The sequence below is a fragment of the Cervus elaphus genome, chromosome 30 (genome assembly GCF_910594005.1).
Source record: "Cervus elaphus chromosome 30, mCerEla1.1, whole genome shotgun sequence".
NCBI lineage: Eukaryota > Metazoa > Chordata > Mammalia > Artiodactyla > Cervidae > Cervus > Cervus elaphus.
This window is the reverse complement of record NC_057844.1, coordinates 25182291-25326469: the sequence shown is the minus strand read 5'-3', so window position 1 is coordinate 25326469 and position 144179 is coordinate 25182291. Positions and strand designations below refer to the sequence as shown.

Below are 144179 nucleotides of genomic sequence, written 5' to 3'. Positions count from 1 at the left end.
TGGGTGTACAGAGCTATAGCTGTCTTTCCAAATGACTTTTGTATAATAAAAAGATTGTGTCCAAAGCATTGGATAGTTTGTTCCACTCTTTTTCACCATGCATGAACAAACTTAATTGGATTAATATACTTGAAGTTTCTCATACATATTTTTAACATCTGAGCATTATAAATTACTGACCAGAATAGTGTGATAAAGCATAAGGCACAATTCTTGATGTCACAGAGGGCAGGAAGGTGAGCCCAAGTTTCTGTGGGTCAGCACCAGCTGGGACCCTGGCAAGGCGACACATGGTTCTGAATGGTAGCTGCACCACTCCAGGCAACTAGAGGCTGCAGGTCCTGAGAGTTGCACTGATCTTCACAGAAGCATGAGCCTTGCTGGAAGTATGTACAGACCTGGGGCACCTCCTTGTTGTGAGCAAAGTGGCAGCTTGGACCCCCAGGGAGAAGCACTTGGGGAAGTTCCTGCATAGCCACTGGGAGTGGAGACAGCTCCCCCACCATGGCTGCTGACACCCAGCCCCATGAGGTCCATCACAGCTGCTGCCCCAGTTGGGAATCCCAATTTATTTTCTAATCTGACACTCCCTTTTTAACTGGTAAGTTTGGTCCAATGGAAATGCAAATTTTTATTGCAGTAAACTTCAAAATATTTCTATTGCCCTATTTTGTGTCTTCTATATGTCCTGCTATTTTGATGCTTTTTCTCTAACTTTTTGCCTTTTGATTGATTCCATTTTTAAAATGTATCTAATTTCCTTCTGAAATTTTGAAAGCTACTCACTATATTTTTATTGTGAAAAGAAAGTGAAAGTGGCTCAGTTGCGTCTGACTCTTTGCAGCCCCGTGGACTGTAGCCCACCAGGCTCCTCCGTCCATGGGATTCTTCAGGCAAGAATACTGGAGTGGGTTGCCATTTATTTCTCCAGGGGATCTTCCCAACCCAGGGATCGAACCCAGGTCTCCCACCTTGCAGGCAGATGCTTTAAGCTCTGAGCCACCAGGGAAGATACAATTTTTTAAGCTCATCTTTATATGTAACTTTAAAGTTAATATTTTCACTTTTGTTTAACAAGCAAAAGATCTCAGGAAGTTTTATGTAAAACCACTTGCTTGCCAGATATTCTTACCCCATTTACATTTTGATCTTAATTTTTTTTTTTACCTGCAAAAAAATTAAATATTTTTGTCATGGACTTAACATTTTACATTTATTCATATGTTAATCTTTGCTCATCATTCCTTCCTGCATCTCAGACACACCTTTAGTTTATTTTTTCGTCTTCCTAAAGTAAGTTCTTTTTGAAGTGTTAATGAGGACCTGTTGGTAATAAACCCTGCAAATTTGTTTGTTGAAAATGTCTTTATTTTGATCTCATCCTTGAATGCAATTTTAACTAGACATATATTACCAGATAGATAATTCTTTTTTCTTTTCTTTCAGCGTTTTGAAAATATTGTTCTCCATATTAGGGCCTTGGTTGTTGATGTTGTTGAGGTTGTTGATGTTGAAAAAAATCAGCTCTCTCACTAATCAGCAGAGCCACCTAAAGGGTGGTCTAGGGAGCTTGTTGGAAATGTAGCTCTCAGCCCCTACCCTAGACCAAGTGAATCAGAATGATGACGACCCTCCAGAATATAAGTAAAATCTCTTAGAAAATGTTCAAGACAATTTATATTATTAATACTTAGATTTTTTATTGTAATGTGTTTCTTTGACAAAAAAGATCCCCATGTTATCATATTTTTTGTTAATATGCAATAATTTACTTTTAATTCTCAGTGAAGAAACAGCCAAGTTGACAAAAAATCCAAGATCTTTGACTTTAAAATTAATAGTTGTATTCATAGACTCCACAGAAAATCTCTTTCGTGAAATTTCATCAAGTTTGGTGATTTAGTTACCTTCATAGGAAAGAATGTCAGCAGTTTGGGAATATTGGAACAACAGCCTCGTCTGAGCCTCTTTGTGCTTCCCCCACCGGCAGACAGGAGGACAGAAAGTCTGAGCAGAAATAAAACCAGACACAGAACCTAATGGGAGAGGAGACATATTTTTGTTTAAAATGCTGATGGATGAATGGGAAACTTAAGACTTGGGTGTTTTAAAAGCTGGTGCTTTTAAGACTAATCATCTGTAATGACAATATGTCTGTGTGCTATGTAAATAGGAACCCGGAATGAGACACATCTGTCATGATGAAATGTGACACAGGAGAGAAGATAAACTCTGCCTCTAATTAATAAAATGTCCGATCGAGATGCTTACACTGGGACTGGGATGGCAATAGGATCAGATTGTTGCAGGAATTTTTTATGGATGAGTTATGCAGATTCAACCTAATTCATGAAAGCTCAGCGGAGGCCGTGAAAACCCATCCATCAGCCATCGCTATTATCTGCAGAGGGGCTCAGCAACTTCAGGGAGCTGAGGCCTAGACATTGATATTATTGCATTGGTTTATTTACATCAAGTAGCTCCTCCAAAAGAAAGTCCTTTTTTCTCACTGTCTTCATCTAGAAACCCTTACAAAACAGGCTGAAACATTGTGACCTGAGCCTTCCCCTGCCTCACTCACCTCTCTCTCCTGTAACTTCTATCTCTCCCTTTCGGCTGGCTCCCTCCCACGAGCCTAAATCTGCACACATGTATCTCCCATCTCAAAACAAACAAACAAACAAAAAAGGATTAGCCAAAAACAAAACAAAGGAAGTCCACTTTGAATTCTACCTATCCACTTGGAGATAAGTTTCTCACTCTGTCCCTCCACTCTCAGCTCACTGAAAGCATTGTACATTTCCACATCCTCCCTTCCACATTCCCCTTTCCTTCTCAAACCCACTGCAGTCTGGCTTCTGTCTGGAATCAGCTGGGATACTCCTCTTGCCAAGATCACCAACAGCAACAGGGTGGCGATGTCTCACTCCTTACCTGGCTGACTATCTCCAGGGCACCCAGCTCCATTGATGACTCACTTCCTCTCTTCTGGAGGTTCTTTAGCTCCTTGCCCTCAAGGACCCTACTTCTCTTGCTGCATCTCACTTTCACTCTCTGTCCACCCACTGTTCCTCTTCATCAATCCTCCCTTTAAACACTGGAGAGCCCCAGATTCCATTACAAGGCCCTTTCTCTTCACATCCACAGCCTCCCTGTTAAGGCTGAGAATTCCAAAATCTGTTATGCACTATTCAAACTCCTCATCCATACTCACATAGATGTTCTATAGACACCTCAAACTCAGTGTGACCAGAAAGGCTTTATTTATTTACTGACCATGCATGTGGGATCTTAAGGAGATTCCCTGGTGACTCAGATGATAAAGAATCCACCTGCAATGCAGGAAACGTGGGTTCAATCCCTGTGTGGGAAAGATCCCCAGGAGAAGGGAATGGCAACCTACTCCAGTATTCTTGTCTGGAGAACCCCATGAACAGAAGAGCCTGGGGGGCTACAGTCCATGGGGTTGCAAAGAGTCAGACACAGCTGAGAGACTAAGCACTTAGCACTAGTGGGATCTTTGTACCCTGATCCGGGATTGAAAGTGGTTCCTCGGCAGTGAGAGGGCAGAGTCCTAACCACTGAATTGTCAGGGAATTCCCAGAAAGGCTTTATTAAAAAAATAAAAAACAAACATCTTCCCAGTTACTCTAAACAGTAACCACAAGATCAGGTACTCTACCATCTAAAAGCAACCAGACTAACAAAATGATAGACAGTCTAATGAAGGCTCAGTGATGGGTCCAATATCTTGTGGGGTTTGGTTGCTGTTTTCTAGGAAGTAATGTACTGGCTAAGTCAACAGCTGGTATATAGTATTATGCTTCCAACACTAAGAATACATGGATCCAAGAACCAAGTAAGTAGAAGCAGCCCCCTCATCATCTACACAGGAGTCCATTTAAAGTATATGTACTCTTATACACCATGGAATATTACTCAGCCATTAAAAAGAATTCATTTGAATCAGTTCTAATGAGATGGATGAAACTGGAGCCCATTATACAGAGTGAAGTAAGCCAGAAAGGTAAAGACCATTACAGTATACTAACACATATATATGGAATTTAGAAAGATGGTAACGATAACCCTATATGCAAAACAGAAAAAGAGACACAGATATACAGAACAGACTTTTGGACTCTGTGGGAGAAGGCGAGGGTGGGATGTTTCAAGAGAACAGCATCGAAACATGTGTATTATCTAGGGTGAAACCGATCACCAGCCCAGGTTGGATGCATGAGACAAGTGCTCGGGCCTGGTGCACTGGGAAGACCCAGAGGGAGCGGGTGGAGAGGAAGGTGGGAGGGGGGATCGGGATGGGGAATACATGTAAATCCATGGCTAATTCAAGTCAATGTATGACAAAAACCACTATAATATTGTAAAGTAATTAGCCTCCAACTAATAAAAATAAATGAAAATTAAAAAAAAAAAAAGTATATGTACTCTTATTTCCTGCCATCTAAGGTCCTGCCCAATTAGAAGTCCTAGTTCCCTCGGAAGGAACACCTCTGCCTGTGTTTATAATAAGTTTCACTGAACGTAAAACTTATGACACTCTGACCACTTGGGGCTTTCATGCCAACAGTTCAACAGTCAAGGAAATGAGTTACCGTCTGACTGAAGTAATTAAGGAGATGGAGTTGACCCTCCACAAAAGGGGATAATAGGGAACAATGTCTGAAACAGGCAATTTACTAGGTCTCTCTCAGCACTGCCATGCCCATTGATAAAGGTTAATGGAAAATATAACATCTGTGATCCAAAAACTACAGGGCCAGTAAATGGTCAGTCCACTAGAAGTTCTGGGTCACGTCAGCACGAGAGCAACTTAGACAAGCCAACAGTTGGCCGAGGGTAGGGAAATACAGAATGTGTGTTAACAGAGACAGACGATGTTGGTTAGAGCCTTAGGACCAGCCCCAGTACAAAAAGTGTAGCTTATTCCACCAACCTGCTTGCCTTAAGTGTTTCTGGAAATCACAACTAGTCACCACCTTGAAGCCAGCTCTGTGACTGAGTGACCGACTTTGGGAAGCAGGGAGGACAGCAGTGGAAACCCTGTAGTGGATTAAGGAGCCACACGCAATGGACGATCACAAGCAGCTCTGAGGAGCACACGAGGTCACCTATAATGGGCAGAGCCTCAGCCTGCCTCATTCTCTCAGCCTCACCTGTCAACCGGCCCTGGGCCGTTTGTTCTGCCACAATGACCAGTTCCATGTGGGCCCATGCAGTCCTGCTGTTGAGGCTGACCCCTGAAGTCTCTGGCCCCTCTTTCTATTCCTAGACCCAGATGAAGCACTACACCATGAAGCATGGAGTCTGGCTCTCTGGAAGGTGCCTGGTGACGCAAGCCAGAAGGGCAGGGAGTTAACACTCTGTGGGTGAACTCTGTTCAGTGAGAGACAAGAGAAGGAAGGGTGCCAGCAAGTGAATTCCCTCCCCATACACCCTCTGATGTAAGACTTTGAACGTGGCTTTTTGGGTCAGCCTATTTGAGGGTGGTTCATGTGGCTAAGAAACTGGTTGTCTCTTCATGAAGCAACAGTCAGCACCATAATGTCAGACCTTGTGCGACCTCCCATCCACCTGTGACTCATTTCACTTTCTCTCTCTCTCACTCCCTGAGATTACCCTTCCCAGGATTGCAGCAGCATTTAATCCTTGCCTCGGGTTCTGTATGGAAAAGAACCTGGACTAAGTCTCACTGTACAGCTTCACTCTACCTAAAGAAAACCTCAGGTCCTGCTCCTGCTGACACCTTCAGTCTCATTACCTGATGTTCCCCTACTCTCATCCCTTGGTGAACCAGGCAGAATAACTGACAGGTTTCACAGCATCATCTGACTGCATCTGCTCTTTCCTCTGCCTCAACAGTGCTCCCCTAGCCACTCCCTCCGTGAACTTCCAATCATGCCATGAGTCAAGTCAGATAACAGTCCAGTACTTCACATAACATCATTAAAATGAATGAGAATATTTAGAAGCCTCTTTTGCTTAATACTGAAAGACAAATAACCACATATGATTGGATAAACACTTCTCCTATCGCGGTAAAAATACTTGAAAAATGAGGAAACAAATGTGGAGAGAACCCAAAACACATTCATTTATCAGCAAATATCACTGAAAGATTCTCAACAAACATTGTTGAAAATGTAAAGAAATAAAAAAATCAAACTGTACACTACAGGAGGTTTTCTGTATAGAGAGAAAACAGTAAAGATATTCCTGACATATCAATGTATGAGACTTCTAGTCTGGTTCAAAAAAAATACACAAATAACTCATTTTCTTATGAACAACTAAAGAAAAACATGTACTAAAGAAGATATATTCTCACAGTAATTTCTTTAATAAAAGCAATGATTTATGGAAAAATATGCTTAATGGAATAGCTACTTTAATGGAATAAAAAATATTCTGGAATAAAAAATATTCTGGCATAAAGTGACAGAGACATTTCCACATATGAAATCCTGCACTGCTTCATTTATAGTCAAGATGTTACAGCAAAGAAGCTGAAGCCAGAAGTGCGTCAAGTGCTAGAGATGTCAAAAATGTGGCTACTTTCTATGAAGACAAGACCTCTAAAGTAGAGTAGCCTCACAGAACTTTGCAGTGATGTGGGGAATATCCACGGGCATCTTTTAAATGACACAGTTTTAGGGAGCTATTTGAGGCAAAAGACATAAAAGACCTGTTGACTATAAAGATGTTATATTATACATCTCTATTATACAAAACACTGTGCTACAGATCTGCCGTCTTTCTCTGGGATGACGAATGGCTATCAGGATATATGCCGTTTGGAAGATATTTTCAAAGACATGAACACGCTTAATCACTCCCTTCAAGGCAGAGCTGACATTTTGATAATTTCTATTTCAGTGATGAGTGAGAAAATAACTGGTTCTTGAAAGACACATATTCTGCAGAGGATATTTTGAAAAATGGATGTTTGAAATGATTTCACATCATTCATTACATGATGAGACAACTGAAAACAATATGTGCTGCCTATAACAATTCTCTTATGTGCTCACTTTTAAAAAGTTGAAATAAATATTTCAAACCTAATTTTAAAATTATCCACATGTGAGATTTCAGTGAACCTACATCTGTTTATAAAAATACAAAATTCAGAAACTTTTGATGACTTTGAACAAATAGATTTAAGGGACTAGATCTGATAGACAGAGTGCCTGATGAATTATGGACAGAGGTTTGTGACATTGTACAGGAGACAGGAATCAAGACCATCCCCAAGAAAAAGAAAAGCAAAAAAGCAAAATGGCTGTCTGAGGAGGACTTACAAATAGCTGTGAAAAGAAGGGAAGTGAAAAGCAAAGGATAAAAGGAAAGATAAACCCATCTGAATGCAGAGTTCCAAAGAATACCAAGGAGAGATAAGAAAGCCTTCCTCAAGGATCAGTGCAAAGAAATAGAGGAAAACAATACAATGTAAAAGACTAGAGATCTCTTCAAGGAAATTAGAGATACCAAGGGAACATTTCATGCAAAGATGGGCTCAATAAAGAACAGAAATGGTGTGGACCTAACAGAGACAGAAGATATTAAGAAGACGTGGCAAGAATACACAGAAGAACTGTACAAAAAAGATCTTCACGACCCAGATAATCATGATGGTGTGATCACTCACACTCACCTAGATCCAAACATCCTGGAATGTGAAGTCAAGCGGGCCTTAGGAAGCATCACTACAAACAAAGCTAGTGGAGGTGATGGAATTCCAGTTGAGCTATTTCAAATCCTGAAAGATAATGCTGTGAGAGTGCTTCACTCAAAATGCCAGCAAATTTGGAAAACTCAGCAGTGGCCACAGGACTGGAAAAGGTCAGTTTTCATTACAATCCCAAAGAAAGGCAATGCCAAAGAATGCTCAAACTACCGTACAATTGCACTCATCTCACATGCTAGTAAAGTGATGCTTAAAATTCTCCAAGCTAGGCTTCAGCAATACGTGAACCGTGAACTTCCAGATGTTCAAGCTGGTTTTAGAAAAGGCAGAGGAACCAGATGTCAAATTGCCAACATCTGCTGGATCATCAAAAAAGCAAGAGAGTTCCAGAAAAACATCTATTTCTGCTTTATTGACTATGCCAAAGCCTTTGACTGTGTGGATCACAATAAACTGTGGAAAATTCTTCAAGAGGTGGGCATACCAGACCACCTGACCTGCCTCTTGAGAAACCTGTATGCAGGCCAGGAAGCAACAGTTAGAACTGGACCTGAAACAACAGACTGGTGCCAAATTGGGAAAGGAGTAAGTCAAGGCTGTATATTGTCACCCTGTTTATTTAACTTCTATGCAGAGTACATCATGAGAAACGCTAGGCTGGAGGAAGCACAAGCTGGAATCAAGATTGCCGGGAGAAATATCAATAACCTCAGATATGCAGATGACACCACCCTTAAGGCAGAAAATAAAGAACTAAAGAGCCTCTTGATGAAAGTGAAAGAAGAGAGTGAAAAAGTTGGCTTAAAGCTCAACATTCAGAAACCTAAGATCATGGCATCCGGTCCCATCACTTCATGGGAAACAGATGGGGAAACAGTGGAAATAGTGGCTAACTTTATTTTTCTGGCCTTCAAAATCACTGCAGATGGTGATTGCAGCCATGAAATTAAGAGACGCTTACTCCTTGGAAGAAAAGTTATGACCAACCTAGACAGCATATTAAAAAGCAGAGACATTACTTTGCCAACAAAGGCCCGTCTGGTCAAGGCTATGGTTTTTCCAGTGGTCATGTATGGATGTGAGAGTTGGACTATAAAGAAAGCTGAGCGCCGAAGAATGGATGCTTTTGAACTGTGGTGTTGGAGAAGACTCTTGAGAGTCCCTTGGACTGCAGGGAGATCCAACCAGTCCATCCTAAAGGAGATCAGTCCTGGGTGTTCATTGGAAGGACTGATGTTGAAGCTGAAACTCCAATACTTTGGTCACCTGATGTGAAGAGTTGACTCATTGGAAAAGACCCTAATGCTGGGAAAAGATTGAGGGCAGGAGGAGAAGGGGACAACAGAGGATAAGATGGTTGGATTGCATCACTGACTCAATGGACATGGGTTTGGATGGACTTAGGGAGTTGGTGATGGACAGGGAGGCCTGGCGTGCTGCATTTCATGGGGTCACGAAGAGTCGGACATGACTGAGCGACTGAACTGAACTGAACTGAACAAAAACCTGACTAATACCAGGGAAGATGGACACCTGGTGGGGGAAAACCAGCATAACAACCTAGAAGGCACAACCAACAGTGAACGTGTCTAATTTGGATATATATATCTTTTGTAAGGTAACTTTTTCACTAGGACCACCATTAGAAGCAACTATGGAAAGAAAATGAATTTAGAACCAGAAGTTAAAACCATGTTTTTCAAAAACAATGTAGCATATTCAATCACAGGAATATGCAGTGAAAATCATCTAACATAATTGCTTATTTCATCTTTGTATCATCCTTTCAAAATTTCAATTTTTTTCCTGTTTGGTACATAAGTCATGTATGTAATGAATAAATATACATGACCATTAGGCAACAATTTCTCTGATGTGACACCAAAAGTACAGGCAACAAAAGGAAAAAAAGAAATAAACTGGACTTCACCAAATAACAAACCTTTGTGCATCAAAAGACAACATCAAGGGGGTGACCTAGTGGTTCAGTGGTTAGGGCTCAGTGCTTTAACTGTCATGGGTCCGGGTTCAATTACTGGTTAGGGAACTAAAATTTCCCAGGGTAGGCAGCACAGCAAAAAAAAAAAAAAAAGACTAAATCAAAAGAGTGCAAAGGCAACCTATGGAATGAGAAAGAATATTTGCAAATCATATAAAAGGAATGAGGAGCCAGGATATTTTTTTTTAACTCCTGCAACTCAACAACAACAAAAAAACCAAAGAATGCAATTTAAAAATGGGTAAAGTATGTGGATAAATATTTCTCCAAAGAAAACACACAAATGGCCAATAAGCACATGAAAAGATGCTAAGCATCCCTAGTCATTAGGGAAATGTAAATCACAACCACAGTGAGATACCACTTCATATCCATTAAGATGATCATTATTAGAAAAAAACAAATAAACAGAAAATAACAGGTGTTTTTGAGAATATAGAGAAATTGGAACCCTCATACATTGCTGATGGGAATGTAAATGGTACAACCACTGTGAAAAACAGAATGGAAGTTCCTCAGAAAGTTAAATATAGAATTATCATGCTGCTGTTGCTGCTGCTAAGTCGCTTCAGTCGTGTCCGACTCTGTGTGACCCCATAGACGGCAGCCCACTAGGCTCCGCCATCCCTGGGATTCTCCAGGCAAGAACACTGGAGTGGGTTGCCATTTCCTTCTCCGCTGCATGAAAGTGAAAAGTGAAAGTGAAAGTGAAGTCGCTCATATCATATGACCCAGCAATTCCATTCCTAGATATATACCCAAAGAAAATTGAAAACAGAGACTTGAGCAATACCTGTACACCAACATTCATAGCAGCATTATTCACAACAGCTAAAGGTAGAAATAACCCAAATGTCCATTGATGGATGAATAGATAAATATGATATATACAAACAATGCGACATTATTCAGGCTTCAAATAGACATTATGAGACATGCTACAATATGAATGAACCTTAAGGACATTATGCAAAGTGAAATAAGTCAGACACAGAAGGACAAATACTGTATGATTCCACTTATCTCAGGTACCTAGAGCAGTCAGATTTACACAGACAGAAAGAATGGTGGTTGTCCGGAGCTGAGGTAGGAGAGAAGGGGAAGTTATTGTTTAAGTTCACTTTGGGAAGAGTTGGCTGAACAACAAAAATGCTCTTAAAGTCACTGAACTATACACTTAAAATGATACCTTTTATGGTATACAAAAATAAAGAAACAGTCCAGGACCAAAATGTATGTACATCTGAAAGACAGATAGACGTAAGGGTAAACAATGGAGACTACTTCATCCTCAGCACAACACCTGTTCAATTAGTTCTTCTGGAAGGAAGACAGGAGAGAGAAAAGAGGTCTGGCTTGGAAATAAGACATGGAGGCTTATTTCCTGTGTATGTCTCTGAAAGAAACAACTACTGGTCACCTTGGGTGATACCAGTCATATATTCTCCCAGTACATGGAGACTTTTCTCCAGCTATCCTGCCCTTCTCCTCCTTGCCAAATGCTGTCCCCACAGTGTTTGCAATTTCACAGCAGCTGTCAAATTTGCAGATGCTAAGTGGAACTTCTGATAACTGATATGCACGCAGCAGTGAATGTGGTAGGAGAAATCTGTGTCATCTTTCCCAAGCATGCAAAAGGAGCTACATTCAGCTAAAAGTCTCCCATGGAACTCATATGCAAAAGAAAAGTCTATCCATGCGCCTAACACTGCGTCGCAATGACCATCAGACTCAATGAAGTAAGTCTGCTGAACCAAGACCCAGAGCCTGGTTATCATGAAATACCATGAGCAAATTTTGCTTGCTCAGTTTTCGTCCCCCAAAGCCTACATTTGGAACTTTCAGTTCAGTTTAGTCGCTCAGTCATGTCTGACTCTTTGTGACCCCATGGACTGCAGCACACCAGGCCTCCCTGTCCATCACCAACTCCCGGAGTTTACTCAAACTCATGTCCATTGAGTTGGTGATGCCATCCAACCATCTCATCCTCTGTTGTCCCCTTCTCCCACCTTCAATCCTTCTCAGCATCAGGGTCTTTTCAAATCAGTCAGCTCTTCGCATCAGGTGGCCAAAGTACTGGAGTTTCAGCTTCAACATCAGTCCTTCCAATGAACACCCAGGACTGATCTCCTTTAGGATGGACTGGTTGGATCTCCTTGTAGTTCAAGGGACTCTCAAGAGTCTTCTCCAACACCACAGTTCAAAAGCATCCATTCTTCGGCACTCAGCTTTCTTTATAGTTCAACTCTCACATCCATACATGACTACTGGAAAAACCATAGCTCTGACTAGACACACCTTTGTTTGCAAAGTAAACAAAGGTTAAAGTCTCTGCTTTTTAACATGTTGTCTAGGTTGGTCATAAGTTTTCTTCCAAGGAGCAAGCGCCTTTTAATTTCATGGCTGCAATCACCATCTGCAGTGATTTTGGAGCCCCCCAAAAATAAAGTTTGTCACTGTTTCCCCATCAATTTGCCATGAAGTGATGGGACCAGATGCCATGATCTTAGGTTTCTGAATGTTGAGTTTTAAGCCAATTTTTTCTCTCTCCTCTTTCACCTTCATCAAGAGGCTCTTTAGTTCTTCTTCACTTTCTGCCATAAGTGTGGTGTCATCTGCATATCTGAGGTTATTGGTACCTCTTCCGGCAATCTTGATTCCAGCTTGTGCTTCATCCAGTCCAGCGTTTCTCACAATGTACTCTGCATGTAAATTAAATAAGCAGGGTGACAATATACAGCCTTGATGTACTCCTTTCCCAATTTGGAACCAGACTGTTGGTCCATGTCCAGTTCTAACTATTGCTTTTTGACCTGCATGCAGATTTATCAAGAGGCAGGTCAGGTGGTCTGGTATTCCCATCTCTTTAAGAACTTTCCACAGTTTGTTGTGATCCACACAGCCACGGCACTGGAGCGAATGTGAGGAGATACCCCATATCCAAGGGCAGAGAAACCTCAGCAAGACAGTAGGAGGGGCAAAATCACATTTAGAAGCAAACCCCATACCTGCCAGAGACACTCAGAGGGTTCAAACATACCTTGTGCGCACTAGGACCCAGAGAACCCACAGAGACTGAGACAGAACTCTGTTTGGGTGTCTCCTGAGGAGGTACAGGTCAGCAGTGGGCTGCTGCAGGGGCAGGGGCTCTGGGTGCAGCAGACCTGTGTATGGCATAAGCCCTCTTGGAGGAGGTCTCCATTAACCCCACCATAGAGCTGCCAGAACTTACACAGGACTGGGAAACAGACTCTGGGAGGGCACAAACAGAACCTAGTGTGCACCAGGACCCAGGAGAAAGGAGCAATGACCCCACAGGAGACGGACCCAGACTTGCCCACGAGTGTCCAGGAGTCTCCGGCAGAGGTGTGGGTCAGCGGTGGCCTGCTGCAGGGCTGGGCGCACTGATTGTAGCAGTGTGTGCATGGGACCTTTTGAAGGAGGTCGCCATTATCTTCATTACCTCCATCATAGTTTGGCCTTAGGTCAAATAACAGGGAGGGAACACATCCCCAACCATCAATAGAAAATTGGATTAAAGATTTACCAGCATGGCCCCTCCCATCAGAAGAAGACCCAGTTTCCCCCTCAGTCAGTCTCTCCCATCAGGAAGCTTCCACAAGCCTCTTATCCTTCTCCATCAGAAGGCAGACAGACTGAAAACCACAATCATAGAAAACTAACCAATCTGATCACATGGACCACAGTCTTGTCTAACTCAATGAAACTATGAGCCATGCTGTGTAGGGCCACCCAAGACAGAAGGGTCATGGTGGAGAGTTCTGACAAAATGTGGTCCACTGGAGAAGGGAATGGCAAACCACTTCAGTACACTTGCCTTGAGAGCCCCATGAACAGTTTGGGAACTTACTTTAATGGAAATCTTTGGAATTAAATGTTACTAACAGTGTCATATACAATATGGGATAATTCTTCTAAAAGAGAATGATATTTACAACCCTATAATGTTTTCAGCTTAAAGTATCATTCTATGCCTAGGGTAAGAGTCAAAGACAACAGTCTCCCTTTGTTAAAGATCATTCAGAAGACAGATAATATTTAGTATGTGTGATGGTAAATCTACAAAGAAAAAAGCATCAAAAGGCTGCTATTAGAATCTGTGGTATCCCAGTGTTTAAACACTGAAAAACCAATAAAACATCATTCATCAAAACAGCAAGCTAATCTCCAGATATAGAAGTTAGTAGACTCTTCCTTTTTAAAAAAGGATATTATGACAGTACATTCTTATATAAATATTAATGCCTTTTATTTTACAAAAAAAAAAACAACAACCAAAAAACTGATGTCAGCAGCTCTGCTAGCTAGGATACAAAATTTAATTGAACAGGGAGAAAATAAAATGTCCTGGGAATATGTAGTTGAAGAATCTTTGTTTTACCATTATTTTAAAGTTCTCTCACTAGAAAGTAATTCCATAGGGCAGGGATTCTATCATTTTTGCTCATTTCCTTATCCTCAGAACCTTTCAACAATGCCTGGCACATGGTAGGTATTTCATTATTATTGTTAAGTGGATAAATAAAAGAACAAAATCAGGCATCTATTAACTGCATTTCAAAGGAAAATTGCCAAAATAGGCTGCAAAGTCATTTAGCTGCAGAACTGAAACTCCATCTCACTAGAAGGACACACTTGGACCAGTTAGCAGCAGAGTCTAAACTTAGACTAATCTCTGCATTCCTCTCCCCTGAAATTGGTGCTAAAGTCACTTAAACTTAACGAGGGCCAAGTGCAGCCTGACCCTTTATACTGTGTTATCAAGCTCTTTGGTAGCAACTGCCCAACAGCTGAGACAGGAAATTGGAAAGTGGAGGATGAGGCCCCCATATTTCCTCTCTCACTAGGAAGAATGGAAAAGGGAAAACTTCAACAGAAAAGGCAGCAGATCCTGAAACAGCAAGGAAGAAGAAGAGGGGGATACAGGGAGACATTCTTATCTGATCTGGGGATTCACCACTGATTTCACAATTTGTTTCATCCGCTCTGAATTAACATTCTACAGGGTCTCTTTTAGTAGTAACTTTCCATACCAAAGAACTGAATACAATCCTAAGTATTTTTTCTGTATCAAATGCATACCATATTAGAGCCTTAAGCACATGCACTGCTATACACCAAGCCAAAAATAATGCTTCATAAAATTAGGATTTGTCTTCCAACTACAGTTTTTTTGGGTAACATTCTAAGGCTTTCTAAAAAGACTAATCAACTTTTACTTTGTTGCAAAAGAATCAGACACAACTGACCACACACAAACACACACACACACACATATACAAGTTTTACTTTACTGAACAGAAAAAATAAGTTTCCAAAGTTGCTCAAAAACTTGGAAGAGGGGGAAAAAACAATTCTAGAACACAAATAATACTTAGATCCAGAAAAGGGGAAGAATGCATTTTTAAATGAGTTATAAAAAGTGACGATCCAGTTAGAAAGCTCTGGGAGGTGTACATGGTAGAAAACCTATCTCCGTTCTTTTGCCACCTCTTCAGTTTTTGTACAGCTAATGTTGAGATTTATCAGCAACAGATGGCATGCTCAGTCACTTAGTCACGTCCAACTCTTTGTGACACCATAGACTGTAACCTGCCAGGCTCCTCTGTCCATGGAATTTTCCAGGCAAGAAAACTGGAGTGGGTTGCTATTTCCTTCTGCAGGGGGTCTTTCAGACCCAGGGACTGAACCCATGTCTCCTGCAGCTCCTGGTTTGCAGGCGGATTCTTTATCACTGAGTCATTTGGGATGCAAGATTTGCTAATTCAGTCATGAAAATAAGCACAGAGTTCAGGCATGAGGGAAGAATACAATGGTACTTCTCTTTTCTTTTATATTGCAAGTATTTAGTCTTCACAGTAATCTTTATGGGGGTAGGGAGGGTTGTTAGTGAAAATGAGAACTGTTCCCAAGGAAACAAGGGGCTTGCAGCCTATTCGATACAAGATGGGGTGCCCTCCTCCCAACATACACTCAACAAGTGCATTTTGTTATTTTCCTCACCAGGGGTATTTGGTTCGGATTCTGTTTCTATACAGCAGAGGCTGTGGTGCTGGCTGATCCTTCTCAAAGTCTATCTAACAAAGAATGTTAATAGGTGCTACAAGCAAAACAAAATCTGTTATTATAAAGTGTGAAAGACCCTGGCTGAAAGAAAATTAGAATGGTTTCTTTGACACCAGTTTTTCAGACTCCCTTAATGTGCTAATGTGAATAGAGAATCTCCAAGAAGGGGATCTAAAAAGAATTGTTTTCCAAAATTTGGGGCATCTTTTCACTTCAAAGCACCATGGGAAGGGGATGTGGGGATGTATTTCCCTCTCCACCTGTGTCAGAAAAGGCAACTCAAGCCCTTCTTAGCTCTAACTCCTTACTGGAAGGGCTTCCCTGATGGCTCAGTGGTAAAGAATCCACCTGCCAAAGCGGAAGATGCAGGTTCAATCCCTGGGTGGGGAAGATCCCCTGGAGAAGGAAATGGCAACCCACTCCATTATTCTTGCCTAGAGAATCCCATGGACAGAGAAGCCTGGAGGGCTACATTCCATGGGCTTGCACAAGAGTCGGATGGGACTTAGCAACTAAACAAGAATCACCTTAGTGGAAATCAACCCTCATATTACTTCCCTATTCAAAATCTGTCAGCATTTTAAAAATATTTTAGAGTATTTTAAGGACACAACACCAAATTCTGACTTGGGCTTGTAAAGATGGTTCCTGCCTAAATCTGCAGTTTCTTCCCTTACTTCCCTGGAATTAAGCCCCTAAAAAGTGCCTAGCTCTCTCTCTCTCTCTGCGCCTTCACAGTCAAACCTCTGTGGCAGAGCCACTGGCCAGCCTGGGAAAGGCCCCTCTGGGTGCCCTGGCCTGGGTGACGTCACTGCCTGCCCTGGGGTCTGGGTTCTTGGTGGTTGTGCTTTGGTGCTTCAGCTCTCCCCACTCTTCACTTCTTTCACAAGGCTTTCTGCATAATAGGTACCTATAAATATTTGTTGAAGAAACTGATGGATGAATGAAGAGTTTTCACCTAACGGAAGTGATACAGAGTGGGAAGGGAGGAGCTTAATGTCAAAGGATGTTAAAGAATACTGCTAATCAACACCTGGTTTTCCATATGATATTTGAATCACCCAGGAACTGGCCAAAACCCTACCCATTTAAGGTACAGAGAAAATTTCACTTTTCTTTTTAACTCTATTAGACATATAAACATCCCACAGTATGAAATCTACACACATATTCTTCCACCCACTGGTGAGTCACTCTTTTACGATTCTACTTCTCTATTACTACTAGATTCTCTTTCTTGACCCTTGAAGACTAAATAGCGAGAAGCTGATTTTTTTTTCCAGTATTATTTTTTAGGGAAAGAAAAAAAAATTGATTTTTAAATAAGTATCAGACCACGGTAGAGTGGTACATTTATGCCTTATGAAGTCAGACATACAGATCCAAACGAGCATTCAGGGTTAACGACTTAGAAGCTGTGATACTGCTCTACGTAAATGAGCCAATATCACCATGATCAGTGACTCCTCACTCGCTCCACGGCTCTCTCACTGCCCTCAGGCAGCCTCAGAGTGGCGGCCTCACCAGGCTGCTAATGCCACTGCAGAACTGCTAATGGCTTTTCCCGCTTCTCTGCTCAAGTACAAAGGAGAGACCGGGCACTAAAACTTCCAGTTAGTTAGAAGGAAGGGAAAAAACAAAACACACACTAATTTTCTGAAATCATAAACTAAGAGGTTTCCTTCTCACTTTCTCATCCTGTTTTGGTTTCCTTCTTCAGGTTAACATAGTCTCAGAGTCAAATTTAAGACATGTCTTTCTATTTATATGAATTGTGGTCATCAGAAGCAGGGCTAAAGCAGATGCCTAAAGTAATCATCTATTTATTCAGACCACCTATGGGGTATGCGTCCCTTCTCAAAAGTAATACCACTAGCACCTGTTTCTATTTATATGAATTGTGGTCATCAGAAGCAGGGCTAAAGCAGATGCCTAAAGTAATCATCTATTTATTCAGACCACCTATGGGGTATGCGTCCCTTCTCAAAAGTAATACCACTAGCACCTGTTTTGAAAGCCTGAAAAATTGAGAGCTAGAGTCAAACTTAAAATTTGCCTTTCTGCAGAAGTCTGTCAGTGTGACTTTATGTAATATAATGCTTTATATTAAAATAACATTTGACTCATATATATTTGCCCACTCTGAAGACGCTAAATACCTAAAGGGTCAAACTGTTTTGGAAAAATAAAACTACACCCACAAATATTTTACTTCATAGTTTTGTTTAACATACATAATTCATTTCTGTTTGCCTATTTAATCTTTCATAAATCTAAGAACTCCATAAGTGTTTGGCAAATTGAATAAATCAATATCCTTGACAGTGATAAGAATTAAATTTTTTAAAAACAAAATAAAGCAAAATCAGTTTTCTACAAAGGATAGAATTAATTGGTGATAAACGTGTCAGATATTTTGATTCACTGTGGCTTAGAAAGATGGTCCCAGAGTAACGAGATGAATGTGTCCTGATCCTACAATGATGCAGACAAACTGGACTGAAAGAAGCAGGCTGGGTTTGAGTCTGCTCTGAACATGCGGACAGAACCTGAGCTCATCTGTCTGACATCGTGTGAAAAGTGAAAGTGCTAGTTGTTTAGTCGTGTCCGATTCTTTGGGAACCCACGGACTGTAGCCCGCCAGGCTCCTTTGTCCACAGAATTCTCTGGGCAAGAATGCTGGAGTGCATGGACATTCCCTTTTCTAGGGGGTCTTCCCAACCCAGGGATCAAACCCAGGTCTCCTGTATTATGGGCAGATTCTTTACCATCTGAGCCACCAGGGAAGCCCTGTCTGACATCATATCTCTAAATTGTTATAGTTACTGAACAGATCATTGGATTAGGTATGGCTTTTGCTTTGTATATATTGACTTAACACTAGTTCTCTTTATATTACCAATCCTGAAGCAAACCAAAATATTTCTAATTGAAAACACCACTCATTGCTCTTAAGATTTCCTCAAAGATGTTATGGTAGGTTGAAAAATGACTTCCTAAGAGATGTTCAAGTCCTCATCCCTAGAATTTATTAATGTTATCTTATTTAGGAACAAAAGGTCTTTGCAGATGTGATTAAGTTAAGGACTTGGAGATGGGGAGGTTATCCTGGATTATCTAGTTGGGCATTAACTGATATCACATCCCAGTAAGACTTAAATGTATCCTTAAGAGAGAGAGATTAGAGACAGACACTTGGAGAGAAAAGTACTGTAAAGATGGAGCAGAGACCGGGGTGATGCAGGCATGGGCCAAGGAACGCTGGCTGCTGCTAGAAAAAGCAAGAGAGCGTTCTTCTCTAGAGTCTCCAGAGGGAGCATGGCCTTGGCAACACTATGATTTCAGACCTCTATCCTCCAGAACTTTGAGAGAATAGTAAATTTCTATTGTTTTAAGTCACCAAGTTTGCGGTCATTTGTTACAGCAGCAACAGAAACCCAGGATGTAGTTTTCTCTCAAAGAAATTACAGGCTTCTAAGACATGCAATAAAACAGGTTCTTAAAAGATAGTCCTTGGGGACTATCACAGAATTACCCAGAAGGATTTTTCAAAGATACGGCTTTGTGATTCATCATGTCACTGATGCAACCCTTGGGTGTGTGGAAGAGAAATAAGGCTGAGAGGAAATGGTATAGACCCAGCTTTCCAACCAGCATCCCCACAGCACTGTGCCTTCAATGGGCTACAGGTCTGTTGTGAGAAACTGATCCTGCAAGCTTCAGTATGACTGGAAGGCTCTTGAGTGGTCAGAGTTCCTCAGTCACCTCCAGCCATGGGCAGCTTCAGTTTGAAGCTCTAAAGTGAAGTGAGATCTGATGAAGTTCCTTGTAGAACCTGCACTGTTCCATGGTGGCCACCAAGAATTTGAAGAGACTGCCATTTTAAAGTCTTGACTAGGAAGTGAATGCAAGCCACTCAAGCATTAAACCTGTTATAAAGAAGTTATATTCACAGAAGCAAACTCCAGTTTCTCAAAAAAAGTTTCTTAAAAATATTTTTGGAGGTTTTCATTCTATTTTTCTTTGGTTAAGTTTTTTTCCACCAAATCTCCCATGTGCTTATCAATGAAAAACTGTTACCTGTCATAGTATGAAATATAAAGATTCAATAAGAGTCAGCGATTGGGTCCTTAAAGGTGTCATTGCCTCTGAAAGCAAATTATTACTAGTTAAAAGTCATCCTTCCAGGGTCAAGGTCAGCTGTCAGGGGAAAAGCTTTGAAATTTATATTTGAAGGGAAAATATGTGGCCAATTTCTAGTATGATTATTCAAATTCTTTAGTGTCAAACTTGGACTGAAAAGATCAAGACCTTTGACCAACTACCAGCTATTTCCCATTATGAAAAATCTGAGAAAAGAATGAACCATAAATTTCGGGGTCTTACTAAGTGGAAAGAAATGTTATTGCTTTGAATACTGTGGGTACATTTTGAGTCTGCCCTGTGGGATGTTTAGCACAACATATGAGATGGAAAGTTGTGACTGCACATGTCATATTTTTTATTTTTTGAGACAAAATAGAACTGCCAAGTCCTGAGATAAAGGAACGGAAAATATAAGCACACATAATGAAGACTGTAGAAATTTGACATAAAAAAGTATTATGTTGTCTGATACATTGTCCCATCAACTTGTTCATTATAATGCATTCTTATGTTCTATCCTATTCAGAATTTCTAGCTGTCTGTTTGTGCATTGATTTTACACCTCCCACCACAAAGCTTGGAAACACTGATGAGCATCTTCCAAAACTTTAAAACCTTGCAGTATGAGGAGGAGGACATTTCTATTGCTGTAATCTCTATAGATATGCTCACATGGTTCATTTGTTCAGTTCCAAGTCTTTGGTATCTTGTCACTCCTTTTGAATATACTGAATACACTTGTCACTCCTTTTGAATATATGTCTAGCCCTTCCCAAAAGGGATCCTTAGTATAACTTGAATTAGACTGCAAGTGCTACCAGATAAGTTTTGAAGAAGAAGTATGTGTGAAGGAGTATGGACCATGAATCTAGAGGTGTGTCTGTATCATTCCAATACACCATTATCAAGTCCAAATCACCCACCATCAGTAACTAATTCTCCATTGTGGTAAATTAGTTTGTGGTCACTTACCTCCTCCCCTCATCCCAAAGTCTCTGCTTCTATGTTTAGTATCTCCAAGTTTCTAAATAAAAGCCCAGATTAAAAGCTAGACCCCTTGCTTCATATGATTCCTGAGCTTCACAGGAATAGACAAGATGAAGTGAAACAAACGGAAGGAGTCAGGACTGGTTCTGGTCTCTGAAGAGGTAGGTGCTGAAGTAATGGAGTAGATGATGAATGAGTGCTCAGCTGCTGAACAGAGCAGATGAAGCAGATAGAAGGCAGCTATGAACCAAAAACCACGCAGTGGGTTAAGGGAAAGATGGCAAGTGCAGGGAACATGCAAGCTGGGATTGGGGCAATAGAGGTATAGTGGAGACAGTGCAGAGAATCAATGAAAAGGAAGAGAACTAAAGAAAAGAATAGAGAAATACATGAAGAAGTAATACAGTATGGCTTTCTGATTTATTGTTTATGGGGGTGAAAAGGAAAGAAAACGGAACAGAGTAATGATTCCCAGGTTTTTAGTTCCATGGACGAGGTATCTGCCAATAACTGAGATAGAGAATAAAGAGCAGAAGTGAGTTTGCAGGAGAAGATGAAGAATTTAGTTTGGGATATGATTGAGTGGCTATAGGATATTTATGGAAAGATGTAGATCTGACAGTAGGGTGTATGAGTTTGGTATGTGAAGGAAAGGTCTTCCCCTGTGTTCACTGAAACATTATTTACAATAGCCAGGACATGGAAGCAACCTAAATGTCCATCAACAGATGAATGGATAAAGAAGATGTGGTATATACATACCATGGAATACTACTCGGCCATAAAAAATAATGAAATAATACCATTAGCAGCAACATGGATGGACCTAGAGATTGTCATACTGAGTGAAATAACTCAAGACAGAGAAAGACAAATATATGATATCACTTATATGTGGAATCTAAAAAACTGGTACAAATGAACTTATTTACAAAGCAGAAATGGAGTCACAGATGTAGAAAACAAGCTTATAGTACCAAGGGGGAAGGGAGGAGAGGGATAAGCTGGAATATCGAGACTGACATATATACACACTACTAAACATAAGATAGATAACTAATAAGGACCTGCTGTATAGAATGGGGAACTCTACTCAATACTCTGCAATGGCCTACATGAGAGAAGAGTCTAAAAAAGAGCAGACATACATATATGTTATAACTGATCCACTTTGCCGTATAGGAGAAACAAATGCAACACTGTAAATGAAATATACTCCAATAATAATTAATTTTTAAAAAGGTCTAGCTGAGCTGAAGCTATTTGGAGTCACCAGCATCCAAGTGTATCTTAGATCTATGAGAGCAGAAGACCGTAACCAGAGAGTATGGACATGAGACAAGAGGAAGGTCATGGGTGGAATTCTGGGGAATACCATGGGAAGACCCACAACAGAAATGACAAAGGAGGCCAGAGACATTAGAAAACCAACTAAGTGGTATGAGGGAAAATAGAATTTCAAGAAGAAGAAATTCACATTCCACAGAGAGGACTGATAAGCAGAGGACTTAAAAGAATCCTTTGAACTTAGCAATTAAGAAGTCCTTGGGAAACCAACTGAGGGCAGATTGATAGATTGTGTGGAAAGTTAGAATTTAAGATATTTGAAATAGAAAACTCCAATGATGATAAAATCCATGCCTAAGGAGTAGGGTGTTAAAACAGAAAGTCAAGATCAATAGAGTTAAGGCCACAGAACATAAAACTAAATGTGTGGTTGAAATATTCCAGGATGGGTACTTCCCTGGTGGTCGAGTGGCTAAGACTTTGAGCTCCCAGCGCTGGGATCCTGGGTTCCATCCCTGGTCTGGGAGCTAGATTGCACATGCCATAAGTAAATATTCCATGTGCTGCAACTAAAAAACAAAACAAAACAAAAACCCATATGCTGTACCTAAGACCTAGCACAGCCAAATAAATAAATCTATAAATAAACATTAAAAAAAGAAATATCCCAGGATGGCTGTTTATGTCAGTGGGAATCACTGAATGAAGTATCAAAACCTCCAGGGGATGTTGCAGATGCCTGGCCCACCTACTAATAGTTAGGAGGGAGGGGGACTCCCCTGGTGGTCCAGTGGTTAGCACTCTGAGATTCCACTGCAGGGGCAAGGGTCCATCCCTAGTCAGCAAACTAAGATCCCACATGCCCTGCAGCATGGCCAAAAAAAAAAAAAGGAGTTGGGAGGGAGGCATAGAAGGTGGTGGTAACACTTTCTAAGCCTTAAAAGAGGACAGCCTCTGACTTGAGGGGATGGGTAAGATAATGGACATCAGCAAGTGGGGAGCAAGGTTGATGCCAAACAATCCCACTCCCCACTACCAGCAGCAGACCTGAAATACTGGGTGTGGGAGAACAAGTCCCCCCAGTTGGAAAGGGCTGAAAGAGATATGGTGTCTTGTAGGAAAGAAGGGTGAAGTGAATGCTCTAAGAAGGTGTTAAAGCAAAAGAGGGGGTTCCTTAAAATATGATTCCTTAGTACTGAGTCACAAGGACTGTGGGTCAAAAAAGTGTAAGAGTCAGAGGGAAGACACTGAACTGAAGAGCAGAGCGTACCCATGGAGGAGATGGTAGGTGATAGGGATGAGAGGTGAAGGGCGCAGAGATGGAACTGACTGACCTGGATACCCAGACTCAGGCACAGGCTGTTTGGGTGTCTGAATGGGACTGGCATTCTGGGACCTGGATGCAGTGGGAGGGATGGGTCATACTCATAGTTTCCTGGCTGAGTGTCTTGAGATTTGGTAACTGAGAGAATTTTGTCCTTAGCACATGATAACTAAAAAATGCCGCCTGCCATCTTGCTCTACAGGGACTGAGTTATATGCCACTGTAGCCACTGACCTTCAATACATCCTTAAAGGAGTTCACGGTGAAGATCAGAATGAGATACTCTGTGCTCTGGGAAAACTGGCAGAACAGAGCTTCAGACAGTTGGATATTATCAGGAGAATATGAACCTATATGCTTGCATCTCTCCATTTTTAGAAACGCATTAAAATCATTAACAAAGATCATTGTTCCTCAATGACTAGCAGCAACCTTCTATTGAGATCTGTACTTGGTTGCATGTACCTCCTTCACCAAAATCATATACTTTATACATGCACACACACACACACACACACACACACACACTGACCTCCTCCCTTACCTGCTGAAACAGTTCCTCAGAGTTCTCTCAGAGGCTGTCTCTCAGGCTACAGTCCTTAATCTGACACTGAGTAAACTGGACACACAGCTTTTACATCGTGCATTTTTTTTAAGTCAACAGATGGTTAGGTGAAGAATGCTACAGACGCCAGGAGTCCACCTCAGCATTTGCACATCCTTTCTGTCCCCTCAGGGTCACTTTTTCCCTTTGAATCACTGTCACAGCTCCTGTTTTATAAAACCAACTTGCCTTTGCCAACTTGGCTTCTTTGAAGATAGATCAAGAATCCCATCTTGATGCCCTGGAAGCCAAGGAACGGTAATTGATAGGGGTGGAGAGAAGGGGAGGTCAGTGGATGCCTAAGAGGGTGGCTTACATGGGGAGGTGTCATCATTAGAGGAGGTGCTTGCTTTTTTCCTTTGTTTCAATTTTTCAAAAATTTGCAACAGTGCAACAATGGTCAAGAAAGAGATCTTACTACTTTTGGTGTCCCATTTGCTCTTTCTTACCAGCTACCTTCTAGAACCATCAGAAGCGTCCTCTGCTATCTCCCTTCCTTCACGCACCACTTTCATAGTCACTGAGTATACGTGCTTGAGCAAAGCCCTGAGTCTGATGCCAAGGGAGCATATCAAAACGTCCTTCGTGGAAAGGAACAATGAGAGCTGAGGGCAAAGGGGAAAGAGAGCCCTGGAGATGCAGTAAGAAGGCCTGGGTGTGAGCCCTAGCCATGTCATTCAGCAATTTTGTGATTTTGGAAGACATACCCAACCTGATCACCTATCTAATGGAGATAATAATACCTACTTCAGAAACATTTTATGAAAATTAAACGAGATATGTCAAAGTGTCTTTGAAATGATAAGACCCCATGTGATGGAATGTGGTAAGAGGAGCGAGAAAGGTCCCAATAGAGTGGTTTGGATATTCATAGGAGAGAGTACACCCCCACCTCATGTTACCACTGATACTTTCCTTATGCTTTTACTATTTATAACAGATATAAATCACAGTTCCACGTAAACAGTCCCAGAATTTCTTCTCAGGTGAAATAGGCCAACAGTCTGCTTGGTGGTATTTTGCAAGTTAAAATTGTAAGTCACAAATGTTGTTGTTGTTCAGGTGCCAAGTTGTGTCCAACTCTTGGTGACCCATGGACTGCAGCATGCCAGGACTCTCTGTCCCTCACCATCTCCTGGAGTTTGCCCAAGTTCATGTCCATTGAATCGGTGATGCCATCCAGCCATCTCATCCTCTGTTGCCCTCTTCTCTTACTGTCTTCAATCCTTCCCAGCACCAGAGTATTTTCCAATGAGTTGGCTATTTGCCTCAGATGGCCAAAGTATTGGAGCTTCAGTCACAAATATTTATTCTTTATTCTTAGTAAACAGCTTAAACAGGCAAGATTCAAATAAGTAATTTTATGTATAGAATCATGGGATAGATAAACAGAAAATTTCCCATAGAGATAGGAGAATCTTGTCTATCTTTATCCTCCAAGAACTTCTGATGGTGACCATATAAATGTCATTGTGAAAGCTGAACTTTTTTTCATGTATTGCTATCTTAAAACCCTCTATACCATTCGTTCCAACCCCTAAATCTGAATATATGAATAATTTTTATTTTTGAATCGCAGCAAGTTTTCACACTTGCCAGTAAAAGCCAACTCCATTACTGTTTTATAAGCTGAACTTTTGTTTCAATTTTTTTTTTATAAAGGAATGCTGATTCCAGTCCAAGAAAGGCATTTTCTCCGAATTGCTTAAGCACTCCTTATTCATACTTGTGAATCATGGGTGCAAAAATGCAGACACAAATCTGTCAGAAAATGTGGATGTCTTTAAAAACACCTTTATGTGAGAAATCATTAACATAAGATGGTGAGGTATGAAGTAAAATGAATTGCATCGATAACAGCATAAGCAGACACTACTCTTAAAGTGACTTATGAAGGATCTGCATTTATTTAAATAAGAGAAATGACTGCTAACATGTATTGAATATTAGCTTTATAGTATGAACAGTAGTTGCTATTGTACCCTTATTAATTCATTTAATCCTCACAACAACCCTGTGGGTTTGAGAAACCACCATACTGTTTTCCACAGCAACTGCACCATTAAAAAAAAAAAACACAACAACTTCCTTTTAATGTATTCAATTTGAATTGTTTACATAATGCAACGGTATTTTGATATTACAGCATTAACATAGTAGTGCTTGATCAAAGATCAGCACATCTTAGTCATAACACATTAGGTTAAAAAATTACCTCAAAAGGTAAATATGAAATTGCCTAACTTCTAGAAGCAGACAGTAGAATGGTGGTAGCCAGAAGCTGGAGAAGGGGGAAGGTACTGGAAGATATTAGTTGCAGGCCACAAAGTTCAAGTTACAAAAAATCAGTAAGTCCTAGACATCCACTCTATAGCCCAGTGCCTATAGTTAACCTTAGTGTACTGTATACTGAAAAATGGGCTGACAGGGTAGATTTTATGTTGCTTTCTTATCATGCATACATTAAAACAGCAATAATAAACAAAAGGAGACAGGAGGACGTTTCTGGAGGAGATTGATGTGTTTATGGCGTAGGTTATGGTGTTGGTTTCACGGGTGTATACTTATCTCCAAGCTCCTCAAGCTGTATATATCAAATATGTACAGCTTTGTGTGTGTCAGTCATACCTCATTCGTTTTTTTTTTAAGCAGTCTGTGGGATGATGTTTTGAGACTATGAATATCTTGTTTTCCAACAACTTTTCTCCTAATAGTTTTAGACTCCAATGATGATTCTTGTCTGTATCAATTACAAAAATGGTGACTGGAGTAAGGTGATTTTTCAGTCCTGTAATTCTCAATACGTCTCATTTTTTAATGTTCAGCAAAATATCTGGCTTTCAAAAGTAAAACCTCCTTAAGGGCAAGTAGAGGCTTCTCAGTGTGCTGAAAGTATAAATCTCCTAAATCTGATGTCACTCACAGACATATCTGAATGCTCCACAAGAGAAGGAAGAACCACCTTGTTGTATTCTAGAATAAACATATATGGCCAGAAGTTGTTGAGAGACTGTGGCCTTAGTCTGCTATTATAAAAGTGCAAAAGTCTGATGATCTGGCCATTAATATGGATGCTTCTGCCTCTGGAGAAGGTGATCAGAAAACATAATTTTAAAAAAGGGATATTTGTGCTGCTGCAGTTATAAATCATACATTCACAATCAAAGCAGTTCTCTTCTAGACATTTTAATTTTGCTTTAGCCTTTTCTTCTCTGCCACATGTGGATCATATTCTAGATGAATTAAAATCTGCTGCAAATGGGTGTGGCATACACAAAGCCCTGCAGCTTTTGGGGGATGAACCCTTGGTACGATGTGGGAGCCCACGTCATCCTCCACTTATACCGTTTTTGTTTTGATTTGTATCATCAAACAGAGCTGACTGTTTAATGTTCTTGGGCTTTCTGGTGTTGTACCTCTTGGAGAAAGATTATCACTACAGCGAATAGCCTGAATTTTCAAGCCAGCTCTCTCCCCAACAATAGGTCACTGCTCTGGAACTTCAGCACCTGAGATGATAGGAACTGCGCTCAGCACATTTCAGCTCTCCCACCTGCACTTGCCTTGCTCAGTTCTGGAATTTCTATCACAGCCCCCACAGCAGCTGTGCACACCTAACTCAGGTTATAAGGAGGCCCTCAGACTCTTGAAAGTCTAATCTTATTTCTCCTCTAACAGATGTTCTTCTGGAAGGAACAATCAAGCTGTGAAATAAAATGAGTTGTCAGGAAACTAGAAGCATCTCTACCCTTCAAAAAAATAAAGCTTGCTCAATGCAACTTCCTGACTTTTTTCTAGTTATTTCCTATTTTGAATATTTAAATGCCTGAAATGATTGTGGTTATTTGCTTCCTGTAGTGCAAACTCAAGTTTTAAATATTTTATATTTATATATAAATAAAAATCAAGACATGTTATATACATAATATTTTGTTACTTATATTTTGATATCTTCAACATTTGACCCATTAACTTTTTTAAAAAGGGTAATTTTTTAAAAAAAGATCTAGTTAAAATGATATAAGTATTAACATGGAGAGTTAACCTAAAGAGTGAAGATGGCCTTCCCCTTATGGACAGGTATTGCTGTCACATAGTGTGGGCTTAGGAAGTTGAGAAACCTTAGGAAATTGTCAAAGAAATGGAAAAGCCCCCACCAGCTATATTCCCAATTCCCAGCCCCCCGTGTGCACACCATGGGCCTTCACTGAAAAAGACAGGACTGACATCAGACAAAAGTCACACTATGCATTTGTCAGGATTCCATTGGTGTTAACCTAACATACTAGATTTTAAAAAACCAACCTTATTGGCTCACAAAAGTGAAAAGTCAAGAGGCACATGTGGCAAGTTGAAGTCAGGAGTTCAAACAATATTATCTGGACTCTCTCTTTCTTTCCTCAGCCCTGCTTTCCTCTGTGTGTGCTTTCCTCAGACAGGCTTTTCTCCAGCACCAAGAATGGTCACCACCTACTCTCCACCTACCTAGTCCTTAGAGGCAGAGATTTCAAAACAAACAAAAAAAAAACACAAGCTGCTCTCACCTGGCATTTATACTGTTAGTGAAAACAAGTTTTTATACCTGATAAACTATAATTTAAAAGGAAACAAAAACAGTCTGCTCATCAACTATTTGTATTTATATTTGCTAACAGGAGAAGACTTTTGAGGAGGCGGTAGTTGATGGCAGAGGGCTGCAAGAAAGGCACACTTTGTTTCATTTTACTTTTTGTCATACCACGCAGCCTGCCGGATCTTGTTCTCCAACCAGAGGCTGAACATGCATGCCGGTGGAGTCTTAACCACTGAACTGCCAGGGAAGTCCCTAAGAAAGGTACACTTTGGACAGTGCATTATTCTCTCCACAACATTTGCTTCACCTTTGGGAGAATTTGTGATTATCTTGTACTGAATATAGCACAGAAAAATATCTTTAGTGCAAAATTATGGGTAAACTTAGTAGTGCTTCAAAATGAAAAAATAGTGCCCATGTAAAGCAAGATCCTTCCACCTCAATTCTCTTACAGAGAACAGTTTTGAATTCACCAAAAGTGTGAAGTTCACACTTGTTCCTTTGATATCCTCTGACTATGAACTGTTGTGTCAATTGATGAGTGTGTTTTTGCCTGAAATGGATTTAAAATATAACTGTATTTAGTGTGCAATTGGGTAAAAACACATAAGTCAGAAAAAAAGGAGCAACTGTCCAAAAAGTGGTAAAATTTTTCAAGATTTATTAACTGAACAGACAAGTTATGTGGAGTAAGTATATATTTGAAGCATTTATGACTGAGAGTTTCCCAGAGTTGATGGAAGATATAAATCCTTAGGTTCTAGAAGCACAAAGATCCTTAAGCAAGACAAATCAAGGAAATGCACGCTCAGACATTTCACAGGGAAACTGCAGAACATCAAAGACAAGCAGAAAGTTTTAAAAGCAGCTGGAGAGAGAAGACAAACTATTTCAAAAGGGCAACAGTTAGGCTGACAACTGACTTCTCAACAGCAATGACAGAATCCAGAAACAGTGGAATAATACCCTCAGAGTTCTGAGAGAAAATAACTGCCAATCTAAAACATACACCCAACTAAATCATACTTTAAGGACGAGAATGAAACAAGAACATTTGAAACAAAGAACAACTGAGAATCTTTTCAACCTACTCTCACTAAAAAAAATACTTTTATAAAGGGTAAACTTCAAAAAGAGAGAATGTAAGATTCAAGAAGAAGTTATTTGAGGAATACCTGAATTTTTAAATTTACTTGTGCATTTCTTGTAAATAAATTAGTACAGTATTTGCCCTCCTTGTATGCTATTAGTAACCTATACATACCCGTCTTTTCTTTGCCTTGTTTACTTAACATTAAAGCCTGGCAGTATTTTCTCAGCAGTGCAAAAAACTAGTTTACCAGCACTTTTCAAGTTTATGATTGTGTCATGTTTGCTACTGTCTCACTGGAGATAGCAAGTTGCACAGAGGTCACAGCCCGTGTGAGAGAAGACTGCCCGAGGGTGTGGACAGAGGGAATCACGAACAATTTGAGGGTCATTGCTGCAACATTCTACTACCTTGTGCAACACGGACCCCATGATCTTGGCTCAGGTATCTGAGGTTCTACAGGATTTGGACCAAAGACCCTGGCACACAGCTGTATCTAATGTTTTTTCTTTCTTCATTCTAGAAGGGTGGAGCCAGCCCACAATACTGAAAACATTTCAGTCTCTATACAGGAGACCCCATATAGTAATGCCAGAGCAACCGAGTAGAAGGACCGTGTGTTAAGTCTTCTGAAGCCCTTAAAGAACTGCAAACTGCGTCAGACCTTTGGCGCACAGCTTCTCAAACCACTTGTAATTGAGAGTGGAGAGGGCAGAAAGATACATCACCTAATGTGAGTATGCTAAGTTGCTCTTTGTGGCCCCAAGATCTGTAGCCCACCAGGCTCCTCTGCCCATGAAATTTTCCAGGCAAGAACACTGGAGTGGATTGCCATTTCCTTGTCCATGGGATCTTCCTGACCCAGGGATGGAACCCGGGTCTCTTGTGTTTCCTGCACTGGCAGGAAGATTCTTTACCACTAGCACCACCTGAGAAAGTCCATATCACCTAGTAACGATGCTAATTAAATAAAAGTGTTGACCTTTAGAAGATAAGACAGTACAGTGGATGGGTATGCTGGAGCTTTTATTCCCTACATTCTCTTCTCTGCCTTGTTCTGTGTCAGCCCAGGCAACAAGGGACACTTTGCTCGAGATTCACAAGGCAGAAGTGAAGTAGGGGCCATCTTTTTAGGCTCAAAAGGTTGGGGCAGAGCACAGGGCACTCAAACACATCATCTCACCTGACTGATGGGAGCCAGAGTGGGACCCACAACATTCAGCGCCTACAGGATCCTTCCTCAGCTTCTCCAACTTTCAAGCCAGGTGCACGTTTTTCCTCCTTGACAAAGGACACCATCACCTCCTACAGGATGGCCTCGTCATCACAGGTGGAGGCTTGGAGTCAGGAAGTGACCAATATGCATCCTAGCCCTTCCCTGGGGGCTTCAGTTGAGCCTTGCAGGTTTCAGTTCACATCCATCTTCCCTTTCCAGCCCCCTACCCCCTGCATGCCATGCCCCAGCACCAGGTACAGAAACATCGACTTAGACTTTCTAGTCAGCTGCCACATGATATAAGGGCAATGTATTTGTTATCTATGTCTGCACAACAAACTACCTCAAAACAATAGAAACACTTACTGTTTCACACAGTTTTGGTGGACCAGCAGTCTGGCAGTGGTTTATTGTGTGTTTCTGTCCCATGAGGTTGCAGTTAAAATGGCAGCAGTGGTCTGCAATCTTTTCCTCTGAAGGCCAGGTAACAAATATTGTCAGTTTTGTGGGCCGCACAGTCTGTGTTGCAACTACTCAACTCTGCTGTGAAGGGGCAAAAGCAGCCACGGATAATACATGTACAAATGGTTGTGGCTGCACCCCAAGGTAGCTTTATTTACAAAAATAGGTAGCAGGCTGGTTGGCGTGGGGAGTCGGTTGGCCAATCCCTGATCCAAAGGTTTAACTGTGGCAGGCGTATCTGCTCCTAGAATGGTTCACTTGGCAATCTGTTGCTGGTCACTGGCAGGAGACAGTCCCTCATCTCTCCTGCTCAAATGTCCCTACAGCACAACAGCCTGCATCCCCCAGTGAGAGACCCAAGAGAATAGACAGAAGCAGCCATGTCCTTCTGGCCTTGAAAGTCACATGTTATCACTTCCACTACATTCTGTTGCTCATATGGACCAAGATTAGTACATTGTGGGAGTGGTCTACACAAGGGCAGAAATACCAGGGATCATTGAGTGGGCTACCTTGAAGTTTGGCTACTACATAACCAATTCCCTAAGATAAATAATACCCATATTGGTTTTGCTTCTCTGGTCTTACCTCAACTTATATGAGAGATATAACAGTATAAACTTTAGATGCTAACAACAACAAAAGAAGAGTCAATATGAAAACTGACTCATAACAGGCCAAGTGAATTTGAAATTAATTCTAAATGCATGTACTAGACATGCTTTGTCAAAAAAATTAATTTCTAAATTAAATAAAATCTTGCAAATATCCAAGTAGAAAGCAGGAAAAGCGGCTTTCCTTAAAAGGAATCAAAATTTAGATGCTTGCCCCAGACTTCCCTGCAATACTGAGCTCCTAAAGATAATGGTAAATTTGTGAAGATTTGGAGGGAGGCTTCTCTAATGGCTCAATGGGTAAAGAATCCACCTGTAGTACAGGAGACACAGGAGGCTTGGGTTCCATCCGTGAGTTGGGAAGATCCCCTGGAGGTGGAAATACTGACAACCCACTCCAGTATTCTTGCCTTAAAAATCCCATGGACAGAGAAGCCAGGCAGGCTACAGTCCAAAAGGTTTCCAAGAGTCAGATACTACTAAGCACGATCACAATTGTAACTAAGAATTTCTGTTCCTAGCCCAAGAGGGAACTAAAGAATAGGAAAACCAAAATCAGTTCTGTACTGGGACTCAGGCATGAATAACTGCTGTAAATATAATTGCAAAACTCATTACAAAAACAAAACTGTTGAAAATAAGGAAACACTAGGTTAGTGGATGAGTAAGATGAGTCCACTCCTCTGATTAATGATATGAAGCCTGGGGAGTAGGAGAAGAAAAGGATGGAAATAAAGGTGGATGAAGTTCTGCCTCTTGCATGAGGAAGGAAAAAACACTGACATCAACACAGAGGCCTTGAAAGAAAAGTTGGAGTTGGCCAGAAGAACGGTGGCTGTTCCAGTGGCCACAGCAGAAGGGCACCTGCTTGAGCAGAGGTAAACAACAGTTTATGGGAAGGATGTCAGGATTTCACCGAAGCAATGAAAGGGCAGGAGGACCAGATTCAGAAAGAGAAACAGGCAACGCTGGAGGCTGGTCACCAAGGTCATCCCTGCTGGTGACAGAGCACTGCCCCCGGATGCGGGCGTCCTAACCGGTGTCCGCCCTTGTGTCCTTCTGCCCTGGACTCGAGGTCTCCAAGGAGAGAGCCCACTGCTGGCTGGAGGAAGACAGGATGTTCCCTGATGGCCCTGAAGAGACAGCTCACCAGTCAGGAGCCTGAAGACTCAACAGGAAGAGGGAGGATGCCAGCACTTCCTAAGCCATAACTGTTTCCTCCCGAGGGAATGATGTGACCTGAGCTGGTGAGGGGAGTGGAAGCCAGATCACAAAGGGCTTCCTAAGACATACTGAGCAGTGTGTACATTTTCCAGACTAAAATGGGTAATCAGTGAGAGGTTTGGAGCAGGAGAGTAACAAATTCCCAATTCCACTGTAGAAACATGGTTCTGGATGCTGAGAACATGCAAACTCGTGCACAGAACTCTAGCACGGTTTCCAGGAGCCTAAAGTCCATTTTTGGAACAGCCTTGAGTTTTTGCCTAAAAAAGGTCCAGGTTACCAAAAGAACGTAGCCTTTGTTCCAGCCAACAGCTGAGAAAGGTCCTTGACCTCTCTTTAATGAGAGCATTTATTTAAAAAGCTTACAATTGTAAATCCTTTTTCTGTCCTACAGAAGATTGTCTGTATTTCCTATAGCCCAAAAGTGGTTTTTTGGAAGGATCTCTAAGCTGTTCCTCTAAAATGTAACCCTAAGGACATGGCCTGGCTCCCACCCTCTGTGGGAGGGAAGACTAACTTCAGTAGATGTGTTAGCAGACTCTGATGGCCTAATCATCAGAACAGGAGCCACTTACCTGCTTTTTGTAATTTTTCATGTCCCTGACTCTGCTCCAGCCCCCACTCACTCCCTCTTCCTACTCTCTTGTTCTCCCTTTAAAACACCCAGTGACCTCAGCAGAGATCAGAGCTGAACTCAGGATATCCTGGGGTCTCTCCTTTATTGCAATAAAATCCATCTTTATCATCTCTATCTAGCGCTGGTTTTGTTGATTTTTGACACGGAGATGTGGAGACAGAACTGGATGGAGGCAGTGATCCCTGCATAACAGGAGTGGCCCAATCAAGGTACCAGCTATGAGTTGTGGAGAAGCTTAGGAGGGCTCCAGAGAAGAAATCGATTTAGGATGAATGGATTTTGTAACAGACTTTGGGGGACTATCCAAGAGAGCCAAAAAAAAAAAAATTATGCTAGAAAAACTGTGTTCCCCACCCCTCCAAATAGCTCTCATGCTCTGTGCTATCCCTTAATGAGAACTGTGTTATTAGCCTCCACTTAAGACTTATTCATAGCAATAACGTGAACTCCTGTCATTTGTGGCTTCCTTTCCCATGATTCTGACCTTTACCATCTTTATATATATATATACACATATATATATATGTATGTGTTTGTGTGTGTATATATATGTATATATACACACACAAACACATACACATACACACACACACACACACACACACACTTGGTAAGGTTTCTAAAATACCTTAAAATGACAAAATAACCAAACAAGAACTCATCAGCCCAATATCCTCAATCAAAACTACTCTCCCCTCTTCCTCTCTTATTGGTAGTTCCATCCTTTCTCCCACAACCAGTTTTCAGATCTCATCAACTAGCAGTGACTCTCCCCTGCCACTTCTCCTGAGCTGCTCATAATCAAGTTATCTACACATAAAGGATTTTTTAAGTCAATCCCCTACTTTCCATTCATACTTGCTATAAGTTTAATCTTTTCCTCTTGCTTAAAAATTCCATTAGCCTTCTACCCAGTTTCTTCACACCTTCTGACTCTGTTATTTCCATACTAAATTCTGATTATTTTTACTTTCCTGCTGTAAAACTCTAGTGATGCACCAGAGCTAATAAATTAAGCTCAAATCATTCTAGCACTAAAGATTTCCTCTCAGTATATTACACTATAAAAAAGCGATGAACATAGAATCTCCTAAACTGAGTGCACATATGAGTGGGGCGGGGGGGGGGGGCGAGGGTCTACTTTGTTTCATATTTCTTCCCAGGTGCCAGATACCCCTGGCTTCTCACTCATGGAGTGAGAGGAAGAGTGAATAATCCAAGTGGCAGATTTGGGAGCTGGAACTCAGCCTCTTTTCCCCTCAACCCTCTCCTGGGTCTGCCTGCCTGCTGAGAACATGCACACTCTGGGCCTCTCTTAGCCTTGGCATAAGCTTGTTTTAGAGGCCTTGCGCCCGGGGAAGGGAAGAGAAAAGCAGAGTGCTGGGGCTATTCAGGATGGGCAAGCCCAGATCTAGCCCCGGGGTTTGGTATCAGGAAGGCCATTGTTGCCACACACCTGAATCAATTTGAAGACCAAAACTAAAACATGTGGGAAGTGAAGCTTCTGAAGGCTGGAGGAATTGATTGGGACAATTTCAGTTTTGAGAGGACTATACCAAGCTCAGGACCTGCGGGGATTTTAAATCACTGAACAGTTTTTTCACAGGTAATATTTGGTGCTTGGTTTTTCATGAAGTTGGTTCTTAGTTGCTTCAGCCTGTGTGAGTGAGATTAAGCCTCAGCTGCGTAAAGATCTTGATCTGGTGACTTTGTATTCATGCAAGGAAGTGGCCCTCTCTATACTGCCTGAACTGCAGGCATGGATCACTTCAGGTGATCTCGGTGGCCTATAACATTACCCATATAGGTCTTAACAAGCAAACCTGGGTTGAGGTAGAATTTACTCTGTGGGCGGCTACAGATAACCTTGAACAACACATGTCCAGGAAGGTCTGTGCCCAAAGACAGGGCTTATACAGGGATTAAACCATCAAGAAAGAGCCTTGAGTCTTTAGGGCAAGGTGAAGTTTTGCCTTGAAAGAGCCAGTTTCAGCAGCATATTTTCCTGCTTCTATTGTGGTTTCCATCCAGGTCAGCAAAGATGTTAAGTTTCTCATAAGTCACTGAGCAATAGCATATAAGATTCTAGCTTTAAATTGTTAACATTAAGCTCAGGTAGGTAGTATCAGATTTTATTGCCCAAATTCTATTCTTTAATCAGAGCCAGAGGGATTAATCTTAAATTCATATGACATGTCAACAGTCTCGAGTCATCTTCAATTGTGCAAACTCAAGTTGGCTTGAATTTGTTAATTCCATGAATTCAAATCAAGGCTTTAGATTTCAGACTAAAATCATAGATTCAACCATAAACGGCTGGTAGATTTACAACAAGAATAAATGAGTATCTGTAGTGAAAAAAAATCCATCTTCTTAGGTTACACTAGTGAAATAACTGAAATAAACTGTGGCCGACCCAAGGCAAATAAAAAGGCTGATCATTTAAAAATACTGTGTCTAGGGAACACAACTACATTGGTCTGCATTTGTAGCTATAGAATCATAGTGATTCTAAGTAAATGTACAGATTTCCTCATTTAGCTCTTCTTTCAAAATGTCAAATATAAATTTTAAATGTCGGCAAATATTCAGTTAAATATTTGAAGCTGGGTTTTACAGCTTTTTGTACAAATGAACAGTCACCAGTGTGCTGACTCTGCCAACGCACTTTTTCTAATTAAGCCAATGAACACATCACGATTAGGTGAACATTTTACAAAGGAACATGTTGATCAAATTGAAAATGATACATATATATAATATATATTTCTGATATTTAAAGAATACTAAAAACTGCAATACTGTCACTGGACTGTTTCACAGTGTTCTGTGCAGAAGGAGATGAGTATCATTGTTTTCTACAGAACAACATTAATGATCATGAAATATGGCATGCCACATAGTATTCAAGAAAAATTAGTCTTAGCTATAAAAACCATAACGACAAAAAGGATGAAAAAATCAAATCATTTCCTTTATTCCATTGCAATGTTGCTTTAAAAAGGTTACAAAAGACATTGAAATCAACTGCATAACATAAAGTAGATGAAAGCATCTTTTATGATAAAGAAGCTTTACTATTTGCATACAGAAAGTTTCCAAGGCCAGAAAAAAATGTAGAAAAAAAACTTATTTTTGAAATGACTGACAATGAATACAAATGAATTTTCAATATTTGAAATCCTCAAAATTACTTAAAAAAAATCCCTTTTCCAATATCATTGCTTATTTAACAGATGAAGCATCAGTAAAGTTAGTTCAAATTTTAAAAAGAAGCACCAAATGTTTTTAAAGTCATTTCATTATTCATCAACAATACTCACAATACCAAGAATCTTAGAGAAAGACACAAAAGAACAATGAATTTTTAAAAGTAATATCCTCAATGATAGATTACCCATAATTTACCAAATGTCAATGAAGAGTTTGACTGTCTTGTCCAAATAAAATGGTTCAAGATTTTGTTTTGTAAAGATTTGGTTCACATTATGGACTTTTGTGGAATTTTTGATATAGTCAATAAAAAAATAAATATCAAATTTGAAATACTGCAAAATAGGTTTATCTTTTAAGCTAAAGAAGTTCTTTCTCTTTATTCAATTTATAAATATTTTATATTTTGTATATTACTATGTCAGAGAAGACAATGGCACCCCACTCCAGTACTCTTGCCTGGAAAATCCCATGGATGGAGGAGCCTGGTGGGCTGCAGTCCATGGGGTTGCTGGGAGTCAGACATGACTGAGCGACTTCACTTTCACTTTTCACTTTCATGCACTGGAGAAGGAAATAGCAACCCACTCCAGTATTCTTGCCTGGAGAATCCCAGGGACGGGGGAGCCTGGTGGGCTGCCATCTGTGGGGTCGCACAGAGTCGGACACTACTGAAGCGACTTAGCAGCAGCATGCATATTTTGGGCTTTCCATGTGGCTCTATGGTAAAGAATCCATCTGCCAAGCAGGAGATGTGAGTTCAATCCCTGGGTCAGAAAGATCCCCTGTATTAGGAAATGGCACTCCAGTATTCTTTTCTGAGAAATCCCATGGACAGAAGAGCCTGGCAGGCTACAGTCCATGCAGTTGCAAAGAGTCAGACATGAATGAGTGACTAGACAGCAGTAGCAACATGCCTATTTTTAAATATACAGAAAAATTGAAAGACTAGGACAATAAGCATCTTTATGTTCACCACCTAGATTCAATAATTTATTTTGCCATAATTGCTTCTTATATGTATGTACATTTTGGCTAAAACATTTCAAAATAAAATATACATATCATGCTACTTCATCCCTGTATTCTCAAGCATAAATCTTCTAAATATAAGGATATTCCCATACATAACCACAATGTCATTATCACATCCAAAAAATACTGAAATAATTAATATCACCTAATAGTCCACATTCAAATGTTTCCAGTTGTCCCCCAGACGCCTTTTATTATTGATTTTTGTTGTTGTTTTTAATGGTCATCTAATTGTTTCACACATTGCACTTGCTTTCTATATGACTCCTTTAATCCAAAAAAATGTTCAACCCTATCTTTAAAAAAAAATTTTTTTACATTGATTTTTTTTCACCAGACCAGTCATATTTTAGAATTTCCATGTTCTAGGTGTTTCTGAGTATCTTCTCATTGTGTGCTTTAACTTATTCCTCACTTCCTCTCCTATAAACAGAAAATTATAAGCTTCATTTGATTCATGTTAAATCCTTCTGGTAAGAATATATCCTGTGTGATGTTGGCACTTCCTATTCACTCACGTAGGAGGCCTGAGAGGTCCACTCTGTCCTCATCACTAACACAATAATGTTGGTGAGGAGGGGCAGTCAGGTCTCCCCAGTGTATATGCACATTTACAGTGTAAACTGTGTGTGCTGCGTGCTCAGTCGTGTCCGACTCTGCGACCCCACGGTCTGTAGCCCCCCAGGCTCCTCTGTCCATGGGATTTCCCAGGCAAGAATACTGGAGTGGGTTGCCATTTCCTCTTCCAGGGGATATTCCCAACCAGGGATCAAACCCGCATCTCCTGTGTCTCCTGTATTGGCAGGCAGGTTCTTTACCACTCAGCCTTTTCCAGTAGTCATGGATGGATGTGAGAGCTGGACCATAAAGAAAGCTGAGTGCCAAAGAATTGATGCTTTTGAACTGTGGTGTTGGAGAAGACTCTTGAGAGTCCCCTGGATTGCAAGGACATCAAACCAGTCAATCCTTAAGGAAATCAGTCTTGAATATTCATTGGCAGGACTGATGCTGAAGCTGAAACTCCAATACCACCTGATGCGAAGAACTAACTCACTGGAAAAGACCCCGATACTGGGAAAGATTGAGGACAGGAGGAGAAGGGGACGACAGAGGATGAGATGGTTGGATGGCATCACTGACTCGATGGACATGAGTTTGAGCAAGCTCTGGGAGTTGGTGATGGACAGGGACGCCTGATGTGCTGCAGTCCATGGGATCGCAAAGAGTCAGACACAACTGACTGACACTTCAGTAGTGTCCAACTCTTTGTGACCCTATGGATTGTAGCCGACCAGGCTTCTCTGTTCGTGGGATTCTCCAGGCAAGAATACTGAGCCACTGGGGAAGTCCCAAATTATTAGGTCCCTCTTAAAAGAAAGGGGATCAATCTCATTACAGTGCAGGGAATTATCTTGACTTTTTCAACAAACCAAATATTTTAAAATAACCGTGTTCACTGAGGAATTTAATAGTTTCCAGCTTTGCACCATAATCAATCTAACATGAAGAGAGATGAAAGGATACTGACTCAGAAATACATTGTTCTTATGAGGAAGCTATGATGATTAGATTTAAAGATCAGTTAACATTTTACAATACCAGATGGGGTGGTTTTAAGCAGATGTGGAACATTTTAGCCAGAATTTTCAAAAAAATTAATAGAGCTTCAAAAGAACTTTGAGGACAAAGCATGATTTAATCAGTATAATTAAAAACGTTTGGGATCCAGCTAAGACTTTCACACCCACTTGTTTGAAAAGAAGCAAAGTTATGGCAGCATTTCCTACCATCTATATAGTTAAGAATGGTTTCAGTCTGTGCGCTTATTGTAAAAATTTACAGGATGTTTTAAACAGTACAAATGTTAAAATCTAGACATAGGAAACAGACATGTCATTGAATTTTAATGAAAGGTATTGTTTTCAAATAGTTCATTTTTTATATAACAAAAAATTTCTAAGTACTTTGATATTTATGTTATGAAACTTAGATTTTGAAGCTATGCATTTATTTTTTGGTTACTTGGGGTTTTTTCTATATATTTCTGATACTCAAGAGTTCGCAGAGATCTAGCACAATCTCTCCATAGCATTTTGTATGGCTGTTTCTTTTTCCTGTCTATTCTTTATTCTTTGTTACTTATTACAGGCTGGTCTTTCACATGTTTTTAAGTTCTAGAGGCTAGATGCAGCACCCAATAAATTGTAGGATTTTTAGATAGAAGAAATGTTATCTGAGATAATCTTATCAGTATCCCATGTCATAATATAAAAAAAATTTTTGCCTTTCATTTATAAATAATGTCCAACTTATTCTTAATTGTTTCCTTCCTTTGGCAGTCCATAATTTCTTTGAGTATTTTCCCTACTTCAATTAAATGTTTCCCCCTCTTTCTTATCATATGAAATGATCTGTTTTAACTTATCCTAAATTATTTCTATTCTGGTGTCCTCCAATGCCTCTGCTCTTTCTTTGTCCTGTACCCTTTGTAAGAAAAGACTTCTAACCTTCTTGTTCATTTTTAACAGATGAAGACATCTGACTAGGTCATTTTATTTTCAAGCCTAACTGCCTGAAAACTAACCTGATACACATGTTATTTAATTACAAATAACTTATTATGTTTCCTTTATATTACCTTTAGGGCAACGTTGATTTTTTCAAAAAATGTGTTAAAATACACATAAGAAATTTCCAGCTTAGCCATTTTAAAATGTGGCATACCCTAACTAAATGTACAGTTTCAGTTCAGTTCAGTTCAGTTGCTCAGTCGTGTCCAACTCTTTGCAACCCCACTGACTGCAGCCCACCGGGCCTCCCTCTCCATCACTGACTTCCAGAGTTTACTCAAACTCATGTCCATTGAATCGGTGATGCCATCCAATCATCTCATCCTCTGTTGTCCCCTTCTCCTCCTGCCCTCAATCCTTCCCAGCATCAGAGTCTTTTCCAATGAGTCAGTTCTTCGCATCAGGTGGCCAAAGCATTGGAGTTTCAGCTTCAACATCAGTCCTTCCAATGAATATTCCAGACTGATTTCCTTTAGGATGGACTGGTTGGATCTCCTTGCAGTCCAAGGGACTCTCCAGAGTCTTCTCAAAAAAGTAAAAAAAAAAAAAAAGAGTCTTCTCCAACACCACAGTTCAAAAACATCAATTCTTTGGCGCTCAGCTTTCTTTATAGTCCAACTCTCACATTCATACATGACTACTGGAAAAACCATAGCCTTGATTAGATGGAACTTTGTTGGCAAAACAATATCTCTCTGCTTTTTAATATGCTGTCTAGGTTGGTCATAACTTTTCTTCCAAGGAGCAAGCATCTTTTAATTTCATGACTGCAGTCACCATCTGCAGTGATTTTGGAGCCCCCCAAAACAAAGTCTGTCACTGTTTCCACTGTTTCCCCATCTACTTGCCATGAAGTGATGGGACCAGATGCCATGATCTTAGTTTTCTGAATGTTGATTTTTAAGCCAACTTTTTGACTCTCCTCTTGCACTTTCATCAAGAGGTTCTGTAGTTCTTCTTCCTTTCTGCCATAAGGGTGTTGTCATCTGCATATCTGAGGTAATGGATATTTCTCCCAGCAATCTTGATTCCAACTTGTGTTTCATCCAGCCCAGCATTTCTCATGATGTACTCTGCATAGAAGTTAAATAAGCAGGGTGCCAATATAGAGCCTTCACATACTCTTTTCCCGATTTGGAACCAGTCTGTTGTTCCATGTCCAGTTCTAACTGTTGCTTCCTGACCTGCATACAGATTTCTCAAGAGGCAGGTCAGGTGGTCTCGTATTCCCATCTCTTTAAGAATTTTCCACAGTTTGTGGTGACCCATATAGTCAAAGGCTTTGGCATAGTCAATAAATCAGAAATAGAGCCTTCTCCCAAACTCTTTTGCTTTTTCGATAATCCAACAGATGTCGGCAATTTGATCTCTGGTTCCTCTGCCTTTCCTAAAACCAGCTTGAACATCTGGAGGTTCACAGTTCACGTAGTGTTGAAGCCTGGCTTGGAGAATTTTGAGCATTAATTTACTAGCGTGTGAGATGAGTGCAATTGTGCGGTAGTTTGAGCATTCTTTGGCACTGCCTTTCTTTGGGATTGGAATGAAAACTGACCTTTCACAGTCCTGTGGCCATTGCTGAGTGTTCCAGATTTGCTGGCATATTGAGTGCAGCACTTTCACAACATCATCTTTTAGGATTTGAAATAGCTCAACTGGAATTCCATCACTTCCACTAGCTTTGTTCATAGTGATGCTTCCTAAGGCTCACTTGACTTCACATTCCAGGATGTTTGGATCTAGGTGAGTGTGAGTGATCACACCATCATGATTATCTGGGTTGTGAAGATCTTTTTTGTACAGTTCTTCTTCTGTGTATTCTTGCCACGTCTTCTTAATATCTTCTGTCTCTGTTAGGTCCACACCATTTCTGTTCTTTATTGAGCCCATCTTTGCATGAAATGTTCCCTTGGTATCTCTAATTTCCTTGAAGAGATCTCTAGTCTTTTACATTGTATTGTTTTCCTCTATTTCTTTGCACTGATCCTTGAGGAAGGCTTTCTTATCTCTCCTGGCTATTCTTTGGAACTCTGCATTCAAATGGGTATATTTTTCCTTTTCTCCTTTGCTTTTCACTTCTCTTCTTTTCACAGCTGTTTGTAAGCCCTCCTCAGACAGCCATTTTGCTTTTTTGCATTTCTTTTTCTTGGGGATGGTCTTGCTCCCTGTCTCCTGTACAATGTCACAAACCTCTGTCCATAGTTCATCAGGCACTCTACCAGAGCTAATCCCTTGAATCTATTTGTCATTTCCACTGTATAATCATAAGGGATTTGGTTTAGGTCATACCTGAATGGTCTAGTGGTTTTCCCTACTTTCTTCAATTTAAGTCTGAATTTGGCAATAAGGAGTTCATGATCTCAGCCACAGCCAGCTCCCTGTCTTATTTTTACTGACTGTATAGAGCTTCCCCATCTTTGGCTGCAAAGAATATAATCAATCTGATTTTGGTATTGACCATCTGTTTTAGTAGTGTTAAATACATTCACATTGTTGTCCAACCAATTTCTTGAACATTTCTATCTTCAAAAATTAAAAGTCCATACTCATTAAACAACAATTTACCATTCCTCCCTGTCCCCAGCTTCTCAGGACAATGTTGATTCTTAAATTATGTGCATAAGTATATTATATTAAATGTGAACTTCATTTCTGGATAGATGAGGGATTTTATAAATATTTGCTAAAATAAGAGGGACCTTTGGATCTTAAGATGTGATGATTATTTTTATGTGTTAACTTAACTGGGCTAAGAGATGCCCGGATAGCTGGAAAAACATTGTTTTTGTTTGTGTCTGTGAGAACGTTTCTAGAAGAAATCAGCATTTAAATCAATTGACTGAGTAAAGAAGACTGCTCTCACCGATGTGGGTGGGCATCACACCATCTATTGAGGGACTGAATAGTATAGAAAGGCTGAGAGAGAGCGAATTTGCCCTCTGCTCAAGCTTGGACATCCATCTTCTTCTGCTCTAGAAGGTCAGCGCTCTTGGTTCTCAGGCCTCTGGGTTTGGACTGAATACATCACCTGATTTCTTGACTTTGCAGATGATCATGGGACTTCTCAGCCTCCATAACTGGGTGAGCCAATTTCTATAATAAATCTCTCTCTCTCTCTCTTTATATATATATATATATATATACACACACACACACAGACACACACATACACATACACACACACACAAATATATATATATATATAAGTTGACTTAAAAAACAATGCACACACCAGGAGAACTGTGACTTCAAGTTTTATTCAGGGGCTTAGTGAAGACTCTAACCTGGGAGATAGTTCTGAGGAACTGCTCCCCAGAGGTAGGGGAGGAGCCAGCATATATCTGAATTGTTTAGCTGGGAAATATGTACAGTCAAACACACAACTTGGTAAAAATTATTGCTGATCACGAAGAACACATATCTCAAGTTAATAATTTCAGTGCTTTTCTGTGTATGGGGAGGGACAAGAATCTGAGGTCACTGAAATTCTTCCTGAGATATATATATATATATATATATATATATTATATATATATATAATTATCCCAAGCACAGAATGTATCATCCTGTTTATCATACTGAATTACTCTCAGGGTGCAGTGTTGGGCAGCGACAGTGGGTTATGACTTACTCTTATAGAAATGGATAACGAGTGATATTCTTTATTCTTTTTTGTTCTCACTATATATATATATCCTATTAGTTCTGTTTCTCTGGAGAATCCTGACTTAATAACAGCGTCAAGGACCACTACTCTAAGCTATTTGAAAAAAGAGTGTTTTATTTATTTTGATATTTCCAGGGCCTATAGCACTATGTAATAATAGAAGCTCAATAAATGTTTATTGTGGAGAAGGAAATGGCAACCCACTTCAGTATTCTTGCCTAGAGAATCCCGTGGACAGAGGAGCCTGGTGAGCTGCTGTCCATGGGGTCGTACAGAGTTGGACACAACTGAAGTGACTTAGCAGCAGCAAATGTTGATTGACAAAATGAATGACTGATATGCTAAATGAAAAAAAAATGGATTGGAGAGGAAAAACTCAGAAAAGAACACATATTTTATGATACTATTTAATGAAATGTCAAAAATATGCAAATGAGTAGACACAGAAACTAGTGGCTGCCAAGGGCTGGGGGAGGGAAAACAGAGAATGGGGGATGATTGTTAATAAATGTAATAAATGTAATTCTTTTTGAGTTGAATATCCTCTAAAATTAGATAATGGTGATGGGTGCCCAACTCCATAGATACATTAAAAAACTCTGAATTGTATACTTTAAGTAGATGAACTTTATGATTTGGAACTATCTCAATACAGTTTAAAAAACAAAACAAAAGAATGATGGATCGATTGAATAAATCTTAAAACTCATAGTCCCCATCCTTGACAAATCATAGGCCTTTATCATATGTTCAGCCAATTATGATTTTACAGTTTCCTTTGAAGTGCTAGGTATTTTCAGAATACCAGATATACAAATGCATTTTATATCCAAAACAAAATATAAGTTACTATTTTATTTAACCATCAGAACAAATTTTATTCAAGACACCAACTCAGCTTTGTTATTGTTTGGTTGCTAAATTGTGTCCTACTCTTTGCGACCCCATGGACTGTTGCCCACCAGGCTCCAAATCAGCAGCATAGTGTAAATTCAAGAGAAGGGAAATACTGACTTATTTCTTCCTATATTAGAAACTCACATTAAGCTCAATTAAACAAGCAAATGATATCTTAGAGGTAAGGGATAACTTGTCCAAGGTGGATCCTTTGCAGGCAGAGCTTCATAGAATATATGCCAGCCAACTATATAAGGAATAAACCCTGGTCAGTATCACGGATTGGAACCTGGTACCTGATCTCACCTGGGAAATAGCTAGTGCTTCCCTAGCTGAGCTGGCAGATTAGGGCTGCAGTCAAGGTTCTGCTTTTGGATCTTAGTTCCTTACCATGCCAGTGGAGGGGCTAATGCTACCCTATGCTTGCAATTTAAAGCTCCATAGCCCAAGGGCCTCGGTTGGATTCCTCTCCCAGTATCTAACATTTGACTCTCAGAAGGCAGTGGGCAACAGGGCGACAACAGAAATACTGTTGCAACCCATGCCCAGCTCATCACTGTTCTAGAAGGCTTGCTGCCTTTCCAGCTTGGTCCTTTGCCATACTGACATACCATTAGTATACTCTTTATTTGTCCTATATATATTTCTACAGGTGGAAGGGGAAAAGATTTTAAACATTGTTCAATTTTTTAAATCACAGTATTGTGTTACTTTCGGGTACACAGCAAAATGATCCAGTTTTATATATATATATATATTTTTCAGATTATTTTCCTTTTAAGATTATTACAAGATATTATAGTTCCATGTGCTATACAGTAAATCCTTGTTGCTTATCTATTTTATGTATAGTAGTTTGTATATTCAGTTAGTTTTTAATATTTAGTTACTTTGTTAAAGAAAAGAAAAATCCAAGATAGTCTCTTACCATATTGAGAAAATACAGATGTACTGAGTGTTACGAATGCATTTAGTACGAATGTATATAGTGTTAAACATCACCTTGGAGTTACTGCCTAGCTAGAAGTTACTTGACATTTACTTTCCCTTTTTTTGTTTCCTTTTGGAAATAATTAAATACTTCTGTTATTAACTACTTGGTTAATAAGCTTGGCACTTTGACTTAATTTTTCTGTTGAATTTCACTACCACTTAAAGTTGTATTCTCAACTCAAAAGTATTTTTATTGCTCTCCCAGAGGATACAGCCTTGAATTTAGTATAATTTTTGTCTTCTAATCTTAAAATGTGACACAGCGGTTCATTAAAAGCAATGGTGAGTATTCATAATACAGATGGTGTGAAATCTAGCTTTTTACCTTATTTGAAAAAGCACTTCTATCAACAATTCTCCTTGTATTTTTTAACTTTATTTGCATGACTCCTGAATTGATTCAACTGTTTTTTTTTTTTGTTTGTTTGTTTGTTTCTTTTTTTAAAGAAGTCCTGTTCCCTGGGGCTACATTACAACAGGTCTAGGTGGCCCTCCTGAGACAGAAGCTGAAGTTAGCCACACAGAAGGGAATACCTATAGAATAAATAGATTTTCACTGACTGTAAATGTCAATCAGGCTCAGACTAGTAAACCTAAAATAACTTCATGTAGAGAAGCAGGTGAAACCTTTTTGGCTAGGAATAGAACTAGTGTTCCACAATTTAAGAAAAACTATATTCAGAAGTTGTACACTACAGCTTTAGAAATGATTTAAGCACACTGATCTGCAAAGTGTCCATGAAGCACTGGTGATTCTGTTCTAGAAGAAATGGACTAATGTTCTCTGTGTATTGCATTCTGAGCACTTTAAAAGACAAAGTCAGCCAGTAAGATGGGCTGAGGGCACAGGTAAGGAGTTGCTGGACATCAAAGAGCCTCTCGTAGTCTGTCAAGGCTCCTGGGATGACCCAGACTCACCACATGATGAGTCATTCCCATGCGAAACAGGTGGCTCATGGGCTCACCTGTCACAGCAGTGAGACTGAGGGGTGCCAAAACACACTTCAAGAGGACAAACACCAAAGACTGCAGGGCATGCTTCTGGTCATTGCCATGGTCCTCAAATCACTTATATAAAGTGGGAAACTTCATTTCAATATTTGCTAACAATGATGACATGTTGCACTCTCTCCAGCCTTCATTGGAGCTGTTTGTTCCCAGCTCCCTGGCATATTTCTGTAATTGCTCTTCAATCACTTTAGTCTATATGATATCATCCTCTCACACTCAGGTCTCCTGGGAACCTTCTGAATACTTCAAACTTTCCTTTGGTTCATGTCTACCTCTATATGCAATCAATTATTTTCAGGCAGAGGTCCCTGTTCCAGTTTAACTTGTTCAAGCTATGTCTCCAATCCAGCTTCATAGGCTCAGCTTCCCTCTGGGAATCCTCATGTTCACTACCTTCTTCTGTGTCTCAGCAGATCTTCCTGACAGGCAGCATATTCCCTCTCAGAGCGTGAATCCCCTTTAACAGGCAGCCAAAAAACCCATATGTACCAAACACCGTGAAAGAAAACCTTCACTTCTTCATCTCAGTTTCCCATTTAAAGGAACTCTCCTGATTACAGATAAGCATTGTTTTCAAAAACACAGAAGAAAAAATGTACATTGTTATAGAGAAACAGTAAAGCAATCAATAGAGGAAATGAAAAAGCCCCTCAGAATTTATACAATGCCTTGTCTTTAGTAGTAAGTTTTTCAAAGACGATAAATGGATAGAAATATTGTTAAAATTTTACTTTGACTGTAATCTGAGTTTCTACCATTTTAAAAGTACTATATATGCAAAATCTTATTGGTTGGTGACAAATATACTATGTTAATGAATCTCACAGCAAGGATATCTGTTTGCATACTTAAATCTACTAGATTACATTTTAGCTTTAGCTGATAAATCAGTGGTTCTCACTCTTGACTACTTATTAGAATTACTTAGCTTTCTAAAAGTATACATGCCCAGTCCCAAACCAGACCAATAGAATCAGGATCCCAAGGAGTGGGCCTAAACACTGACCATTACAGTATACTACAATCTAAACTCAGGACAGAGCTTACAGATCATTTAGACCAACTTGATCATTTTATAGCTGAGAAATGAAAACCCAGAGACCCAGAGCCTAGAGCGCCCAGGTCCCCATCTGGTCAATTGCCCTAACACTTGGGGACAGAGCCAGGCCTAGAGCCCGAAAGTCTTGTGTCCATCCAGGTTCCTTCTTTCACCTTGACTCATTCACTTGTTAATATATTCATTCAGGAAATAGTTTGAGAGCCCATTATAAGCTAAATCTTAGATAAAAAACTTGTTGCTATTATGGAACATTGCTGGAAAGAATCCAAATGTCCTCCAATGGTGAACAGACAAACAAAGCAATGAAATAATATTCTGCAATAAAAAGAAACAAATTACTGATACAATTAACAAAGTAGATGAATTTTAAAAACATTTATGCTAAGTGAAAGAAGCCAGGTACAAAAGACCATGTATTATATGATTACATTTATATAAAATGCCCACAAAAGGCAAATCTATAGCGATGTGAAGTAGATAAATGGCTTCCTGGGGCTGGGAGAAGGAGCAGGGTTGACTGAACATGGACAGGAGGATCTTATATAGGTGATGAAAATGTTCTAAAACTAGAGTGTGGTGATGGTTTAACAACTCTATAAGTTCACTAAAAGCCATTAAGTTGTTCACTTACAATAGTTCTTTAATGGTGTGTAAATTATGTCTCAATAAAACTTAAAAAAAAAACCAAGCTGCTATCATTTATTGAATACTATATAAAAGGAATTTGTACCAGGATTTAAATAGTACTTCCCTCAGTGATGTGCTAGTATTTTTCTTAAACCAGTTAACTGATATAAAGAATGCTTAGCACACAATTTACAATCAACAATACAATACATGACTTTTAATTGTAAACTCCAAACACTTATACTTTGGTGTGACTTGCCATTTCTTGCAAAATACACTATCAGTTTTTAAAATTATTTCACCAACAACAGTGTCACAAATTCAAACAATAAATAAATGCTTGATATCTGGCTAATACAGCAAAGAAGCTGTGCACATTATTGACCAAGAGTGTAGTTCTGACAAGAATGTTGGCTGTCACAGTCATCAAGACAGTATGGTACTGGCACAAAGACAGAAATATAGATCAATGGAACAGAATAGAAAGCCCAGAGATAAATCCACGAACCTATGGACACCTTATCTTTGACAAAGGAGGCAAGGATATACAATGGAAAAAAGACAACCTCTTTAACAAGTGGTGCTGGGAAAACTGGTCAACCACTTGTAAAAGAATGAAACTAGAACACTTTCTAACACCATACACAAAAATAAACTCAAAATGGATTAAAGATCTAAATGTAAGACCAGAAACTATAAAACTCCTAGAGGAGAACATAGGCAAAACACTCTCTGACATAAATCACAGCAAGATCCTCTATGACCCACCTCCCAGAATATTGGAAATAAAAGCAAAACTAAACAAATGGGATCTAATGAAACTTAAAAGCTTTTGCACTACAAAGGAAACTATAAGTAAGGTGAAAAGACAGCCGTCAGATTGGGAGAAAATAATAGCAAATGAAGAAACAGACAAAGGATTAATCTCAAAAATATACAAGCAACTCCTACAGCTCAATTCCAGAAAAATAAATGACCCAATCAAAAAATGGTCCAAAGAACTAAACAGACATTTCTCCAAAGAAGACATACAGATGGCTAACAAACACATGAAAAGGTGCTCAACATCACTCATTATTAGAGAAATGCAAATCAAAACCACAATGAGGTACCATTACACGCCAGTCAGGATGGCTGCTATCCAAAAGTCTACAAGCAATAAATGCTGGAGAGGGTGTGGAGAAAAGGGAACCCTCTTACACTGTTGGTGGGAATGCAAACTAGTACAGCCACTATGGAAAACAGTGTGGAGATTCCTTAAAAAACTGGAAATAGAACTGCCATATGACCCAGCAATCCCACTTTTGGGCATACACACTGAGGAAACCAGATCTGAAAGAGACACGTGCACCCCAATGTTCATTGCAGCACTGTTTATAATAGCCAGGACATGGAAGCAACCTAGATGCCCATCAGCAGATGAATGGATAAGGAAGCTGTGGTACATATACACCATGGAATATTACTCAGCTGTCAAAAAGAATTCATTTGAATCAGTCCTAATGAGATGGATGAAACTGGAGCCCATTATACAGAGTGAAGTAAGCCAGAAAGATAAAGAACATTACAGCATACTAACACATATATATGGAATTTAGAAAGATGGTAATGATAACCCTATATGCAAAACAGAAAAAGAGACACAGAAATACAGAACAGACTTTTGAACTCTGTGGGAGAATGTGAGGGTGGGATGTTTCAAAAGAACAGCATGTATACTATCTATGGTGAAACAGATCACCAGCCCAGGTGGGATGCATGAGACAAGTGCTCGGGCCTGGTGCACTGGGAAGACCCAGAGGAGTCGGGTGAAGAGGGAGGTGGGAGGGGGGATCGGGATGGGGAATAAGTGTAAATCTATGGCTGATTCATATCAATGTATGACAAAACCCACTGAAATGTTGTGAAGTAATTAGCCTCCAACTAATAAAAAAATTAAAAAAAAAAAAAAAAAAAGAATGTTGGCTGATATTTTTATTTACTTTCAGGACAAAAGTGAAACAATGAAGATGTATGCCAGAACTTCACTTGTTCTTCACTGAGGTAAGCAGCTTCTTTGCTGAAATCAATCATGACAGTTGTCAAAGAATGAAAGAATATTTCCTCAATTATGGGTGGGTGGTATTGACTATATGACAGCCACAGACATGAAACATTTTAACTTTAATCTTCATTAACATTTTTGCTATCACTTTCTTAAGTCTAGAGACAACCAACAATAAATTCAAGCCCTTTTTTGTAGCATTTGACGATTTCCATGGTGTTAATACTTCCACAATGGCTGGTTTCAAGCTACCAACACATCTCTGAATGCAGAGCTGAGAAGAGATAGGCAGTATCACACCAATAAACAGTACTTCCACATACACAGATACAACCAACATAATTCATCTTATCAGCGTAGCTAAGAGTAAAACAATTACGAAGAGATGAGTTTTGAGTTTTGTGATCTTTGTTTTTAACATAAATTACTTGCAAATTTATGTAATTTAATTTAATATATTAAATGTATTTATGTAATTTAATGTAACTATTAATAGTATAAAGTATAACAGTGAGCTTCCATCCACTGGCTCTAACACACAACTAACTGCCCATTTTACCAGCAGCAAGAAAACTGAAGCTCACAGAGATAACTAACTAGCCCTGGTCACACAGGACAGTGCCACCCAGGTTGGTCTATTCCAAACCTTCTTCCTCTCCTTAAAACGTAGCTGGTTTTAGCAACTACTACACAAATCAACCAGTAGCCATCAACACTGGGGCAGACCCTCCACCATCAGGCTTCCATCAACTGGCTCTAGTCACATGAAAAGACTAACTTGCTGAAGGCTCAGATGATGGTTAATAATTTTTTTTTGTTTAAAAAAATTTTTTAATGTAGTTAAGACCCACCCACATAGCAACATCCAAACACTTTCCTGTGGACAGATTTATCATTTGTTGGGTAACCATCGCTTTCCTTTCCAATGGGTGGAATGGGAACTCTGACTAGAGAAGGAGGAAGAAAAAAAAGGAGAGAGCACATCATCTACCTGACAGTTTTGCTCAGGACACGACCCGATCCGATTTGACTGAGTCCAGATTCAGTGACCAGATTGCATAACAACTGGTAGGAATGATAGATCATTGTCTTTTGAACGTTTGCCATTCGATAACCCTATTCACACATTCACGTCACTATAGTTCGTGAAATCTATACTGAAGACTTACCTTAGAGGTCAAAGCACAGGCCAAGTGCTGTGCGTCCTCAGCCACCAACGACTCTTTGCGACCCCCCTGGACTGTAGCCCATCAGGCTCCTCTGTCCACTGGATCTTCCAGGCAATAATACTGGAGTGGGTTGCCATTTTCTCCTTCAGAGGATCTTCCCGACCCAAGGCTCCTTTGTCTCCTGCATTAGCGGGCGGATTCTTTACCGCTGAGCCGCCTGGGAAACCCAAAGGCCACGTACGATAAACCAATTTCCAAGAAAGAAAAAGGTTTCAAGAGTAAACCCTTTAGTTCTCCAAAGAAATACATCCCGTCCTGGGTCTGGTTCACTCCTCCTCGGTGGTACAATGTTCACATCGGCCGCCTCTGCCTTCACTGACTGCTATCTAGTGGGGCCTGGTCGCGACACGGCCACAGCTCAGCCTCTCAGCTCCCATTCCTGTCAGGGTGGGGTGAAATATAATGCGGGTCCTGATGCCGCACAAGAAGGCTCATGAACAATGTGAATTTACACTGTGGAGTTCCAGCACAAAAGTGCTTTGAAACATTTTAGGCAGAGTCGGTTCCAGTCAAAAAGCGACGCCGGGCCCAGCTCCTCAAAACCTCAAGTGCACGCTGCACCAGACGCGAGACCCCGCCCGCGACGCGGCAATCTCCCGCCACTGCCAACCGCACATGCGCAGTCAGCTCCTCGGGCGACAGCTCAGCCCCACCCCTTAGAGACGCCGGGTTCTCTGAAGGCCACGAGCGTAGAGACGCTCACTCGCCGGCGGCAGACGCGCAGGCGCATTGGGGCGCCGTCGCGGAGCCCTCTCGGGTATTTCTGGCGGTCCGGAGAAGCTTGTTTGCTAGGTGCAGTTGGGCCCGGCAGGTGCTGAAAGGCCGGGGTCGTGGATCCCCAACACCTAAGTCTCAGCAGCACGGAGGTGCAGGGTGTCACCGAAGGCGCGGGGCCGGGCGCCGCCAGCGGCGCGCTCCGCCCCGGAGCCCCCGCCCCTGCTCCGGGCCAGGCCCTGGCTTCAGCCCCGGTCCCGGGTTCCGCGGCCTCGCAGTTCGCGCTGCTGGTGATGCACCCCTGTGGAGGGCAGGACGAAGCCGCGGCCGAGGGCGTCCTGCGGCAGGCTCCGGCCCTGGGGGGCAGCGGCGGACCCGGCAAGCCTGTTCGGTACCTGTGCGAAGTGGCTGGGGATGGCGAGGAGGAGGCGGGGGAGGACGAGGCCGACCTGCTGGACACCTCAGACCCCCCGGGAGGAGGCGAGAGCACAGCCAGTTTGGAGGATCTGGAGGACGAGGAGGCCCACTCGGGGGGCGAGGGCGGCGGCGGGGGAGCCCGGAGACGGGGCAGCGGTGGCGGCGGCGGCGGCGGCGGCCTGAGCAAGACCTGCACGTACGAGGGCTGCAGCGAGACCACTAGTCAGGTGGCCAAGCAGCGCAAGCCGTGGATGTGCAAGAAGCACCGCAACAAGATGTACAAGGACAAGTACAAGAAGAAGAAAAGCGACCAGGCCCTGAACTGCGGTGGGGCCGCCGCGGCTGGCAGCTCAGGAAACGTCAAACTGGAGGTATGGCCTGGGGTCTGGGGGAGTGGGAGGTGGAAAAAGAGACCCAACTCCTGCCGCAGACGGCAGCTCCAGCGCCTGCCCACCGGCTCCCAAAGGGGCCAGGTTTCCGTGGCTGGACTTGTGGCTGAAAGTTAGCGAGTGCTTGCCCTCAGAAAGTTTATGCAAACGTAGGCAAAGGCTGAACGGTTTTGGTGCACCCATGTAGAGATGAGTAAATCTCAATGAAAATGGCGTGACATGGTAGCAAAGCTAATTTCAAAGATCTGGGATAGGGGTTGGAAGGGCGGGTAGTAAATTGAGCTGATCCATCACTGGAGGAGCAGGCAGAGAGACTTAGGAACCCAGCTGAAATCTGTTCTTTAAAGGTGATCTCTTCCTTTTTTCACTACCCTGTTCTCAGTATTCTTTTCTTAAGTATACCTAATCTTAGTACCCTGTTCTCAGCACCTTTCCACTAACTAAAGTGGAAAAAAGAGTACTTTTGTTAGTGTTCTTTGTGTTATATTCTTAATCTTACCTCAGTACTCTGTTCTTCTTATTAGTGCTTAGTTCTGTTCTCGGTGTCTCTCAGTTAACTTTATTCTTAGTACTCCAGTTCTCAGTAAGTAAGCATCTCCTTTATTCAAGAATGAAAGTAAGGGTAGTCGTTTGACCCTGTTTGTTCCAAAGGTACTCATTCACTTCAGAATTCTTTACAGAGTGAGAAGATGATATACTTCTTTTCAGGAAGGAAATGTTTTAACTGTAACCACTTTCTTTTTCTTTTGTCACACATTTACACCTACAGTTTGAGGAAAATACATAAAAGGCAAGTAGATAACTGAATTAGAATCTCTCCCTCCACCCCCTACAAAAAGAAACATATTTTTTCCTATTCTGAAATAACTTGCATGATTTCTTAGGAAAGAGAATTGCTATACGCAACAAATAATAGCCATTTACTTAAAGGACACTATCAGTTTGAGGAATCACGAGCTCTAAGTCTTTGTTGAACTGAGTGTAAAGAAAGAACTAACGGGAACAGTCAGGATACAATAAGGGCCAACTATAAGTGCTGCTTTAGTAGTGGAGAGGATAGATCACTGTAGGCTGAGACATTCTAGAAAGGCTTTGCAGAGAAAATACAACTCAGTATAAGCTAGAAAGAACAGCTAATAGTTTGTGTTTCATCAGCTAAGTTTCTTATATGCCAGGCACAGTGCTCAGCTATAAATGGAGGCTCACCCCCTTCAGCAGTGAGAGAGATACTTTATTTCCATAAGTGGAATCTGAGGCAAAGAGAGGTTAAGTAACTCGGCCCAGATTATGCAGCCAGCAAGTACTCAAACCCAAGCAGTCTGGTTCTAGAACCTTCAGTCTTATCCCCATGCTATCCTGTTTCCCTAGAATTTTGGTGGTAAAAAGAAAGAGAAGCACGTCTTAGTAAAGGAAGGGGAAGTGGGAATACAGGAGCTACTTTTGGGAAGACAGCAAGGGGACCTTTCTAGCTAAAGTGGAGTATCTGTGTGGAAAATTCACAAAAGATAAATTTGGAAAGAGTTTGAAGCCAGTTTTTATATGATTCTGAGTGCCAGGCAGTGGGACTTGAATTTGGAGGCTTCAAAAGCAAGTTCCTAGTTAGGCAGTAACAAGGGCTCCTATTATAATGGTGTGGGTTAAAATCAAGGGCCTCTCGATTTAGAGACTTTTTAGGAAGTAGTTATAGAAGGACTGGTAGGTGGTGATGGGCTGTGCTGCCATAGTATGAGCAGCAAGATTAGAAGTTAAGGTATTTAAAAATCAGTATTCCTAAAAAGAAAAAAAAGAAATCAGTATTCCTGACACAAATCAAGTTTAAATGAGGAACAGATGTATATAATGCTTAGTCCATGTATCTAAAAATGGTGCTGTGTTAGTGACACAGAAAGGAACCAGGGATGAAAGCAGTGACCTGTGGGATTGATCATTGTCATAAAATGTCTAAGAAGGCTATCATTTGGAAGAAGCAGCAGAGTTATTTTGCATAGTTCTGAAGTAACCAGGACTCAGGTGAGTCACAAGGGTTATGTGTTTCAGCTCAATCTAAGAAAATGCCACCTAAATGTTAGTTACCCAGAACCAAATCAGTTCAGTTCAGTCACTCAGTTGTGTCTGACCCATTGCGACCCCATGGACTGCAGCACACCAGGCCTCCCTGTCCATCACCAACTTCCAGAGTTTACTCAAACTCATGTCCGTTGAGTCGGTGATGCCATCCAACCATCTCATCCTCTGTCGTTCCCTTCTCCCACCTTCAGTGTTTCCCAGCATCAGGGTCTTTTCCAGTGAGTCAGTTCTTTGCATCAGTTGGCCAAAGTATTGGAGTTTCAGCTTCAGCATCAGTCCTTCCAATGAATATTCAGGGTGGGTAGCCTCAAAAGTTGGTAACTCCTTAGAACAAAAAGTGTTGAAGGTTTCTATAATTCCAACACTTGCAGAAGTTTGGGTTGGATAACAAGGTTATTTTCACTACATGCTTCTGTGATTTTGTGTTACTAACGTTCTGAATGTATTAATGCATAGTGATATGTGTGAGGTGGTAAGAATAAGGGACCTCCACTGTCAATTTCAGCATCCTGTTTCTAGTGCACATAAGAATGAATCAGTCCCATAAGTAGTTAATCTTGTGGGGAGAGAGAAAGAAGTTATTTTTGTTTTCTCTGAGTATTAGAGTCTTCTTTTTACAGGTTTTTTTTTTTTTTTTTTGGTGACGCTTTAAATGTTTAGGGATTGAATATTTTTTTAACATTAGATTGATAAACTTCTCATAGTGAAAGAGATAAGGCGAATATTCTAATAGGTAACTTAGAGCCCAGTAGAAAGAAAGTCAAAGGACTTCCTTGGTGGTGCAGTGGTTAAGACTCTGCACTCCCAGTGCAGGGAGCATGGATTTGATCCCTGACTGGGGAACTAAGATCCCACATGGCATGGCCAAAAATAAATAAAATAAAATTGGAAACGTTAAAAAAAAACAGCTCAAGAGAAAAAAACAGCTCAACATCTAAATAATCTTTAGATGAAGAGTAGAATAAGAGTAAATCTATACAAATCATGGCTTATGTGACTTTATATTTGTCAGAATTTTTGGATGTGGTCAGCGTTTTATAAGAGTCAGAATGTTTCAGTAAACTTAACATTTTTGTTGGCCAGGAAGATTGTAAGTACTTAAGACCCTACCAGGTAACTGGGGGAACATAGTTGGTAGTAAGTGCTGCTGATTTTGAGTAAGGATGCTTCAGGATATGGTGTGATTTCAGGACTTTACCTGTTTTGTCTATACCAGTGGCAGGAGCTTACTTACTCCAGTGCTTGCCAGTCTTTTCAAAGCCAGTTTGTCATTTTTCTCCTGGTGACTTCCAAATTTTGAAATCTTTGTGTATCAGTTGTTTTTCTTTAAGTAATATTTTACTGCCCACCCTATTTTTTGGTTGGTGTTAATTTGTCTATTGTTTTGTCGGGCAAAAAAAGCAGTGAAGAATGTTTCATTAGCACTATATAAATGGCCTTTGAGTTCACATATTCCATCCAAAGGCAGGTAGACGGTTTGACCTGGATAGCTTTATCTGAAGACAGTGTTCCCTTTCCACTTGGCATTGTTTTGTAATATTGAAAATCGCTCACAGCTATTAAAATAGGTCCACTTCCTATACCCCTACCCCTCTGTTGATTCTTGAGAACTTCTGGAGACTGAAGGTCCCAGGTTAGAAATCCTGGAGGGTGAGGGAGTGAGGTGTGTTATATAAAATCAACTGTCAACACTTTGCCTAGTGACTTAAAGAGGGACTTTCCCAAAGGCTCCCAGGATCTGGGCAAGAAGGAAGAGAAGCAAAGCATCATTGAAATGCCTGTAATCATGGATTATTATACCAACACTTGATCCTATTTGCATTTTTCTTTTATCCCAGGAAAGTGCAGACAACATACTCTCCATTGTAAAACAAAAAACGGGATCTTTTGGAGATCGACCTGCAAGACCTACTCTTTTAGAACAAGTGTTAAATCAAAAAAGACTGGTAAATATCTGTTTGTACAGTAGTTCCAAACCTAACACATTTGTTTGTTATAAATGGAACTGTTCAACTTTTGAGATTTCTAAACTGGTTATCAGCTTAAAATTGTGGTTTTAAACTGGTTGTCAGTTTATAATTGTGATACTGTGTTAAATTGGTCCAGAATAGAACTGTTGCTCTGCCAGTATACATTGGAATCTCATAAAGACAAAATTACAGAGAAAATATAATTTAGCTACATAAAAATGAATACTGTAGTAAAAAATGGCAGCATAAAAATAAAAATGCAAACTTGAAAATAACAGGAAAAAGAGTTGCAACACATATATAAAAGACAATGGTTGATATGGTTGATATTTTTGCCATACAGATTGATGAAGAAAAATTTTGCCCTCAATACATTGCAAAAAATATATAAACAGAAAAAAGCAGAAGTGCTTCCCTTACATGATCCGGAAATGTGTTTCATATCAGTAAAAATCACATAATAAACAGTTTAATAAGTGAAAATTATTTAAATGATAACACACAGTGATGTTGAGGACTCCATGAAAGGGACTCTCATTCTGATGGCATCTTACATTAGTACAACACTAATATAATAATTATTATAGTATTAATTAAAGCAGTTGGGCAGTCTGTATCGAGTCCTTAAAATGGTCATTCCTTCACTCAGAGATCATTTTACTGTGAAGATGCACAGGAAATGAATCTTAAATATAGATAAAGTTAAGCATAAGGACACTGCCAGAAAAGTATTTATCACAAATAGTAAAATAGTAATTTAAAAAACTTCATTGTTCAGCAGCCTCATAACAGCTGAGTAGACTGTTATACATTACTAAATAAAGGTTGGGCAGTATTTACAAATTTTAAAGAAAAGCATTTAATAAATAGGAAATATACTATGCTGTAATGTTAAATTTTAAAATCACTGTTTAATGATAGTATTTCCCTCTTATTTGGTTTATCTTGTTCAGTATATTAGGCTCAAGGTTTTTCTTCCTTATATATTTGTATAAATATTTTAATAAAAACATACTAGTCAGCCTTACATTTGTCATGTGAGTATAACTATTTAAAAATGGTCAGTGTTTAAAACTTATTAGTTGTTTTAGAGCAGTTGTATTTCTTTTCTGAAGTTTTGGTAGTATGCTAATATTACTTTTATTATATATGTATACCTATATTTACACACACATACCTATACTATACACACAGACATACATCATTTTTAGTTTCTTCCAAAAGACTTAGTAGGCTAGTGCGAGGAACTTGAGTTCCAGTACTTGTCAAAAATGTATATGTTTCTTTTTTTTTTTTCATTTATTTTTATTAGTTGGAGGCTAATTACTTTACAATATTGTAGTGGTTTTTGCCATACATTGACATGAATCAGCCATGGATTTACATGTATTCCCCATCCCGATCCCCCCTCCCACATCCCTCCCCATCCCATCCCTCTGGGTCTTCCCAGTGTACCAGCCTTGAGCACTTGTCTCATGCATCCAACCTGGGCTGGTGATCTGTTTCACCCTTGATAGTATACTTGTTTCAATGCTGTTCTCTCTGAACATCCCACCCTCGCCTTCTCCCACAGAGTCCAAAAGTCTGTTCAGTACATCTGTGTCTCTTTCTCTGTTTTGCATATAGGGTTATCGTTAGCATCTTTTTAAATTCTATATATATGTGTTAGTATACTGTATTGGTGTGTTTATCTTTCTGGCTTAGTTCACTCTGTATAATGGGCTCTAGTTTCATCCATATCATTAGAACTGATTCAAATGTATTCTTTTTAATGACTGAGTAATATTCCATGGTGTATATGTACCACAGCTTTCTTATCCATTCGTCTGCTAATGGGCATCTAGGTTGCTTCCATGTCCTGGCTATTATAAACAGTGCTGCGATGAACACTGGGGTACACGTGTCTCTCTCAGATCTGGTTTCCTCGGTGTGTATGCCCAGCAGTGGGATTGCTGGGTCATATGGCAGTTCTATTTCCAGTTTTTTAAGGAATCTCCACACTGTTCTCCATAGTAGCTGTACTAGTTTGCATTCCCACCAACAGTGTAAGAGGGTTCCCTTTTCTCCACACCCTCCAGCATTTATTGCTTGTAGACTTTTGGATAGCAGCCATTCTGACTGGCATGTAATGGTACCTCATTATGGTTTTGATTTGCATTTCTGTGATAATGAGTGATGTTGAGCATCTTTTCATGTGTTTGTTAGCCATCTATATGTCTTCTTTGGAGAAATGTCTGTTTAGTTCTTTGGCCCATTTTTTGATTGGGTCATTTATTTTTCTGGAATTGAGCTAAAAATGTATATGTTTCTAACCTGGAATTTAACTGCCATGTTTACATGGGTGTCTTTTCATTTCCTTTTTTTTTTCCTTGTTGTAATCTTGTGCCAGCGCTCTTCTTGGACCTTATGTTTCATAAAGAGTATACATGCTGGCATATCATAAAAGCATTTCCTTTGTGTGCAAAGTCACCAATAAAATCAGGCCTCCCCAGTGAGTTTTAGATTTTAGTATTTGATGCATGATACCAGATTTTATTATTATTAGTTTGAAGTTTAATTGCAGCGCATCGGATGAAGAAATGAATTCAGTTCAGGAATTTTTTTTTTGTAAGTATATTGTATCAGGTATAAGGATATAGCAGAGTAATTTTATAGCATGAATACAGTCTCATAAGAATACTGCTATTAATAAACATTTTCTCTTTCTCCTTTTTAAGTCATTACTAAGAAGTCCAGAAGTGGTACAGTTTTTACAGAAACAGCAGCAGCTATTAAATCAGCAAGTTTTGGAGCAAAGACAACAGCAGTTTCCAGGAACATCAGTGTGAGGGAATTTATTAAGAAGATCTGCACGTTTTTTATCTTATTGTAGTGGACGGACATATTTTTATACTAAAGATAAATGGGGTAAGACATGCCAGCAGATGGTGAACAGTCATTTTCCTGTGAATGTATGTGTGCATTTGGGGACAAATAAGCATTGCACGTTGTGCATCTAGTCCTTTCAGATCACCATGGATTTGAAGAAATCAGCCTATCTTTCCAAAGTAGTATTTAAATGCAAGGTTTTTTGTTTGTTTTTTTTTTAAGTGTTTTTCTTCAGTCATTGTTACTGAAGGTAATGCATCAGTTGCTTTCTGTGGAAGTCATGAAGTTAATAGATATTAATCTTGGATCATCTAACTCAGTGGTTCTCATCAAGGGGCAGTCCATGATACTCTAAGGCCAACCATCCATCTGGTTGGAAATGGATGGATATGTTTTGTAACAGTGACCTTGAAAACTTGCTGGTTTTTAGTGAGTGGACCAGGAATGCTAAGTGTCTGGAATGGTCCCCCCACAGTTTAGAATTATCTTATACTCAGTGCCAATAACCCTTCTCTTAAGAAACACTGAGAGCTATTTGTGTTGATAAAATGTAGTTGGTGCACCTAGAATTGGGTTCTCGTAATAACCTTTTCTTTCCAGTTAAGACTGGAGCTGTCAAAGAGGTAAGCTTATTTTTTATGTGTAAAGAAAGGGATCATTATTAAATATCTGAGAGAGTAGGATATGCACCTCTTCTCAGAGATGTACTGGTAAAACCCAGGAAAAACCCAGGTAAAACCCTGGAATGAGTGCGCCTCCTGGAGTCGGCCTCTCTGCTTCTCTCAGTGTTCTCTTAAAGCAGGCAACTCTTGTGTACTGAATTTGTGAACAGTACAAGCGTATGTCCTCTTACCAGTGTCAAAACAAAACTACTTTTTTATATTCATTTCTTTTTCAAAAAGAGATCCCTAAAATAACACTCCAGCATTTTTGTCAGTGATTTTCAAAATTGAGCTATTTTAAGATCGTATTATTCCTAGATAATGTTCAGAGAGTGGTGGGCAATCCGGATAGATACTTTTTTCTTGTACTTTCTCCTAATAAAACTTTTAAAAGGCAAAGCTTACCAATAAGAGTACCAAATCAAATGTCAAGAAAGTATTTCCAGTGTTAGAATAATAAGTGCATGTGCCTCAAGTTAAGCTGTGCAGAAAGTTGTTACAGTCTCTTGAGTTTTAAGCTCTGATATATATATCAAGTTATATTTAGTCATGGTTGTTCTAAGATGTCCTTAAGGAGAGAAGGAATCTTTTTGTTAACTTTTTATATCTGTTTTTATACCTGCATAACTGTGCAGAAACGCTTTTACCAGAATTACTCATTAAAGTCATTATTGACCTTTGCGTTGTCTGATTCACTAATTCTGTTCTACAGTTGCTCTACACCAGATGCAGAGGAATTCATTTACATTTGTTATCCACTGTTAGCTTGTTTTCTTACTTGTGGAGCTGGGACCTTTTATGAATCCCTAGAGTATAAGTTAACTTCTGTAGTTAAAAAAAAAGCAGCTTATCCTTCTTCAAGTGAAATAGGAGGATGAGGAAATGAGAAAGTAATAGGTTAGTAAGAGCTGAATTAAAAGAAAGGAACTTAATATATATTATAAAAAACAATAAGGTTTTTACTTATTTAGGGTAGGTTTATTGCAGTTTGTCCCCAACTTTGTTTTATCCCTCCATGTATGTATAACTTTTGTAACGTGGCTTCACCGTTCGTCCCATTGAGAGGTTGAGTTTATTTATCCTTTAAATCTGGAGAACTGGCCTTGTGTGTGTATCCTTGGATGGCCTCAGGGAGCAGAGACACCATCCTAGCCTGGGACCCCCTGTTTTGGATTCCTCTGTGAAAGAGAGGCAGACTTTCTTGTATCTTCCGTGGTTATTCAGGTGTTCTGTGACATCCAGCCAACCAGTATCCTCAATAATATTAGTATTATCCCCAGTAGTACTGTATATAAGAGGGTTGATGAGTAGCATTAAAGATTTGGTATGGAAACCAGGAACCTATAATGGCAATCTGCAATCAGATGACATAGTTCCACAGGGCTTCACCAGACAAAGAGGAAGAAAGATAAATTGCAAGCTTGAGCTCAGATTCATTTAGTGGAAGAAGTGGAGGAAGTTACATTGCTTTTGTGAGAGTACTCTCAGTAATAGAAGCTAGAGTTCTTGCTGAACAGAGACGAAATGAGGCCAAGAGGAAGTGGAGTTTACTATGACATTGCAGAGCAAGTGTAGGAAGAATCTGAGAACACGAGGTATTTCATCTAGGAAACTAGCAACTTATGCTAGGAAACTAGCAAATGAGTTAGCAACTGTCCCAGTCTTTATTACACTCTGTAACAGTGGGTATATCAATAACTCAAGCTTCTTAATGCCTTGGTTTTAAGACCATTCCCAGTCTTCCACTTGAAGAGTGGGATTTGGAGGGATTGAATAAACAAGCCTGTAGGATTTAGTGGCAAGTAAGTAACTCAGGGACGGCTCTCAACTCAGGGAGAAACCCAAAGGGATTTGCTTCAGCTCGTCAACCAGCAGCTCTAGTGCGCTGCCAAAGCTTGCTGAAAAGCAATCAGAAAAGGAAAGAAAGAAAAGGATGAAACATGTTTTGCATCAGAAGGAGTTAATCCAAACAAGCTGGTCTTCAAAAGAGGTGTCCATCAAAGATTATATTAGCCAAAAATTCTGAGGGGACTACAGTTAGTTTTGAATAGGCAACTACAAAAGATCATAAATAATGTTATCAAAATTATATGTAAATGTATAATTATATGCTCATGCAAGCTCATATGCAAAATTGGAAGTAGCAAAGGAAAATTGGGGCACTGGTGTCATGGGATAGAGGAATGGGGTGTTCAGTGGTTGGGAGATCTTTTATCAAAATAATCCTTTGAACGCTTAAATTTTTACCACGCACAGATGACCCTTTCCAAAATGCTTTTGTCATTACAAACTGAAGTCCTATTACGAACTGAAAGCAGTAGATAGGCTATGCTTTTTTCTTGGCTTTCTAGTTCAGTTTATATAAAGAAATATGTTTTTACTGCTGAATCTTTATTTCTGAATACATAGCACTTATTTATTATGAAAGTCCCCTCTGAGAGTTTCTTACCATCCATGTGAGATCCTAGTTCCCTGATCAAGGATTGAACTCTGCCCCCCTGCATTGGGAGCATGGAGTCTTACCCAGGGAAGTCCCGGGAGAATTCCTTTTCCTTGCATTTCTACCAGCAGTAGGAATTGCTGTTCTTTTTTTGATAGCTGTATTACTGCTGACCGTTGCATTTACTAGCATTTCCATGAATCCTGGTAAATTTGAGAACATTTTCCTATGCTTGTTGACTACTTAGATTTGGCTCTTCTCTCCATTAGCTAGTCCTGTCTTTTGTCTCTTTGTCTATTTTTTCCATTAGCCTCCTTTTTTCCTAAAATATGAAAAAGTCTGCTGACTGTTACAAGAATGAACCTTATTTCATTTTTATTTCTTTTTTCATGTCTAACATTGGTTTCTTTACCTTTTTATGGTAGCTCTTGCCCATGCAAGGTTTCAAGTTTTGAATATTTGGACATATCTGACACTTCTTTTATGGCTTTTGGTTTAAAAGGTCTCAATTTGGGATCTTTGACATGATTGTTGATTTAAAACTTCCTGTTTCTTTTTCTAGAATTAGAAAATATAATTAGTACGGCTATTGGCAAGTAGTCCTGATTTCCTTTGTGTAACTAATCGACATGGAAATTTTAGTATTCTTATCATCATTACCCCCTCAATTTCTAACTTTCTTTATCTATGAAAATGAGTATTACAATCATGATTACAGATGCTGTTGAATGGTGCATACATAAGACCTGCGTTCAGATAGTCTAGCTTGTGATTTGGAGATGGGCTGAACTCTGATTTGTTGAGCAGACTTGTTTCGCTGTAGGAAAAAATTATTATTAAAATACTAATTTAAATGCTGCTTTTACTGAGTTTAAACTTAATATTTTCAGAACTTTTTAGTGAAAATACTTGACATGTTTAATAATTAGGTGAGTTGATCTCATCTTCTAATCAGGACGTGGGCTACTTTCCCTGTTCTCCTTGTTATATATTGCTCCACCCTCCAAATAATCGTTTGTATTATTCTAATGCAGCAAAGGTAAGCTTTTATTATTATTCTAAACTGCAGCAAATTAAATGATGCTTTCTATTCATAGCTTTACCCTAGTGATATAGAAACACATGCAGCCTTTCTTACAATGTATTCATTGAGCACAGATACTGATTTTCATGAACTGTTTGTAGTTTGGGCTTAAAAGGGCCCAAGAGTATATGCAGCAGGAAAGCAAAATCAGAGAGCTAAGGAAAACAAGCATAAAAGAAGTTACGACTCGTGAGATTTTCTGTTTTCCTCTCTTATAATTGCAGTCTGGGTCTTTCACTGTCTTTGGTTGGAGACCACTGTCCACTGTTAAGATTTTATAGCGGTTGCCTTTGAAAATCTAATAAGGAGCACGGTATATTAACATCAGATATTTGCACAAAATTATATTACTGTTTATTGTGGTAATATAATCATATCATATTAAATAAAATGTTGGTTAGGATCATCTCTGTGGGTGGCAGGTGAGGGTAATTGTGACAGCATTATTTCCTTTCAGAAAATGAGGCTTCGAGAAAGCCATATTTGTCTAAGATCACCCAAAGTTGTCTGCCAGTATGGAAGCTCCATGTCGTGCTCAGAGACCTGTTTCCAGGCTCCTGTGATGCTTGCAGAGCTGGCCTTTCCTTTCTAAAAGACCCTTCAGGGCTTGGACACCCTGCTTTTTGTGCCAGTGAGTGGACCCTCCTGGGGTCAGGGGTCTGCCTGTGTGAGAAAAGCCAAGCCTCCCTCCTTTATCCAGGTACCTTTCTCTCTTCTTATGCCCAAATGCCACGTGACCATGTTTCCTGTGTCTCTTCTTTATCCTATTCACCCCTTTAGCACCAGCAACCACCAAAAGTGCCCTTTGCTCCCTAGTCACAGACATTCACTACCTTTAAATAGTGTATTAAGTCCATCTAAGACCTCACTTTGCTGAACACTTCCTGCTTTGTTAGCGATTAGAAAATGACCACAGTCCCTGCCCAGGCCAGGCACTGCCTATTCTGAAGGGCAATGAGAATTTAAAACTGAGACTTACCAAGTAACTCACAGGTACCCAGTTTGGAGAGGAGGGCTGGATGTTTTGGGGCCAGCAGAGCACTGGGCTCTAGCTTCTTCTCCAGCCGCAAGATGAAGCCTGGGATCACCGTGGTGCTCCCCACCATGGCGGTGGGAACACCAGGTCCTCAGAGGCCAGTGCTGCCTAACTGCCTGCACTGTGCCCTCGCTGGGCAATGTCAGGGCTCACCTCTGGTGTTAGTAACAGGAGGCAGGAATTGAATGCTTAGCCTCTAGCAACCAAACTGGCAAGCCTTCCCACAGAGTCTGAAAAAGAGGAGTATTTTGAACACAGATCTCTTAAAACAGCTGTTGCATTGGCAGAGCAGATGGAGCCAGAGTAGTGTTCAGAACTAAAATAGCAACAGTGTCACAAATTACAGGTGCTTCCAAACAGGCTTGCCTGCGCTTTGTGAGGAGATGCCGCTCCCCCCACCGGAGGGTGCAGGATGAACCAGGGACAGAGCTGCAGCAGCATTCCACACACTGATGGCGACTGTGTCAGTTATCTAGCACACCACCCCAAAGCATGGTGGCTTACAGTAATCGCCTCCCCGCTGCAATAGTGTTAAGGGTTAGCTGAGCTTAACGGAGGGCTTCAGGTGGTCAGGTGTCTCCTTGAGGAGGCATTCAGATGAGAGCACAGCTGTGGTTGCTAACATTCAAGACGCCTTATCCTCAGGTCTCAGTGAACTGGGAGTCTGCTCCAGGCCAGATCCAACCCACCGTTCATTTCTGTACCACCACAGGCTAAGAATAGTTTTTACATTTTTCAACGGTTGGAAAACCAAAAGAAAAACCATCTCATGACTTGTGAAAATTACATGAAATTCAGATTCCGACATCTTAACTGGCACAGTCGGCACATCCGACTGGCACAGAGCACCCCTGGCCCCTCACATAGTTTATGGCAGTTTTGCACTGTGGTGGCAGAGTTGAGGAGTTACAACAGACATGAAGGTCACATGGCCTGAAAGCTGAAAATTTTTACTGTCTGGCCCTGGATAGAAAGTCTTCTGACCCCTACTGCTAAGCGTCTCTCTACAGACAACTTCATTAACCATCAGTGGGTTATTTTGAGAATGTTCAGTTTTTTTTCTTTCTAAATGATGAGGCCTGAGAGAATTCAGCCTGTCACTTGCAAGCATTATCTCCAAATAACATACTGCATGCAGGTGTGAGTAATTTGGGGCTTAAAACAACCGTGAATATAATTTTCATTATATTTACTCCATCTTATCATCTTTCAGATTACTGAAGTAAATCTGAGGCCACAGTTAACATTTTTATCAGATGTATGCAAATAATAGAACCATCTATGATGATCATACAGAGATAAACATTCAGAACTGTTATCTTCTTTATACTCCTTGTTGACTTGTTCTGTGAGAATTCTTATGCTTCTTTACTCAAATTCACATTCTGAAAATAAATGCCTAGAGCAGAAATGATTTTAACAATTTTAACTGTCAAAGCTGCCTTTCCTTGCTACTACTGTGCAGCTGAGTATTTGCAAACTAAATCATAAGCATGCTTCTCTCATCCCCACCAGCTGCAGCATGGTCACCAGACATGCAGTTGGAAGCTTGCGATTATTTTTATTTTGAGAAGAAATTAAATAATTGCTGATTTTAAAAAAGGAGAATCGGAGACAAATACCATTTCTGCCTTCATAATGGGAACCCCAAATGCCTTTCTAAACAAACAACAGCTGGAAAATGCTGAACACAGATAGATACAATCCTTGCCTTTAAAAAGTTCCCATCCTTGTAGAGATGGATGGACAAGAAGACAGTATGGTATAGGGATTGATAGTTGATCGTTGATGAGCACAAACTATGATGGGGGCACAGAGAGTGGGCCCCTAAGCTGGTCTAGAAATGTCTGGGAGCCTTGCTAATGGGAACCAATGGGAAGGAAGGCAAGGTGGATCAGCCCAGAAACCTTCCGGGGTACCCACCCAGGCCTGGTGGAGACCTCATTGCTAGGCCCTCCAGCAGCCTGTCCCAGCTGATGGCACACTGACCTTTATCAGTTTACTTGTTCATCTTCCTCCACAGACTTGGCAGTTTCTTTAAGGCAGAAACTGCCATCTGTCCTTGTTCTCTGCAGTGCCTGCCAGGTAGTAGTTGATGCTCAAGAACCATCTAATAAGTGAATATGTGGAAGTTTCTAGGCTAATGAAAATATTCTGTCTCTTAGATAGGCTAATGTTTAAAGAAAATATTTTATGTCTATACAATGGTATATTTAAAAGTATCTACTAGTTTGTGGTTGAAGTGCCAATACCAAATTTTAGATGCAAGAACAGGATCAGGAACCATAGGAGATGCAAAGATAAGCAAGACACAATCACCGCTCTCCATAAACTTACAGCATAAGTAAGATGAGATGGTTGGATGGCATCACTGACTCAAGGGACATAAGTGTGAGCAAGCTCCGGGAGTTGGTGATAGACAGGGATGCCTGGCGTGCTGCAGTCCATGGGGTCACAAAGAGTTGGACACAACTGAGTGACTGAACTGACTGAACCCTCCTCTATATGGAACCAGAATAGCTTGTCTTTCACCTGTTTATATTTTGGAATTCCACAAAATATTTCTTTTGAATAAAGGGCTCCATTTAAAAAAATTAAAACTTTATAAAGTTAATAAAAGACCAAGTTTTCTCAAAATATTTACATATTTTACCCCCCCCCCATTTAGGCTGGAAGGAAATTTAATGGAGAGAATAGAAAATTTACATTTTTAGATATTTTCGTATTCCTCCTGGATTCCATCTTTGTTTTTCCTGAGTTGCCTTTAACACTTTTCTAACAGGTACTATATAGCAATGTAGATATTTACAATAATAAAATTGTTCCCATATACTGTAATATCACTTAATATTTGCTAATATACAGGAAAAAGCTTCTATGCATATCCTTTCTAAAATTACTGCAAAATATGTTCAAGGTTCTATATTTTTTTCTACTTTATATACAGTAGTGTGTATATGTTAATCCCAACCTCCTAATTTATCCCTCACCCTCCAAGGTTCTATATTTAATGCCAGTTATTCTAAGATGTTTAATTCAAAACTGTTACCTAATTTCTCTATAGGATGTTGGATTTCAAAAAATCCCATTTTCAAAACAGGATTGTATAAGATCATCTTAAGGACCCATATGCAACAAATCCTTCTATGAGGTCTGCAGGGAATAATGAGCCAAAAGACATTTAGGTACAGTATTCTTTATTATAAACAATCAGATAACAGTGTAAGTGTGCATTTGAGGGATAACTGAGGCATAGCTATAATAAAAAACATGACTTAAATAGAAATAGTTTCTTTTTTGTTAGTTTGTTTTACATTAATTTGAACTTAACATACACCAAGATCATGTAATTTGTCATATAGTTCAGCCATTAAATCCTTAACACGGGCAGACAAAATTTGGAACGCATGTTATATTTTGCTTTATTTGTTGACTACGTATGTCAAATATTCAGGACATAATCAAAGTTAAGCCGGTGCTTGAAGTCTTAACAAGCAATACCTAAAAAATATTTTTGTTGCTGTGACAGAGTATTCACTTCCTAAGAAGACAATGAAAAGGAGATTCTAAATGCTAGGTAGTTGTCCAACTTTTTCTGATTTAAACTGAGTGTAAAAAAAAAATAACAAAGTAAATGTATTGAGAATTGACATCTTAATAGTTCCAAAGCACTGGAAGGTATTAAAATATCACCTAACTAAAAATTTTTACATCTCAAATTTTTAACAGGAGAAAAAACAAAACCCAGACTTGAACAGCACTATAAATGTTCTGAGTCTTGTGAGCAGGCCAGATGTTACTGTTCTCTGTTGCACGACCCTTGTCTACAGCAACCTTAAACATGTTTGGCAATTGCTGATGCAATTAATGGCTTAGCATGTCCACTTTGCTCACAATCCTATAAAAGAATGTGAAGGCATTGTTTGGACTGTCTACCTCAAGGATTGAATGCTAAATAAGCACATTTAGAAGTCAGAAATCAAATTCTGCACTACAATTTTTAACAATTCTTACCAGAAAAAAATTTAAAGGACTGATCTAAAATGTGACTATGTTACAATGACTTAAGGGTTAACTTCCCATCCCTCCTAAATTCTCTGAATTTCACAGTATCTTAATAAAGGCTTTTGGTGAGACAGACCTGGTAGTGATGCATACGTACCACTTTAATCATTTATTTTTTGAAGATAGAATTCCGATTCACTGGAATATTCTGTCCTGGCTTCCCAAAGCTGCGTGGAAAGCCAGTGTATTTTTTCATGTCATTTATAAGCAACTAGTACCGATTGATTCTGTAAAGGTGTAAGATTACCACAGGAGGAGTCTGACCACTGATGGATAAAGTGATGTTTGATCCCTGGAGCCCAAACCACGTGTACCTCATGCTGTTTTGTGCAGTAGTACTCGTTTGAGGAAGACTTCACCATACTAATGCCTTTTCCAAGGAAAGGAGACATAGGGAATTACTGGAAAATAGGGAAGCAAGAGGAGAAAAATCCAACTTTGAGACAAAGAAGAAAAGCCTCATTTATCCAAGGATGTCTTCATTCATGACTTGATTGTTCAGAAGAGATGGGAAATCAGTTTCAAAATAGCGATAATTAGGAAATCAATTATATTTTCTTCAAGCATAAAAAAGAGCACATGTTTTGTTTTAATAGTTCTTGAAACATGAAGATGATTCTACAGATTTCCGTGTAGACTCTCAGCTCCAGAGGGCTGGGATGGTTTCTTGTGTACATTGACTCCACAGTACCTAACACTGTGCCGGGTACATACATAGTTGGTGAACCAATAAACTACAGAGTTCTCTAAACACTAAATGGACCACCTAGCTTTAATGTAAAATGTGATATTTTCTATTGTATATATGAAAGCTTCTACTAGGTAACACTAGTCATTACAAGAGGTGACGGCAGTAGCTCACGCATACATTGTTTTCATATGATCATTCCTACCTTGAATACAATTTAATGAGAAACAGCTACTATACACTAATGCTAGAAAGAGTTGAGACAGAATTTATAAATGAAGAAACCTCCTGGATCACTGAAGTACCGTCTGTTAACAAGCATAATTACCTTCTTAAATTATACATTTTAAAGAGGGTGTGAAATAATTTTCCAAGCAATGCAGTGTTCAGTGGATGGGAATTATATATATATATATATGAAAGTACCTAGAATTTTGGTAAACGGCCCTCTCTTTATCATCCAAGGGTAAATAACAGGTTTTGGTATTGTGTATACATTTTTTAAAAATGTCCTGTTATTCAGGACCACTGTTCCTCAGAAATGATAGGGATTATGGAATTACTATCTTATTTGGGAAGTTATTTCCAGGTATGAGGCTTTAGTTTTATGAGAGGCTACCACCTATGACCAGCAGGTCACTTAATCGGTAGAGACACTAAGTTAAATAACTCAAATTTGATCGCAGCAACGTGTCTGGATTTTCTCAAAGGCTTCAGTGAACACTGTTTGCGTCATCTGTGAAGAGTTAGTATTTACCAACGTGTGAGGAATATGCGGCAAACTGTGCCCTCGCCTAGAGACTGTGAACGTGGGAATGTGAGAAGGAATAAGTAAACACAGGGTGTTTTTATCCGATGCTCTTGTTTTACTGCTGCTTCCACACACACACAGGACTTAACCACAAGGACAGTGAGCATGCCGTGCAGACTCGGATCTGCAGAGCTGCCTGCTGTGAATCACCAGGAGAACAGGAACCTGATTTCCTACATGGAAGGCAGGCATCTCTGTGGGTGATGCATTGACTAAGAAAGTGCTGGTCTTATTTTGCAGTTGGGGGATATAGCTTATTTCATGCTATTTTCATATTTATAATATCTTCCCATATTAGAGTCATTTATTTTTTTTTGTACAGTGGTAAGATAATGAGGCAACCTGGCTCTCAGCTTCACAGTTTCTTTCTCTTCCGATCACAGTTTTAATTTGTTTAAAAGGTACCATTCATACCAGCACAACAGTCTACCTACAGGTATTTCAACTTCAGAAATAAAGCTTATATGACTTGTCTTACATAACTGATTTTACAAGCTTGATTTTTTTTTTTGTCAGCACTTGAAGTGAAGTTATTTAAATGTTACGGGTTTGATAGCTTTGTTTTGTCCAAAGTGTTATTTGCCCTAGTGTTGCTAGTACCTGATTTTTGCTACGTAAACAGTTTCAGTATTTTTCTGGACTGGCCATACAACATGCCTTATGTGACACGGCAGACGAAAGCTGCCTTTGTCCTGCCAGCACCCTTCAAACACTGTCCACAGACTTGCCTCTCATTTCTTCTCTCCCACAAAAGAAGCTGCTGCTTATTAGAGCGTAGGTGCGAAAACCCTGCTTTTCTCGTCACGTTGTAGTGGCATCAGGTTAACTAGAAAGCACAAAATAAGACGGTGATACAAAATACGGTGAGTATATATTAAACGTATTTACATGTGTCCTTAGAAACGTCAGTTAGTCATGACTCTGAAATGACATAAGCCACTGCCTGCAACAGCATCTACCCTATAGAAATGTGCATTGAGACAGGACTGTTAGGACACGGAAGAAATTGGGTTGTGTGGGGAGCCCATCTGAGTCAGAACTTTGTCCAGCCACTGCAGCGGTCCATGAAGGTGGATCTCAATCCAGCAGGGCGTGCTTGTGACATCCTGGCGATGGTACTCGGCTCCCCAGCCCTGAAAAGCAAAAACAGAGCCAAGTCATTGTGCCAGACTTCCAGGCAGCCTCCAGGGGCACGAGACAGGCCTGCTGGACACAGCCCACCCACCAGGGCAGCTTCTGGGACCTGAGAACATGAACTCTGCATTCCTGCAAGTACAAGACAACCTTTTCATCAGCCAGACACCCTAAGATGAGTCCCCATCCGAGGTTTCCTCCTGGGCTCGCAAGTAAAACCACAGACCTAGAGAGGGCCTGGGTTCCAGCCACATCAGAGACACCGGGAATTCATGCTGTCTTCCCCAGGGAAGGGAGCTTGAACGCATGTTCACCCCCTTAATGCTGAAGTCTGTATTTTGTACAAAACAGAACAATGGCTGGATCTGAAAGTTGTTAGGTGAGAGCTGAGGGTGCTCTGTGTTACTCAGGATTGATGAAGAAGGCTTGTTTCTCCTCTCCCATGCTGGCTCACTTCTGGCAGTTTGCCATTGGTGACCATCCACAGGAGAGACCGCAAAAAATAAAGAAGTTTCATTAACATCTATGACCTCACATGGTTGCAATTTTTTATCGTGGTGAGAACTTATCAATTTCTTTTACACTGATCACCTATAGTTATATTTGCTAGGAATCCTTTTTTTTTTTAAGTCCCTGCAATATTAGTCACAGTTTATTTTGTGAATTATGTAGTTTTATGAATTTAAAGGTTGCATATGTGACAAGTACATCTAGTTGATCTTAGGAAAATCAGATTCCTATACAAGTTTATAATACAGTGAAATAATTGTATCTGAGACATTGGCCATTTCATCCCAATTTTTAACACAGGCCTAGAAAAAAGTATGTCAAATGGTTGTTTATTAACAGCAATTTATCGCCCTCTGCTGGCTCTAAAGCATCAGAATGTTTGAAAAGACTTTCAGGTATTTGTTAATTGCCTGTTAATTTTACAGTGTAAAAATGCTTCTAAAGCTTAACAGTAAACTTGAATAAAGGCATCCCTGGTGGCTTAGATGGTAAAGAATCTGCCTGCAATGCAGGAGATCTGGGTTTGAGCCCTAGGTCAGGAAGATCCCCTGGAGAAGGGAATGGTTACCCACTCCAGTATTGTTGCCTGGAGAATTCCATGGACAGAGGCGCCTAGGGAGCTACACTCCAAGGGGTCACAGAGTCAGACATGACTGAAACGACTTAGCACGCATGCAAATTTGAATAAAACTGCTTTGTAACCATGAAAGAAATGGATTCAAGAAGTCATTTTCTAAACTGGAAACTTCTTGATTCTCATTTTTAAAATAATTACTGAAATTATAAATAAGAGTGTAGAAAAATGGGACACATTTTTCATGGTAATTTTACAGAATTAATAAATTTTACTTTGAAAAAATCTGTAACAAGCCATACTGATACCCCTTGAATAGATAGGTCACCATGGGAAAACTGTCACGTATGCTCAGTTTGGCAAACAAGCTCAGATTTGGAAATATTAGAATTATTTGCAAGTGCTTTGTGAGGAATGAAATAGCGGACGATAAACTGAGGGCTTAGCTTCAACATGCAAATCCAGTTTTTCCTTCCCACTAAGTAACTTCCTCCATTCTCCAACCTTCATGTCAACTTTAATAAGATCTAATTGAGAAATTCAACAAATATTCATAAACAGAATATCTACTACTGTTTCAGAATTAATCGTAAGCCCCATAATGTTTTTATCCCAACCTGTTTATACTTTTGTAAATAGCACTTAATTCATACTCTGTTGTATTAGACTCAGTTCTGTTTTGTAGTTTATTTATAAATATAATTGCCTCTGTTTGCCTGTCTGCTTTGTCTTATTCGATTTCAGGTAAATTCACCATTTACTGACTGACCACAGTGCTCAGCAATTTGAGGGAAGAAAAACACAAATCTCTGTAGCATTAAGTCCTATGCAACCATCATAATCACTTTATCTTCTTTATTTAAAGAAAAATCAGGTAACTGCCTTAACTTGGTTTTCCTCCAAAAGTAATATACTTAAGAATTTTCTTAAAATTGCTAAACAAGAGATGTCATACTCATGGAGGAGCTCTTCTGAAAAACAATTGAGCGTTTTCCTGCCAAAATGCTGTCTACTTGCCCTGGCTGTCCAACTGCCACATCAACCGAAGACTGTTTTAAAATATATATTTTTTTACTTATTTATTTTCTTATTTGGTTGTACTGGGTCTTAGTTGTGGCATGCAGGATATTTAGTTGACCTATGTGGGATCTAGTTCCCTGACCAGGGATCGAACCTGGGGCCCCTGCATTGAGAGCAGGGAGTCTTAGCCACTGGACCGCTCCGGAAGTCCTGTGCTTTTGGTCTCTATCTTAGAATCAGGAAGCGAGCACTCCTTACCTTGACAAAGCTCATCCTGATGGTGCACATCTTGGTCAGCTCATAGACGACTTCAAATCCGTGGTGCACAGACTGGGCGAGCAGCTGAGCGAACAGCTGGTTGTTGAAGATCTTGAGGCTGCAGCCGCTGGGGATCTTGCAGACGGTGGCTGGGTGGAAGCCGTGCTGATAGTTGCAGTTCCGGCTCTGCACGAAGATGCTGCTGTCACTCACGCACTCGGCATAGACTTCTCCCCCGACGTAGTACAGGTGCACGCCTGCGAGGCAGAAACAGTCTTCTGACACCAGCACTGAGTTCCACTTAGACTTACCACCCTTCCCATCTCATCTGCCTCTGTCACCTAAAGAGACGTGACTATCATCTGTGAGGTTAATTTTAATGTCACCAATCACTGATTAGTACCACGAGTGCCCCAGAGGTTGACCTGCTTTCATTATCATCTGTATTTTTTCCATGAGTGCAATTTAAAAGTATATTGAAAAAAAAAAAAAGTATATTGCAATTCAGGTTTGCATAGCCAAGAACAAAGAAGGAGGCTGTCATGTATTAATACTACTCCTGCCATGAAATTAAAAGATGCTTACTCCTTGGAAGGAAAGTTATTACCAACCTAGACAGCATATTAAAAAGCAGAGACATTACTTTGCCAACAAAGGCCCATCTAGTCAAGGCTATGGTTTTTCCAGTGGTCATGTATGGATGTGAGAGTTGGACTATAAAGAAAGCTGAGCACTGAAGAATTGATGCTTTTGAACTGTGCTGTTGGAGAAGACTCTTGAGAGTCCCTTGGACTGCAAGGAGATCCAACCAGTCCATCCTAAAGGAGATCAGTCCTGGGTGTTCATTGGAAGGACTGATGCTGAAGCTGAAACTCCAATACTTTGGCCACCTGATGCAAAGAGCTGACTCATTGGAAAAGACTCTGATGCTGGGAAAGATTGAGGGCAGGAGGAGAAGGGGACGACAGAGGATGAGATGGCTGGATGGCATCACCAACTCGATGGGCATGAGTTTGAGTAAACTCTGGGAGTTGGTGATGGACAGGGAGGCCTGGTGTGCTGCGGTTCATGGGGTTGCGAAGAGTCGGACACAACTGAGTGACTCAACTGAACTGAACTGTCACTTTCAGTCTCATGCTTGTTCATTCTAAAAGGAAGATCTCATACTATTAGAGGCAAAATAACAACATAAGGCAGAAAACATCAAATAGTCCTTCAGGGACATATAGAAGTAAAGAACTGGACACAGTAAGTACCATGGTAATGTTACTTACATGCATATACTAAATCCACTTCAGAGGACATGATAAATGGAGTTTACATTTTATTTTACTAACAATTATAAATCCATTTCTCTTAGTACCTCAAAGAGGCCTATTCCATTTTAAAGCTTATCACCTACATTTACAGGTCATAGAAATAATGCCTATTTTTACCTACAATGAAATTCATGCCACATTTTCAGATAAAATATAATGACTCAATCAAAATGTAGTTTATGCTATTTTATCTCATTTTCTTAGAATGAAAAGGTGAAGAGGGTCTTGAGAATGTTGCTGCTCAAAGTACATTTTAGTTGATGCTTTTCCTCCAAATGTCTAGGTTTAAGACTCAACATAGTTTCCTTTGTTGTGCAAAAGCTTTTAAGTTTCATTAGGTCCCATTTGTTTAGTTTTGCTTTTATTTCCAATATTCTGGGAGGTGGGTCATAGAGGATCATGCTGTGATTTATGTCGGAGAGTGTTTTGCCTATGTTCTCCTCTAGGAGTTTTATAGTTTCTGGTCTTACATTTAGATCTTTAATCCATTTTGAGTTTATTTTTGTGTATGGTGTTAGAAAGTGTTCTAGTTTCATTCTTTTACAAGTGGTTGACCAGTTTTCCCAGCACCACTTGTTAAAGAGGTTGTCTTTTTTCCATTGTATATCCTTGCCTCCTTTGTCAAAGATAAGGTGTCCATAGGTTCGTGGATTTATCTCTGGGCTTTCTATTCTGTTCCATTGATCTATATTTCTGTCTTTGTGCCAGTACCATACTGTCTTGATGACTGTGGCTTTGTAGTAGAGTCTGAAGTCAGGCAGGTTGATTCCTCCAGTTCCATTCTTCTTTCTCAAGATTACTTTGGCTATTCGAGGTTTTTTGTATTTCCATACAAATTGTGAAATTATTTGTTCTAGTTCTGTGCAAAATACCGTTGGTAGCTTGATAGGGATTGCATTGAATCTATAGATTGCTTTGGGTAGAATAGCCATTTTGACAATATTGATTCTTCCAATCCATGAACACGGTATGTTTCTCCATCTGTTTGTGTCCTCTTTGATTTCTTTCATCAGTGTTTTATAGTTTTCTATGTATAGGTCTTTTGTTTCTTTAGGTAGATATACTCCTAAGTATTTTATTCTTTTTGTTGCAATGGTGAATGGTATTGTTTCCTTAATTTCTCTTCCTGTTTTTTCATTGTTAGTATATAGGAATGCAAGGGATTTCTGTGTGTTAATTTTATATCCTGCAACTTTACTATATTCATTAATTAGCTCTAGTAATTTTCTGGAAGAGTCTTTAGGGTTTTCTATGTAGAGGATCATGTCATCTGCAAACAGTGAGAGTTTCACTTCTTCTTTTCCTATCTGGATTCCTTTTACTTCTTTTTCTGCTCTGATTGCTGTGGCCAAAACTTTAAACACTATGTTGAATAGTAGTGGTGAGAGTGGGCACCCTTGTCTTGTTCCTGATTTCAGGGGAAATGCTTTCAATTTTTCACCACTGAGGGTGATGCTTGCTGTGGGTTTGTCATATATAGCTTTTATTATGTTGAGGTATGTTCCTTCTATTCCTGCTTTCTGGAGAGTTTTAATCATAAATGGATGTTGAATTTTGTCAAAGGCTTTCTCTGCATCTATTGAGATAATCATATGGTTTTTATCTTTCAATTTGTTAATGTGGTGTATTACATTGATTGATTTGTGGATATTAAAGAATCCTTGCATTCCTGGGATACAAAGAGGACACAAACAGATGGAGAAACATACCGTGTTCATGGCTTGGAAGAATCAATATTGTCAAAATGGCTATTCTACCCAAAGCAATCTATAGATTCAATGCAATCCCTATCAAGCTACCAACGGTATTTTGCACAGAACTAGAACAAATAATTTCACAATTTGTATGGAAATACAAAAAACCTCGAATAGCCAAAGTAATCTTGAGAAAGAAGAATGGAACTGGAGGAATCAACCTGCCTGACTTCAGACTCTACTACAAAGCCACAGTCATCAAGACAGTATGGTACTGGCACAAAGACAGAAATATAGATCAGTGGAACAGAATAGAAAGCCCAGAGGTAAATCCACGAACCTATGGACACCTTATCTTTGACAAAGGAGGCAAGGATATACAATGGAAAAAAGACAACCTCTTTAACAAGTGGTGCTGGGAAAACTGGTCAACCACTTGTAAAAGAATGAAACTAGAACACTTTCTAACACCATACACAAAAATAAACTCAAAATGGATTAAAGATCTAAATGTAAGACCAGAAACTATAAAACTCCTAGAGGAGAACATAGGCAAAACACTCTCCGACATAAATCACAGCAAGATCCTCTATGACCCACCTCCCAGAATATTGGAAATAAAAGCAAAACTAAACAAATGGGACCTAATGAAACTTAAAAGCTTTTGCACTACAAAGGAAACTATAAGTAAGGTGAAAAGTCAGCCCTCAGATTGGGAGAAAATAATAGCAAATGAAGAAACAGACAAAGTATTAATCTCAAAAATATACAAGCAACTCCTACAGCTCAATTCCAGAAAAATAAATGACCCAATCAAAAAATGGGCCAAAGAACTAAACAGACATTTCTCCAAAGAAGACATACAGATGGCTAACAAACACATGAAAAGATGCTCCACATCACTCATTATTAGAGAAATGCAAATCAAAACCACAATGAGGTACCATTACACGCCAGTCAGGATGGCTGCTATCCAAAAGTCTACAAGCAATAAATGCTGGAGAGGGTGTGGAGAAAAGGGAACCCTCTTACACTGTTGGTGGGAATGCAAACTAGTACAGCTGCTATGGAAAACAGTGTGGAGATTTCTTAAAAAACTGGAAATAGAACTGCCATATGACCCAGCAATCCCACTTCTGGGCATACACACTGAGGAAACCAGACCTGAAAGAGACACGTGCACCCCAATGTTCATCGCAGCACTGTTTCTAATAGCCAGGACATGGAAGCAACCTAGATGCCCATCAGCAGATGAATGGATAAGGAAGCTGTGGTACATATACACCATGGAATATTACTCAGCCATTAAAAAGAATTCATTTGAATCAGTCCTAATGAGATGGATGAAACTGGAGCCCATTATACAGAGTGAAGTAAGCCAGAAAGATAAAGAACATTACAGCATACAACACATATATATGGAATTTAGAAAGATGGTAACGATAACCCTATATGCAAAACAGAAAAAGAGACACAGAAATACAGAACAGACTTTTGAACTCTGTGGGAGAATGTGAGGGTGGGATATTTCAAAAGAACAGCATGTATACTATCTATGGTGAAACAGATCACCAGCCCAGGTGGGATGCATGAGACAAGTGCTCCGGCCTGGTGCACTGGGAAGACCCAGAGGAATCGGGTGGAGAGGGAGGTGGGAGGGGGGATCGGGATGGGGAATACGTGTAACTCTATGGCTGATTCATATCAATGTATGACAAAACCCACTGAAATGTTGTGAAGTAATTAGCCTCCAACTAATAAAAAGAAAAGAAAAAAAATAAATCATTTGATGTCTGCAACAAAAAAAAAAAAAAAAAAGACTCAACATAAATTTGTAACAAGGGACTGGAGTTAGATGAGATGAAGATGTTCTAGTCTAGGGAATATTAAATACCAGAACAATTGTTCCCTAACCTTTTAGCAGAAACAAAATCTCTATCTCCAGGTGTCAACATGGTTGTAAATACAATCTCCATGCAGTGGCAAGGGGATTGTAGAAATGATCTTGAATCTACTTATAGGGACAGATTTCGGTACTTTAAAAAAAAAAAACAAACAGTTTTAAATAATACATCTGAAAGGCTTCCAGGGCTTCTCAGACCTGCATTTAGGAAACATGACCGACATAGCCACTCAGTTTCTTTATCAGGGTCTAAGTAGCAATGGAGGCAATTTTTGCACTATTATGTAACTACTTCCTGCCAGCTTTATGGTTTCCTTTTCCCATCTCCTTTCCCTTAATACAATTTTAGAAAAGAATGGCTTTCAGGGTCATGTATTCAAACCACAGACTCCAACACAGTCTGAAGAAACTGATTCAGGGTCACAATGATAAAGCTCTTGATACTCAGGTGAAGGTTCCCCTCTCATTGCCTCAGTCAGACCAGGTCCCCTCCTCTGCTCAGCCTTCCTCTCCCTTTTCTGCCTCACCTCCATGATTCTCTCCCCTGAACACTCTGGAGTCTGATCCCCACGGCCCTGGCCCTGAGGAGTAAGAAGAAGGATGGTCCTAACTGTCTGGGACACAGTTACCTGGCTGGACCCACATGTGGGGGGTATGTGGTATTAGATGCTCAGTCGTGTCTGACTCTTTGTGACCCCATGGCCTGTATGTAGCCTGTCAGGCTTCTCTGTCTATGGGATTCTCCAGGCAAGAATATTGGAGCGGGTTGCCATGCCCTCCTCCAAGGGAATCTTCCGGACCCAGGGACTAAACAAGGCTCTCCTGCATTGCAGGCAGATTCTTTACCCATCTGAGCCACCTGGGAAGCCCAGACTTACTTGGCTGGACCCACATACTGGGAGGTGAGACAGGGGCAAATCCAAGCAGACTTCCTCTATAAACTCCCAGGGGAAGGCCTGCTTCTGGGGCGGCTGGAGAGCAGGTCGTCAAACTGCCAGAGCATGAGGCTGCTAAGTGTTCAGTGTGTCTTTGAGTTGAATGCCCTTCAAATACATAATCCTCCTGGAGCTTACTAAGGAGAACAGATAAGGGTTTTTTTGCTATCTGACTCTGGTCTTTATTTAGGGGATGATTTTCAATCCTGTTAAAAGTCTTATCTGCAACCACAGACATCCTGGCAGAGCACAGAAAGCAGAGAAGAGCCTGGACAGGGAGGCAGCAGTTCAGCGTCCTGAATGAGAAGAAGGGGCAGAGCGGATGGGATGTGCACGGGGAAGCCCTGAGCAGGCCAAGGTCACTGGAACAAGGAAGGATATTCAACCCCATGATGAAGAAGGCTAGAGACAGCGGCATCTAAAGAGTCAAGTAAGCAAGGGATTTTATTCGCATCCATCTGACAGGCCAGAAGCCTGGCTTTAAACCACGTCTGCGAGATGCTAAATTGCCAGGGAGGACAGTGAGCAGTAAGGATAAACACCCAAAGAAGGTGCCGCCTGAGACGAGAGAGAAGCCAGGCAATGTGGTCCTCTGGAAGTCCCGCCCACACCTGGGACTACATCTGTTCCTGGGCTGCGTCTGCCTCCGTCAGCGTTTTCCACCTGTTGTGCCTACACCCACCCCTTAGGAGACGAGGGAGTCTGGAGTCCTGGTGGTGGTGAATACTGAGGGCTCTCTGGGCTGGATTGGGATCTGCTGAGTCAGACTGCAGCTTGCTCCCTTCTGCTATCTTCTGAAGCCTTGACTGACAGAGATGATGGAGGGGAGGCTCAGGGAACAGCAGGTTAATTAGGCTGGTGAGCGTGTTCCAATGGTCCTGGAGTCTAGTAACAGAGGGGGATGTCACAAGTGGAAGAAATATGCATGGATTCCCTCCAGAGTGGGATGGGGTGGTGGGGAAGGAATATCCCACCCCTGTGGAAATCTCATCACCCCACCACCAGCTCAGACACATACTTAAATATACCGGAGAAAGAATATGAGTGCTGAAATTCGCTTTAAACTACTCTTCCCTGGTGGCTGGGATGGTAAAGTGTCTGCCTGCAATGCGGGAGACCTGGGTTCAATCCCTGGGTCAGAAAGATCCCCTGGAGAAGGAAAAGGCAACCCAATGCAGTACTCTTGCCTGGAAAATTCCATGGACGGAGGAGCCTGGTAGGCTATACTCCATATGCTCACAGAGAGTTGGACATGACTGAGCGACTTCACTTTCACTCTTTCACTTTCACTCTCATATAAATACTGTGGAGGGGACTTCCCTGGTGGTCCAGTGGTAAAGAATCTGCCTGCTAGCGCAGGGAACAAGGGTTTGATCCCTAGTCTGAGAAGATCACACATGCCCCTGGGCAACTAAGTCCCTGTGCCACAACTCCTGAGCCCACGCGCTGCAACTACTGAAGCTCTAGAGCCGGTGCCCTGCAATAAGAGAAGCCACTTAATGAGAAGCCCGCGCATGGCAACTAGAGAGTAGCCTCTGCTGCCTGCAATTAGAGAAAGCCCATGCACAGCAACAAAGACTTATCGCAGGTTGACAGAAAAACAACAAAATTCTGTAAAGCAGTTATTCTTCAATAAAAAAATAAAAAACAAAATAATAAATAAATAAATTATAAAAATAATATAAAATAAAGATTTCCAAATCTACAGCAGGGCTTTGGGCCAGAGGATGGAGGTGGGCCCGCCCAAGACTGTGACTGCAGCTGTGCACTGCACAAACCCCGAGATTTGTATGATTATTATATACATATATGAGACTCTTCCAGCAGGGGGCAGCAGCGGCTCCTTTCAATTCACACAGAGCCGCCTCCGGGCTGGTACAAAGTCAGTCCCCTAAAGCTATTACTTGAAGACTTGAAGTATCTCTAAACAAACAGGATGAACAAGCAGATTTGGGCCCAAGTGAACTACACTACCATGGGCTTCCCTAGTAGCTCAGCTGGTAAAGAATCCACTTGCAATGCGGGAGACCCCAGTTTGATACCTGGGTGGGGAAGATTCCTTGGAGAAGGGATAGGCTACTCACACCAGTATTCTTGGGCTTCCATGGTGACTCAGATGGTAAAGAATCCACCTGCAATTTTGAAGACCTGGGTTCAGTCCCTTGGTTGGGAAGATCCCCAGGAGGAGGAAACGGCAACCCACTCCAGTGCTCTTGCCTGGAGAATCCCATGGACAGAGGAGGCTGGCGGGCTACAGTCCACGGGGTCACAGAGAGTCAGACACGTCTGAGTGACGAAGCACAGCGCTGAATGCCCCACTGCACGCACACACTGTGATTCTGACAAGGTGTGTGCCCCTTGGCGCTACCTTCTCTCTCTCTCCTCTCTCACTAGCAACCCCAGCTCGCCTGGACATGCCGGGTCCCACCCCATCCTCACAGGGGCAGGAAAGCCCACTAGAAGGAAAGTTGAAAATACTGAGATGCCAAGAATACAGATCAGCCACAAATCCACAACCTAGAAATAATCAGGACTCACATTTGTCATATGCTTTCAGTCTTTGATGTGTACATGTTAAATAAAATTGGGATCATACTCTATAGGCTCTTTTATAACCTTTTTTCACGTATTAAAATACTGTCAACAACAACAACAAAAAATACTGTCAACATTTTCTCATGATATTAAGTATACTTCAGTATCCTGTGTAATTACTGCAACAGTATGATGTTCTGTGTTAAATTTTTTTTAGGATTTGCTTTTTCAGGGATGAGAAACTTTACACACATTCAAAGGCAAAATGGAAAGGACATTTTGAGACCAGGAAACTAAATCCACTGGGAAAGAAGGAATCCAGAAATCACCTTGAGGGACTTGCCTGGTGACCCAGTGGCTAAGACTCCACACTCCCAGTGATGGGGTCCAGGTTCAATCCCTGGTCAGGGAACTAAATCCCACGTACTATAACTAAGACCCAGCATAGCCCCAAAAATAATTTTTAAAAAATGAAAAAAAAATCACCTCGAGGTACAGACCCTGCTTCTAAGGAACTACAAACTAAACCCTTGTCTCAGGATAATTCCTTTCACGAAAAAGGGAAACATTACTATATTTCCACAGAACACCTTGAGATGTACAAGAAAATAAAGTTTCATAAAAAAGTGAAAAACTAATTCCCAAAGCAATTCGATGATTTGAAATCTATGATAATTATGTCTGGGAAGGTCCGGGTTTGCCTCATTTAATGTGCATGTATGTGTGCTAGGTCATTTCAGCTGTGTCTGACTCTTTTCAACCCCATGGACTGTAGCCAACCAGGCTCCTCTGTCCATGGGATCCTCCAGGCAAGAATACTGAAGTGGGTTGCCATTTCCTTCTCCATGGATCTTCCTGACCCAGGGATCAAACCCACGTCTCTTATGTCTCCTGCATCGGCAGGTGGGTTGTTTACCACTAGTGTCACCTGGGAAGTCCCGGTAAGTTCACTACGTGGGGCTAATGCCTCAGGAATGATCGGTTACCCCTTCCTTCTCCCACGGGAGGAAGGACAGCCAGCAGCCAGGACACACGCAGCTCGTCTGCAGCTGCAAAGAAGAAACGCGTCCGTCCTGCCGCAAGTCTTCTTTCACACCAAGAACTTGGAGCAGCTCCTTACGTGGGTCAATGGTGCTGGCTGCAGTGACAGCGCAGTCACAGGTGCTCAGGAAGAACACTGCTATTGACTAGGGTTATATTACGTTGTGCATTTCTAAGAAATACAACCTGATCTCAATGACCGTAAGAGCACACATATGCTCAGGCAGTCCTTTCAAGACTGCGGCTTTCCTCATTATTTGGAAATCAGGGCCATCCTAAAAGCCACTCTAAAAAAGCAGGCACACTGTACACTCCAGTGACCCAAACTGGCTATTCCATCATTCCCTAAACCTCAGGAAATAACCTTGGCTTTATTTTGCACAGTCACAGACAGGTGTGATATGTCAGCAGTTCTTCATCATTTTTTCCCTATAAAGATGCTAATAATCCTCCCATGGAGCTCAGTGTAACTCAGTGTGGGACGGCTTTTCTAGAGTATTCTTGGGGGGAAAACACAAAATCTTTTCTGATTTACATTTTTAAAGTAAATGACTGTAAAATTTCATCACTGCAGTACAAAATGAGGGCCTTATTTCAACATCTCAGAGTTGATTATGACATACTGTGGCTGTGGCATATGACAATCATTTTCATTCCATATCAAAAGATTCAATTCCTCAACACTGAACTAAGAGGGGTGCTGAGATGAAAAAGCAGGAGGGTCCCTCCCCTCCAGCAGAAGGAAGCAACTGGGCCTGAAAGACAGAGCCATGGGTGCAAAATCCGTATCACTTGTGGGACCATGGATAAGCTTCTGAACTCTTCTGAGCTTCTGTTGCCTCACCTGTAAAATGGGTCTAAGAAATCCTAACTTGTAGAGTGACTATAAAGCAATAATATGTGTAAGTGCCTGCCAGGGTGCCTCTCAGATCTGGGAATCTGTGGGGGTGGCTGAGTCATTCAGAAGAGTTCAGGCAGTGTGCCTGGTTTTTAAGGAAGAGTAGGGACAGACCTCAGGTTAGAAGGCAGTGTTCCAGGTTCTTTGAGGTCCTGCCTCTGATACTGAAGGTGCAGCCTCTGAGATTCTAGTGCTAACTTGCTAATGGCTATTTAAAGCTCTTGGCCAGAGAGGTCAAAGCAGTAGACATGTTAACTGTTGCAAGGTTACAGAGAAAGGCTTCGTGCCAAGCCCTCTGCCTCACGGTGCGCCGCATCAGATGGAGAGCAGGCTGAAACAGCACAGGCGAGTCCGCACGTGACCCATCACCACCACGGACAAAAGCTCAAAGCACACGCGCCGCTGACGGGTGGAGGCACGGGTCTGCTCTAGTGGACCGCCGTCTTCCCTAAGTGGCAACAAACACAAGCCGGAAGTGACCTCAAAGCAACTGATAACTACTGAGGGGAGAAAAGGCCCATTATTAACCATAACAAAAAGAATCTTTATAGGTATCTTACCCCCCACACCCCACAGTCTCATCTCGATATAATAGCCAGGGGATCCTTTTAAAGTGAAAACTCAGGTCTATAAACTCCAACTTAACTCCACCTTCTTGTGTCACACAGGCAAAGCTAAAGCACTCTGCATGGCTCCCAGGCCATGAGACCTGGTCCTGTCCCCTCCTCCTCTATGACTTCCTCGCCCCCTTGCTCACTCTGTTCCACTCACCCTGGCGTTGCTGCTGTTCCTCACACTGTGCCAGGCAGGTTCCAGGGCCCTTGCACATGCTGTTCCCTTTGCTCGGAAAGGTACCCACACTACCGATTCCCTCTTTAGCTCTCGACTCAGGTGTCACTTCCTTAGGAAGCCTGCTTGTCTAGCTCCCCCATTCTCTTCCCCTCCTTTGTTTTTCTCTAGATACTTATCATTTGACGTGTGTGTGTGTGTGTGTGTGTGTGTGTGTGTGTATGCATGAGTGTGTGCCAAGTCACTTCAGGAAGTGTCCAACTGTTTGTGACCCTGTGGACTGTAACCAGCCAGACTCCCCTGTCCATGGATTCTCCAGGCAAGAATACTGGAGTGGATTGCCACGTCCTCCTCCAGGGGATCTTCCTGACCCACAGATGGAACCCATGTTTCTTACATCTTCAGCATTGGGTGGTGAGCTCTTTACCACTAGTGCCTCCTGGGAAGCCCCCTATGTGTATGTGTGTGTGTATGTGTGTATAAAATTTCTTGTTTGTCTTTCTTTAGTAGTAGGTAATCCACGAAGCCAGGAGTTTTTTGTTTCGGTTGTTTCCCATTGCTATATCCCGAGTGGCAGAATCGTTTGGCCCAGAGTGGATGCTCAATAAATATTTGTCAGATGAATGCGTATCTCTGAAGTTTGAGCATCTCCCATAACTAACTCCAAAGTTACAGAATCAGTTAGTTAGTTAATTAACAAGCTAACTCGCTCCCTAACCTTGGGGTGTGTTTGGCTGCACACTTACTCAGGCTGGTGCTCCAGGAAGCCATGCAGCTCAGAACAAGGGAAGCCACAGGAGCCCCTGAGAGAGGTCCCCCTGACCTCAAAGAAGACCAATCACTCTTGCTTTGGAAATATTCCATGCCATGCTTTACGGCATGTCTTGTAGCTTCCCCGTCTTTTTTTCCCCCCACATTAAGGCAATTCCAAAGCAGCTTTCTGAGAAAACTGTGCCTTTGCCTTGGGCACCCTGTTGAGGGTGGGGTGTCCTTCCATCCAGGTGAGCATTTCCTAGGCTCTCTGGCTCTTGCTCTGATGTTTTTTTAACCCTGTAGATTATCTCTCAGTTAGTAACATGACACCAGCCCTCCACATCTGTCCGTCCACATCAGCAGCACCTTGAACAAGCTGCTTTCAGAAAGCTTCCCAGAAGGTATTCAACACTCTCTGCATATTTTAATTCTATTTTTAGATCAAGTGGCTTAAGTAGAAGTCTCTTGTGCAGACCAATCTGCAAAGCCCTGCAGCAAATGGCTCTACGGCAGCACATTTTAACATTCTATCTTTAGATCACCTGAAGATTCTTATAAAAATCGTTTCAAAGTAAAACCATCCTGAGAAATTTAAGAAGTCAAAAGTAATCAGTTCCTTTGAGGAATGATTATATTTCCCTCTTGGGATAGAAGTTACAGATAAGTTTCTGTTTTCTGAACTCTCTGGGAGCCTAGGGGAAAATTTTAACCACAGTCATAATCACAGTGCTAATTCTGAGGGACATATTTGTACTCATCTCCCTGACTCACCCCCAGCTTCTGACTTTCTCTTTTTCATTTATCATTCTCTACAAAGGCTTCTCATAAGCCACCACAGAGCCACTATGGGAAGATACAGGATAAGATAAAGTAACTGTCACTATTAAGGGTTAACATCAGTGAACAAATTCAGCCTGCGTCTAATCGATGGTCTGTAGGTTGACAACAGGAGACATTTGGGAGATAGGACAAACACAGATTGCATCACACATGAAATAAGGGTTCTTCCCTGGAAACTTAAAAGAAAAGGCTTGTGGCTACTTCCCAAGGTGGTGTAAGTGCTGGACGGGGAGAAAAAAGATCAAATGACCCCAAAGCTTCTTTACATCTGTGATTTCAGGGGACAACCACGCATCATTCCGACTGCCAACTCTTTGGATAGAAAAGAAAATATGAGGGCTTCCCTGGTGCCTTCCTTCCTGACAATGCAGGAGGCACAGGTTCCATCCTCAGTCTGGGAAGATCCCACATGCCGAGGAGCAACTAAGCCCGTGGGCCACAGCTACTGAGCCTGTGCTAGAGAGCCCAGGAGCCGCACCTACTGAAGCCCTCGCGCCCTAGAGCCGGTGCTGCACAACCAGAGAATCGCCGGCAATGAGAAGCCTGTGGACCAAAACTAGAGAGTAGCCCCTGATCGCCACAACCAGAGAAAAGCGCCCGAGGCAACGAAGACTCAGCACAGTCAAAAATAAACAAAGAAAAGTAACTTAAAGATCCTCAACCAGGCCTCAGGCTAGGCTGAGACAATCACACCAATGAGGTGGGTTCTAAAGGCGTTGTTTCCAGACCCGAGCGAGGCCTGTGCCTCTTCAGCTGTTGTAAAAGTGCCTGGACACGAGAAAACCCCAACCCCCTATTCAAAGGCTTCCAGACAGACAAGTCACTGATTTTTTTAAAGAGCTCCCTAAAAGTAACTTTACCTGATACAGATTCCTCTTCTTCAGAAGTCATCCTATTTAGCATTTCAGGCTACTCAAAAATAATTCATGCTACATCTCTTCAATCATTTCATCCTGTCTTTGTATTTCTCGTCTTGTTCATCTTCCTAACACCCACCCTACGCCACCTCCCAGAAGATGCTGTGCCTACCTCAGAGGGGGAGGCACTAAAAGACCCCAAAAGTTCTCACGCGCTTCCCAACAGTATCCCCAGCACAGTCTCCCAGCTCCCAGCCCTGGGAACATCCCACTAGGCCACGCTGCCAACCCATGGCTCGTTTCTGTGTGTTAGCTCAGAAGAAGATATGAAGTGGATTACACATGTGCCTTTACCCTTTCCTATGTGTCTTCTGGTATTTTCTATCGTTGAGTTTCTGTTTACGTTAGAAAGAAGTCCGAGACAGAATCTGTTCCTGTTATTTGAAGGGTCTGTGAATCCATCGATCAGCACACTTCGGGAGGAAGCCTGGAATGTCTCCCCGACGCGGTTGTTCAGTTCGTAGTAGGCGACGGAGCACCAGTGCTGCGGCTCCTCGTAGCAAACTGGCCGAAAATCTGAAACAGAAGTGCATCAGACAGGACATCACTACCACCACCCCCGGGACCTCCCAGCTCACGACTCCACCAGGAAAGCGAGGTGACCACTGTTCCCCAAAGGCTGGATGTGAGAACCAGCACAATGCTGTGAGTTGTTTCCAAACTTGCCTCTTTCACGGAAGCTGCTTGCAGGCTGCTCATCTGGTCCACGTACCTGGGAACAGGGGCCGATGTCCTGATGACTCTCCCAAGGCTGGAATCTTTGTAAATAAGTTTATTAGTTTTGAGGGGCCAGGCAACATTGGTATGAGTGGATCTGTGCAAACTTCATCCCCCTATCCAAAGGAAACACAGCTAAAAGGAAGTTAGAAGGTCATGTCATCTTCACAGCTGAGAGACAGCATTTTACTGCCAAACTGAATTCCTATAGTAAAGAGTATCCTTTTCCAGAGAACTAAAGATAAAAATAATTGTTTGGATATGATAAAAAATCAAAGCAAAAATACTGCATATGATTTAAAATTGTTAAGAAAGAAAAAAAAATTCCACACAGACTCACATTTTTCTTTGTGTATATATGGGATTATTATTTCATGGCATAAATATACTTTAAAGGGAGAGGTCTAATTCATTAGGAAATTGGTGAATGTTATGTTTTCACCCCAAATTTTTCAAAGTAAGTTGCCAGTAAATTCAAAAACCCAATTTCAGAGTTCTTTCTTTCTTTGCAAATCACGTTCTTTTTCTACCTTTCTATTGATTATAGTATCTTTCTTTTCTTTGCGTATCCTAGTAATTCCTGTATCTAGAGTGTGTTCTTTTTTTTTTTTAGAGTGTGTTCTTATAAGCACTAAAATATAAACTTACAAAACAGATAAATTAGGGGGTAATTATTTGGTTTCCAAATGGACCTTCACTTATGAAAGAATTCCCCCTGAGATATGTTGAATAGTAAAGTCTTTTAGACATTCCCTTCTTGGTGTGGTTCCTGGGACCACAGCCCCTGCAGCAATCCAGGAACTTCTTAGGAATGCAGATTCTTAGAAGCCACTTCAGTTGCAGGGAATAAAATTTGCATTTATATAAGATCACCACGTGGTCTGTATGAACCTTAAAGTTGAGCAACATTTATCTGGCTTATTACAAGGACACAAATTGGAAGGAAATCCACCACAAACCTTTGTTGGTGTTGTTCAGTCGCTCAGTCGTGTAGGCGGATTCCTTACCATCTGAGCCACCAGGGAAGCCCATGAATACTGGAGTGGGTAGCCTACCCCTTCTCTGGGGGATCTTCCCGACCCAGGAATCGAACTGGGGTCTCCTGCATTGCAGGTGGATTCTTTGTGCTGGACACACAAAAGAGAAGGCGGCTGACCTCTGAGTGGTGGAAACAGACTGGCAGGAAATGACAAACATGGTGTGATAGACGTGACAGTAGATGCACAGGGAAAATAGCAGATGTATTGTTGAAGGGCAAAAGGAACGACTGATGGTATAACTCAGAAGCGAAGAGGTGGGAAAACTCCCTTATCGTCCCACATTTTATAAGTTTCCTAAGGACAGGAACAATTTCAATAAACATTTTAATTCTCCATTCCGAACCCTAAGGCAATGCTTGCACACAAAAAAAGCTTGACAAATAACTGTCAAATAATGGGTTGGCCAAAAAGTTAGTTCATGTTTTTCCTTAAGATGTTACAGAAAAACCCCAACAAACTTTTTAATATTTCCCCAACTCAATAAATGACTATGGGAAGACAGGAGAGGCAGATCGCAGCAGATGCACCAAATGCATTTGTGCACACCCTTAAGAGGGCTTCCCAGGTGGCTCAGTGGTGAAGAATCTGCCTGACAGTGCACGAGACATGGGTTCAATCCCTGGGTTGAGAAGGTCCCTTGGAGAAGGAAATGGCAACCCACTCCAGAACTCTTGCCTGGGAAATCCCATGGACAGAGAAGCCTGGTGGGCTACAGTCCACGGGGTCACAAAGAGTCGGACACAGCTGAGCAACCAGATAACAACACCCTTAGGAACTTGTGAGCTGGGGATATTCTTTATCTCACTCTCACAAGGTATGTAAATCTCTCCTTCGTTACCTGACTTAGACCCATCTTTTAAAGGAAAGGACTCCCTTGGATTGCTGATAGAGGCAGCCAGAGAAGAGGCCTACCACTGATTCCCCTACACTACCTGCCCTTAGGCCACGTCTTCCTGGTTATGTTAGAGAAGTATTTTATAATCTTACTTCTAATTCCTTAAATTAAAAAGGAAAAATCCCTGGAAATTCCCAAGGATGATGTTCAAATCCATCTAGTTTCTCAGAGCTCCTGCACCCCAGGCAAGGCTTGCAGATAATAAGAGTTCAATAAATATCTGTTAAATAAATGAGCGTAGGAAGACCTGAATGAGGTGGATGGCAGCAGCTAGCACCAGATGCATTCATGCATGTCTGCAGCAATTTGTCAGCTCCTGATATTCCTTATTTTACTAGAAGAAACTGATAACTTATACCAAGTGAAGCAAGTCAGAGAAAGACAAATATCATATGATATTGCTTATATGTGGCATCTAAAAAAAGGCTACAAAGGAACTCATCTATAGAACAGAAATAGAGTTACACATGTAAAAAATAAACTTATGAAAAAAAACTTATGGTTACTGGGGGTAGAGAGGGGAGGGATAAATTGGAAGATTGGGATTGATACATACATACATACATACACACTACTATATATAAAATATCTAATTAATAAGGACCTACAGTATAGCACAGGGAACTCTACTCAATACACTATAATGACCTATATGGGGAAAGAATCTAAAAGAGAGTGGAATATGTATATGTGTAACAGATTCACTTTGCTATACACTTGAAATTAACCAACACTGTAAATCAACCAACACTGTAAATCAGTTACACCCCAATAAAAATTTTTTAAAAAGAAACTGATAACTGCTCCAAAATGGATTGAGTCCTGATCAAGAGGGTGGGGTCCAAGGGCCCCCTAGAGCCTGCGGTTTGAACTGCAACTGACAAATGATGCTCACGATGGCCCCGCCCACACAACCGCGTCGCCTCGCATCCCAGGAGACCGCGGCCGGCACTGACCTGAGTGCTGGAAGGGGCTCTCCGGCTCCGAGGGGCTGCCCGGGGAGTGGGGGTAGCCGGCCGTGCACGGGGACGGCGGGAACGGGGCCCCGGGCGACGGCGGGAAGGCCGGGCACGGAGGCTGCTGGAAGGAGTCGGGGTAGGTAGCGTTGTGCGGCATGAGAGGCTCGCTGTGCAGGGAGGCGCTGCGGAACTTGGCCAGGAGGCTGAGCTGCGGGTTGTACTCGCTGTGTCGGGGTACCAGCACGGGCGGCAGCACTGGGGGAGGAAGAACCGATGCATCAGATCCTCGGCTCGGCGTCCCGAATACAGAGTGGACGCGGGCTGCTGCTGTCTGTCCACTCGGGCCACAACCTGCCCATCATTCTGTGGGCTCCTCGTGGCACTGTCCACGATGGTCCCATCTCTCCTCCAAAAGGGAGCTTGGCAATCAAGCTAAAGCAATGGTTTCACTCCTCACAGCCAATTTAGGAAAAGTTTAGAGGAGAATCCTCCTGTTGTTAGTAGTCTAAGAACTGCCTATTCATTCCCACAGCAGAAAGGACTAGAGCAGCCCTGTTACCTCACCTGGGGATCTAATCGTTCACCTCTTCCTCTGATTCTGCCATTAAAGTGTTTTTTCTTTCTTTCTTTTTTTTTTAATCAAAATCAGTTTCCATTGCTCATGATGAAACCCCAAGTCATGCCCTGGATATTTTTATTCAGATATTAATACCTCTGGAACTGTGTTGAATTATTTAGATGACTAGCCTACATTTTTAGGCTCCATGGTGCTGGTTAAGTAAAAATATTCTACTTGTCTTTACCAGAAAGATTTAAAGGTAACTAAAAATTATAAAGGAAAAGATGAACAGTGAATAATAATAAAAGTGAATAAGTAGAAGATGAAGCAGTAATAGAGAACTTATCTGTTCATTTTAGTATGTTTCCCTCTGGGTTCCCTACTTTAAAAAGAACATGAGTGATTTTGCTCCTGATTCAACACAAAAACAAGGACAGATGCAATTCTCAAGAGCAAGCATTGGTCAGACATCCCTAGTGCCCACTGACTTCTGAAGTGTCCCCAGGCTTGGCAAAAAGAAGTTATCCCATGGAGTGTTGTTGAGGGGTGAGCTGGGACCAACCTAAGTTGCAGAAGGAGAAACAGGGAAAACAGACAAAGGAAGTGATGAAAGAAACAACAGGGGAAAATGTCTCGGAGCCCGAAGAAGGATCTGTGTCATCAGATTGAAAACAGCCACACAGTATACAGCCCAATGAGTGAAAAAAAGATCTATCATAGTCATGCCATCTTGAATTTCAAACATCTAAGGACAGACTGAAAAGCTCCCAGAGGAGCACCTCAAAGTCACCACAAGGACATGAGAAAATGATTTATGACTTCCCGTCATCCATGCTGGACAGCGAAAGGCAACAGACTGGACTTCTCTGGTGGTCCAGTGGTTAACAATCTGCCTGCCAATGCAGGGGACATGGGTTCGATCCTTGAGCCAGCAACTAGATCCCACATGATGTGGAACAACTAAGCCCATGTGCCAAAGCTACTGAAGTCCCAGCTCTAGAACCCATGCTCTGCAACAAGAGAAGCCTCTGCAGTAAGAAGTCTTGCACTGCAACGAAGATCTGGTTCAACCAAAAAATAAAATAATTTTTTAAAAGGCAATGGACTAATAATCTCCTAAAGGGAAAAAATTTGAACCCCCAAATTCCACACTGGAAATTAATAGCAAAAAATAACATAATATTAACTTAAATAATAATATAATATAAACCAAAATATAGATTGAGAAAAGGAAGAAAGGATAAAGGTGATATAAATTAACTAAATCTTCACCTTTTATGTTAGAGTCAATGAAACTAGCTAAAAGTGATAAATTTGGAAATAGATGTATAAGCATATTATTTAGAATTATCTATTTTTTTTAGTAATAATGGAGAGAGCTAGCAGAAGAACCAAGCAAGAATAATTAAAAGAAATTGTTCCTGGAGATAGCTGAGGTAGCACTTGTTTCAAATCACTCTATGGATTTCTTATCATAAGCAAGTATCTATAAACACTTTCATAAAAAGTAAATATTTTGGAGTAAACAGACAATAAGAACAGTATGGTAAAAATAATATCCATCACAAATTCCACCATTTACCCACTATCATAGAGTTATCTCTTCTTAACAAGCAACAATTTTCAGCTCTACAGGTAGAATATAAACTCCAAGAGGCAGATGAACAGTTTTAAGCTAAACCACTACAAATGAGGGTGGCAGGGAAACAGTGATTTCTTCCTCCTTTAAAAGCCAGTATTTGCATATATTGCTTTATGACATTATAGAACAATCCTCAATATCATGATGCAAAAATGACATAGACGATAAGCCATCCAATCTCCTTCCATGAATATAGAGGAATAAAAAGATTTCTTGCCTCATGAATACTCTGAAAGTGAGGGGCTGACACTCTAAATGACACATGGCTTATTTTTCACTGATGCTTCTTGAGCACAGTGTTAACAATGATCAAATAAACCCTCACTTTTCTTTTTGGGAGGAAGAATTTGAATACTCTCTGTGACTTCAGTTCTTATATACCTACAGGGTATCCTTGACACTGATAAACAGAATTCCTCATATCTGAATGCAGAGACCTTCATTCCTCCATGGCCTGCAGATCTGAGGCACCAAAAGAGAAGATGAACTTGTCTTTATTGAGACAAACATCTTGATAATGTATTTCTATCATCTGAGTAAAACTAAAGGCAGTGGAGATTTGTAAGGAAAACTGATAGTATCATCAGAGTTATAATTCAGCCTGACAAGATCCATTAACCTTGGGATTGCATTGATCATATTTGTAAATACTTTCACTCAAACCACAGCTGTCTTAGCCGCTGTGGGCTACTAGAACATATAGACCACAGACTGGGAAGCTGATAAACAACAGAAATTTCTTTCTCACAGTCCCAGAGGCTGGACAGTCCACGATGGGGATGCAGCCTGGTCAGGTTCTGGGCAGAGCCCCCTCTGGGCTGTAGGCTGCCTTCTCACTGTGTCCTCATGCAGGAAGGGACAAGGGGTCTCTCTGGGGACCCCTTTATAAGGACACTAATCCCACTCATGGGGGTCTGGCTTCATGATCTAGCCATCTAAAGGCATTGCCTCTTAATACTATATCATCTTGGGCATGAAGTTCTCAATGTATGAATTTGGGGGGACACAGACATTCAATCTAGAGCAATAGCTATTCTTAATCAACTCAGTTCTATTTCTGTGTGACAACTGCTGCTTGCAAATAAGACCTAGTGAGCTTACAGACATTGGTCTCAACGTGTGTTCAGTCGCATCTGATTCTTTGTGACCCGATGGACTATAGCCCGCCAGGCTCCTCTGTCCATGGGATGTCCCAGGCACAAATACTGGAGTGGGTCACCATTTCCTCCTCCAGAGGATCTTCTCAACCCAGGGATCGAACCTAAGTCCCTGGCATCTCCTCCACCAGCAGGTGGAATCTTTCCCACTGAACCACCTGGGAAACCCCTTAACACGATGCTACCTTTTAAATACCACACTATCTAAGCATGACCTGGGGGCAGATAATGGCAGGAATTAACTGTCTATAAGGGACTGCAGGGCAAAGCTGAAAAAAGCTTTTGAATCTTTTTCAAAAGTCATGTGGTTTGGATAAAGTGTGGGAATTTAACACAGAGGAGAAATTATACTGAAATCACCTCCGGCTGCATGAAGAAAAATCGTTATGAGCCCCGAAAACATTTTCGCAACCAGACGCAAGCCACATAAAGTAAGGTCTGAGGACTGGTGAGATTTTACCAGCTGTTGGGTGTCAGTTCATACAGATACAAGTATTCAAACTGGAAGTTTGTGTTTAGAAACTTAATAGCCACTTGACAGAGTAATTTTATATCTGTTGAATAGTAAGAAAAAAAACTGAGGTTGTATTTTTTAAAGTCAAGCTTGCATTTTTAAGTCTTTTAAAAATTTCATCTGCCCAGTAATTTATTTGTATTGTAAAAATATTGCTATTTGATGGATTGGAAGCTTTTTAAAAACTGGTGCTTCACTGCAGATAGTTTGAAAAGCACTAAAATAGATTATTTTAGTAGGTTATGAGAAGGAAAAAAATAATCTACAATGCAGCCTTCAAGGTTCCAAGCATGGGTGGTCAAAAGATGAGAGATTTCAAAGGCAAAACTTCAGTTTTATGACAATTAGGGACCAGCAAACTTGCTGAACATTAGCATCTTACATTGTTCTCAAAATATTGACTTTAAGCTTGGCCAGAAAGCTAGATATAAAATTTGCCTTTTTATTGAAAAAGTCAAATTTAGGAATAAAAAAAGACAGCTTAAACATCACCTTAAAATTAACACCACATTTAGCTATCTTTCATCTTGGAAACTCAAACCTAAACTACCAAGATATGAAACCTGCCATATGTAAAAACATTCATACTATTATTTCTGAAAGAACCTCACATAATATGAAAAATGAAAACATCAAATAATCCTTTAAAATCAGGGTTTCGAGTGTTCAAAAGGAATGCCTGATACATCTTACAAACACATCTAATAACTACATTACTGAGGGAGAGGAAAATGATTCCCTGATGAACATTTTTCATGGGATGTATTCTGAATGCTTACTATAACTCAAATCTTAGAAACAAAAAACAATCAAGTCGTTTCTGTCATAAACTCCTTAATGACGTGTTTTTAAAGTAGATGAAGAAAGCCCAGAGAGAAGCAAGAAAGAGAAGAAAGCAAAGAGGTATATGATCTAGGGGAAAGCACAATGGATTCACCAGGCAAGTGGGCCTTTCTCATCACGGTCTCATCCTGTATCCTGAGTGACATGACTGTGAGAAGCGTCCACGCTCAGGCAGGTGACATCCTTGACATCAGTTTAACAGCATGATGGCAAGATTCAGGAGCCTGAAAGTTCACCTCAGTAAGATTGTTCTAGGCTGGGCAGGACTTAACAAGGATAGCTACAAGGTTAACTGAATCTGGGAGGGAGCCAGGTGGCAGGCTGGACTCCCCCACCACCTGCGTTCCTAGAGAGAACCGCCTCCTAATGGACATGGGCTGCTCCCCAGAGCGCACGAGCCGGCCCCTCCAGGAATGGGGAGACGAAGCTCCCGCAAAAGCTGCATCCCTGTAGCTGCAGGAACACTCCACCCCAAGAGAAAAGCAGTCAAACTGTTACACCAATGTGAAGGAACAAAGATGAACACCGGACTTACACACACACGTGTGTGAAGCGCTTTAGGATTAATACTTTCCTATGTTTCAAGTCATATTTAAGAAGTGCTGCCAATCTCCCCTCACTGCCATTGTTTTCAGTCTTGGAAGGATTTCCAGCAACTCTTCCATCATCTGCTTAGTTTAGAAGACACCTCTGCTTACTTTAGCGTGGGGAGAGTGCAGCTGGTTTAGTTCAGTACAGCTGAGTTCAAGGGGAGGAGTTGGGGAAAAAGATTTTTTTTAAAAACTGTTTATCATGTGAAGACCATATTCAGACCTTTCAAGAACTGGACGATGACTCGAAAATACATCAAAATAAAACGGCGTTTTCCAAAATCACACAAAACTTACATCTATGCTGAAATGAAAGATCTTCTGTCTAGGTTATTCTGCCTACAAAGTTTTGGATGGGCTTCTCCAAACCGAACCTCCCTCCTTCTGTCTCTCTTGCAGCGGCGGGAGGGGCCTCCTTCTCCTGCCGGTGGCCCGTGTCTCCCCACTAACGGGACGCGCCCTCTTACCTGTCAGTTAAACCGCGAAGGCAACCCACCTGGCGTCTCCACGCGGCGGTAGTGGTAGGGGTTGATGCACACCTCCTTCTGCTTGGAGCCGAACGGGAACTCGCAGCACTCCAGCGGCTTCAGCTCGTGGTGAGACTGGAGGTCCGGCCAGCGCCACACGCGGCAGTAGATGACGTGGGGCAGCCCCTTGCGGTGGGACACCTGCAGCCGCCCGTCCAGGGAGCGGGGGATGGTCACGCACTTGCTGGGCTGCCCCGGGCAGCTGAGCGCCCTCTCCAGCTCGTCCATGGCTCCTTTCTTCTTCTTTAACTTCTTCACTAAAGAGTCCACCGCCTTCTCCGCCCACTTTTCCTCTTCATCTCCTTGCTTCCAGCCGAGCAGTCTCTTCACTGCCGGGCTGGTGAAGGAGAAGAGGGAGCTGATGGGGGTGCTGGAGTGCATAAGAGGGGGGCACTGCAGGCGTCCGGTGCACACAGGAGCTGGACCCACAGCCCTTCACTGCCTGCAGGGCCCGAGCGAAGTGAGCAAGGACGCCCCTTGGGAGGTCATAGGTCCCAAGTCCCCAGGGACGTCACAGGTCTTCCCTTTCTTCTGGAAGTGACTGTGACCAGTGCAGGCTGGGAAGCAGTTGACTTTCTCCAAAGCCCTGGGGTGGGCAGGACAACTCTGGGGGGAGGAAAAAAAAAAAAAGACTTCAGTAAACTTCATTGGGATAATTTTCAGAAAAGAGCAAAGGTTGGGTGTAAGGGAGAAAATATTTTTCAGATGTTCTATACTTGAAGAAAACACTTAGGATGTCCCTAGTGGTCCGGTGATTAAGAATAGACCTGTCAATGCAGGAGACGTGGGTTCAATCCCTGCTCTGGGAAGACTGTATATGCCATGGGGCAAATAAGCCTGTGTGCCACAGCTACTGAGCCCACACGATAGAGCCCAAGAGCCACAGCGACAGAGCCTGTGAACTGCAACTACTGAAGCCCGAGTGCCCACGAAGCCATGCTCCACGGCAAGAGAAGCCTTCGCAGTGAGGAAGCCTGCACGCCACAGATAGAGTAGCTCGGGCTTGATGCAATTAAGAAAGCCCGTGTGCAGCAACAAAGACCCAGGACAGCCAGAAATTAATTAATTAAAAATAATAAAGGCCGACACCAAAAAAAAAAAAAAAGAAAACTTATTAGTCATCTTGACTCTTCCTTCTCTTTTATGCCCTATTCCAAGTCTTGGTAATTCTGCCTTCAAAACGTCTTTCAAGCTTGGGAGCTTCTCTCCATTTCTGCCAACATCTAAGCCCCACCCCACCTGACCTCTCCCCTTGATCACTGCAACACCTCTGAAGGAGCTCCTCTCTTCCAGTTCTAATTCATGGATAGAGGAGTCTGGCAGACTATAGTCCACCAGGTCGCAAAGAGTTGGACACAACAGAGGGATTAACACAGTAATCTTATCACTCGTTTATGCTTCCAAACTACTTTATAGGATGGTGGTTCTCAAAATGTGACCCAAGGACCCCTGGGAGTTCCAGAGTCCCCTTCAGGGGACTGTGAGACCCTCTCTTTTCCAACTAACACATCTGGGTGCACTAAACTTTCCCCCATGTGTTTCAACCCAAACAACAGATCACAACAGATTGTTTGCAGGAGCAGTTATGAGAATCCAAGTGCCATAGTCAACCAAGCATTAAGGAGACTTGCAAAAATACAAAACAATAACATTCTTCACTATTGGGGGGTAAAGATTGATTTTTAAAAAAATAAAAAATGTTTATGTTACTAATAATATATAATGAGTTTATCATTGTCTTTAATAAGTCAGTAAACGTTCTAAGCTTTTCAGTCTTAATTCCTAAAATGGTGCAAAAAAAAAAAATGAGCCACATCAACAAAGGTTCTTTGGAGTTCTCAATAATTCTTAAAAGTAGAAAGGGGTCATAAGACCCGAACGTTCTAGAAGTTACACACAGTCACACACACAACATGCACACTGTCACTTTTGTTATTCTCCCTGAAAATCAGCAGAACTTTTCTTTGCCTTCTCATCCCAAGGAGACATTCCTCCCCAGTTATTCAACAGTCCCATTTAAATTTCCTGAGGTAGCTCTGCATTTCCTCTTCTGTGAAAAAATAGCTGGCTTAAACAAAACCCTCTGCTTCTTCCAGGTTTTAGAAACCAGCTCCCTTGTTTCCCTTGTAAAGTGGTTGCTGGTAGGATTTTGGAGAAAGCTGACTCATTTTAGCATCTTGGAATCAATCTAGTTCATCATCTCCAACAACTGCGTGTTTAATACGCATGAGATGTAATTTTCCCCTTTGCCTCCCTGGAGTTGCACCTTTCTGGGTTCAATTACATACACGTCTTTGGACAGAGGTGCTGTCACAACGCTTGCTCTTATGATGATCAGCAGACAGCTCTGTGAAGAGGGGTTATTGGTGGCTCAGACGGTAAAGAACCTGCCTGCCAATGCAGGAGACATGGGTTCAATCCCTGGGTCAGGAAGATCCCTTGGAGAAGGAAATGGCAACCCGCTCCAGTGTCCTTGCCTGGGAAATCCCATGGATGGAGGAGCCTGGCGGGCTATCGTCCATGGGGTCTCAAAAGAGTAGGACATGACTTAGCAACGAAACAATAATAACAAAGCTCTGTGAAGAGGATGGCAGTCTGATTACACAAAAACGGGTGACATTCAATAAACATGAAGCAACACGTACATACATCACTTTATTCCTTGTGTAGACTTTAGTTAGCCCTGTATACAGACAGAGGGTAAACTAGGGTGAAAGCAGAGTTAAAGACTCCATAGCTGTTCTTTTTCTCCTGGCAGTTTGACTTACACTCAGTTTTATTTGGAAAGGTTGATTTTGTGGCTTAACAATCATGAATTTATAAAGTATAGTTAAGTCACTGTGTTCGAGCTCTGTTTACTTAATTGAGACAGGCTGCCTTAAAGCAATCGTTGAAGAGGATGAAGGGCTCTGAGGAGGAGAAGCAACATGACACAGAATAACCTGAACCTCAAAAGAGCTCTGAATTCTGCTTAGTTTTACATAGAATTTTTTATTAGTAAATCGTGGCATAAATCTTGAAGCTTAGGCCATCAGTAGAAAACAGCTACTTATAAACATGTTCAGTAGAGTTAAACTAAAAGACCCTTTAAAAAAACTTTTGCTCCAGGAAACAAATCACAGTTTTGCAAACCCGGGTTTGCTGCTGTTGTTTTAACTGCTCCGATCTATTAGTGGCCTGGGAAATCAACTTATTGGGACAAATTGCCTTTGTAAAAACAAAACAGACCCTATTGCAGTGCAGCTAACAAAGAAAGAATAGGTATTATTTCATATAAATGCTTCATTTGGAGGTATGTGTTCTGTGTGCGTGTGTGCACACGTGCGCAATTATCGAGGGTCACTTTGCAAAATTTGTTATTGTGGGTTACAGTCGAAAAGTGTTTGAAAAGCATTACTCCTAAACGATACATTTCCTCAAGCCATGTCTGTTTGAGCTTTACCCTGATGAGTGACTTTCAGGGTCCACCGTCCCTTCTCGTCCCCTGGGGAAATTCCAACTAGTCAAGAATCTAGGATTTGGGAACCCTGGCTCTGCAGTCTGATTTCACTGCCACATTTCAAATCTTTATGAGTCTCACCATGGCTCCAAAACTACGGTTTTATTGCCACAAGACACAGCTCCTGTTCCATCACACAGAGCCCTTGCCTTAGGGGGGAGGCCCCAAAGAGTCAACTTTAGAATCTCTGAGTAACAAACGCCAAATTCATAATAGTGACCTCTGGATAGGGAAGGAAAAGAATACAAAATATCAAAAGGTTATAGTTAAGGAATTAAATTTAATATCTTGCAAAAACCTGTAACGGAAAAGAATCTGTAAAAGAATATATAAAAATAGTTGTTGTTTAGTCACTAAGCTGGGTCTGACTCTGTGACCCCATGGATTGTAGCCTGCCAGGCTCTTCTGGCCATGAGATTTCCCAGGCAAGAATACTGGAGTGGGCTGCCATTTCCTTCTCCAGGAGATCTTCCAGACATAGGGATCGAACCTCCGTCTCCTGAATTGGCAGGTGGATTCTTTACTGCTGAGCCATTGGGGAAGCCCATACACACACACACACACATACATATACACATATATGTGTATAACCGAATCACTCTGCTATATACCTGAAACTAACACAACATTGTGAATCAAACTTTAATAAAAATTTTTAATAAAAACACAAAGTAAATGGAAAAAACATAAATTTAGGTTCTGTTTAAGAAAAGTTAAGGTCTACTAAAGCTGATTGGTGGGTCCACAGATGTTCAAAATATGATTCTCTACATTTGTTTGATGTATGTACTTTTAATAGGAAAACTAAATGTAAAAAAACATATCAAACTTGGACTCTCAGTAACACTAAGGCTTCAGGTTCCCGTCATTGTTAATAGTTGCTGTTTGTCCAGGGGTGCAGCTCAGGGCTCCTAAAGGTTATCCCATTCTCGTTCCTGTAATACTGTAGCCACTAGTAGAACAAAGGGTCCTCGCTTATCTCCGGCTGGTCATCACACTGACATCCACAGTGCAGGCCACCCCCACCCTGCCCAAGTCTGTCCAATAGTGTCAATCTGACTCAAAACGGCTTTCTACTGTCAGGTAATTTAGGTTTGCAGAGACTATATGCTCTAACCTAGAGCAAGCTCTAACCTCCTGAAAATACCACTGGTCAGACTCATAATAATTTTAGTAATTCACACACAGCATTCCGGGGACCCATCCAACTGTCACACAAATAGAAGAGGGGTGGGGCGTTACTAAAGCTTGTCCTTACTCCATTCCTATAAATTACAAAGAATGAGACAGAATAAACTATGAAGATGAATGTACATGCAGGATCGAAACACAAAAACACAACCAGATGACTTCTACAAAATATAACAAGATCTACAGAAGAGAGGCAATAAGTGGCATAGGAGGAAGAACCCTTGGCCCAACTCAGGGGGTTCTGGAAGGTTCCAAAGATGATTTCTGAGCTGCACAAGGAAGGCTTTAAGTCACAGTTAAAAGATAACCTAGCAAGGCAGGTGAGGACAACTTTCTAAAAAGCTTTTTGTGGTTAAACTCTCACTTCTGTAAGAAAACTGTGTAACCCTGCCATAGACTGACTGTGTGATCTTGAACTAGTCTTGTGTTCTCTCCGGGGCCCCTCATTTCCTCATCTGTGGATCAAGAAGGGCTCAGCCTCAAGGGGAGGGTCTGTCTGGGCGCTGGGTCCACGATTCCATGGTTGTGGTGTCACAAGGGATTACACAACCACCACATGTCATCTCCCACATGGATTGATTTTTTTTTCCCCACTTTAAAGTGAAACCAAACAATTTATTTGTGCTAAAGGAATGGAAACACCACACTTCCACAAAACATTTCCAATAGCATGAAGAATATACTTTTGTCCACTGCACTTGCTTTTACTGAGTGAAACAAGCTTTCCTCGATGCTAATGGGCCACTTGCTTCTACACCTCTATTCTGCCAAGCAATGAAGTATTTTGTGGCCATTATGCCAAGATATTACCACAACATTCATTTCAAATAGTATTCTGCACCTTTAAATATTTGTTCAAATTCTGTTTTAGGGGAGCCTTAAGTATGAGTGGAAAGGGGAAACAGTTACTTTTCTCTCAGCTGTTGGTGCTAGGCTGCTACCACTGGGGAGTCTGAACGTAAAGCTTTTCACCCATGAAGACATAGCACATGGACCGGGGCAAAACAACTTCTCCCCATGGTTGTCAAACTGATCCTTCTTATGACAAATGTCATCTACCAATTACAGCACAGTGCCCACTTTTCTCTCCAGCTTCTGTTTCTTTCCAGCATTATTTTTATCAGCCCCAGGGAATAAGAGTGAAAACATACGCGTGGTGTGATTGGGTCTGCCACCATTTTTGGCGCCTGCATCCAGGCATTCATGAGGCCAGACATCCACAAACTCCATCTGTTGACCATTAGAGCTTTCCTTCTGTGGGTGGAAGGAAAAAAGCAGCAGGGCCACGCCTTCTCCGGTTCACTCGTGGGCCACTTCACGCACTCACACAAAAACAGTACTGTACTCTCTCTTTCGGGCAACTGAGTTTTACAATAAACCCGAACTGAGTGAGCAAAACAACTTCTCATTTTCAAGTCTTTTAAATAAACAGAACCACTAAAAAGGAAACAGCACTATGGATAGCCAATAAACACAGGAAAAGATGCTCAACATCACTAATTATTAGAGAAATGCAAATCAAAACTACAATGAGGTATCACCTCACACCAGTTAGAATGGACGTCATCAAAAAAATCTATAAACAATAAAGGCTGGAGAGGATGTGGAGGAAAAGGAACTAACTCTCCTACACTGTTGGTGGGAATGTAAACAGATATAGCCATTATGGAGAACAGAATGTAGATTTCTTAAAAAAAAAAAAACTAGGAATATATCTACCATACGACCCAGAAATTCCACTACTGGGAACATATCCTGAGAAAGCCACAATTCTAAAAGACACATGTACCCGCAATGCTCACTGCAGCACTATTTACAATAGCCAGGACATGGAAGCAACCTAGGTGTGTATCTACAGATAAATGGATAAAAAAGATGTGGTGTGTGGAATAATGACTAATGGAATATTGCTCAGCCATAAAAAAGAATCAATTTGAGTCAGCTCTAGTGAGGTGGATGAACCTAGAGCCTATTATACAGAGTGAAGTAAGTCAGAAAGAGAAAAACAAATTTCATATATTAATGCATACATATGGAATCTAGAAAAACGGTATTGATGAACCTATTTGCAGGGAAGGAATGGAGACGCAGATGCAGAGAACGGACCTGTGGACACAAAGGGGGAAGGAGAGAATGGGATGAATGGAGAAAGTAGCATCAGTACAGATACACTACCCATGTGTGGAACAGACAGCTGGTGAGAAGCTGCTGTTTAACACTGGGAGCCCAGTCTGGCGCTCCGAGATGACGTAGAGGGGCGGGGTCAGGGAAGGAGAGGAAGGAACAGGAGGGAGGGAACAGGTTTCCCTGGGGGCTAAGACGGTAAAGAAATAGCCTGCAGTGCAGGAGACCCAGGTTCAATTCCTGGATCAGGAAGACCCCCTGGAGTAGGGAATGGCAACTCACTCCAGTATTCTTGCCTGGAGAATTCCATGGACAGAGGAGCCTGGCGGGTTAAGTCCATGGGGTCACAAAGAGGCGGACATGAATGAGCAACTAACATTTTCACATGGCTGACTGCCTTGTTGTACAGTAGAAATCAACACAACATTGTAAAGCAATTTTCCTCCAATTAAAAAATAAATTAAAAAAAGGGGGGTAAAAAAAGAAAGCAGAACTCACCATGTGCATTCACCATGAATTAACCGTACATTATTCCACACTTAGATCTAATTTGGCTGGATAAAAGTGTGGGAGAAATGAGACTTTTAAGTTATTGGTTTAAACTGAACTTCTGTTACCAGTTACTCAATCTTATTTCCACTTACTTGGCCTCACTGGAAGATCCAACTGGTGAATTCAATCCTGAAGAAAATAAAATTAAAAAATTACTGCTTAAGGTGGTAACAAGGTTAACCAAGGTTAACAACCTTGGTTGTCTGCTCTGGAGCATATGGAACCACTGAACAGTCCCTCAAGGGCACTGCTCCTTGGCCAACCCAGACAAGAAAAGTCTACATCACCGACCAGGCTGTGCACTCCCGTAGGCCCAGGGTGTCCACGCTGCAAGGGCCACTCCAGAAACATCCAGGACAGACATTGTTATTTCATTATTTGTTTTGTTTTTTAATTTCTCAATCTTTTTATAATTTTTTAGGGGTTTTGAAGAAGCCTCTTTTTATTTTCTAAAAATGGAGGTATAATTGCTTTACAATTGTTGTGTTCATCCTGCTGTACAATGAAGTGAGTCAGCTATACGTATGCATATATCCCCTCCCTCACGGACCTCCCTCCCACCCCCACCATCCTACCCATCCATGTCATCACAGAGTACTGATCGACCTTGTCAATTCTGGCCCTCTAATCCACAGCCAGCATGAAGTACACTATCCCCTCCATAAAACAGTTTACTATAGAAATTTAGAATCTGAACACACTTCCAAAAGAACATTTAACCCCCTTGAAGGAACAGACTGTTTCCTTGACTACTTTTATATCACTTTTCATATATCAGTAATTAATATGGCTTTGAAAGGGTAAAAAGAGACCTCAAAGAACATCTATCTAGAAAATAGGTGGCTGTTATTATTACTAAAGCACGTATATATCATGTCGTATTATTGAAGAGAAACCAGACTTAAAACACACACATACACAAATACACAGATGTATTCAGATCGGTCCTCACTTAAACTAGCCTGTCATCCCTACATGTGCCAAATGAATGGCAGTCACAAGTTTGTCTTGTAAGGTATAAGTAACTACCTCATACACATACCAGTTTAATGTCATTGGATAAACATGCCAGCTGGTGGATAAACATGGGAAATGGGTGTCATGATTTCATACTCTGGGAAAGAGGTTTTCCTAACCATATTCAGAGACTTCCTACAAATCTATGAGGGCAGTTCCCATTCACCAGTCCCTGAGTGAGCCGCCTGAGCCACGGGTAGAATACTTCCTGCCCAGAGTGTCAAGGGAAGTTGACAGACATGCATCGTTATAACAGGGCTCCCATGGTGGGATTTCAGGGCACCTCCGAAGGGCTTCCCTGGTGGCTCAGCAGTAAAGAATCTGCCTGCCAACGCAGGAGATAAGGGTTTGATCCCTGGGTCAGAAAGATCCCCTGGAGAAGGAAATGGCAACCCACTCCAGTATTCTTGCCAGGGAAATCCCATGGACAGAGGAGCCTGATGGGTTACAGTCCCTGGGGTTGGAACGAGTCAGACACCACTTAGCGACTAAACAGTAACAATAATGGACCTCTGAGGAGCGTCCAGGTGGCTCAGTGGTAAACAATTCACCTACCAATGCAGGAGACACAGGTCTGATCCCTGGGTCGGGAAGATCCCCTGGAGGAGAAAACAGCAACCCACTCCAGTATTTTTGCCTGGGAAGTCCCATGAATGGAGAAGCCTGGTAGGCTACAGTCCTTGGGGGTCTCAAAAGAATCAAACATGACTGAGCGACTAAACAATAACAACAATGGGTCTCAACTATCGGCTCTTACTGGGAGATACATGGATTTTTCTAGGCAGACAATCCATAGGTAATTTTCTTCAAATTCTTAAAAGAACTTGTGACCACCAAAAGATTTTCTTTAAAAAAAGAAAAAAAGACCCACTGAATTAGAAGAAAGAGGAGAAGGAGAAAGTATGAGAGAGAAGGGGAAAAAGCTGAAGAGACTAAAGAGAATAGCTGACTTTTTGAACTAAATTAGGTGCTGGTGGCGGGGGCAGGGGGACAGTCTTTAAAAAGACTAGAGGAAGGGGATTTTAAGAAGATGGCAGAGTATGAAGCACCAGGAAACTGTCTCCCCATCTAGACAACCATTACACTAGCAGAATCTGTCCTGTAATTATTTCGGAATTCTGGTCAATTGAAGGCTTGCAACTTCAGGTGACGTTAGTCAAACGCTATGGTTTTTCCAGTAGTCCTGTATGGATGCAAGAGTTGGACTATAAAGAAGGCTGAACCCTGAAGAACTGATGCTTTCAAACTGTGGTGCTGGAGAAGACTCGAGTCCTGTGGACAGAAAGGAGACCAAACCAGTTAATACTAAAGAAAATTAACACTGAATATTTACTTGAAGGACTCATGCTGAAACTGAAGCTCCAATATTTTGGCCACAAGATGCAAAGAATCAGCTCATTGGAAAAGACCCTGAAGCTGGGAAAGATTGAGGGCAAGAGGAGAAAGGGACGACAGAGGATGAGATGGTTGAATGGCATCATCAACTCAATGGACATGAGTTTGAGCAAACTCCAGGAGATAGTGAAGGACAGGGAAGCCTGGCGTGCTGCATGGGGTCCCAAGAGTCAGACAGACTGGGTGGTTAAACAACTCACAGGACCAAATAGGGTTGCAACAACGTAGACTCAGAGGCCAGTCTTAATTTAGACCCAATTCTAACATGCTTTACTGTATGTATTAGAATGCTTTGACTAAAATTTCATATAGGCACAAAAGTATATTGCATATTACTGACATTGCAATTCTTTACTTCCTCTCTTCTACATTTGTAACTTTTGGTGTGTTTATAAAACAGTCCACATTCTTAAGTAAAGTAGAATCCAGGTCAACTATTTCAACGTGGATGATTTATTACTTACAAATTGAAGATCCTTAGAAATCTATTTTTACTTAATTGTTTATAAACTGGTGAATAACTATTGCCCTTTTAAAAAAGTCAAACTTTCTGTACCTTAGCAACCTCAAAAAGAATAAACAAGATCTTACACAACACAAGACATCTTAAAGGAGCCCTTACTGCAAGCAATTCTGATCTATGAAAATTTGGGTTTGACGCAAATATAAATTTGGGAGATTACTTTTCTTACAAAATGAATCATACTAAATGTAAAATTATGATGCACTGGACAGAAATCTGATTCACGTACAGCTTTTTCAGGAAAAATATCCTTTCAGACAATAAATATTTACCAAGTTGTCTATGTTGCAGTTCCTCGAATGAACTGTTAAACTTTACTTTTGTAAGTATATCTGATAGTAACAATCTAGACACCTTAGTAAAATTAAGAGATCTCACATTACATTGCTACTTTTAAAATACAAGTCTAACTTTAAAAATGTATTCTGGCCATCTCATCATCGAAACACTTTGGTTAGGCACTAAAGAACACCATTGTTAGCAAACTGCAGAACAAATCAAATTAGCTTCGGGGATGCTTTATCTTCTAAAAACTTCGCCCATCAAAACACCAAACATCTTTAGAACTTTAAGAATTCTACAACTGTGCCAGCTTTTTGGGTAAGAAATATAGTATTATTTTACTGATGCAGTTAATAAACCACTTTTAAAAAATGTTCCCAGTGTGTCCTTCAGAAAACTCTGTTATTCTAACTATCAGATGATATCCATGTAGAATAGCTTAGTTCAAATTCAGAAAACAGATATTTTCCTTTTTAAATAGATGTTTTGAAATTGTTTTTGTAGGTAAGGAAGTATATTTCTACCTTCTCATTGTTATAAAGTCATCCCAGGACACCCCGGATGTCATTCATTTTTTAACCCTGATGAGTGTTTAGGAATAGAAATCCAACACATGCATCCTCTTTTTCTCCCTCCCTCCACCCCCTTTCTTTTATTGTTTCTCAATAAACACAGTTTGGCCCAAATATAGGGAATGTGGTGTGGTGAAACAGCACGAACAATGCATGACAGCCACCACGCACAGCACAGACACATGTTTTTTCAAAACTCTCCCTGCTTTTCATTCAGAAGGCTTCATATGTCAACACACAAGTAATGTGCAAGGGGCTTAATCGAAAAAAGATTTCTAAGTTCACTTCCAAAACTCCAGCCTGTAATTACGGTAAACACACAAGTCACCTTCCCCTTTGCCTCTTCCCACTCTGTTCCTCTGAGAAATGCAAATCGACAGAATGAATCGCCCTTTGCCATGTAAGATCAAAAGCAACTTACTACCCTCCCGTGTGCTTAGGTGCATTGCTAGAAGTGGGGATTATTTCCAAAAAGTCCTCTAAAATTTATGCTGTGAAGCCATCCTGAAATAATTCTCAACATTTTCTTTCTCTCTTCCTCCCTTCCTTCCTATGAGGTACAGGTGACTTATGATACTATATTAGTTTCAGGAATGCAACATAATGATCCAATATTTTTATAGATTATACACCACAAAAAGTTGTTACAATACGACTGACTACATTCCCTGTGCTGTACATTATATCATGTATATAAATACATGACTTATTTATTTTATAAATGGTAGGTAGTTTGTACATTTTCATTCATTCTTGAATCAGTCAACACATCTTTATTGAGTCTCTACTGTGCAATGGGTGCTGTGCTGTGCTAAAACCATATAACAGTTTCCCAGATTTCAAGTCTTCATTACCTAAGGAATTAAGGGAATCTAAGTCAGGAAACCATCCCATTAAACTATTTCAAAATATTTAGAGTCTTAAAAATACAAGGAGGGGAAGGGGATATTTTTGGCTTTGCCAAATGGTTTATGGGAAGGTTTTGCTTTATTTTTATTTTAAACATAAGTGGCAAAAGAGTGATTTTATCATAGAGAGTCTAAAACTCTGGATCAGCCCAGAAGCAATCTATTTGCTTCAGTGAACCAGCAGGGCCAGGGAGACCCACCATCTGTAACTGGCACCCCCCACCGCCCGCCCCCCACCCCCACCCGAGCAGCTTCCCTATCCCAAGACCTGTGGATGGACCGTGAGGCATGAACTTGAACTGCTCCAACCTGTTACATTTTTCTCCAGGTGGAATCTCTGAAAATGTGGATGTGATGTAACTGAGGAAACAACACCACTTGGAGTCCTAACATTTCTGCGCTGTCAATTTCTCTACTCCTTCCACTCCATCCGGCATCTGTAAACTGCCACTGCCCCACCTTGCAAGCAAGGGCTTCTTTAAATCTACAGCTGGGATTCTCACCATTGAGGAAGAATTCCAGAAACTAAAAACAAAACAAAAAATGGAATCTGCGCTGGAGTCAAAGTGAGCTCACCCACTGTAACAAGCTCTGTTCATTTTCAAGCTAGAAAAACTCACACCCAGAAGAATGAGAAGGTGCAAGGCAGTGTTGGGAAAGATTCTGTCAACGATGATGACAGTATCACTGAAATATATACAACATGGCATTATGGGGTGATTAGGCTTAGCTGTACCACTGACTTGAAAGATTAAATTGGAGGGAAGTTTACCTCCTGTAGGAGTCACCTAGGCCAGACAGACATAAGGAAGGTGCCTTACAAGATGACAGGTGATGGCCCATTAACCAAGAAGATAGCTGGGAATAATGAAGTCACAATCATTGTGCAGAGCAAAAATTCTCCATTTGTAGATTCAGTCACTGAATCTAAACTAACAAGTAGATTTTTATGTGCCAAGGAGTCATGAAACACAGCAGGAGCCAAGAGCCAACAAAAAGAGGCATTCCCCTGGCAAGTGTAAAAACTGCAGGAAAGACATTCTCAACCTTACAAATGATGACAAGACCCACAAACTAGCTAAACTAGGTTCTTACCAGAAGCCTTAGATGTCAGGTTGGTTCTACAAAAGGACACGTTTTGACATAATCAACCAAAACTTTTCATCAAACAGCCTGCTGATACTTAACTGAGCCTCTGAACTTTAAATTGATATCAAAACTACCTGTAAAAATTCGTCTTTTTCAAACGAAGCATGTCATACTATATCAAGGACAACGTACCTGTTTTCTCAGTCAGTTAAACTGTTACTTAGCAGATAATATCTCAGGGATGCTTAACCTTAAAATAATCAAGCACTGAGGCCACAACTGAGAGAGATCACTATTTGCATACTTGAGCAGCAAAGCAAACAAGAGTAACAAGCAAGATGTACTTTCAAGCAAAGAATATGTGAAGCATTTGCCAAGCAAGATCTCAAAAAGAATACAGAGCAACTCAGTGTAGTCCAGTCTTCTAGAAATTCTGGCACTTTATTTGGCTAGAAGTTTTTAGTCATGAGATTAGAACATAAGTCAAAATCATTAACATGTTCTCACTAGTTCATTAAATTAATAGACTTCTCGTTGAAAATCTAACTTTGTTTGAAATACCAAGTGTTGATAAGAATGTGATTAACATGTTAACTGGCTGTACCCTAATACAAAATAAAAAGTTAAAAAAGAAAAGTGATTAACAAAAATTGATAGGAATAGGTTGATCAGCACTTTGGGAACAATTTGCCGGGAGTTGGTGATGGACAGGGAGGCCTGGCGTGCTGTGATTCACGGGGTCGCAAAGAGGCGGACATGACTGAGCGACTGAACTGTGAAACTGTTCATATCTAACATATCTTTAAACATATCTTTAGATCTTGCAACTCCACAACCTGGTATGTTCAGACTAGTTTTCAAACCTCAGATAGAAATGGTTAATAAAGTCAGTTCACTGGATCTCTACCAGGATTCTAAAAAGTATACTGGATTTTTTATCAGAACCACTGCTCAGAGTAGGGAAAAATATTACATCTAGAAGTGTGAAGTGATAGTTAGGTACACAGATACACAGGGAGAAAGAAGAGACAGACAGTTATCTGTGTGTGTTTCCTACTGAGTTACAGTGAAAACCATTTGGAAGGCACCACACTAAGTAATGGGCTTTCCAGGTGGTGCTAGTGGTAAAGAATCTGCCTGTCGATGCAGGAGACATGAGACGCAGGTTCGATCCCTGGGTCAGGTAGATCCCCTGGAGGAGGGCATGCAACCAGCCCACTCCAGTATGCTTGCCTGGAGAATCCCATGGACAGGGGAGGCTGGCAGGCTACAGTCCATGGGGTCACACAGGGTTGGAAACGGCTGAAGCGATTTGGCACGCATGCAGCATGCACGTCCCAAGTGACACTACTGCATATACCACATTATTTATAGTAGCACTATTCAAAATAGCACAAATCTGGAAGCAACCCATCCATCAGCCAGGGAACGGACAGATAAACAATGGAATAATCTCACAGTGAAATATCATATAGTCATAAAAAATATACTAACCATATTGACAAAGATTAATCTTCCATGTTAAATGGAAAAACCAATTAGACCCTAAAAGATGACACAGAAGGTTAAATCATTTTTATAAAGTTGAAAACCAAATGAACCAAATTAAATATCATGGAGATACACACATGTTGTCAAATTGTATTTTAAACATCAAAGCACTGAAAACACAATATTCATGATACTAATACTTGAGGCAGAGGACCAGCACAAGAATTTCCCATCTGCTCTGCCTTGCCCTGTCCTGCGTCTCCTCCTTTCTTCTCTCTTCCTTCTTTTTGATTTTAATTAAGATAGAGAGGGCATTTTGATTTTAAAAACATTGTATGTTCATGAAAAAGAAAAACAAACAACAGCCTAAAAAAACACAGAAAAATTTCCTAAAAAGAAAACCCCCAAACCCCCTGCTCATTCAGAGAAATGCTGATCACTTGCAAACATTTTTAAGAATTTAAAAATCTCTGTTCTAAATAAACATATTTAAAAATAGGATTAGTTCACAGATATGTCTCATGTTTTGCCTATTTCAATGAATGGAATATCGTAAGCATTTTCATGTTGGTAAATATTTTGTTTTTAAAGTTTTGTGGTAGTCAGAGTAATACTAAGATGTTGATTTTAATTCTAAGTTGCATGTTTATTTCACTTACAATACCTTCTTGTTCCATAGTTTGAAATAAAAGAGGAAAAAAACAGATATTGAGCACTCCCTGTACAGATTTTTACAGCTGGCTGCCAACAGTTTCAGAGTAACTGCTAAAACGAAAGCAAAATAAACCCAGAGGCATTTTATTTCTAGTCATACATAAACAAGTCAAGGCACTTTACAGCTCTAATTATGTAAGTTCCTCATTAAGCTATTATTCTTACAAAAGTTAAAATATGGACAAGGTTAAATTCATTTGGTCATCAACTGCAATGTCCAAATCCTCATGCCCTTCCTGGTATAACTAAAATTACCCCTTTGGGCTTATTTTTTAATATTTTCCTCTGCATATGCATATACAGACAGATCCTCACCAAAAAATACAGATTTCATTTTAATTTTTAAAAACATTTAATCATTCTGCAACTTGAGGGTATTTTCTATGTTGTTGTTGTTGTTTAGTCACTAAGGCATGTTTGACTCTGCGACCCCATGGACTGCAGCCTGCTTGTCTCCTCTGTCCATGGGATGTCCCAGACAAGAATACTGGAGTGGGCTGCCATCACCCTCTCCAGGGGATATTCCCAACCCAGTGATCGAAGCCACGTCTCCTGCATTGGCAGGTGGATTCTTCACCTTTGAACCACCGGGGAAGCCCATTTTCTATGTGAGCATTATGTAAATCTACTTCATTCATTTAAAGTGCTGCAGTATTCCATATTACGACAAAGCCTTTTCCTGTTTAGGTTCAACCTCCCATTCAAAAGAATCTACCACAGTGTGGGAAATCCAAAATATATTCATGTTTATCTGCTCGAAAACTGGCATCAACTTAAAAAATGCGGTATATCTTGAGAGGACGCGAAGTGTTGTCTCACTGTGGTTTGACTGGCATTTCCCTAACAACTAATGATGCTGAGCATCTTTTCACATGCTTGATGGCCATCTGTATATCTTCTTTGGGGAAAAGACTGCTCAAGGCCTTTGCCCATTTTAAGACTGCACTGTGAGTCTTTTTGTGTTGCACTGTAAGAATTCTTTATATAACCTGGTTATACAGATACCGAGATACATGATTTGCAAATATTTCTCCCTTTCTGTATACTGTCTTCTTACTTTCATGATAATGCTCTTTGACACACAGAGTTTTTTATTTTGATGACATCCCCTTCATTTACATTTAAAAAAATTTTTTTTTTTTACTTTTTCTTTTGTTCCTTGTGCTTCTGGTGTCCTATCTAAGAACTGGTTGCCAAATTCAAGGTCATAATTATTTATCCCTATGTTTTTCCTTAGAGTTTTGTGGTGTTAGCTTTTTAATTTAGGTCTTTGATCATTTTCAGTTAATTTTGTGTAGTGTGGGACAGGAATCTAACTTCATTCTTTTGCATGCATATACCCAGTTATCTTGGCACCATTTGTTGAAGAGATTATTCTTTCCCCATGGAGTGGTCTATTAACACCGTTGTCAAAAACTCAGCCAGCCACAGGTCCACAGATGATTGGTTTTATTTCAGGTCTTTCAATTTCTATTCCATTGTTCTAACTATCCTTATGCTAATACCACACTATTTTGACTTCTGAGGCTTTGTAATAAATTTGAAACTGGGAAGTGTGATTCCTCCAACTTTGTTGTCCTCTTCCAAGACTGTTTTGTATATTATCGATTTTTATTGTTTATTGTCTCTTTTCTCCCACCATGACATAGGTGATATTAGGATGCGAATTTTTGCCCATTTTGTTCACAACTGTACCCCTACTCCTAGAATAGGGCTTAGCATATAGCAGGTGCTAGATGCTGCTGCTAAGTCTCTTCAGTTGTATCTGACTTCCTGCGACCCTATGAACTGTAGCCCACCAGGCTCCTTTGCCCATGGGATTCTCCAGGCAAGGATACTGGAGTGGGTTGCCATGCCCTTCTCCAGGGGATCTTCCCCACCCAGGAATCGAACCCAGGTTTTCCTCACTGCAGGCAGATCCTTTGCCGCCGAGCCCCCAGGGAAGCCCATAGCTCAATGTGTGCCAAACGGATGACTGGGGTCCTGAGAAGACAGAGTCGTCCACAGCTCAGAGAAAATGGTGGGGGTGCAAGGAGAAAAGGGGAAGAGAGGAAGAAAATATGGTTGAACAAGTCCTGTGAGTTGAAACGGCAGGAAGGTGGGTGGTTGAAGCTTGGGATCCAGTGACAAGGAACCCTTTCAAAACCACACTGCCAGGGGGTCACAAGGAGCTGCAGCCATTGTAGTGTGTGTGTCAGTCTTTAGTAATTCAAATGTACTAAAGCTAAAAATCATTTTGTTACTATCACATTAACATTTTATATTTTTCAAAAACAAAACATCAGATAAGATGAAGGAGAATAACCATGAATTGCTTTCTCTGAACTGAGAGGAAAAAGAGCTTTTGCATCTTATCTCAGCTGTCTCCATAGCTTTTAGTGTACATAAATAATTATTTTTGATAAGTTAATGTAATTTCACAATCATATCAGAAAACATACACCGCAATGCAAAAGGACCATATTGACCTTTACAAAAAATTCTGAACAAAATCTTTAGTAAACACATTTATCACATTTAGTTAAATTAAATAAGTGGGCAGTGACATCAGCAAGTCTGAACACTATTGTTACTAATGGGACAGAAGCCAGTGAAGAAAAAGCAGAGCTGGAATACGCAGTGCAGTTTAAGATAAATGCTTTGGCAATTTTCTTTGATACTCATTGCTTCCTTTCGTTGTGTAAAATTTTTTAAATGTAAATAATTAAGGAAGTATCAAGAGCTGCCACACTGCTGAATATATATTAAGTCAATTGCCACTGAATAATTGCATCTTTCCTACCTAACTGCAAATACTGCTGCTATGAGATGAAGCAACATACTGCCCTTCTAAAAAATGAAGCCATACGGCTCCATCTGTTTCCAGGTTCCAAGACAGCACACCTACCAGTTAATAAAGAACCTATTAACCAGAGGACGCAAACATGCCTCTTATTTAACTTTTTCAAAATCAACAAGGTGTTGTTGATATAATTTGGCAGTGTGTCTGATTTATGAAGGGAGTGAGATACACACCTCTTTATCTGATGATGATTTAAAACAATATGTGAATAATATAAACTGTCACTAAAATGGCACAGCTCTGGGATTTGCCAGGTGCTAATTGCTCTATTCAAAGCCTCAGGGAAAGTGTACAATTGCCCTGGGCAGTCATCCCAGGTTTAATTATGTTCCAGGAGCTTTATTCCCTGGATAGAGGTAACAGTCTGGAGAGAGCTTTGTGTCCACTTGGTCTTCAATTTTAGCGACTAAAAGACCACAGGCAATTCACTGCCTCATTTGCAAAACCCACTCCAGGAGGCAAGACTGCTGTTCATCCCTCAAATTCAGCCCATGTGACTTCCCTGAAAGAATTCTCTTCTCAGTTGCTTGAACGCATTAGTATTTTCACTTGGGACTGTAATGTATTTGTTCATGTGGAGACCTGGGTTCGATTCCTGGGTCGGGAAGATCCTCTGGAGAAGGGAATGGCAACCCACTCCAGTACTCTTGCCTGGAAACTCCCATGGACAGAGGAGCCTGGTAGGTCCATGGGGTCGCAAAGAGTTGGACACAACTGAGCAACTAAACTAAACTTTCTCTCTATTAAACAAGTCTTTTAAAGACAGCGACTATCTTCTTGTTCTCTGTAGTTCCAATTCCTTGCATAAAATCTGCCTTGAATACACATTATACTATTATTTGTGTTAAACGACTGTATCACCTAGTGCTGGTGCCTGGGAAACAGTAGCTGCTTAATAAATATTAATTACTGGAAATTTTGTTTACTAAAAATTCCACTTGTTTTCCTCTTTTTATCACATCCTTCTGTTAGAACTCAACTCAGTCTCTTACTACCCTAGACTAGCAGTTCTCAAGGAGGTGGTGGGGGAATTTTGCCACCACAGGACATGTGGAAATATCTGGAGGCATTTTTGGTTGCCACGACCAGGCAGGAGGGAGCAGGTGCCACAGGCATCTAGTAGGTAGAGGCCAAAGGTGATCTAAACATCCTATAAGCAGAGGACAGCACCCCATAAACAAAGAATTATCCAACCCCGAAAGGCAGTAGAGAAAAAGCTGAGAAATGCTGACCTAGACTTCTCATTTCTTGACATTGACTCCTGATCATTCTACTCTATTTCTACCCCTTTCTCTCCTCTATTCTTCCAAAAATATCCTTTTTTTTTCTAATTGAAGTATAACGGACATATAACATTATATTAGTTTTGGGAGTGCAAGATAATGATTTTGTATTTGTCCATATTGCAAAATAATCAACACAATAAGTCTAGTTACCATATAGTCACATAATTTTTTTCATGCGATGAAAACTTCAACTCTCTTAGCAACTTGCAAATAGGTAGTAAAATACAGTATGATCATGTGTCACCACGCCATACATCACATCCCATGACATTTATTTTATAACTTATACCTTTTGACTTCCTTCCCCTATTTTGCCCCTTGTCCCACTTCTGGCAACCACCAATCTGTTCTCTGTATCTATGAACTTGCCTTTTTGTTTTGTTTTTTTTTTTCCCTTTGATTCCCCATATAAGTGAGACTAAAACTATTGTCCTCATCCTGTTCAAAAGGTCTTTTATATTTAAAAAATCTTTATTTTTTAAATTAAGAGTTGTTGCTGGATTTTCAACAACTTGGTTTTAAATAATCAACATATAATTACATCAAAGGCAGAACTAGAATCAAGTTTTTGAAATTCTTATTTTTAATGCACCTGCTTGACAGCTCTCTTGACTCAGATGAAAGCTTTTGAGAATACTGAGAGGAAAAAGCAAACTCTGGAGGGTGGCAGCTAGTTCTTCAGTGATCCAAATTTCTAGAGCTACAAAGACCAAATGGCCCTTCAAATTTCATTTGCAGGACAAATGCTGTGTCACTGAATGTCAATCACACATCAGACTGTTATCCTGCACACTTGCTAGATATTCTCTAATCACGGTTTGTTTAAACTTAAGATCTAAGACCAGTGGGTTTTAGAAACAAAGAATTTTTTTAAATATCTGATTTCTGTTACTTCTATGACTGTATGTTATGAAACTCCACAGAATTTTAAATATGAAAAGTACATACACAAAAAGGGAGAAGTTACATATGTGTAGTTCTTTAGACTCTGTCCATTAAAAATCACGTTCCATGAAAATCATATATCTGATTAGGATTTCATATCCAGAATATATAAAGAACAGAACAATAAAAAAAAAACAACTCAATTCAGAGTGGGCAAAGCACTCAAAAAGACCTTTCTCCAAAGAAAATATAGAAGTGGACAATAAGGTGCTACTTAATAAGCACCATGATAAGATGCTCAACATCATTCATCATGCAGGAAATTCAAATCTAAACCACAATGAGACAGCACTTCATACCCTTTAGGATAGACATTACCAACAAAACAGAAACTAACAGGCACTGGCAAGAAAGTGGAAAAAATAGAAACTTTGTGCACTGTTGATGGGAATGGAAAACGGCTCAGCTGCTACGGAAAACAGTCTCACAGCTCTTCAAAAATTAAACGTAGAATTACCATATGACCCAGTAATTGCAATCCAGGTACATACACAAAGGAACTGAAAACAGGTACTCAGACACTTATTGGTACTCAAACTATTGCTCACAGCAGCATTATTAACAGTATCCAAAAGGTGGAAACAGCTTAAGTGTCCATCAACAGATGAATGGATAAACAAACTGTGGTATATGTGTGTGTGTGTGTGTGTGATGGAATATTATCTGACCTTTAAAAGGAAGGGGATTCTGACACACAGTACAACATGAATGAAACTTACAGACATTATGCTAATGAAATGAGCCAGGCACAAAAAGTAAATTCTGTGATTCCACTTAAATGAGGTAAATAAAATAGGCAAGCTTGCAGATGCAGAAAGTAGAACAGAAGTTACAAGGACTGAGAGAAGGGGAAAGGGCAGTTTCTGTTTAATGGGAAGAGTGCTGCACAAACTCCAGTTTGAAAGGATGGCAAAGTCCTAGAGATGGAGAGTGGTGGTGATGGCACAATGTGGAACTTAACGCCACTGAAGTGCTGCTGCTAAGTCACTTCAGTCGTGTCCGACTCCCAGCGACCCCATGGTCTGCAGCCCACCAGGCTCCTCCGTCCATGGGATTCTCCAGGCAAGAGTACTGGAGTGGGGTGCCATTGCCTTCTCTGAAAGCCACTGAACTGCATACTTAGAAATGGTTAGAATGGTAAATTTTATGTATATGTTATCACAAGAAAAATCTTATTCAAAATGTTACGAAAATTTGCTTCATCACTACCTTCAAGGGATTTTACAAATAAAGTCGTGGGCTGCCAAAATTAGATGGTTTCTTAAAACTCTAATTTTGAGATGGAAAAGAATGTGCCATTGGTATGTAGAAGCCTTGAAAGAAACTAGAGTCCCTGGTAACACAAAATGCTGGAAAATATTCATACACAGCCCAGGCCCAACTATGGAGATTCCTCACCCTTCAATAGCCACACTCACTGCAGGACAGCTGTAGTTTTGTGCAGTCCTGGCATTCTGCCTGCCTTTCAGATCCTTTCTTCCACTTAATGCTGAATCATATAAACATATCAATTTTCTCTGACAGTGGCAGTTGGGCCTGGGGAGAGGGAAGTACTGTTTTAAAAATAACATTTCCTTCTATGCTAAGAAAAAGAGGAAAATATGGAACTATCTCTAGAGAGATTATTTTTTAAAACGAGATCTACCTTCTCAAAACCAACCAAGGGCAAGTTTACATACCACTAATTGATATTGTGTGAGTGTGAGCTAAGTCACTTCCGTCATGTCCGACTCGGAGACCCTATGGAATGCAGTCCACCAGGCTCCTCTGTCCATGAGATTCCCCAAGCAAGAAAGCTGGAGTGGGTTGCCATGCCCTCCTCCAAGGGATCTTCCTGACCCAGGGATCCAACCCATGTCTCTTATGTCTCCTGCATTTGCAGGTGGGTTCTTTATAGCTAGCGACACCTGGGAAGTCCCTAAATGGTATTACTGAGCTTTATTTTCTTGGAATCAGTTATTCTCATAGTGAAAACTATAAAACTTCTTCACTCATAATAAATTACACAAGCATTCACAGATTCAACAATTGTAAGCATTTTGAAAGAAAGCAGAAATATGAATTCCGTTTCATGCACTATCATGTCTGATATTTAAAGTTGTATTAAAACTTACTAACATTCCAGAATCTCTATGACTTCAAATCTTTTGGGAGGTTCACACGATTTGAAATTCATTCTTCCATAAATTGACTTTATTATCCTTCCTGGAATAGACAGAATCCACTGCATGGGAATATTATTGGGTTAAACAAATTTATCATATACTACACACTTAAGTGGGCTTCCCTGGTGGCTCAATGGTAAAGAATCTGCCTGTCAGCACAGGTAATGTGGGTTTGATCCCTGGGTTGGGGAAAAGGAAATGGCTACCCATTCCAGTATTCTTGCCTGGAGAATACTGTGGACAGAGGACCCTGGTGGACTTCAGTCCTTGGGGTCGCAAAAGAGTCTGACATGATTTAGCGACTAAACAACAACAAACAACACAGCTAAGAACAAGAATATTTGAAGTTAAATAAATGTATTTTTAATCATCACTGGGTATACTGTGGCTCAGAAGAAGTGACATAATGATTGCGTGAGTCTCATCTGATAAAAGCCCACAAATATATCAGAACCTCATAATGCATAAAGCATATAAACAATATCACTTTAAAATAGAACTCCAATATCAGCTTGGTTTCTTTTGATATTAATACTGAATTTCACACAAAACAAAGGTCCTAACAAAAAGGTGATATATCTCGCTTAAACCAAGATGTGGTTATACCAGGCAGCCTTGTACTTATGATATGAAGTACTAAGGTAAGCTGATGTCATTTGAACCTAAGCTTAATAAGCCTTTGAGAAGTCTTGATCTATGTTCACTTAAATCCCTGAGACACAGTTCTCTTGGCATTCAAAGTTTGATTTTTCAGCTAGAATGTCAATGTTGGTTAGACAGCATTTCCTAAATTTCAGACTCAGAGTTATTTTGGAATTAGAATTGTTGGAGATTTAGACTTATATATTTTTTAAAGAGACAGGATACATTTTTATTGATGCTCACTGTCATTTCCTTTGGAGATGGAATTATTATTCCATGGCCTATTTTATTGATGCCAAATAAAATAAAAGGGAAGTGGAATAGGCATTAGAGCAGCAAAGAGGCATGAAAATGAGTAAAAGAAAACCTCATTCACAATGAAGTCAGGAAGTGAGCAGCTTACTTTATACATACCAGCAAGAAGCTTAATTTATATATCCCAGCAGGAAGAAGGAAGATTTTCTCTTTGCCCAGCAACAAACCAACCAATGAGAAACTGCTGTAACTCAGCCAATGAGAAGTTGCCACAATCCCAAACTCTTGATCTCCTCCAATGTACTTTCATTCAAAACAGCCCCTCCCAACTTCCTCATTTCCTCTATAAAAGAATGCTCCTGGCTTTTGGTCTCCAGCCTTGCCTACAGTTTTCTATTGTTTATTTGTCCTTAATTGCAGTTCTTCTGCTATTCCTGAACAAACTTGATTCTGCTGGCTAAGTTACTTACTACCGTTTTGTTTTAAAGGTTAACAAAAGGAATCTAAACAACATTCCTAATTGGCTAGGTCACTTTTAAGGTAGAGTTAGAATGCTATCTGTTTTTCTAGGTAGTATTCTGAACATTAAGAGCAAGATCAAACACTTTGTTGTTGTTGTTGTTTTTAGTTCTACCACTTTATTGCTACCAACCCATCTCCCTCCACCCTCGTGCCCACATGCTTAGTCATGTAATCCCATGGACTGCAGCCCACTAGGCTCCTCATGGACTTTTCCAGGCAAGAATACTGGAGTGGGTTGCCATTTCCTTCTCCAAGATCAAACACTTTGAAGAGCAAGCAATTCTTAACATTTATAGGAGAATGTCAACACTACTTTGGGCAAATGATGGCATAAGTTTCTAGCATTCCAACCTATGTCCTTTACACTGTCCACATATGGTTGGAAATAAAGTACACCATCCCACAAGTGTGGTATTTTATTATTCAAGTTTGGAAGGGCCCACAATTTAACCAGCGGTTCCACGAACAAGAGGCTACATGATGTAAGCAAGTGAAAACACAGGAATTAGCGGGAGAACACTTGAATCTGAATGCTAGCTCCACTGCTAACTAACTGGGACCTTTAAATAATTAACCACTTTGATCTCATTTTTCTCCTCTGTAAAACTGAAACAATAAGCTTTACCTTTCATACTAAGAGGATGTGTGAACAAAAGCAATCTGAAAACTGCAAACTATATAAGGACACTCTTTATTATTATATTAACAGTTATACTTCTGCTTATTTGTTCTACATACCTCATTGTAGAAATAAAGGGTGTCCAAAAGATGGGGGGGAAAGGAAAGAAAATCTAAGAAATGGATCTGAGACAAAGAAATGGAAAAAAGTCGAAGGGAAGATAAATGTTCACATAAAAATACTATCTCTACTATCTCATATCAGGATTTCATTAGGAATTAAATTTATGGCATTTGGACTTCCTTGGTAATCCAGTGGTTAAGACTTTGTGCTCCCAATGAAGAGGGCCCAGATTTGATCCCTGATCAGGGAATTAGATCCCACATGCTGCAACTAAAGATCCCACACGCAGCCCAAGTTGTAGCAGTCTTAGCTACAACTAAGACCCAACACAGCCAAAAAAAAAAAATTATGACATCATTTCCTTCCTAACCAGCTTCAACTGCTATTATTCACCCAGTGGAGTTGGTGGATAGAGACTTTTGAGCCAATAATATATACTTTTCATATAATTCCAGGATCAGACGGAGAGGGAAGGTGAGAAGACAGACGGACCCTGACAGAGACGGAGTGAAATCTGCACAAAATCTGACTATACAGTGATTGCTTTTGTACAAAACATAACTGAGAAGCAGCAACAAGCAAAAACAGAGGCCTGCCTGCCAAAACAAATGTGTCATCAAGCCTGCACAAAAAAAAGATCATGCAGGATCTATTCACCACTATTCTCCACCCGGTTTAAACGAGCATGTTTCTAGGACTCCCAAGCTTACAGCGAATCAGAACTGCAAATGGATAAGATGAGGTGCTACCAGCAGGTAGGACAGCAAAGTGAAATCAAAGCTGGCAGCGTGACCCCGAGGAAGGGGACCAAAGCAAACAAGCAAAAACTAAAACAACAACAAAAAACAAACCAAAAAAATCTATTAAGAACAGACACCAGATCTCTAAAAGCCCAAGAGTTTGAGGTCAATGCATCTGGGAACAACCAGCCCCTCCTCTGAGCTGCAGAGCTGCTTATGTGCAGTTTCCAAGGGGGTTCCTCAGGATTCTGGATGCCACCTCCGCCAGAGCAGGGCAGGCCTGCTTCACTCACATTTACTTCCCGAGGCTTCCATGATGAAAGGGCCTGCTGACTCAAAAACGAGTTTTAAAAAAATTAATACATGACTACCACTAACTCTCTGGTGGCTCAGACGGTAAAGAATCTGCCTGCAATGCAAGAGACCTAGGTTTGATCTCTGGGTTAGGAAGATCCCCTGGAGAAGGGAATGGCAACCGGCTCTGGTATTCGGTATTCTTGCCTGGAGAATCCCATGGTCAGAGGAGCCTGGCAAGCTATAATCCGCAGGGTCGCAGAGTCGGACACGACTGAACCACTTTCACACACACACACTGCTGACTCCAGAATCCCCCAGAGCAGTATATCCAAATGCAGAAATGGGATCTATTCCAGGTGCTGGAGAGAGGAAGTGACAAGCAGAACACAGGATTCCCTAAAGCGCAGTGAGACTGTTCAGTAGGGGAGGACCCTGGTGGAGGCAGGTCATTACACTTTTGTCTAAACACATAGAATACACAACACTAAGCGTGAACCCGGATGTAAACTGTGGTCTTGGGGTAATAATGTACCCGCTCCAGTGCAGGATATCAGCAGTGTGGAGGCTGTGCAAGCAGATATAGATGGTAAATCTCTGCAATTTTCACTCAGTTTTGCTGTGAACCTAAAACTGCTCCTGGGCTTCCTTGATAGCTCAGTTGGTAAAGAATCTGCCTGCAATGCAGGTGACCCCAATTCGATTCCTGGGTTGGGAAGATCCCCTGGAGAAGGAAATAGCAACTCACTCCAGTATTCTTGCCTGGAAAATCCCATGGACAGAGGAGCTTGGCGGGCTACAGTCCATGGCACCGTAAGAGTCGGACACGAGTTAGCGACTAAATCTAAAACTGTTCTAAAAATAAAGCTAATGTTAAAAAAGAGAGAGAGAGAGAATCAGACCCTCTTAAGGTCTCTTAAAGTGCTGTTTTTCTCCCTGCTGGGAGCACCACTCTCTAACCACTAGCCCAGACTAGGAACCAGGAGCCACCCTTGACCCTGAACAGTCCTCCAGAAATTCTATCCCTCCCTCTTCCTGGATCCACAGGTCACCAGATCCAGCGCTGGGCCCTGCCACGCCCTACTGAGTAAGTCCCGTCCCAGACGTCCTCAGTGAGTCCGAATTGCTCCAGGCAGCTGTCATGTCCCCCACCAGCATCCCACCCCCGAGAGCCCCCTCCCCGTGGGGCCCTCAGGGAATGTCCTTCCCAGACCAGAGTGACACCCTGCTGTGAGTCTGCAGCCAAATGGCCGGGAACTGTCTACAGCGGTGGAGATTAAAACTGCTTTGTGCTTTAAAATTTCTTGTTCAGTCGCTCAGTCATACCTGACTCTGCAACCCCATGGACTGCAGCACCGCTGAAGGACAGGCTTCCCTGTCCTTCACTATCTCCTCCTGGAGTCTGCTGAAACTCATGTCCATTGAGTCGGTGATGCCATCCAATCATCTCATCCTCTGTTGACCTCTTCTCCTCCTGCCCTCAATCTTTCCCAGCATCAGTCTTTTTCAATGAGTTGGCTCTTAAAAAGAGTTTTATCCAAATTTCTCCTCTCAGTGCGTATGTACTTATTTTATATAAAAACATAACAGTAAATATTACTGTGGGGTTGGGTGTGATTTGATGCTTTTGGCATTCTGTTTCAAACCAGGCTCTTCACAATCTGGCCTCCCCAGTGACGTTCCCAGCCTCATCAATCCTGCAGTCCTTTGCCCTTGACTCCCTCCCCTCTCCCCAGGAGGCCTGTATGTAGCCGCCTTCTGCTCCTCACTAAAGCCTTCTGCTCCTCACTAAAGATGGAGCTGGAAGACTTCCTGGAAACCATCCCTGAGACCCAGCCCCTAGCATGGATCAGCCTCCACAGCGCTGGGCTTCCCCCCTACCTGGCACTGACCTTCACTCCTGACACCTTATTTGTTCCTTGTTTTCCCCAGAGATGCCAAGCTCCTTCTAAAGGGCACAGGCTGTGGTCTGGACAGCCTAACGCCAGGTCTGTACTGCAACAAACGTTGCATGTGTGAAGGTAAATTGCAGTTTCATCACTAATAGTAACTATTTTATTATTAGGCCCTATGGTATTAGTCTAACTGCTGAAAGAGAACGTGAAGTCGCTCAGTGTCCGACTCTTTGTGACCCTTTGGCCTGTAGCCTACCAGGCTCCTCCGTCCATGGATTTTCCAGGCAAGAGTACTGGAGTGGGTTGCCATTTCCTTCTCCAACTACTGACCTGATGCCTATTGCTTTGTTGATGTGATACAATAAATTCTTCCAAAAAGCAAAGTTATAGAATGCATTCCCTCCTTCCTGTTCTGTTTAATGGTCTGTCTGCTTAAGGTGATGTTACAGAGAACATCAACCTGTACTTGAATACTCACAAAGTGTTCAGTGGCTGTGAAGATAATTTCAAGTGTTTTTAATAATGATGCGTGGGAAATTTAAAACCTTTTATTGATGTGTGCGTATTGTGGGAAGTTGAGTTTCCTAGCCACAGGCTGCCTGAAGGATGAGACTAAAAACCAATAGAGGAGAATCACTAATGAGGTGTGTTATGCATTGAAGTTTGGGGAAAGGCAGATTTTTAATGGCCCAACCAACTCATCAGCTTCATCGGGTCCTAATGTGGGCTAATTCACACGCATCATGCCTCTACAACTGGTCTTCACCTTCCTTCAAACCCCTTTGAGTATGTGATTCTCCTGTTCAAACACTTCAGTACTTCTCTTTTGACCAAAGGTTAAAATGGAATCGTTCTCTTGTGCCTAGAGATTAAAACCCAAATGCTTTCTTCTTTTACTCTATCTTAGGGGAAAAGAAAAGGACAAGGTCAAGGTCAAAGGAAGAACTAAATTTATCAAACAGTGATGAGGAACCAGACATGGTGCCAGGCGCTGAGCATCTCAAGATAAAAACGTGGTACCTTTCCTCTACGATATTACAGTCTTCAGAGGGAGAGAGAGAAATCTAAACACACTGTCATCAGACAGGTGACAGGTGCATTATTATAACTGTTATTAAAAGGACTGAGGAAGGTTTCCTATAGGAGGGGCCATGCAAACTTCCTCTTGAGACAGCAGAGGATAATGGGGGAAATCAGAGCGGTAAAGTTTCCCTTTCCTGAAAGACACAGGGGTGCAATTCCTGGCCCAGGGATGCCCTCAGCATCCTGAGATTTTCACAGGGACTTGCCGACAGCATCACTATTCCCACGATGCTTCTATTTCATCTCTGCTTACAGTCCTTTGTTGCCGTTCAGTCGCTCAGTCGTGTCCGACTCTTTGTGACCCCATGGCCTGCAGCAGGCCAGGTTTCCCTGTTCTTCACCATCTCCCAGAGCTTGCTGAAACTCACGTCCATGGAGTCGGTGATGCCATCCAACCATCTTGTTCTCTGTCGTCTCCTTCTCCTCCTGCCTTCAATCTTTCCCAGCATCAGGGTCTTTTCCAACAAGTCAGCTCTTTGCATCAGGTGGCCAAAGGACTGGAGTTTCAGCTTCAGCATCAGTCCTTCCAATGAATATTCAGGATTGATTTCCTTTAGGAGGGACTGGTTGGATCTCCTTGCAGTCCAAGGGACTCTTCAAGAGTATTCTCCAACACCACAGTTCAAAAGCATCAATTCTTCGGCGCTCAGCCTTCTTTATTTATATGGGGCTTTGGACTGTAAAGACCATAATATGGTCCTAATTATCCTTGTCAAGAATGACTCAAAATTCACACACAGTTAAAACGGAATTTTAGCCAGAAAAAAAAAAGAGAGAAATCAGAATACAAAAATCAGATGACAATTTTTGGTATAAAAATCTCGGGTAAACATTTTGATATTTGCTTTCCTGACCTCTCTCTCTCTTAATTAGGCTAAGAAATCCTGGAGACCAGAGTTTCACTTTGTTATGCTACTCTATGTGGTTACCTTTTTATATGGTCCCAAGGGCCTGGTTTGGGGCCTCACAGGCAGTATAGGTACAAAAGGCATAGAGTAAATAACATTGAATGAATGACCAAATGTGTCAGTCCCACTTTCCAGAGCAACTTTTACAGCCACAAAATCACATTTTAAGAAGACCCCAAAACATAATACAGTATTTAAAAAAAAAATTTAATGGCTGTTTGCAGTCAATTTAGTTCAATTATCACACAAAGAAGGTAACACTCCTTTGAAATAACACCCAGGCACCAATCTGTCACTGTTTGCAAGCATCCAACACCTAACAACTGCCTTGGGAAACACATAATAAATAATAAATCCTAAAGGAAAGCATGTATGTACACAAGGGTTTGTCTTTGACAAACATCACATCGAACTTTTGCTCCTAAAAATGAAATCCAACTACCCCTAGGAAATAGAAATGGATTTTCCCCTGGTAGCTCAGCTGGTAAAGAATCCACTTGCAATGCAGAAGACCCCAGTTTGATTCCTGGGACGGGAAGATCCCCTGGAGAAGGGAAAAGGTACCCACTCCAGTATTCTGGCCTGGAGAATTCCATGGACTGTGTATTCCATGGGGTCATAAAGAGTTGGACACGACTAAGTGACTTTCACTTCACTTCACTAGGAGATAGGGCAAGAATGATATAAAGGTATCAACAAGGGAAAGAAAAGCACTTGGGACCGCATATCCTTTTAACTTCACACATTTTCTCATTTTTCACATTCATTGGCTTCTAATAATCACTCATATCATTAATGATAATCACTCATGTCTTTAACCCCTGGCGGTCCCACTTTACAAACAAGTCATATTCATTTCTGTGTGGTCACTGGAAAACTGGAATTTCTTTTCCCAGAGAAACAATGTCCTGATAGATGATAAATTTGCTGGCCAGCCTACCAAGAAGCTCTCCACTCCTGGTACAATTCAGTTCAGTCGCTCAGTTGTGTCTGACTCTTTGCAACCCCATGGACTGCAGCACGCCAGGCTTCCCTGTCCATCATCAACTCCGCAGCTTGCTCAAACTCATGTCCATCAAGTCGGTGATGCCATCCAACCATCTCATCCTCTGTTGTCCCCGTCTCCTCCTGCCCTCAATCTTGCCCAGCATCAGGGTCTTTTCCAATGAGTCAGTTCTTCACACCAGGTGGCCAAAGTATTGGAGTTTCAGCTTCAGCATCAGTCCTTCCAATGAATATTCACCTGAACTCCTGGTACAGGTGGCCTCTAATTCTGCTAAAACTCACCCAAATAGCTGATGTCCACCGTGGGCATCTGCCGACCTGCTTTCTGCCGCACCCTCTCCCCAAGCTCAGGTACCTCCAACCCTCGCAACTGTCCTAATGCACCAACTTTTAAATGACCTTCTCTTTCTCCTTCCTCTTCCTACAGAACTCCAATTCTGTCAAGTGTGATGCTTAGCAAATAAAAAGGCAAGATGAATGAATGGATTTATAATGAAGTGTGATTAATAGGAGATGTTAAAGAGTCTACCAAGAGATGGAGAATTCTGATGGAATTTGTCATCTTTTTCTGAGTTGTCTTCTGAAATGTGGTACTGCCAAGTCAATTAAATTAGATAGTGCTCAGAAAGCAGGGCTTCCCTGGTGGCTCAGCAGTGAAGAACCTGCCAGCCAGCCAGCCAATACGGGAGACATGAGTTCGACCTGTGGGTCAGGAAGATCCCCTGGAGAAGGAAATGGCAACCCACTCCAGTACTCTTGCCTGGGAAAACCTATGGACAGAGGAGCATGGCAGGCTATAGTCCATGGGGTCACAAAGAGTTGGACGTGACTTAACAACTAAACAACTCAGAAAGCAACTTGTACCACTTTAGATGAACTCTGCTATTCATCACCCTCTCCTTAAGAAAAAAAAATCTGCAAATATGCTCTAAACCTTCCAAAGCCCGTAAGTGCTTGGGACAAAATCCTTCCAGGTTTTTGATAAACTGCCTCAAATACCTATTTCACAATGGACTGCACTTTCTAAAAACAAACTCACACACACACACATTAACTAGAGCAAATCTACAATCGATCAGCTTCCAAGCAGTTTAACAGATTAAAAAATGAAAAATATTAGGCTACATGGAAGAAGATATCTCAAGGGTTAAGAAGGGTTTGTGAAGGCAGGAGCCCCCCACCGCCCGCCTGGCTTGGGAGGTGCTCTCAGAATCGATCAGGTGAAGCCTCAGGTGAAGCTGTTGATCCTTCAGAGTATTGACACCTCCACCACTTCCAAACCCCCTCATTTGCTTCAAGAAGAATCCCCAAGGCCGTCAACACATCTGGGTGGCCCCTAGAGCACATGTGACCTCTTATCTGTCTAGTGGGAAGGAAACTAGATGGCCATCCCTGATAACCCCAGTGTTTGTAAACAGAGACAGCTTTGCACAACTGAAGCTCTAAACCCACTGCGTGATTGAGGAATACACATTTCCTATGTGCGGCTCCTCAAAGGTAAATGTGACAAAGGGGGGGAAAAGGAAGTCATCGGATATGAAATATTAAATTTCCCTAAGGGAAATTTCATATATAAGAATAATCCCCACCAGTGATATCAGATAATCAGAAGGGAGAGAGAGAATGATTTTGATATTTAGTATTTAGCCCCCCCCCCCAAAAAAAAGAAAATAAAAGCTGTCTTTTTGGAAGAATCAGAACTTTGGAGAACTCCTTTACACTGATTTCATGGATTAAAGTTTTGTCTTTGAATTAAATATGGTTTAGGGAATGAAGCGTGAGAACCAACAGCTCTTCGATCATCTGTATCTTAATATTCATGCATTTTCACTTTAAATTTTGCATTTAAACTTTATTTCAGAGTTTCTTGAGTTTAGAAAACTGTTTTTGAGTTCATTAGACTTCCCAGTTAAAACCGTATAATCAGCTATATTATATAGGCATGATATTTACATACAAATTGTATTTTTTACATTATATTAACTCTGTTCATTCTGAACCACTAAACAGCATGTGATGCATGCTAAGACGGGGTTTAGTATCTTTTGGTAATGTAATGAGTAAGGCACAGAAGGGGGACTCAGGTCTTCTGATGAGACTGACGAGACCCCTTCTACACCCAACCTGACCAAAACAGAAGCTCATCTCAGCAGCAGTTGGCTTCTTTTGTGAGCAGAGTTTGAAACACATACACTAAAAACAGTATCAGTTTTTCTGTGGCTACTGCTGCGGGGGGAAGGGGGTCGGCATATTGTGTTAGCAATTTTCTGGGGAATCGAATTAGGGTTTCATTGTGGTAGCCGTATCACATTAAAAATCTGGGTTTTTCTTTGCTAAATGGTTTCCATTGTGTATGTAGTGAATCTGATATGGAAAATTGCTAATGCAATAAGAGTATCATAGAAGCTTTCCTGACTCTAACGCTCAACCACAATATTCAGGAGAAAGAGGTTCCACTGGGCAGGGGTGGGGGCTGGGGTCACTTTCCACGGTCCTCAGTCCTCAGCTCCAGCTCAACACTGGCTTCCTGAAAGATGGACCAGTAACACCTATCATTCAGGGGAAACTCCTTTACAGATTTTATTTCAGACCATGGGTTCAGTGAAAGACGTGCCACTGAATTCATATTTATTGACCAAGCACTAGACAGGGTACGGTAGTCGGCATGAAACAAATGGAAAAGATAGACAGAACAAGGTCCTTTCCTTCACAGAGTTTTGACAGGACTGTCTGAGGAGAAAAAAGAAATTAGCAAATGAGGAATTCACTAAGAGACAAGATGCAAGGATGCAAAGTGCCAAGGGCCATTAGATGCTCAAAGGAGGACACACCTGCGACCAGGGGCATCTGAGGACACACCTAGACAGGACTGTAAAAGATGAGGAAGGTGCTGGCAGGCCTGTGGATCTGGTGAGAGGTGGGGAAGCAGAGGAAGGCATTCTAGGCCTTGGCGTGAGGACACGTGCAGAGGAGACGAAAGCCAGGGTAATAAGCAGGGGAAACCACAATTCTTTATTTCAATTGCAGCATAAAATATGGAAGGAGTGAGAAGAGAAGCCTGGAAATTGGTCAGGGGTCAGCTCAAGGCGGACACAGAGAGTAGTGGGTGCTGTTCAGATGGTTTGGGGTGGCAAGTGTCAGGCTGTGGGCCACTGGCAAGAACACTCAGCTTCTATGGGTCTGATGGTTTCTAATGCTAACAAACATCTTGAAATCTTAACTCTAGTTACCCCATGTTTCTTGAGAGACATAATTTATAGGAATATTTATTTTTAAAGGCTAGTTTATATCCAAAAGATATTTATTGTTGTTGTTATGCCCCTACTCCTGTCATGAACAGTTCACTAGGTTAATGTTCTAACGTGCTCATACTGTTAAAATCACTCACGAATTTACTGTTTGCTTTTTTCCCCCTTTTAGAATAACTTTTCAACTCACTGGCAACAGTAACCAAGGAAATATAAATCCAACAGCCTAGAATCACAACTATTTGAAGAGACTCATGCTTTCGATTCCAGACTATTCCCCGCTTCTGAATTTCTCACTAAATGTTAGACGTGGTGAGCAGAAAATTTGCACTATGCCTTGTTAGAGCTTTAAAATTCAAGGTAGTATGTTTTCCAAATTTAAGAAAAACCACTTCTTCATTTTCATAACTTTTAGCTTCCCTTATATCAGAGTACATTTTGTGTATTATTTCCAACATACTTAAGCCAAACATGATGAAATTGCTGTTTTATTTATTGCAGAGGGGATGTCACATATAAACTAGTTAGTTGCCTAAGTGCTATGGTGACCACTTATTAAATACCAACTCTTCAAATACGGCAAAGGAAATTGCACTCTCATTAAAAAGAATGAAATTGTTTGTAAAATTGAAATTGACTATTTTAATCTTTATGAAATAATTTCTGGATTTTTTTCCTCCTCCAACTGACCACATGATTAGAAAGGATAAACAAATTTACCAGTTGTTTATTACTTCTAGAATCCTTGGCAATGTTTCATTAACAAGAAAAACCTTTCTGTCTCATCCCATGGTCTTGGGCAACCAGAGAGTAGTAGTTGACATTTGTGAATATTTTCTGATTACTCATTAAGTGGAAATATATTAAAAAAAGAAAATTTTTAAAGAAGCAAAGTCAAATAGTTCACGCTGACTTTAACAGATAACAAAGATGTGAGAATTGTGAAGTGTTTAGAGGTATAGCCTAAAATTTGTTTGTATCTTTGATTTTTAGTAAACTCTGTGCTGATAAAAAGGAGTTTGCTCAGATCAAGAGTATGTTGGCATTCTCTTAAACGTAGCTTGAAACCAAAGAGCCCAAGCAAAAAACAGCTCTGACAAAGATGGCCAGTCAAGCATAAAAATGGGAGTTGGTTGTGTCAGAATAGATTAACAGGCTGAAGGCTGTCCGCTAAAGACAGTTGTCTTGCCATCAATGAAGGCGATCATTGCCAATAAAAGTTTCTTTTCTGATACGTTATTTGCAACTTCTATCATAATATATTTTAAACGCTCCTTATTTATAAATGATTACATCATTTTCTTATCTGCAGCGTCCTTCTTGGATAACCACAAACGTGAAAGCGGTCCAAAATCTTGCTCATGGTTTCCTACAAACACAGGGACACTTACTAATTGAACTGTCTATCTGGAGTTAGGAGAATGTGTTTGGGTTTTACTTTTACTTCCTTTTTAAATGTAGATCACTATTTCTACAATGTAAACGTCCAATGGCATTCCCTCACAGCGACAGGAATCCCAAGGCAGAAGACACGCTGTAGGATTAACTTATCACTCACCCAGAAGGATGCCTCAAATGCCTGGCTCAGTTATGGCCAAGGAGCTAGCATTATTAAGTGCCTTATGACTTTACAGCCATCTATCATTCCTGTTCGGCAACCCTTCCAAAAGATCATCCGAGAAATCTGGCAAGCCACAGAAAATGGTACTTGTAAACTGGATCCGTTCAAAGCCATCCACAGTGACCCGTGGGTGTGTATCCGACTGTGAATTACTGGGTAAAGAACTGACGTGCAATTTCATTCCCAAACTCGATTTTACCTCATTTGTAGGTGATTTCTCACGAGTACCCAGTTCCCGCCCAGAAACAAGTCAACGGAGTATTTCTAAACCATCATTTCAAATTTCCACTGTCAAGGGTGGGAGGAGGAAGGAATAGTAACGGGAAGACTTGTCAGCGATTAGCCATCCATAAAAATGCACCCCCTCCTTCCCATCACAATGCTGGCGTCACTGAGTCTCCTGTATCTGTTCCCCACCTCGCCCCCCTCCCCTCTGCGGAGCCTTGGCACCGAACGGCAGGCGCAGGAAAAAGACAAACACCCCGGCTCCCAGCACAATCCAAGCTTAGCCTAGAGACACTTGAACAACATTCCTAACTTTTTTTTCCCCTTGCTCATTTCGCGTGCCTCAAAGGTAAGCAGAGTAAAAACCTTCTGAGACAGGCGGCCGGGGAGGCCAGCTGAGTCACATTCGCTGCCCTGCATGCACCCCGCTTTCTCCAGTGTCCTCCCCAAGCCCTCCGGCCACGGCAAACGGTTACTCAGCTGCGAGTCTGGGTCTCCACGGAGCCTGTCCTCGGTGCGGTACCCAGCCCCGGGCCGGGGGCGGGAAGGGCTGGGGGGCACGCAGGGCAAGCGCGCACCCCGGCCCCCGCCCCGGGCCACAGCCCGCACGCCGGCGGGCCGAGCCTCCGCTGACAGGTCCCCGGTGCCGGCGGCCCGGGCGGCCGGCTCCCCGGAGCCGTCCCCTCCCGCCCCACCCCAGACAGGCCCCACCAAGGAGATACAGGGACGGGGAGCACAAAGGGCCCGGCCACACGCCAGACCCTTCCCCGTGGAAGAAAAACTTCGCTGCACACGCGTCCAGACACGCACACGCCCGGCGCGCGCCGGGGAGGGCATCTCTTACCTGTCCCCGCGCTGCTACTCATCGCCCCCCCCACCCACCCACCCACGGAGGTCTGGCCGCCCCCCGCCCCGAGGTGGGTCCCCCGGCCGCCCGCTCGGAGCGGCTGCACTCACTGCCTGGCTGCGCGCGCCCAGCGCCTGCAGGGCCCGGCGGCGGCGGCGGCGGCGGCGGCGGGGACCGAGACAGCGGCTGCAGCGGCGGCGGCGGCGGCGGCCCCAGCCGGCGTCAGTCAGACTGGAGCCGCGAAGCCTCATCGCCCGTATTAGTGCGCCGACCTGGAAAGCCGCCAGGAGCCCTGCTCGCGGGTCCGCCCCCGCCCGCCGCCGCGCGCCCGGAGCCGCTCGGGGAGCCCGCGAGGAGGGGGAGCGCGGCCCGCCCCGCGGCCACGTGCGCGGAAGCCCGCGGCGGGGGCGCCTCGGGGACGCCCCGGAGAGGGGTCTCCCGGCCCCCCGGGCGGCGTCCCCGTCCTCCGGTGAGACCCGACTCCCCTCGCCCGCGGCTCGACCCCCTCGGCAGAGCGGCGGGGGCACCTCGCCGGATTCCCGGAGACGTCCTGCCTCCCCACCTGGAGCCCGAGGCCGGAGGACCGTTTCCAGAACTCGAGGTGTGGGACCGACAAATCGGTTTGGAAACCGCCGCCCCCACCAAGTGGCTCTTCCCGACGTGTTTCTGGGCCCCGAGGGTGGCTGTTCCTTGCTGTTTGTCTCTTACTTGCTTTGCAAGAGTGAAGGGGGTCATTACCCCCAGCCGACAGCGCCAGAGTAACTGGTTTGCTCCTGCACAAGCGGATGAAAATCGACTCACACAGAGTGGTGAGTGGTGGTTAAAACTAGCCATGTAATTTTGTGGGTTGTCGTTTCCTTACCCGTATTTATTTGCTTAACAGCCTAGCCTATAATATATACTGTTATCTAATCTAATAAAGATACAACCTTATGGGCACCGAGCAGCGTTAATGGACAACCTTCCTTGCTCACGGCCGCCTATCCCCCTGGATAGCCTGCCTTTGGAGGCGGCTGTGGGCCCCTCGAACCCGCTCAGAACATGTGTAAGAAATGCCACCAGCTTACTGATGGCCTTTGACCCCCATCAGCCAGCGGTTCTTCATAGAAAAGGCATTTACTGCAGGGATGAAAGAATACTAGAAAGGATAATAAAGCCACAAGGGACAGTATTCAGTTTGCTTCTGTATGTAGGAAAATTGGTCCTCCAGAAGGACCTGATACCCGTGAAACGCAAGGCCGTGAATTGAACTGCCTTTTCTTTTTTTTTTTTTACTTAATTAATTTTACTTTACAACATTATATTGGTTTTGCCATACATTGACTTGAATCTGCCGTGGGTGTACATGTGTTCCCCATCCCGAACCACCCTCCCACCTCCCTCCCCATCCCATCCCTCTGGGTCATCCCAGTGTACCAGCCCCAAACACCCTGTCTCATGCATCGAACCTGGACTGGCAATTTGTTTCACATATGATAACTTACATGTTTCAATGCCATTCTCCCATATCATCCCACCCTCGCCTTCTCCCACAGAGTCCAAAAGACTGTTCAGTACATCTGTGTCTCTTTTCCTGTCTCGCATACAGGGTTATTGTTACCATCTTTCTAAATTCCATATATATGCGTTAGTATACTGTATTGGTGTTTTTCTTTCTGGCTTATTTCACTCTGTATAATAGGCTCCAGTTTCATCCACCTCATTAGAACTGATTCAAATGTATTCTTTTTAATGGCTGAGTAATATTCCATTGTGTATATGTACCACAGCTATCTTATCCATTCATCTGCTGATGGGCATCTAGCTTGCTTCCATGTCCTGGCTATTATAAACAGTGCTGCAATAACATTAGGGTGCATGTGTCTCTTTCAATTTTGGTTTCCTCAGTGTGTATGCCCAGCAGCAGGATTGCTGGGTCATATGGCAGTTCTATTTCCAGTTTTTTTAAGGAATCTCCACACTCTTCTCCATAGCGGCTGTACTAGTTTGCATTCCCACCAACAGTGTAAGAGGGTTCCCTTTTCTCCACAACCTCTCCAGCATTTATTGCTTGTAGACTTTTGGATAGCAGCCATTCTGACTGGTGTGTAATGGTACCTCCTTGTGGCTTTGATTTGCATTTCTCTGATAATGAGTGATGTCTAGCATCTTTTCATGTGAACTGCCTTTTCTTGTCCTCAAAGCACTGCACTTTCTTCCTGTGGCAGATGCCATGCTTGCATTATCACACTGTTGCCCGCTGAGCAACGACCCTGTGTAAAACAGCATTTGTGTTCGCATTTGAATCATCTTTATACACCTGTGCTCCAGACTAGGTGTTAAGTTTGAGATCGCTCTGGGTGTGAAAGTTCAGGAAACCTTTGGACTGCTACCAATTGCATTTCCTGGGCATTTTATTGTAGGTAAACTAATTAGATGCTCAGAATTGATATCCTGTAGTTTATTGGTTTTTTTAATCTTGTTAAGAAATGACCCAGCCACTGTTTCCTTCCCTTAGGTGCATTAGACAATGCAGAGGACTCAGCGCAGAGCAATCAACAGTAACCTCTGCGGTGCTGGCTCAGGCTCCCAGCACAGTCTTTGTAGGTTCCCCGAGTTCTCTGCGCTCTTGGCAGGGCTTGCTTCTGCAGATTCTTTGAGGGTGTGTAGTTTGTGTTTTCTGTACATTCTCATTTACATGCCAAGAAATTTTGGCATGCAGAAGTTATCCTGTCACTTATTCCATGCCTGTCATGTATCCCCTAAACCTAGGAGAGCAGGTTAATCCTTTAGACCCCCTGAACAATCAGATCTGATTTCCAAGGAGAAAATGCCGACTCTGGGAAGGAAGGCTCAGAGTTGACACCCCATTTTTCAGAAGCTGAATATTCTTGCAATAGAAAATCTAAACACTGTTTTTCCCCTCTTGAGTTTTTGATTGGCTGCAATTGTATTGCTGGTTAGAGCAGGTGACACAGGAGACGCGGATTGGATCCCTGGTTTGGGAAGATCACCTGGAGGAAGGCATGGCAGCCCATTCCAGTATTCTGGCCTGGAAAATTCCACGGACAGAGGAGCTTGATGGGTTACGGTCCATGGGATCACAAGGAGTCAGACACAACTGGATAAGCACACACGCACGTTACAACTTCCACCAAAAAACTACACTACAGGATTCATGGGTCATTCAGTCACGGGTTGTGATTTGGTAGAAATGCCAGTAAGATTTTGGTTCAAAACCTGAAAACCACGGCAAAATGAAGCCCCCCTCTCTTTTCTGAATTACAAGAACTTGGCAGAACGTGAGCTGCTGCAGCCCATAAACTGGTGGTAGGAAGGGTAGCCCCCTCACCCATGAGAAGGCTCATTCTTTTCACTTGTCATATGCCCAGCACAGTGCAAGGCTGTGAAAGTCTGCAGTAAACCATAGATGCAGAGATCCTACTTTGTACTTCTGTTGTACCAATGCCTGCCTCTGATCTTCTTTTTGAAAATCTAACAATAATTGCGTATTTGTGTGTGTGTTGAGGGGTGAAGGTAGGGGTGATTCACGGTCATTTTGGGGAAGCGGTGGGCATGTTGAAGGACGTGGAGAGTCATATGGTTCACAAAACTTACCTGTAGAGTAAGGATAAGGTTTATTCTTATTTTTATGTAGAAGTTAATTATTTGATGGTATATGCAGCATACACTCCAAACCAGTTTTAATGACTTTTTCATTTAAATATCATCTACTTATTTCAGTATCATTTTTGTGGGTTGTGAGGGGTGGTGCTTAATTTTGTGGCATCTGATCTCTCCAGAACTCTATGGGATCCCATTCTTTTTGAATAGCAGGAGTTTGTTTTTAAGATGAAGATAAATTTAGTTTTGATTTGGAAACTTTGTGAATATGTTCTGAAATAGAAGGCAATATCCTAAGGCATCACAGAATTATGGTTGAGTTTTGCTACTAAGCACGGGTATCTTAACCAACTGAAATCTATTTCTCACAGCACAGTTCTGGAGGTCCAAGATCAAGGTGTCGGCAGACTCGGTGTGTGGTGAGAACCCTTCTTCCTTGTTTGCACATGGCTGTCTTTGCGTTATATCCTCATGTGCCCAAGAGAGCAAGCTCTCCTCTCTTTCTCTTTTGTAAGGACACTGACTGTGTCATGGGGGCTTCCCATGTGACCTCAGGTTCCCTCGTGACCTTATCTAAACCAAATCATCCCCAAAGGCTCCACCTCCTAATGCCATCCCTTTAACCAAACCCTTCAAGTCAAGTTTTTGCATTTAACTGAAATTGATGAGGAAAAGTCTCTCCCTTTCTATTTTAAAGGACAGGCTGAGACCACTAGACCAGCAAGATGCCTGGCTGGAAGATGCAAGTTTCTCCCTGGTGTTTATCAGCAGGTTGACTTTTTGCCATGCTCTGTGGCATTTTCTTTTTTATAAGGGCTTGATAAAGTTTATACTGTTTGACCCACACATTGCTCTTTATTTTTAATTTATAGATGACTTCTGACGGAATGAATCCGGGAGAAATAGAAGAGATATTCAAAACTCTTTAAATGAGAATAAAAGAACATCTCTGAAAGCATTTTCTGTACAAATATAATGTTTCATGTTCATACAGAATTTAAGATTCATAAAGGATCTTAATCATGTCTGTGCTTCTATCATACTGCATATTGTTTGGTGAGCCTTAGTCTACTTTTAAGGCCTCTATTGAAAATAGTTAAGCATAGAAGAAAATAGATTCATTACTTTTGGCTTTCCTCTTTAAGAGAAAAGTTTGGGTGGAGGGAAAAAAAGTCATATTACCTTAGAATAAAGGTCATAAACAATAAAACGAGATACTATTCTGCATTTGTTATTGTTTAGTCATTAAGTCGTGTCTGAATCTTTGTGACCCCATGGACTGTAGCACACCAGGCTCCTACGTCCATAGGTTTTCCCAGGCAAGAAGACTGGAGTGGGTTGCCATTTCCTTTTTGAGGGGATCTTCTTGACCCAGGGATAGAACCTGCATCTCCTGCATTGGTAGGCAGATTCTTCACTGCTGAGCCATTCTGCATTTACCAGGTACAAAAATACTCTTTCTGATGTGTGCATATGTGTTATCTTACATTTCCATAAAGCTTTTCTTTTTAAAGCTTAGGCTTGCATTAGTTCATTTAATTCTGATAGTAACCGTATAGGGAGGCTGCTCAGGTACTGTCTGTCTTATCACTTCATAGATAAGAAAACTGTGATGCACACAGCTTTCATCACTGGGAAAATGTCTCGTGATTCACCTAAACAGTATCCATCCACATCTGTTGTCTATCCAGAGGGAAGAATGATGTGCAAGAAACCACATTTTTAATGAAATTTCAATATCTGACATATATTTCCTATAAGAAATGTAAATAAGGTTCAGTTTTTATTGGAAGTATGTTTTCTGAAATGGTCATTTTTATTTTTTTTTGAAATGGTCATTTTTAAAAAGTGAATGTGATGTAACTGCAGCTAAATTCAGCTGCACTGATTTAATCATCAGCAATGGTGAACGGACAGGTGTTTGAGAAATTACAAAACTGTATGGGACTTGACTAAACAAAATTTTAAATTTTACAATCTCGATTCATTTCTTTCTTTATGTAATCTTGATTCTCTCTTCTCTTTAGTGGAAAGAGAACAGTAATCATAGTGGAAAATATTAATGGGTTAAACGCTTACCCTACCTTCTTCAGTATGAGAACCTGTCACCTTCTGCTAATACTTTTTATCTTAAAAAAAGACAGATCGGGCTGTAATTGCACACTTAACTTACTGATTCTCCAGCAGTGGGTCATAGCTCCCCAGCTGTGATGTCAGAAGATTGCCTAGGGGATTGCAATGACTGTAACCTCTGTTTCTTGCCCCTTTACCCTCCCTCCTCTATAATAAACTGTCTTATAAATTTTGCTATACACATTTAGAACCACATCAGATTTTTATAGTGTTTGCTTCTACCATCAAACATAATATAAAACTCTTGAAGAGAAGGAAAGTCTTTTGTATTCATCTGTATTCTTCTTACCATGTATTTTCTTCCTTCCTAGGGTTCCAAGTTTTCGTCCTTTGATGTTTTCTGTTTAGCCATTGTTTTAGGGTAGGTCTGTGGGTGTCCAATTCTCTAACCATCTGAGATTGTTTTTATTTCCCCTTTATACTTGAAGGTTGGTTTTTTTTTTTTTCCTGAGTATGAGATTCTGCATTGACAGTTTCTTATTTTTAGTACTTTAAAAATAGTGTGCCACATCCTTCTGACCAGCATAGTCTCTGATGGTAAATTCAGTCATTCTGATTGTTTCCCTATTACAGGGACGCTGTCTTCTTCTTTTTTTTTTGTGGCTTTCAAGATTTGTTCTGTCTTTAGTTTTCCAAAGTTTAATTATGATGTGTCTTGGTATAGATTTCTTTGGGTTTATCCTATAAGGAATCTGATTCTGTGATTCTATGCCTTTTGCCAAGTTTGAGGAGTTTTCAGTTAGTATTTTTTTTTTTTTATAATACTGTTAGATCTTATTAGTTTCACTGAGCCATTTTTAATTACTATTCTATTTTCTCTCTCTTGATCAGATTGAATAATTTCTATTGTGCTATCTTGAGTTTACTGATTCTTTTCTTTGCCACTCCCATTCTACTGTTGAGCTTATCCACCAAGCTTTTTATTCAGTTCTAAAATTTCCGTTTGGTTCTCCTCAATCTCTTCGTTTTCTTTGCTGAGTTTGTTTCTCTGCTGAAGCTTTCTAATTTTTCCATTAATTTCAAGCACGTTTGTAATTATGTGGAAACATTTTTATCATGGCTGCTGTAGAATCCTTTTCAGAGAATCCTAACATCTCTGTGATCTGTGTCAGCATCTCTTGTCTTTTTTCATTCAAGTTGAGGTTTTTCTGGTTCCTGTTTCGACAAGTGATTTTCTTTTGAAACACGGACATTTTTTATTATGTTGTGAGACTCTGGATCTTATTCAGACTTTCTGTTTTAACTGACGCTACTCTGGTTGAGAAGCAGCAGCACCATCTTGTTATACTGCTGGGGGAGGTGTACGTATAGGCTCCCCACTTGGCCCCCACTGACACCCAAAGGAAGGAGGACTGTTTATTACACGTGAGTAGGGGTCGGAGTTCTTGCTCACTACAGGTCTTCATTGTCACCGCGGTGGGGTGGCTTCGTTGCTGCTCGGCCATGGGAGGAAGCACCTCCTCTGACCCCATCCCAGCAGGGAGGGAGCCCAAGTGCAGGCACCCCCGGCGGAGTCAGGGTTGGCTGTTGGGGGTGGAAGTCCTGCTCGCCGCTGGGCCTTCTGTGACATCGCCCAGGTCAGGGTGTCCAGGTGCCTGATTCTAGCCTCATGAGGGTGTGCATCTAGGTCCTCACTCAGCCTTTGCTGTTGTCAGCAGGTGTGAGGGCACCATTCTTTCCTGTAGTGTTCGGTTGTAGAACAGCAGTTATTGTCTAAAGGATCAGATCTGTAAGGTATTGCTTTTTGGGATCATCAAAATACTAATGAGTTTTAATTCAAAATCAGAGAATTCTAAATGAGTCCTATATAGGATGGACATGTTAAAATCATTAGTTTGTAGATTTGGTGCTTTTGAGTTTGCACAAAAACAAAGCAACCCATTAGACTACTTCAGGGGATTTAGCTGTTGATAAAATGGATAACTTCATTCATGTAATTCTTTGCTTCAGCAAATGAATTGTAATGGTAGCATTATCTAACCATTTGGGAAACCTTTACTGAACAATCACAATTTAGGATGCTTTGGAGACACACAAATAAAATAAAAGGCAAGGCTATTGTAACTGAATGAAAAAAAAATGGAAAACAGAACTGGGGAATCAGCTATGAATAGTGGAAATACACAGTGACACAGAGATACAGCATTATAGATGGCAAGAAAGATGTTATCATTCAGACGTAATCTTGAGTCAAATAAACTCCATGGATACATACACATTCTGTAAGAACAGGTCAGAAGGTTGAACATAAATGATAATGATGTCTGATTATAATCAGACTGTGCCTTCAGTTTTAATCACACCCATGTATGTTTCCTATTTTTTTATTTTAGCAGAAGCAGGATACTGGCTACTTGTGTGATCATGGGCCAATCACTGGTCTAAGCCTGTTTCATTTCTGAAAGGTGGGTAACCATACCTATATATGATACATGTTTCTCTTAGAGTGCCTCCGAGTCTGTGCCACACTGTTAGCTTAGGTGAACCTGTGCTTCATATCAAGCATACCAGAAACCTGTAACAGTGCTCAAGGGTGAGTTGCATAAAAAAATACTGAAACTTTTCCTGAAATTTCCCCTATGCTTCAAACACATTTTTATCACTAGTTTGCAAATAGCAATAAATTATTTTATTGTCTTATTATAGTTTCATTAAGGATCTTATTTTTGGCTCAAGGCTTGTAACTTTAAATTCTTGTAAATGCTCAAGGTCTTTGTTTGTTTTCTCTCATTTCTACTTGCATAAGCCTTGTTCTGTTCAAGTGACTTGTTCTGTTCTTGTTCAAGTGACTCGTTCAAGTGACTTGTTCTGTTTAAGTGACTTAAAGGTTCTCGAAACCTGGTAGTGAATAATTTGTTTATTCACTTGATCAATAATTAAGTGTTTATGATAAGCACTGTACTGGGAATACTAGTTTTTTAAAAAATTTATTTTTATTTATCTATTTTTTGGCTATGCTGAGTGACACGCGGGATCTAAGTTCCTCAACGAGGCCCTTGCAATGGAAGTATGGATTCTTAACCCCTGGACCGCCCGGGAAGTCCCTGAGAATACTAATTTGAATAAGAAATGGTCTCTGTTTTAAGAGAGCTTATAGTCTAATGCAGATGTGACAGTATCACTGTTGTTGAAACTACTGGAGTCATTTTTAGCTTATTTACTTTTCCACATAACTTACAATGTTGTATTTATGTGCTGCTGAAGCCTTCTATTTACACGTCCCCAGTTATCATACCTTCAGACACTGCAGTAGCGTGGTCATGAAAGAGCGTAGGCCCCGGATGCGGGCTTTGCGGGCTGGAATCATGACGTCTCCATCTCCTAGCCGTGTGAGCTGGGCAGGTGACTGCTTGTGCCTCAGTTTCGTCTCCTGTTGTAAAAGTCAGGTGAGTGACTGTGTACTAAGTGCTCACAGCAGTGGTTGGCACACAGACAGCACTCAATAAATGGTAGGTATTATCATTACTGTCTCTAAAACATCAGAAACAATCAAATTCTGAGTTTCAGGGGATCATTATAATGGCTGTTTTTTTGTCTTTAGCTTCTCAAAAACATATTAGGCTTCTGATGTTAAGTAAATATTTACTAATACCATAAAACCTTCTTTTTAATAGAGAATTTCTAATTTTTATTAACATGAACTCAAGAGGGAAAGGCTGCCGGGAGGTAAGAAAGTATGGTATCTATAAGAAAAATTAGGAAGGAGATAAATATGACTAATGTATAAGAAAGTGGATACCTTTGTG

The 144179-nt window shown here is 41.2% G+C and overlaps 3 protein-coding genes across 6 annotated transcripts; 2 read left to right on the top strand and 1 right to left on the bottom strand.

Moving 5' to 3' along the window:
* The first annotated feature begins 52991 nt into the window (after positions 1–52991).
* Positions 52992–62069, top strand: LOC122686484 (regulatory factor X associated protein). 2 transcript variants are annotated; one of them, XM_043891574.1, is made up of 3 exons: positions 52997–53803; positions 57727–57834; positions 60576–62069. In XM_043891574.1, exons 1-3 carry the CDS (start codon positions 53309–53311, stop codon positions 60684–60686), a joined length of 714 nt encoding a protein of 237 aa, XP_043747509.1. In that variant the 5' UTR covers positions 52997–53308; the 3' UTR covers positions 60687–62069. The 2 variants fall into 2 exon arrangements, with proteins under 2 accessions (XP_043747510.1, XP_043747509.1); XM_043891575.1 differs by lacking the exon at positions 57727–57834 and having other exon boundaries at positions 52992–53803.
* Positions 62070–69128: 7059 nt separating this feature from the next.
* SMAD9 (SMAD family member 9) lies at positions 69129–134943 on the bottom strand. 3 transcript variants are annotated; one of them, XM_043891571.1, is made up of 6 exons: positions 134808–134943; positions 98045–98681; positions 92241–92498; positions 88927–89148; positions 75009–75265; positions 69129–72645 (listed from the first exon to the last, which is right to left on the bottom strand). In XM_043891571.1, exons 2-6 carry the CDS (start codon positions 98454–98456, stop codon positions 72502–72504), a joined length of 1293 nt encoding a protein of 430 aa, XP_043747506.1. In that variant the 5' UTR covers positions 98457–98681; positions 134808–134943; the 3' UTR covers positions 69129–72501. The 3 variants fall into 3 exon arrangements, with proteins under 3 accessions (XP_043747506.1, XP_043747507.1, XP_043747505.1); XM_043891572.1 differs by lacking the exon at positions 134808–134943 and adding an exon at positions 134695–134767; XM_043891570.1 differs by lacking the exon at positions 134808–134943 and adding an exon at positions 105534–105552.
* Positions 129050–139513, top strand: LOC122686659 (translation initiation factor IF-2-like). Its single transcript, XM_043891863.1, has 5 exons — positions 129050–129107; positions 134289–135506; positions 138672–138712; positions 138998–139071; positions 139173–139513. Exons 1-5 carry the CDS (start codon positions 129050–129052, stop codon positions 139174–139176), a joined length of 1395 nt encoding a protein of 464 aa, XP_043747798.1. The 3' UTR covers positions 139177–139513.
* The last annotated feature ends 4666 nt before the right edge of the window (positions 139514–144179 follow it).

Bases quoted from the DNA above. Each gene is read 5' to 3' on its own strand.
- SMAD9 (XM_043891571.1), bottom strand. From the start codon at position 98,456: ATGCACTCCAGCACCCCCATCAGCTCCCTCTTCTCCTTCACCAGCCCG. The intron at 89,149-92,240 runs GTCAGTGCCGGC...CTTCTGTTTCAG, and splicing joins GAGCCCCTTCCAGCACTCAG to ATTTTCGGCCAGTTTGCTAC. The intron at 75,266-88,926 runs GTAAAGGCACAT...TCTGCCTCGCAG, and splicing joins CAGAAGACACATAGGAAAGG to GCGTGCACCTGTACTACGTC.
- LOC122686484 (XM_043891574.1), top strand. From the start codon at position 53,309: ATGCACCCCTGTGGAGGGCAGGACGAAGCCGCGGCCGAGGGCGTCCTG. The intron at 53,804-57,726 runs GTATGGCCTGGG...CTTTTATCCCAG, and splicing joins CAGGAAACGTCAAACTGGAG to GAAAGTGCAGACAACATACT. The intron at 57,835-60,575 runs GTAAATATCTGT...CTCCTTTTTAAG, and splicing joins TGTTAAATCAAAAAAGACTG to TCATTACTAAGAAGTCCAGA.
- LOC122686659 (XM_043891863.1), top strand. From the start codon at position 129,050: ATGTCCACCGTGGGCATCTGCCGACCTGCTTTCTGCCGCACCCTCTCC. The intron at 129,108-134,288 runs GTACCTCCAACC...CGCTTTCTCCAG, and splicing joins CACCCTCTCCCCAAGCTCAG to TGTCCTCCCCAAGCCCTCCG. The intron at 135,507-138,671 runs GTGAGTGGTGGT...TATTTCTCACAG, and splicing joins AAATCGACTCACACAGAGTG to CACAGTTCTGGAGGTCCAAG.